This window comes from Rhododendron vialii, chromosome 4a (assembly GCF_030253575.1).
Source record: "Rhododendron vialii isolate Sample 1 chromosome 4a, ASM3025357v1".
Lineage (NCBI taxonomy): Eukaryota > Viridiplantae > Streptophyta > Magnoliopsida > Ericales > Ericaceae > Rhododendron > Rhododendron vialii.
Window position 1 is genome coordinate 20,768,121 of NC_080560.1, and position 144,179 is coordinate 20,912,299.

At 41.9% G+C, this 144,179-nt stretch overlaps 4 protein-coding genes, 1 long non-coding RNA gene and 1 pseudogene across 5 annotated transcripts; 2 read left to right on the top strand and 4 right to left on the bottom strand.

Moving 5' to 3' along the window:
* The first annotated feature begins 18,669 nt into the window (after window positions 1-18,669).
* LOC131321816 (gamma-interferon-responsive lysosomal thiol protein) lies at window positions 18,670-20,998 on the top strand. The gene is made up of 5 exons (XM_058352768.1): window positions 18,670-19,245; window positions 19,938-20,003; window positions 20,108-20,254; window positions 20,416-20,508; window positions 20,589-20,998. The coding sequence occupies exons 1-5, from the start codon at window positions 18,988-18,990 to the stop codon at window positions 20,769-20,771; spliced, it is 747 nt and encodes a 248-aa protein (XP_058208751.1). The 5' UTR covers window positions 18,670-18,987; the 3' UTR covers window positions 20,772-20,998.
* Window positions 20,999-22,809: 1,811 nt separating this feature from the next.
* On the top strand, window positions 22,810-24,458 carry LOC131321817 (uncharacterized). Its single transcript, XR_009198638.1, has 3 exons — window positions 22,810-22,928; window positions 23,843-23,919; window positions 24,224-24,458. It is a non-coding gene; the product is annotated as an uncharacterized LOC131321817 (long non-coding RNA).
* A 3,146-nt stretch (window positions 24,459-27,604) lies between these two features.
* On the bottom strand, window positions 27,605-31,670 carry LOC131323810 (uncharacterized). Its single transcript, XM_058355649.1, has 8 exons — window positions 31,419-31,670; window positions 31,139-31,288; window positions 31,022-31,071; window positions 30,860-30,962; window positions 30,148-30,252; window positions 29,915-30,054; window positions 28,584-28,745; window positions 27,605-28,446 (listed from the first exon to the last, which is right to left on the bottom strand). The coding sequence occupies exons 1-8, from the start codon at window positions 31,668-31,670 to the stop codon at window positions 28,383-28,385; spliced, it is 1,026 nt and encodes a 341-aa protein (XP_058211632.1). The 3' UTR covers window positions 27,605-28,382.
* A 287-nt stretch (window positions 31,671-31,957) lies between these two features.
* Window positions 31,958-79,352, bottom strand: LOC131321815 (THO complex subunit 2-like; annotated as a pseudogene).
* A 28,942-nt stretch (window positions 79,353-108,294) lies between these two features.
* LOC131323811 (uncharacterized) lies at window positions 108,295-111,384 on the bottom strand. The gene is made up of 4 exons (XM_058355650.1): window positions 111,380-111,384; window positions 110,129-110,416; window positions 109,459-109,585; window positions 108,295-108,507 (listed from the first exon to the last, which is right to left on the bottom strand). Exons 1-4 carry the CDS (start codon window positions 111,382-111,384, stop codon window positions 108,295-108,297), a joined length of 633 nt encoding a protein of 210 aa, XP_058211633.1.
* Window positions 111,385-117,809: 6,425 nt separating this feature from the next.
* LOC131323812 (uncharacterized) lies at window positions 117,810-119,774 on the bottom strand. The gene is made up of 2 exons (XM_058355652.1): window positions 119,237-119,774; window positions 117,810-117,883 (listed from the first exon to the last, which is right to left on the bottom strand). Exons 1-2 carry the CDS (start codon window positions 119,772-119,774, stop codon window positions 117,810-117,812), a joined length of 612 nt encoding a protein of 203 aa, XP_058211635.1.
* Window positions 119,775-144,179: the final 24,405 nt, after the last annotated feature.

A 144,179-nucleotide genomic window follows, 5' to 3' on the forward strand; every position in this document is an offset into this window, starting at 1 on the left:
GGGAACTATTCAATGAGATAGAGGGTTGCGACGGCGTCATATCTGCCTGAGGATTCAAGCTCGGTCTCACCTCCCAGGACGAGCAAGTTTACGACCACCTCGCTCGCCATAAGCCAAACTCCATGAAGGACCTTATGACTCGAATTGAGGGTTGGTGTCAGCTCATCGAATCAAAGGCAGAAAGAGGCATCGGGAAGCCTACGAGTTTAAAGACGTTAAACACCTCGGTATCCACACCGGCTCCCGCACCTGTCCCAACACCAAAGAAACAGGTCAACACCATCAAGCAGGCACCGAGGAGGGGACCGAAGCCAAGCGATTTCAACGCCGAGAAGACCGTTTTCACCATTCCCATCTACCGGATCATCGATCAAGTGAAGGACCAGCCCTTTTTTTCATTCCCGAATCAAAAGCTAGGAACCGAAAATGGCAAATCAAGAACCCCATCGTCCGATGCAGTTACCACAACGAGCAGGGTCACTTCACCACAGCATGCAAGCCCTTCAAGGCATACTTGGAGCAGCTTGTTGCTAGTGGCCACCTCGGCAACTTCATCGATCACGAGAAGACGACGGCTCGGGCACAACGAACTGAAACAAACACCGAGGAAGAAGTCCAGACAATCCATGTCATACATGGTCCCCTAAACCCCGAAGCCGCTCGCATCATCCGAGCCGATCTGAACGAAGCTTCCTCCTCCAAACAGGTCATGTTGGTCGGTCCCGAACCGAAGCGCCCCAGAACCGATGACGGTTCCAAATGGACGATAACATTCACCGAGAAGGATCTCGACCGCATCCAGCTACCCCACAATGACGCCCTCGTGGTCACGCTACGCATCGGAACTTTCAACGTCCGACGCGTCCTCGTAGACCAGGGCAGCTCGGCCGAAGTCATGTACTACTCTCTGTTCAAGGAACTGAAGATTCCCGACACTGACCTTCGTCCCTCCGAAGTTCCCCTTATCGGCTTCAACGGAGCTCCTGTATGACCCATTGGCACGATCACTCTTCCTGTTTGTGCCGGTTCGGTGACTCTTGAAATGGAATTCGTGGTAGTTAACGTCCCTAGCCTTTACAACGCAATTATCGAACGCACCTGGTTGCATAGGCTCAAAGCAATTGCCTCCACCTATCACCAAGTGGTCTGCTTCATTGGCACTCACGGGCACCAGGAAGACTTTTACGGAGACCAAACTGCGGCCAAGAAGTGCTACATCAACGCCGTCCGAAGTAACAAACAGACCTCCCGGATTAATCTCATTGAAGTCCCCGAGGCCCCAGTTTTGGAAGACGTCGGTCGATCCCCCGACGACAAAACCATAAAGGACGTGGCCACCATCCCAATAACCGAAGACGATTCCCGTTTCTTCCTTGTCAGTTCCTCACTTAGTGATACTGAACGGAATGACACGGTAGCTTTTCTCAACCGAAACATCGAAGTGTTCGCTTGGACCCCATATGAGATGCTTGGGATCGACCCCTCCTTCATTTGCCACGAACTCAACATCGACCGAGCCAAACGCTCGATCTTGCAAAAGGCCCCACGGTCCTCTCCTCTTCATTCCGAGGCCGTTATTGAAGAGGTTAACCGACTCCTGAACGCAGGAGCAATCAGAGAAGTCCAGTACCCCAGGTGGCTGGCCAACACCGTCGTGGTCAAGAAAAAGAATGGCAAATGGCGTGTCTGCGTCGATTACTCAAACCTTAACGACGCCTGCCCAAAGGACTTCTTTCCACTCCCCCGTATTGACCAGCTCGTCGACGCCACCTCCGGACACGAGCGTCTTAGCTTCTTGGATGCCTACCAGGGCTACCACCAGATTGCCATGAATGAAGGCGATGTAGAGAACACAGCCTTCATTACCCCCCATGGCATCTTCGGGTACCTTGTTATGCCCTTCGGTTTAAAGAACGCCGGGGCCACCTTTCAGCGAATGATTACCAAGATGTTCGAAGCGCTACTTGGCGACAGTATGCTGGCTTACATCGACGACATGGTGGTTAAAAGTTTGCGCGCCGGTGATCACCTAACTCACCTCGCCGAAGTCTTTGAGATACTCAGGAAACACAAGCTCCGCCTCAATGCCGAGAAATGCATCTTCGGTGTCAGCTCCGGTAAATTTCTTGGCCACCTCGTCTCCCAACGCAATATTGAGGCCGACCCTTCTCAGATTCTTGCCATCACTCAACTCTCGGCTCCCCACAACAAGCGCGATGTTCAGCGTTTGACCGGCATTGCCGCAGCCCTGAATCGGTTTATAAGCCGCTCTTCGGATAAATGCCAGCCATTCTTCACACTTTTAAAGGGCAGCCGACGGAGCTTCAATTGGACAGAAGACTGCAACCGAGCCCTCCAACAACTGAAGGAGTATATTTCCAAAGCTCCACTCCTCGTCACCCCTCGGGACCAAGAGGACTTGTTCCTCTACCTAGCTGTCTCTCAGCACGCTGTCAGCTCAGTCCTCGTTCGCCAGGAGGATCGGGAGCACCAGCCAATCTATTACTCCAGCAAAACAATGACACCCGCCGAGACGCGTTATTTACCATTAGAAAAGCTCGTCCTCGCCCTCGTCTCAGCTTCCAGGAAGCTCGCTCCCTATTTCCAGTCACACCGTATCATTGTCCTTACCGAGTACCCTCTCAAGTCTCTCCTCCGGAAGGCCGACCTCTCCAACCGAATCTCACAGTGGGCCGTTGAGCTTGCCAACTTTGAAATCCATTTTCAGCCTCGGACAGCAATAAAAGTTCAGGTGCTCGCCGACTTCATCGCCAAGCTTACTCCGCCCACTACAACCGTTTCAGCTCCTACCCCGAGCACCAAAGCATTACTCCAGGCCAACCCTAGCACAGCATGGCAGCTTTTTCACGGAGATGTTTGGAAAATGTACGTCGATGGCGCCTCCAACAGCCGAGGCGCCGGTGCAGGCGTCGTTCTCCTCTCACCCTCCGGTGTCTTGCACGAAAGCTCATTCTCCATCAACTTCCCGGCCTCTAACAACGAGGCCGAATATGAAGCATTGATATCCGGACTCAAAACTGCCGAAGCCATTGGCATCGAAGAACTCGTGGTCTACAGCGACTCTCAATTGGTGGTTAACTAGCTTTCCGAGGAATATGAAGCTCAGGACGATCGCATGCGTACCTACCTTAGCGCCGTAATCCAGCTCATTAAACGCTTCAAAGCAATCAGAGTCGAGCACATCTTCCGGGAACAAAACGCCCACGCTGACGCCCTCGCAGGACACGCTTCGGCATGCTCGTCTATGGGACATCGTTCCATCTCTTTTAATTCCATTGACAAGCCCAGTTTCGAGCTTGAAGTGCTCAATAAGGAGATACTCAACATAGAGCTTAGCCCGAGCTGGATGGACGAGATTGTCCTTTACCTAAGAGATGACTCCCTTCCCGCTGACAAAAAGGAGGCTCACCGACTACGAAACAAAGCTGCTCTCTTTTGGCTCAATCCCAACGGCAAGCTTTACCGAAGATCATTTACCGAGCCATACTTATTGGTTGCACACCCACATCAAGTTTCGGGCATCATCGAAGAGCTTCATGCTGGTGACAGCGGTAGTCACTCCGGGGGACGATCCCTCGCCCACCGAGCCATCACTCAGGGGTATTGGTGGCCGACAATGAAGAAGGATTCTGAAGAATTTGTCAAGCGCTGCAAGAAATGTCAGATGTTCGCTCCCATTATCCATCAGCTGGCCCGGGACCTTAGCCCTCTCACCAGCCCCTGGCCCTTCTCCCAATGGGGCATGGATATCGTCGGTAAACTCCCAGTCGCTCCAGGAGGATTTAAGTTCCTCTTAACCGCAACCGACTATTTCTCAAAATGGGTCGAGGCCGAGCCCCTGGTCACCATCGAAGAAACAGACGTCATCCGCTTTGTGTGGCGCAACATCATCTCTCGCTTCGGTGTGCCATTCGCCATAATTACAAACAATGGAAGGCAGTTTACAGGGCAGAAGTACCGGGCCCTGCTTGACGAATACGGTATCAAATGGGACACATCCACTCTGGCTTACCCCCAGGGTAACGGACAGGCCGAGGCTGCAAACAAGGCAATCTCATCTGGACTCAAGCGACGACTCGAGTCACGACGGGGAAAGTGGGCCGAAAAGCTACCCAGGGTCCTCTGGGGCTACCGTACTACTCCTCGGCAATCTACTAGTCGCACCCCTTTTTCCTTAGCATTTGGAATGGAGGCGGTCATCCCTCTCCAAGTCGGACTCCCAACAATGCGTACAGAAAACTTTGATGAGTCGGTCAACAACAACAGCATTGCCTCGGACCTCGACTTAGCCGAAGAGGAGCGAGACAGCGCAAGGATTAAGCTTGCTTCATACCAACAGGAGGTTGCAAAGGGTTACAACCGAAGAGTCCGCCTCAGGTCGTTCAAGCCTGACGACCTCGTCTGGAAAAAGGTGGTGGAGAAATCCAAAAAGAGAAAACTAATGCCCAATTGGGAGGGCCCCTACCGAGTCCTCAAGCATCTCGGATCAGGAAACTACAAATTGGAGAAGTTGGATGGTTCCCCCATCGCTAAAACATGGAATGCAAACAACTTGAAGAAGTTCTACGGATAGTGCTCGGTTACCGAAGCCCATTTAGTCTTTACTATGTTGCATTTTCTTTTCAAAAGTTTTGAAGGCAATTTGCTTTTGTATTGGCAGCACTCCATCGAGTTTCAATGAGAATTCCTTCTTTGGCACTATTCGTACAATTTTAGTCCGACTCTTTAAATTACTTACTCGGTCCGTTCTTGCCCGGACCGTTTTATACCGACTTCAGGGATATTGTTCTCCCATAGGTGATACCCTCGGACAAAATTCCCACCAAGTCACCCAAGCCCCTTCGGTCGTCTGGATTTCTGGTCACTCGCTTTAAGGCTACTCGGCCTCCCCCCGAGCCCCTTATGCCGACCCACCAGAAGTCCCCCACTGCTCGGACTCGCTGCGTCACGAACCAATGGCACTAGCCATACCCCTTCGTGACCCCGGCCTACGTCCCCTAGCAGTAATACCATCTCGCGTCTATTCGCTAGGCTCATTTCTATTAACAAGGGGCGTGCAAATCCAAAATTCATTAACTAATTCTGGTTCGGTCCCTACCGACCCTCTTAGAAGCAAGGGCTTCGGATCAAGTCACTTTCTTGATTAAACATCTTTTATGATTTGCAAAACTCTTCGATTACTGCTTCGGTTAAACCTGTTTCTACAAACTTTTGAAGTCTAATCGAAGCAGGGGCATCATAACCCAAGGAGCAAACCAATCATACAAGCATTTCAAAGATAAAACATTCAAGAAAAGAAAAGCATTCATTCACAAACCATAGACAAAGGTTAACTACTTCGGTATCAAACAATTACAAACCCTGGAACGGCAAACTCCAAATGTTCAGAGCCGTCCAGTTAACCGACTATTCAAACAAAAGATTGAAGTGTTTTTTCAGAAGAGGCAAAGTTCCTATGCATCATCAGGGAACAGGGGCACTGGGGTCAAATTGCTTCTCGGACGCTCAGAGCTCTGGGTTCGGCACCTGCTCGCTTTCCTCCTCTGGTAGCATGAGCTCTTCAGGAGGGAGCTCAGGCACGGTTCGAAGCTCAAAACCTTCTGGCAGTGTAAGCTTGCTAATCAAGGCTTCGTGCCCGTACCGGAGCCCGTCCAAGAACCGGTCTCTGTAGAGCTCGGCCTCTATTTCTTGGACTTGTTTCTTATATTCTACTCCGGCTGCGTCCCAGCCTTCATCGTAGCCTTTGTTTTTCGCAAATTCCACCTCCCGGGCTCCAGCAACCCTCAAGGTGTTAGCGTCCTCTTCAGCTTTTGTGGCCCTCCCCTCAGCAGCCACCCGTTCCCGGTCGCACCTCTGGAAGTCGGCCAGATAAAGGTCACAAGTTTCCCTCGCCACCTTTAGGTCGTCCTCCTTCTAAGCAAGGGTTCTCTTCAGCAGCTCTATCTCCTGCTCTTGTGCCTTGCATCGGTCATTCACCACGAGCGCTCGAGCACTGGCCTACCAACACAATTAAAAATGATCAAATTTCAACATTCAATCAAATGAGTCAAAGAAAAGTAACTTACTTTCAAGAGTGCCTGCGCTATCTCTCCTGTCAGGTCCTCGGTGCAACCCTCAACGGCTCGGGCATCCTTCGGAAGAATAGACAACCGAAGCAACCCAAACGCCGTCCCAATGTTGGAGGACGCACTATCAGCGTGATGAATCAGGCGCCCCGCGTAGTGACGAACCTCGGGGGCCCACGGGATCTCCCTCGCCGGAACATGAGCGTCCGCGTCGGTTCCTCCCCTACTCTCCACATCTCCCTCATCTCTGGTTCCCATCTCGTCTATCAAGATCGGCTCACCGCTCCTTCCTTGTCCGAAGGCTTCTTCCTCGGTCCGAGCCCTCTTTTTCGGAGGCTCCTGAGGAGAAACTGGGACTACCCTCGAGGTTCCGGCCACCGGTGAGCCAATCGTGACGCCAGCGCCCCGTTCTCGTGGCCTCTGGTGTCGTAGGTTAAGCACCTCTCTTCCGCGACCACTCATCTCGTCGCTAAGTCCCGTCCTCTCTGGGGTCTCCCGGTCGATTTCTTCTCGGATCACGCCTCGAGGACCAGAGTCACCCACTTCGTCTTCCGCCGTCCCAGCTCCTCCGCCTCCTCTCCTCTCTCCTCTTCCTCGGCTCCTCCCTTGACCACGTCCTCGTCCCGCTCGAGGAACACCCTGCTGCCTTGGCCTCTTCTTCAAATAACCGGTGTAAGTCGGTTTGCATCCGAGCAGGTCAGGTGCATACCGACTCGTGATAGGAATGGCATAAGCGGCAGTTATCCGCGCTCGGATAGCCCTTTCCCGAAGCTCCGCAACAACGCCCTCGGCTGAAAGAAAGGCAATGGAAGAGTCAGTATATGAAAGGAAAATGTGCTAACATGTATTAAAGGTAAAAAGAGATTTTTACCGACCAGGAGCCCCAGTTTCGAACTGAATCGTAGTGGCAGTGTCCGCACTTTCTCCCGGCCCAAACATAAAATTCCCAGTAACCGACACGTAAATGCTCGCCCATTCTTCCGAGTCGGGAAGATGGTCAATGAGGAATGTATCATACCCTGTCCTACAAGAGAGGTAATATCTATCGCTCTCTCGGTTAACTCCAACGAGGTACACGCCGAAGAGCTCCTCGAGTCCAAACGTGAGGTTGTATTGCCTCCTCAGCTCTATTATGCTTGTGATGATCCGATAGGAGTTCACCGTGAGCTGAGAAGACGTGAGAGAGAGGGCTCGGAGAACCCTTCGGACGAACTGATGCAGGGGGAATCTAACACCTCCCTCGGTGATAGCCATCAAGGGGAAAATCAATGCTCCCTCCCGGTGAGGAAGGTCCTTGGGGTCATTGTTCGGTAAAATCCGAACGTCAACGTCATGAGGAACGCTGTACACCCTCTTGAACTCAGCATAAGAAGCCGAGGAGCCATCAAAATATTGGTTTCGGTATGGGCATGGCCTCATCGCCCTCCTGCGTCCCCGAACCTCCTCGGGGGCATCAGCAAATGGTCCGGGACCTTGGTTCGAGGTGCTTGGGGCTTCCATTTCTTGGGGGTCAAACGTTGTCACTTCACGAGGAGTTCTCGAGGTTTCGCATGGTTCAATGCAGTCGATTGGAGTCCGAAAGAATGCCCTCTCCCGAAGTGTCTGGCGAATATCCTCGGGAATTTCGATGGGAGAAGAGCCTGAACTACTGGAACTGTCCGAAGAGAGCTCGATGACCATTCGCTTCTACCTAACCAAGGAAGAGAATAAAAAACCCGTTAGCTATATGCTCAGGGAAAAATCAAGGTCTAACGCTCGGGGTGGAATGGTCATCGCTCCTCGGAATCTTCGGGTAATCAGTTCCTATGAAGGCGCTTCCCTCTCGGGAAGAACTTTTGAGGTTCCAAAATCTATTCCCATGGTATCAAGATGAATCTAGGTCTCGGGATGAGTTTGGGCCTCGGTAAGAACGTGAGCAGCGCCGGAGAAGCCCAGCGCTGCCCTGAACCAGATGGCGGCGAGCGGTTGCTCAGCCAGAACGAACGAAGAAAACGACGAGGAACTCAAAAAAAAAAAATGGTCAAAGCATAAAGATTAAAGCAATGAGATCGACATACTTCAAATTCGTGTGAGATCTCCCAGCCAAAACGCACAAAATCTCGATCAGAAGGTGGGGGATGACGGCGGCGGCAGTTCGATTTTAAAATCCTGGAAGCTCTGTCGATTTTTCTCTCCCTTCTCTCTTATATACCCGGGCGGTTTGAGGGGGTGCGCGGGAAACGAAGCGTCGTGTGCCAAGCCGCTGGATCTTTGACGCGTGGCACCATCTGACGGATGAGGGTGAAAAGTTCTACACCGAGGTCAGAGCGCCGAACCACCGAGCCATTAGGTTATTGACGCGTGTCGCCGAAAGGACGCCCCGTACCAATCAACTGGTGTTGCACGTGCAAAGACAGCTGTTGATTTATGAACCTCGGCGATGAGCAACACGAGGCATCTAAAGTTGGGAATGATGCTGGCGGTCTCCGATGTCACTTTTCTCTTCGGTGATTTGAGTATTAGAGGTCGAAAGTATTATGGATCGCGGAAGGGATTAACTCCCAGAAGCAAAGAGCCGGTGCATCTGGGAGTTAAGGGGCTATTGTGGAGGCTTCGGTTATTGCGTCGGTAACTTTATTGAGCCACCAATAACCGAGGTCTCATGCTGACACGATTCATGGAACAGTACAGTCAGACCACGGCTTATATCCTTCGGTTATTCGTTCGGTATCAAGTCTTCTGTTAGATCCTCGGTCAACTACCGAGGTTCGCATTCCGTCAAAGCCTCTTGGAAGAGTGCAGCATGGCAGATAGGACCACCAGGGCCGGGTCAGGCCGTGTGCTTCGTAACCGCCATGTTCGGTGCGTCATTCGTGATGTCATCCGAGGCGGTTACCCAAGCATATCCTTCACGCGCTACCTTGGAGGCCAAGTAAACCTAGGTCTATAAATACAAAGGGAAACTCGTCTTTGAGAGGTATGCCATTCTTCCCTAACCCTAGATCTAAATCTCTCTCCCTACATCTAACTTGATCATCGGAGGGTCACTGGGCTATTCCAGCCCTAGTGACTTGTTGCAGGTCCGGACCTAGGGGAACGGAGTAGCGGAGGAGGAATACCAGGTCAAGGTTCCGTCAAATCGAACCCTTACAAAAAATGTTCAGTAGCCATGTAACCAAAAAAAAGACAGAAAGGGGGAGGGGGGGGGGGGGGGACTGAAAGAAACAATCTAGGTTAGCAAGATTAGCTGTCTAAACTGTTGGTGAATCAAACTAACATCTGATAAAAAAAATATATCGAACTGACATCAATACACCCTGTTGCATGGGGCCCATGGGTGCGTTCACATGGGATAATACTTGGTTGTATTTATCATGTATTTTTTAATATGTGATAAGTCCTAAGTGGACTCTACAACTTTAGATGATAAGTATTACGTGGATTCAACCACTTAAGGTGATGAGTTTTGCAGGGACTCAAACTACCTAAGTGATAGAGATAAGTAAGTCTTATATCTCTACTCTTCTCATCTATAAATTCCCATAGCCTACAACAGAAAACACAGTAGTTGTATTTTCTTTCACATATCAATTAGTAGTCTCTCTCTCTCCTAGTTCTCTCTAGGGCACCATCTAGCCCCTAGGGATTTGAAACGTGTGAAGTTTGTGGAGGACTCTAGTAGCCTCTCCACCTACGAGAAGGGTTTCTAATATTTCTTTGTGCAGGGTGTGTGTATTGGTAGGGCTCGTAAGACAAGTCTTCGATCCGTTATATTTGTGTAATCCGCAACAGGTATTTTGTATTACACGCATTATTTTCAATCAGTGGTATCAAAGCTTTTTGATGCTTGTTTTTGCTCTTTGTACGCATTAGCCATTCATACCAGTCGTGTCAATATATACGAAGTCAGTATCTGTTAATTGACTAATTTTTTTTTTGTTTTCCGTAAACAAACTTCCATGATCGATTGAATAGTATTTTTTTGTGTGTGCATATGATCTAGTTTAATCGGATTAAACTATTCTGACTTGTATGGTGTGCGTCAGATTTATGGGTGTTTAATTGACATCGTTTTGCGTGGTGGCTAGGTTCTAGTGGGGGTCTCGAAGGCACAGTTTTTGTTTTTGTTTTTTTTGTGGGTTCGTGCAAGAATAAAACCCATCTCAGAGTATGGTTATTATCTGTTAAACTGCCACATAGAATTCCACTTTCTTTTGCATGAAGAACACGTTACCTATAACATGTATATGTACTGATGAGAATAGTGGTCCATTAGATGTTTAAGCTGTTCTTATATGCACAAATCTATTTTTTTTTAATCCAAAAGATGTAACATATGTTTGTTATGAGATACTAGACTAGGGTATTCATCCCTTTGTGGGTCTGCCATGTGTAGGTGTGTTTTGAATCTTTTGATCCTTTTTTTAAAAAAAAACAAAACAAAATAAAGTGCTAAGTGCAATAACTGCAAGAATAAGAAAAACTTACTGTTTGGATAATCATCAATAACTTGTACATATGCATTGGCGCATGAATCTGTAGCATGTGTCTAGCAACCTAGTTCATGCTTTGTGCAATAACGATGCATTAGTAATTGTACTAGTAATCAGTTTATAAATATGGGTTACTGTGACTTTGTTGTTCACGAGATTGGAAATCAATCTAACGTTTTTGCTTATTTTTCCCACAACTGCTAAGTGCATATTATGAGGAAAATAGGTCCTGATGAATTCCTGCTATGTGCACACAATAGGTATGGATGTCATCTCAACTATGTGATCGGATGAATCTAATTTTGTTTCCTCTTAACAATTGGTTTATCATATTGGGTCTGTACGTATCTCTGGTTGTACACAAACTAGTGGAAAACATGTATCAGTACTAGTTTAAAAGAAAAACCATTTTTCCTGAGGCTATCAATTCTGTTTTTATTCCGTCAGCATATTAAGATTTAGTTATTGATTAGTTCAATGTTTCATGGCTAACCTGATCATTATCGATTAGATTAATATGCTATGGCTATCCTGTTTTGTTATTGATTAGTTCAATCCATTTATGCAATATTTGATGATGTGAATATATGATGAGCTATTTCTTTTGTACCTGAAAAGAAGAAGAATAGAGATATGTTCTGTTTTTCTTTGTTAAGCATGTTCGCATCAAGTTTATTGCTATATCTTGTCTATTATTGATTAGTTCAAGTCATTTCTGCAATATTTAATGATGCATGTGAATTATTATTGAATATTGACACATGTTTAGATAATGTGGAAAGTGGGATTTGTTCTCCATATTTTATTCTAAGTTTAGTAGATATTTAATTCTGTCTCACATTATGGGAGATGATTGCTAGCACCTAAAAATGCGAAATTTTCGATTTTATAATGTGGGAAAGAATTTTATGGTCTAAAAAATATTGAGAATAAAATATTATGATATGTGCCTAATTAATTCCTTGTGCAATGAAGCAGTCAAATGGCATCCAAAAATATTATTGCTGATCTTAATAAGGGAGAGAAACTCAATTGAACCAACTATGATATCTGGCATAGGAAGGTTACCTTCTTAACGAGCAAGAGTCGCTTGATCACTTGATCAATGTCATGACCCCACCCAAGGAAGGGACCACTGCACAGCATCGTCGTGACGAGTAGGCCTATGACGTTTGGCGTAAGAAGGACAAAAGTACATGCTTTACCTTGCTAAGTTGCATGCACAATGACCTTCTAGGGGAATTTGAGAATTTCCAAACTACTAAAGCAATGTGGGATCAATTGCGCCTAAAATATGGTGGCACATCAGCAACAAGACTTTGTGCCTTAACATTGAGGTTCAATCAATACGTGATGGACCCAAAGCATACCATGGTTGAGCACCTTAGGGTGATGTCAGCCATGATTTGTGAAATGCGATCAGCTGGTAATGATCTCACTGATGAGCAACAGATTTTGGCTGTCATCAGATCCCTTCCTGATCCTTTGTGGAAAGACATAAAAATTGTGCTAACACACAATGAAGGGATAAAGAATTTTGATGACATCTCTCGGCACCTTGAGCTGGAGGCGGAGCGCGTTGATGCGAATCGCAGTGCTACACTTGTCGCTAGAGCTGGACAGCGCAATGGACATAGGTCCCAACGCAAAGGACAGCAAAAGGGAGCAAGACAAGGAAGGGCTGAAAAGATGGGGCCAAAAGAAGGCAAGGTAACCAAGCGTCAAAAAGGCAAGCTTGCTAAAAAGGATAAGTCCAAATTGAAATGTTATAATTGTGGACAGAAGGGTCACTTCGTTCTGGAGTGTTCTGAGCCGAAGAAGGTAAACCTTAAAACTAGCTCTCTAAAAGTTTTTGTTTGCTCACATTTGTTTGTCGCTCATTCTCTCCTCGGTTGGATTGTAGATTCGGGAGCAACAAAACATATAGCTAGAGATCGAGCTGGGTTTGTAGATTATCATTGAATACCAGAAGGTAGACATTACGTAATAATGGGCAATGGAGCGCAAGAAGAGGTTTTGGGAGTTGGAACCTATCACCTCAAGATGCGTTCTGGGTGTTCTTTACTCCTTCATGATGTGCTTCATGCACCCACTATCGGATGTAATCTGGTTTCAGTTTTAGCATTATTGCAGTTAGGATTTTCTTTTCAGTTTGAGGATAATGGTTTGTCTATTTATCTTGGTAAAACATTTTATGGACATGGTTATTTGCAGAATGAATTCTTTATGTTGGATTTGGATTCAGATTTTAATAATTCTATTATTTGTGTTGCATCTTCTTCTTCTTCTGATATTGTGTATAATTTAATAAAATGGCATGCGAGACTTGGCCACATAGGCCAAGAAAGATTGGCAAGACTGGCTAGAGAAGGGCTACTGGGCCCTCTCGCCAAAGTAAGTTTGCCTACCTGTGAGCCTTGTTTGGCTGGTAAAGCATGCAGGAAGCCTTTTGGTAAGGCTTTTAAGGCTATTCATCCGTTAGAGCTAGTCCATTCTGACATATGCGGACCAATGAATGTCAAGTCACGTCATGGCGCATCCTACTTTATAACATTCATAGATGATTTCTCACGCTTTGGCTCAGTATTTCTGTTGTCTCACTGCTCTGAAGCTTTGAATTGTTTTAAGCGCTTTGTGGCAGAGGTTGAGAATCAGAAAGAGAGAAACTTGAAAGTTTTTTTAAACCGATAGGGGTCGAGAATACTTATTTGATCAGTTCAAAGTATTCTGTGTGGAAAAAGGGATACGCAGACAATTAACGATTCCTGGTACTCCGCAACAAAATGGAGTTGCGGAGAGAAGGAATTGAACACTTCTTGATATGGTTAGGTCGATGATGGCACAAGCCAATCTCCCGATCAGTTTCTAGGGAGATGCTCTTTTGACTGTTGCCTACGTCCTTAATCGAGTAACTTCCAAATCAGTTTCTTCCACACCATATGAGTTATGGAATGGCGAAAAGCCTAATTTAGAGGGCTTATGTCCTTGGGGAACTGCTGGGTATGTTCACAATACTTCCCACAAATGTGGGAAATTGGGCCCTAGAGCTAATAAATGTGTTTTTATTAGATATTCTGAGCACTCCAAGGGATACGTTCTGTATAGTGAACACCCAGATGGGGGAATGACTGAAATTGAGTCGCACGATGTGGATTTCCTAGAGCAGGATTTTCCAAGCATTGGTGAGGTTAAGAAGGATCTTAAGCTCTATGAGTTAGAGGAACCACAAGGAGATTTATCTCCATCACATAAGCAAGATGAGGATATGCAACCTCATCCTATAGTTGCTGGAGATAGTGGGAGCGATCCTTCACCTAGTGGGAGTGTACCACCAGCAGACTCTCAAGATCCACAGACTCGAAGAAGCCAACGTGGAACAGTTCCTCGTCGCCGCTTCAAGATTGAAGGAGAGTCCTTCATGACTGTTTCGGTGGATGTTGATGAGCCAGCTTCTTTTGAAGAAGCTATCAAGTCACCTGCTTCAGATAAATGGATAGTTGCTATGCATGAAGAGATGAGTTCAATGGCTAAGAATAAAGTTTGGGAGTTAGTTGATCTTTCGCCTGGGCGCATGACCATTGGCAACAAATGGGTTCTAAAGATTAAGCGCAAGGCTGACGGATCAATTGACAAGTATAAGGCTAGGCTCGTGGCGAAAGGCTATACCCAACGTGAGGGTATAGATTATGAGGAAACGTTCTCCCCTGTGGTGAGATTTGCTTCCATTCGCCTCATTCTCGCTATCGTTGCACATTTAGATTTGGAATTGTTCCAAATGAATGTGAAGACAACATTTCTAAATGGAGAACTAGACGAAGAGATCTACATGGATCAACCAGTGGGTTTTAAGGCCGAGGGATAAGAGCACAAGGTGTGCCGCTTAAAACGTTCCATTTATGGCCTAAAGCAATTGTCTAGACAATGGTACATTCGATTTCATCGAGCGATTATTAGTATTGACTTCACAATGATTGAAGAGGACCATTGTGTGTATGTTAAGAGAGTTGAGAACAAGTTTCTCATTCTCTCATTATATGTGGACTATATTCTGTTGGCGGGAAATGATTTGGAGTTAATCAAACCCACTCAAGAGTGGTTGTCCTCTACATTTGAGATGAAGGACTTAGGTCAAGCAGATTATGTGCTTGGGGTTAAGATCTCAAGAGATCGTTCCAAGAGACTTCTTAGTATGTCTCAAGAGACTTTCATAAAGAGAATTTTGGAACGGTTTCGTATGCACTATTCCAAACCCATAGATACTCCAATCGAGAAGGGTCAAACTCTTAGCACTGAGCAAAGTCCTAAAACAAAAGAAGAGAAAAGGCAAATGGCAAATGTTCCATATGCAAGTGGAGTTGGTAGTCTGATGTATGCGATAATGTGTACTCGACCCGATATATGTTTCGCAGTTGGGATGGTCAGCCGATATCAAAGTAATCCTGGTAATGCCCATTGGAGTGTAGTTAAGAGGATATTTCGATACTTGCGAGGGACTGCAGACTTCGTATTATGCTACCAAGGTGGCACTCTTAGATTGGTCGGCTTTAGTGATGCAGATGGGTCTGCTGATAGAGATGAGCGTAAGTCTGTTTCTGGCTATGCTTTCATACTTGGAGGAGGAGCCATTGCATGGTGTAGCAAGAAACAACAGTGTGTTTCTTTATCTACAATGGATTCAGAATACGTGGCATGCACTGCTGCTATTCAAGAAGCGATATGGTTGAGGAGATTCTTACAAAGCTTGAGTGTAACAGGACATCTGGGTGAGGCTGTGGTGCTTCATTGTGATAGCACATCAACAATAGCTTATGCAAGAGATCCCAAGTACCATGGTCAAACAAAGCACATTGACACCCGTCATCACTTCATCCGTGATATCATTGCGCTAGGATAGGTGGTCCTAAAGCATGTCTCTACGAGCGACATGGTTGCTGATCCTTTAACCAAACCCATTGCTAGAGACATATTTCATAGACATGTTAGGGGTTTGGGCTTATGTAGGATTTGATATGCTTGAGTTTGATGGACACTTTTTGGTATTTTATGCAATAATGAAATTTGTCTTCAATTATTCATATGAAAATTGGAATATTGTTTAATTAGTGCACATATCTTGTAATTAAAAATTTGTCACCAGGCTTTTGATCATCCCTCTCACATGGGAGATCGCCCCGGTGCTTAGGTAGCACGCGGGATGAGACTCAAAATGATCACAATGTGTGATCTCCTTAGCTCTTTGAGAGTGAGCTAGAATTTATACTAAATAATTATTTGTCGCCTTAGCGAGGGCTAAGATGAGACTGAACAAGTCAAACATGGAGTGTCTCCACACCTCCATGCAACCTGTATAAAGCCGGATGTGAGATTCTTGAGAAAGGACTTTAGTAGAACTTGTCTCAGAAACTCAGGTTGGCGCTTGAGTAGCGTTTGAATCAAGGTTTGTATGGTGTAAAAGTGTGACATAACCTAAGTGGGAGCTCTGCCATGGCATACAAATCATATTGTATGTGCTTTGAGTCGACCATGAAAGGGTGTGACAGAATAGATCCCTACTTCGTCACTGTGTCAGCCCTTGGACTATGTAGTCCCTCTACATATATACCCTTTGGGACTTAGAACTGTGTCATGAAGTTGAAGCTTGATGTTGCTACTTTAGCATGTCATCCAAGGATCACGAGATATACAGTCTAGTGGAGCATGTCTAGGAACGCAGTCAAGATTAGACAGATTGACATGAGTGTCTAAGGAAAGATCATTTGATATTACACTAATGATTTGTGGCTCTTAGCCCGGGCGATTATATCGATGATAGTTCGATACAATCATTGAGCACAAATGCATTAAGAGGTCTTGCATGGCTCTGTTATACTACGTGAGGGTCAAAGGTGCAAGACTTGGTGTGGTTAGATGATTTGGGGTATAGACGAGATGTTGAGTGTTATGTTAGTTAGATGGCGGCTTAATATAACACTTCTTTTTAGTACTTTTCTCGCTTGGTCACACGTTTCACTTTCCCATATGAAGACAAGAATAGGATTGAGGAATCCATTGAACGAGAGATTCAATATATATACCCACTGTGTACGAGTGGGAGATGTTGCATGGGGCCCATGGGTGCGTCCACATGGGATAATACTTGGTTGTATTTATCATGTATTTTTTAATATGTGATAAGTCCTAAGTGGACTGTACAACTTTAGATGATAAGTATTAAGTGGATTCAACCACTTAAGGTGATGAGTCCTACAGGGACTCAAATTACCTAAGTGATAGAGATAAGTAAGTCTTATATCTTTACTCTTCTCATCTATAAATTCCCATAGCCTACAATAGAAAACACAGTAGTTGTATTTTCTTTCACATATCAATTAGCAGTCTCTCTCTCTCTCCTAGTTCTCTCTAGGGCACCATCTAGCCCCTAGGGATTTGAAACGTGTGAAGTTTGTGGAGGACTCTAGTAGCCTCTCCACTTGCAAGAAGGGTTTCTAATATTTCTTTGTGCAGGGTGTGCGTATTGGTAGGGCTCGTAAGACAAGTCTTTGATCCGTTATATTTGTGTAATCCGCAGCAGGTATTTTGTATTACCTGCATTATTTTCTAACACACCCAAATCCCCAGAACCATAAACAAAACCAGAATCACAGCCTATAGTTACATGTACATCTATATATGATGGAAAATTTACGTACTTTTGGGATGGTAAAGAGGGGAAACAACGGGAGCAGATCGTGTTCTCTCTGCAAAACCTCAGGGGTCGCCATGACTGGTTCGTGAGACAAATCAAAGACCATCGATTCCGTTTTTTTTCTGACTGAGATTGTGACGGTGGATGGAGGGGGCGAACCACAACCCGGATTTGTGTGGATGATGGGATCTAGGATTCTGAGGAAGGGGTAAAGAAGAGCAATTTTGCTATCAGCAGAAAAGTGTGTTTAATAGGGTTAGATCATGGTGGTGGTGCGTTGGTGGTGTGGGGGCTCCGGTGGTGGTGGCCCAGTGTATCTGGGAGCTCCGGTGGTGGGCCGGCATATGCGGGAAGCTCCGGTGGAGTTGGTGTTGGATCGCTTTTGGAGGGAGAGAGAGAGTGCTGAGATTCACTTTCCCAAATTTTTGAAATGAAATGAAATGGGTTTCTTTCTCGCACGTTTGAAGGGAGTAGTGGGACCTAACCTTTCCTCGTAGGATCGGTAGAGAAGTCGGGATTTGGGTCCCTACTAATAGCAAAATTGATCATAAAATACACTGTGCGTAACCCCATATTTAGTGTGAGTGGGTTTTTATGATTACCGATGTAACCTCTAGACTCCATGTCTTCCTTCGATACATATTAAAAATTGATATGCGCCGGAGATGCACACAATTACAAAGATGAGAAAATTGCTCTTCTTTCATTTTTACTCGATTATTGTGTGTGATATAGTGACTTAAAAGTATTCTGAGTGCTCAAATAAAAAAGAGATAAAAATGGGGGGCTATCCAAACCCAAGATCACAATACTGTCCTGGGATCACTGGGTCAGGCAGAAAATGACCGCAGTGACTCTTGAATTTATAGAATCTTACATCACATGCACCGAAAGTGGTCCAACTTTGGCAAAAAAAGGGGTTGATGAGGCCCTCAATGAATCTTTCTGACAACATGATTGCGCAACAAGTTAAATGCTGGTATTAATTTTCAACAGCCAAATACCCCACTCGTATCATTTCTGTAGGACTGAAGAGGAGAAAAAATATAAAATAATATTGAACAAAGATAGGTGTGGTGTCACTTAATTGTAGCAGAGAAGAATTAAATGAGAGTTACTACTAGTCAACTACTCCTCTACTTATGATATAAATAAAAAATAAAAAATGCTCCACTTGCTTTCTTTCTTGCATTTTTTGAATTTTCATATGGGGCATAATGGAGAAGTGTAAGGTACGAAGAGCAAATGGTGAAATTCCATTTCTCATACCCTTCCAATTACCCCCAAGTTTAGGCTCAATAAATCATTAATTGCATTGCATGATAGTGCGTGTATGTATATATATATATGACAGACAGAGAGACTGCATGTCCTTAGATATAAAAAAAATGACAACGTTCTGGATTGCCCATACCATAAAAAAGCCAAATAAGAAAAAAATTACTCCTTTCCTTAGCAGTAATACAATTGACTCTACTCTTTTGAGCCTAATCATCAGCTAAAATTCAATATACAGCAAAGTAAAAAATTACACAGAAAACAATAGATAACAGTGTGATATCTTTCTCGGATTTGTAGCATAAAATCTCCAAAAGTGAAAGTAGCTGAAAAAGAAAAAGCCCAAAAGAACTGAGCACTAGAGTCCCAATCCAACCCTCACTTCAAGGACAATACTAAATTACTCCTAGATACGCATATCTCTATCTACACGTCTCAGTGTATCAAACACCATTCAGCTGGAGCCATGACCTCTCATAGAGTAGTCTTCGCATTACTTGCCCTTTTTGTTTTGGTCCTCCTCACATCCGATCCTTCTTCAAGTGATGATTCGCATAAGGTTAACCTGTCACTCTACTATGAAGCTCTGTGTCCATATTGTGCCAACTTCATTGTCAATAGCTTGGGGAAAACCTTTGACAATGGACTCATCTCCATCATCAATCTCAGACTGGTCCCTTGGGGAAATGCTTATCTCAAAGATAACAAAACCTGGGTTTGCCAGGTCTGTCCCTGTTTCCATCTTCTCCTTCATCTTGTCATCTTCTGTACCGGTGTGTGCTTTTTTGTGTTATTTGATTCTACTCTCTTACGTTAAGGGGCATAAGATTATCAATCCTCAAATCCCTCGCAATACACTACTAACTGCACAATCATGCTTCAAGATTTGGTGTGGAGTAAGAGTGTACTCCACAATATATAGATCGATTTTTAAGCGTCTGCATTTCCATGTTCTTCATCCTTAACAAGACATCTGCTCAAATGTGTTATTTTGTTCTCCTTGAATCCAGCCAAAAGTTAAGGGCATGAAATCTCTGTTCCACATACCGGCACAGAACGTGCCCTCTTATCTATCAATGGAAAGATCCCCATGTGTGGGGTGATAAGGAATCCAAGAAAAGGTCGGTTGACACTCTCAACTTTAACATCATGCGCCAAGATTCGTTGTATTTTGAATTATTTACCAAATCCTGACGGTAAGTGTGTTGACACGGGCGGAGATGGTTTGACGAATGGCCTTAATTGAGATCTTGTGGCAATTTTTTTCCCAATTTTCTGATCTACTTAGCATGTGATTAACCAAGTGGTGCAATGGCGTGAATGCTATAATAACTTACTATTTTGATGTGTGTTTCTTACACAAACTCTAATTTGACACTCACTTCTGTTATAATTATTTCTACCAAAAATATGCAGCACGGCCCAGATGAGTGTCTGCTAAACACGGTGGAAGCTTGCGCAATTAGAGTATGGCCTGACCTGGTAACAGATGATTGATCAAAACTGAATGCTGTTCATAAAATAAGTAGCTCAAATGTTTTTAGACTGGATCTGTATGCTCGCTTTCGACTTAATTTCCGATGCAGGGAGCTCATTTCAGCTTCAGATTCATAAAATGCGTCGAACGACTTCATCTGGAGAACAAGCACAGTGATTGGAAATCTTGTTTTGGAAGAGAGGGGTTGAATTCAAAACAGCTTATCGACTGCTACAACACTGGACTTGGGTTTGAAGTTAGTCTTACATGCTCATATTCTTCTAGTTAATATTTGTTGTCTGCGGTTCTGACAACAGCATGCTTTTAATCTTATTCAAGCAATAGTGTGAAATATCTCAAGTTTATCTGCTTCATTTTATGTGCTTTGTCCTAATGGGATGCAAATTTACTGTGCAGCTTGAAAGAAGCTATGCTTATGAAACTGCTAGTCTTAATCCTCCTCGTAGATTTGTCCCATGGGTGATTGTGGATAATCTGCCACTAGAAGAAGTTACTCTCTCTCTCTCTCTCTCTCTCTCTCTCTCTCTCTCTCTCTCTCTCTCTCATGCATAATATTTCTACTGTTGCAGGACTACCAAAATTTTGTAGCCTATGTCTGCAGAGCTTACAAGGGGCCTAGCACGCCTAAGGCTTGCGGATCACCTCCAGTTGAGGTCAACTCCTCCCCCAAAGCAAATTCTATTGGTCAAGTTTGCTATGCAAATGTGGCCAAAAACCAGACATCAATGGCAGCAGCTCAGGGAAAACCATAATCACCAAAGCTTCGTCGACGAAACGGATGAAGCCAGAATCTTCAGCGTATTTCAGGACCAGTTATTTGGTCCATCATGCTAACTATCAACATGCTGATATAATTTGGTCAAAATGGCACACTGGTAATGCTTTGATGCTATCTATGTCCTAGGAAATTATGTAGTCACATTGAGCGCTTTCCCATTTGAGAGCACCTTCATATAATAAATATAAGCAATATTTATTAGCCATGGAACAAAACAATATGGGAAACTCAGTGCACAAGGCAATGTCGTCCCTAAACACAGTAATCGCCTTTGAACATAACTACAAGAGACTGCAGCATAGAAATTCTCATAAACTGGACTGCATAGGAGCATACGGCATGGAAAATGAAGAATGATTAAATTTTATCAACTGCTCATCATCTTCCAAATGGTGTTACATATATCAAAGCCATTCGACTTCAAATGGCCAAAGCAAACTTCTCAACTGCTTCATTATCTCTTTCCACGATATCTGCGGTCGGTCAAGTCTAACGAGAAGTTGAGATCCCAAGGCTGCGAGAAACATAACTAGCCCTTAGCAGATATAGTAGCAGCACAAAAAAGAAAGGGAAAAAGAACAAAGTTGTGGCTGAACAAAAGGATACACCCTGTTATTTTTGGGAATTATACTTGTGACAGAAGCATATGTTGAAAGCTTCACCCTACAAGACACAAGAAATTGTTTCGTGACGAATGGGGCGAAGAAAGTGAACAATGATAGAGAGCAATAAATGAAGTAAAGAAATCAAACATGAGCAGCAAAAGAAGGCTAAGAAAGAACCTTGGCATGTTAACAAGTGAGAGAATTGATACCACTTAAATGCAGTTTTGTGATACTCATGTCTTGTTCAAGGCACCCATATCCCCATATTCATCACGAGAAAAATCAATAATGCTGATTGCGCTAATGATATAGGAAAAAATAAAGGTGCAAACCAACAGGAACAGAATCTGAACAAACTAGGGTTGCTGTTTTGCTGGGACAAAGAAAAAGGAGAACAAAATACAACAATCTGAGAATGCTAAGGTTGTTATTTTTTTCTGCACATACTACCAACCCAATGGAATATTTACTAAACGGAATATCTATGCTACAGTTTCTTGTGCTTACTGAGTAGTATAATTGTTTTAACAAGTTCATAAACCGTTTATATAAAGAAAGAAAGGTTCAATCTGTTAGTAATTCATTTTAATTAACGGGTATATGTGATCTTAACGTGGGGAGATTAATACGTATTTAATAACATGAAGCTCGAAATATAATTGAGATAAGGACGGGAGTGCAATTACAATACTGTAGCGGGGTGAATTGTAATTTGTGTGATAAAAAATAGAGTCCCGGTGGGATTAAGATTTCTTATTTATACAAGAAGCCCAGATTTATTTCTCCTTAGGTCTCTGCCCTAATCCTATAAATATACCGTTTCGTTCGCTAGGTCGATAACATGTTTTTGAGAGACAGAAAAGTGGGCTGTGAGAGAGATCACACAATCACGTAAGGTTTCCACAAACGGGTACGTGATTCGAGGTATAAGGGAATATGGCAGAAGATCGTAAGGTACGATCGAGCAGTATTCGTGACATACAACAAAATGTGTTGTAACAAGTTTAACTAGCGTTCGTGACGTGGGAGTTGTGGTCAAACCCTAATTCCGCCTTGTAGGGTTTTTTGCAATTTTTTGTTGTCTAATCTGTACACGTCATTACTGGGTCTTGGGGATTCGGTTTCCTAACAATGGTATCAGAGCGGGCTATAATCACGCGTAAGAATTAAACTAGAGGGTAGAATATAGAACTGTGCTAACCCTTATTTTGCAGTGTTCTTACCCAGCTATTATGATCACATTATTTTTGTAACATCCTTTTTAATTGAGGTGCTTAAATGTTATATTTAATAACCTAAAGGGCTAAAGTGCAATTTTTTTAAAAATTGGTGCATGTGTGCCGTGTGTTTGTGTGAGGTGGAGTGTGTGTGTGTGTCATCAAAAGGGAAAGAAAAAAAAAACAGAAAGGAAACCCATCAGGGAGTTGTTCCAACGTGGAGAGAGAGAGAGAGAGAGAGAGAGAGAGAGAGAGAGAGAGACGGTGGAAAGAAGAGGTGGAAGGGTGATTGAAACCTCAATTCAGTAGGTAATTTTCACTCCCTTTTTGCTTAAATTCGTGTATAACAAATGAATATGCATAACTGTGTTTTGAGCAGAATTGAATCTGTCCTGTTTTTGATGAATATTTCTTGTTGACATACCGATCATGTTATTTTCTGATAATTTTACCGTAGGTGCCTCTGTGAGTGTAGTTTATGCTGTAAAAATTTCAGAATTTTCTGAATAGTATGGAAAAAGATAAAAATCTTCAACCGGGTTGCAGTCAGATTCGCGTCTGGGCAGACAGCCCAGACACGTGTTGGAAAAACGGGCATAACTTCTTGCTCGGGTATTGGTTTTACGCACCGTTTCTTGATTCCGAAACTAGACTTGTATATCTTTCTGAATCTGTAAAGATTGTGCCTTAGTTTGGTCTGACCAAATTCAGTTTTGGTTCCGAAGTTAATAGTTTGGTGATTCTGAAATTCTGGGCAGGTTTTATAGCTGTGTTCTTCATCAATTTTGTCATAGTTGAATATGCTTACCGACTATGGATGCTGTTGAGTCTTAAACCTTGATCAGTTGGTGTTGTTTTGGCGTTGGAAATATTGGAAAAGATTAAGTGTGTGATTTTTAATGAGCATTCGATCGCAGACTGTTCTGCTGGGTCTGTAGTTTCTGTTTTAGATGTGTAATTTCAATTGAGCATATCTTAGTCATTCGGAGTCCAATTTGGGCAAATTTTATATCCAGATTGATGTACTAGAAGTCTTCTTGCCAGTGGTGGTGGTCTTGTAGTATTCTTTGAAACCTATAGAATGCTATAGTCAGACTTCGATTTATGGTTCTGCTAGAAAGTGTGTGTTTATGAGATTTTCGGCTTTGAAGTACAAATTGGTGAATTTACTTCTTTGTTTTTGGAATTGAACTTTGAGCTCATATGTGCGGAATATTTGTTAGGTTCGGAGGCGACAATGAGTACCGCAGCTCCACGTAGGGAGTGACTGCGTTGGTTTTCTTTTTTGTTGGAGACCGAGGTGAGTGTTCGATTCATAGATGTTCTTCATTTGGATTGAACTTGTGATATTGAACTGTGACTTCGTGTCGATGGGCAACAACGGCCAACGGCCGGACTTTGTGTCGTGCCTTTGACTTTGTGTCGATTCAATGGCTTTATGCCAAAATTATGACTTTGTGTCGAGCTAGTGACTTTGTGTCGGATTAAAGACTTTGTGTCGATTATTTGCTTAATGCTTAATTAATGATGAACTTGGATTTATTGTCTATATTGAACAACATCCATGTCTCATTTACACTCCTGGAACTCGTTTTGGGTTCCAGTTTTGCAGGTATAGGTCGGTGTCCACTACAGGTCGCGTTTTGCATTTTGTGACTCGCTCGAGAAGTGCGTAGTTGAGGCCTGTGGGAGTCCTTGTCTCCTGGCCCGTAGATGATTTTTGCTTAGTTTAGTTTTGGATATTAGTTGGTTATGTTTATTTCTTGACAGACTTCCGCTGTAGTTTGTAAATGACAATCATTTTTGAGATGTAAATAAAATGTGGCTTTTAAACTTCAATATTTAGTTATTCTTGGAATTGCTAGTAACTGGTTGTTGTTGGGCTGTTGTCGCGTGTCGTATCGGGATAGGCCGATGAGGTGCTATTCCGGAACGGGGCGTGACAATTTTTGTTGATTTTGTGTGATTGGATCCCACGATAATTTTTTCGTAATTATTGTTATTTATTGGATACCACGATTATTTTTCGTGGTTGTAATAATTAACATAGCATGTGAACTCCAATGGAGGCATAAGATCGATGTATGTATGTTTCTTCGATTGTAATAGCATTCGACGGTTATTCGGAGATCGAAGATGGTGGATACAGAAGATACAAGTTGTTTGGCTCGCAACAGATTTTTTTCAAATTTGTAAGGTCTGATTGCAGGGCTATTTCTACTATGTCTGTTGTTCTGTTTAGTAATGGATGCTATGGTAGCTGTTCTATTTTGCTACTGCTCAGTGAAGAACAACTCTAAGAATAGGGCTATATTGCTGACTTTCTGACTTTCCAAGAACAGCTCCAAGAGTGTAGAGTTTACATGAGTGAAGAATAGCCGTTGACCAAAGTTTCGGTTATGCTGTTCTGTCCAAATGCTACTGCTGTAAAATCCAAATGCTACATACAATCCAACTGCTGCTGGTCCAACGGCAGTTGCTGTAGTGTTGTTTTGGTACCCTTCAAAGGTGGCCAAATTTGGGCTGCTCATGATTTGAAGAATCTGTTGCTGCCAAAGTGCCAATGTACTAAATTCAACTTTTGAGTATACCTTCTTTTGGCTCGTGTTTCTCTCCCATCTCTTAGATGGTAATAAAACATGGGGATATCATGTTTCATTAAGTTTGCTTTAATCCTTTTTTCTTGTAATCCTAAACTTTGGTCAATGTAGCCACTTGGCTTAGGTCATTTTTCTCAATCTTTGATTTTTCTTTTTTTCCCTCCTGGGATATGCCACTTGTAAGCTGAATACTTAGCCTTTTTTTCTATTTCAAGCTAAATTACCAAAAAAAAAAATTGAATTCTACACTCCATTTTTTGACATCTACACTCCTTTTTTTGTCTTCTAGCAAAAAAATTATATACACTTTCAACACTAAAATCCAAAAAAAAAGAGAGTGAATGTCAAAAAGGGAGTATAGAATTCAATTTCCTAAAACCAATTCTATATGTGTATTTTCGAAATATATGAAAGTGTGTATGTTATATATCAGCACACTTTTATAATAATGCTAATTTATAAGAAAAAAAAATTAATTTCGAATAGGAACACGTGTTCGAGTGGGGGCACGTGCCCCCGTGTGACCCCCTTTGAATCCGTCCCTGGTTGTAAAGGTTGAGGGACAGACAAATAATCAGAAATTAATGTCCATTTAAAACCCAATAGATGACTAAAAGGATCAAATGGGCAAAATTGGCATGTATATTTTAGCATAAAAAGGGTCAACACGCACATTTGGTGAATTGAAATGCCCTTCAATGAGGTGCAAAAAGAACTTATGCAGACAAAACGACGCCATGAAAATCGAAGGACAAAAGAAGAAAAGTTACATATTCTTAAAAAAAATAGGAAATTGATAATACCAAAACCGGAATTGTTCCTGCCAAAACTGGAATTGTTCCTTCCAAAACTCTACTCTTTCTTGCTGCTACATTTACTTTTCTGCCCTTACTGCATAAGGGAAAATGGAAGATGAGACACCAGCAATCTCCCCGACGGGATAGGGTAATCAATATCATTTTTGACAGAAATGATGTTGTAGAGAAGTTTTAAAGTCCAAGCAATTTTGATTATCAAATTAACAAATTCGAAAAAACTTGATAAACAACACTGACAAAGAAAGGAAGATGAATCTATCCAAAAAAAAAAAAGAAAGGACGATGAGAGAGCTACAACACTAGCAGAAATCAAAGTGAAAATGGAAGATGAGACACCAGCAATCGAGAACAAGAAGAAGATCCGTGGGCTGAATATCCCCGACGAACTCATAGTCGACATCCTCTCTAGACTCCCCGTCAAATCCCTACTCCGATTCAAATCCATCTGCAAATCGTGGCTGTCCATGATTTCGAACCCTCAATTCATCAGAACCCACCTCCATCGCTCTACCCAATCTCCCCATTGCCCAAGAAAATCCTACTCAAAACGAACCAATCCCCTCTCTCTTTCGCTTCGATCGATTTCCGAAGGCCCAATCGCGAATCCGAATCGCTGCAGTGTCCGTGTGAGAACTCGGATTCCTTTATCCAGCCTTTGTGCTCCTGCGATATACTCCTGTCTCTTCATGACGGACACTTTGTTGGAACTAAATCTGGTAGGTCCTTTGTTCTTTGGAACCCATCCGACAGATCACACAATATAATTTCCCACCCCTATGAGCTTCCTTTCCGTAGCTTTGTGTGTTGTAATAAAGGAAGATGAGAGAGCTGGTGGTGGACGTCCCTTATGCAGTAAGGGCAGAAAAGTAAATGTAGCAGCAAGAAAAAGTAGAGTTTTGGCAGAAAAAATTTCGGTTTTGACATTATCAATTGCCAAAAAATATATTCAATCATTTTCATCTCCTTTTTATTATTGAGGGACTTGGACAAGAACAAATTCTATATCTGAAAAACCCTAAACACAATTCTCACAAGCCAAAAGGTTTGTGGGAGAAAGATTTTGTGGGGAACTTTAAGTATCCAGCAGCAAAGATCTGAAAAACAAAAACGGAATCAAGCAGCACCAATGGCACCAAGGAAGAACAGGAAAGAGAATGAAGTCTTACCTACCGTAGCATGGACACCGCGACTGAGGGAAGCAGTATCATTAGGCACCATCCAAAGCCAGCATCATCTACTCCTCTTCTTACGCTTTCCCAATTGCCTAGATTTGAATGCATGTTCTTGGTTTTTTTTTTTTTTTTTTGACATGACATGTTCTTGATCTTGGAGGAAAGCTTTTGCTTTTCCATACTTCTCAGCTCTTTCTTCATCTAGTTGTGCCTTGTCTTTCTCCTTCCTCCCACATAGGAAGTGATTATCTTTCCTCAGTTCACATGCTGCACCTTGAGCTTCCAGTCTTTTTTTTTTTTTTTTTTTAGGTAAATCAACTTGAAATTAAAAAAAGAGGCTAACCGAATATACAGCCTACAAGAGGCATACCCCAGGAGAAAAAGAAAAGAAAATCAAAAAGAAAATAACAGAAAATTTGCCTAAACCAAATGGCTACATAAGGTAAATGAGACACGTTTTCAATCCATCTTCCAAAAGGAAAGGAAAATATACGACACAGTAAGACAATATAAATTAACACAAGATAACATAGGGCTGTGAGGAGGATGGACTCCACTCCAAAGCATCAAAAAGCTCTCCAGCCGGCCATAGAAATGGCAAATCCAAGTAATACGATTGTAGCAGCAGGACCTGTAAAAGCTCTCCAGCCCTCAACCTGGGCAGTACCCAATTGTTACAGCATAATCTGGGCGGCATCCAATTGTAGCAGCAGGACCGGGGCAGCCTTCCTTTCCAACTAGAATAGTGCTCATTATGGATAGGTTCAGAGCTAGCAACCAAAACAGTATAATGGAAATCCAAGGGACATCCCCCCTTGGCTAGGCAAAATGATAATAAGAGCATGAAAGCTTGAAGAGTCCAGCATGGTCTCCAACAAATAAAATACAAAATACAAATACAACATGGAAACAGAAGCTCTCAAATAGCAACCAACAGCCCGAGCTTAACAGGACACAGCAGCATATGAATATAGTACAACAAAATAGACTTTCCAAAACCTACTCCTCACAGCATTATGCGTGGAAAAGGCCAGAGCAGTAACAAGAGTGCCAACAGACAAAATACAGGCCAACACAAACAAATACATCCAGAAGATGCTAGCAGCCGAGAAGAAAGAAGGGCACAACCTGATACCAGATCATAAGCGCACAACCTGATTCTAGTCTTACAGGCTACTTTAACTTTTTCATCTCAGCTCGTGCACAATTTGGGTCATAATCTCTGCCCTTTACAAAGCTGCAAGATATAAAACAACCAAAGTTTAGCTTCTCAATGGAAGATCACCTAATGCAATTAAGAAATAGGCTTTGGGATTACATGAAAACTGACCACAAAAAAAAAAAGGAAAGGAAAATATAAGAAAAGTGGATTACGTCTCCTCAAACTTTGGATTGAGTAATTTAATAGGCACTGGCTTTTGCTTTTGCATCTGCAGCAGGCGATGCAGCATGTGATGTTCTTGGACTTTCTTCTCTATAAGTTGGAAAACATATCTGATGTTATCTCCTAGAGCATAAGGCATGTGTTCTTTTGTCCTGCCAATTCAAGTAATAATTTTGAAATTGGTGAGAATATTTCCGGGAATGAAGTAAATCCTGCTCAAGCGTTAACAAATCCTCGGAGAGTTTCAATTACGGATGCAAGAGTGCTGGCCGTGCACACAGAAGCATGTAATCACCATGAAGGGAAGAATCTAAGAGTAAGTGCATAATAAAAAGCATATGCATTAACCGGAAACTCAAGTATGCGTTAGAGCATCTCCAAACCACTAGTCACATGAGCCTTGTTAGCAAAAATGGCAAGCCCAACCCACTTACCTTCACTCAAATGGGCTCTCTATATGGCTAGGCATGCTTCAAACCAACTTTGCAAACTACATTTAACCAGTCTGGTGAGGCTAGGCAAATGTTAAGGAGGGCCCATATTTACACCATTTCACTCTACAAATTAATAATCCACCCTTGAGTTTTGAATTTGATTCCTGGATAGTCAAAGAAAGAGTAGGATTTTACGTAGATGGAAAGTGAATAAGCAAAATAAAGAATCTACTTGTACTTTTGATTAGGCAAAATTAAGAGTGGGGTTGGAAATGCTCTTATTTAGCTCAAAAGTTTGGGTAGATAGCAAAACCGGAGAGTGGGATTGGAGTACGTAGTTGTAGATGAAATAAATAATGCACTTCTTTTTTACTTCTTATTAGGTGAAATAACGAGTAGGGTTTAATTTAGTCCTGCATTTTTACCTTCCCTACATTTTTTTTTTGTCTTTGGTCATGGTACCCTGTCATGGATGGAAAAATGAACAAATGCAAGGAGAATATTGTAAATTGACTAGGATAAAAACTTAAAGACACAAAAGAGTGCGGGAACAGCTAAGATCAGAGTTCACCATGGAATCACGGCCAAATAAAATTTGGCATACTTAAGACTAAGTAGCAACTTTCATAAGCCTAGGGTGGTAGCCATTATAGTAAATATTTAGCTGGCACATGAACTGCTTTGAACAAAAGTTAGTACCAACTAGTATTAGTCTGTTTAAAGCAACTCCCAAATCAGATCATAAAAGACGAATCCTTCTCCCCAAAAGTGATCCAACTTATATTTACAGCCACAAATGCATACAGAATGTATCTAGATCTGGCTACCATCATTCACAAAACACAAACCTTGATCAACAAGTACCCTGAAAGAGCCCCACTACTAACCTGAAATTATCAGAGCTAAAGAAATGGGAATCCCCAGGCATGTCCATTAACTTGAAGAAATCCAGAGGACTGATCTTTTTCACACAGGTATGTATATAAAGCAGAGGGCTGGGTGTTTTAATTTCCATAAAATGATGCGACTGTTACACGGGAAATTGGTATTGGTTATTTTCTTTGTGCAACCAAACGATGAAATCACATGTTATATGGAACAACGGTGAACCCAGTCATACCTGAGAATCCTGAATTCTTCCAGGTTTTCTGTACATTGCTGTCATCAACAAGGTATGAATGAAAGTAATGGCCTCAGAACAGAACTTTCGAGATTGTTTAGTGATCTGCAGGTAACACACTCAAAATGAACCTTGGCTTACACACATAAGTCAAAGGAAATAGCTATATTTTTTGAAATATATGCGCTGGTGCTTGAATATCAAATTGTCAATATCTGTCAACATTTGTTTTCACAGAAAAAGATTATTCGGACTTGATACAAATAGTTGAAAAAGGAATGAGATGTATAACAGCAGTAGTACGGGTAGGGGTAGGAGCAGGTAGTAACTAATAGCGAAACTACTCTTCTAATTCAAAAAACAGCTATATACCAGCCAGTGCAATACCACAACAAAAATAGATTAAGGAACTTGATCTTGCACAACTGAACTTTAACTTTCCCAAACAAATTTGGAGTGCTTAAAATAGGCAATAAATTGATGGGAGATTTTCCACCTATTAGTTTTGTAAGCCCACAAGTCCACTAACCAAAACCCTAGGGTACCTTATGAAAGTGCCTAAAACCTTAAACTCTATGAAAGTGCCTAAGCCACTAAAACCCTATGATAGGAAAGTGCACCCTAAAACCCTGTGAAAGTGTCTAGGAATTGGATATGAGATATCAAATAAAATTTCCACCTTTAAAGCGTTAAAAATTTGTCAAATCTATACCTGCTGAAGTTTATCTATGTTCTGAGGAGCAATTGCAATATTCTTCTTGACATTCTCGCTCAAAATACTTTTTTCACCAGAGCCTTCAAAGCATTCATCTTGTCTGGTTGGGTCAAAGATAACAATGCCCTAGACTCCACTAGGGATGTGAAGTTTTTGTACAATTCGTCTACCAGCTGTTCATTTTCTTCCTTTTCTTTAGCCTTCTTGGCCTGGAAGGATACAAAAGAGTACACAACAATAAAGAAGTTAGTGAATTAGTTCATCCTCAGTTAGTACCATTTCATGAGTAATGAGCGATCCAATTAATTGCTCAACCAAGAGAGTCTTGAGATTCTTTGCCTCTTCGATTGCAGTAACTTTGGACCTCCACTTCTTTGTTGCTAGTGCCCGTAGAATCTTTCTCACTATCTCCACAGTTGGGAGTTTCTTGACCAAGTGATGTTAGTCCATTCACAATATTTGTAAAACGAGTATACATTTCAGATATGGTTTCATCAGGTTTCATTTTGAATATCCCATACTTGTGCGTAAGTGTACTAATTTTAGAATCTTTTACCTGACTAGTTCCTTCATTAGTGACCTCTAATGTATCCCAAATTTCTTTTGCAGTTTTACAAACAGATACTTTATTATATTCTTCCGGACTAAGCCCGCAAAATAAAGCATTCATAGCTCTAGAATTTAAAGTGTACTTATTCTTCTCATCAGTACTCCACTTAGACTTAGGTTTTTCAGTAGTAATACCTTCTGTGGTGATGGTTGGCTCTGTGTACCCTTCCTCCACGATAGTCCATAGGTCAAACTCCATTGACTCAATGAAATCCTCATTCTGTTTTTCCAGTAGCTATAGTGAGTTCGTTGAATAGTGGTGGTCTTCCAGTTCCCTCCATCTGACTTGTGTTGTTGGTTGCCACAGGATCTCCTTCAGGCGGTAAAACCTTTTAAATGAAGGCTCCAGGCTCTGATACCAATTGATATTGCAACCTAGAAGGGGTGAATAGATTGGACCCCCGTATTTAGCCCTTTTTGAAAAACTTCAACAATTAGGTTAGCACAACAGAATAAAAATCAATGTAAAGAATTAGAGACAGGAGATTTTTATAGTAGTTCAGCGAATTGTTTAGTCTACTCTTCAATGATGTTCCCTTGAACACTCACTAGTATCCACTATGCTCAGTACTTACACCATTGTTGGTTTTCAACAGAAGCCAATACTTCTTTTACATCAAACAATTCTCTTCACTCAAATCTCAAACCTCTGGTACACTCAGACCAGATTGCCCAAACAAATAGAGACTCACAAGCCTAACTGAAACACAGTGGATGTGGCTCTCTTTCTCACCAGGTAGGATAAGTGTAAGGGTGAAATACAAGTGTAGCTCACAACCTCTAAGAGTAAAGCAAGATTCAACAATGAAAGCTTTTTCTCTTTGAGGAGTCTGACCAATATAATCTACAGTGAGAAAATAACAGACTATGATTTCTGTAACATGATGCTCTTTGTATACTCTTTGAATGCTTTCTTGACTTGGTTGTTAAATGCCGAAGAGATCTTCTCTTTATATAGAGAACAAGTGAATCCCAGAAGATCTTGCAGATGAAGCCCAACATTCAACTCATTGAATTTTGTTTCTCCTTTGTGGCTCCTGTACATAAAGTCAATATATGAGCACACAAAATCCAAAGATATCATATAGCACAAAATATTTCTGTGGAAATGTAAACACTAGTACGTACAACCGTATTTTTTGTAATAATTGTAAATCCAACTTTTTCAAATCTTGAAAACTGAAGAATTCAAGTTGGCCAACTAAATTAAAAGAAGAGGTAGATATGAAGACAAAAGCAAATATATGCATTTACTGCATATTCCCCTTTTTCGGATTTGATAATCAAGAATGAAAAAGTTGTCCTGATATTTTCTCAAATTGAAGGTGGCAAAATATAGATAAAAGATAGAAAATATATTTTGCATAAAATATGGGAAGAAAATCCAAAGGATATGACATGTTCCCATGATACAATCTAGAGAGAGAAGAAAAGGAAACAGAGTAATGAAATAGAGTGCTATGTTCTTGGAAAGCCAGGCTTGCCTCTTAGGCCTTCCTCCCGGCATTCCGCCCAGGCTCCTGCCCATGCCTACTGAGCTCTCATTTGACCCAATTGGGCCCATTTAGTTCCCGATTATGATTAGGCCTTAGGCCCAATTTGCAAAGATGGTCCATTAAATTTGCAAACCTGTCCATACAAAAATAAGTCCAATAACATAATATCCAAGATATTACACACCATTAAAATCCATTTTAATAGAGTAGAGTCAACAAAATACCTAACAAAGCTTGCCAAGAGTTTTAAAGAAACTTTAGTTAATATTCTCAAAGAACTCAGGACCAGAAAACTAAATCAGATAAGCATATAAACAGCAAATCCTACCATAGAAGTGCAAACACAAAAGAAATCAATCGTGTACGTACATATCAGCAAGTATGTACTCAGTACACCTAAAATTGGTTGCCCTTGGGAGTAGGGTCGTCCACGGTCCGAATTGGATCGGATTCCTATGAATCCAATCCTAATCCTAATCCGTATCTCAAGGTTTTAAGAAAATGCAATCCAATCCTAATCCAAAAGTTTCATGGTTCGGTTCCAATCCGAACCATGAGTCACGGTTTGGTCCCGGTTTTATCCACAAATTTCCTTCCATAAAAATAAAATGATGCTACTGCCAACTAAAAATGCAAAGTGCAAACACTTATTAGTGTTATGGAATGTTACAACCAATAAGTGTTTTCGGCCTTGCTGGTTTCAAGTTTCAGATAACATTACAGCAAGTTAGTTCCAATGTTTTAGTTCAGAATCATTCAAGACAGCAACCAAATAGACAGCAACCAAATAAAGGCTAAGCATTGTCCAAATTCCACCAACAAAATATGCAAATTCTGGTCAAGCATTATGTACTTATTACCTTAAGTTTATAATATTGTCACATTAATGTAAAATTGTTAAAAAGAAATTCATAACAATTAGTAAAGTTATAATTATTACACACACACATATTATTTTTTTAAATATCTCACGGTCCGGTTCGGTTAATCCACGGTTTTGAAATGAAAATCCAATCCTAATCTGTATCTCATGATTTTTTAATTTTTTAATTCGTGTCTTTTGGACTTCGGTCCGGACTGGTTTCACGGTTCTTGGTTTTTCTTGGACAGCCCTACTTGGGAGGGTAACAGAAACTCGGTGGATAGCATTTGCTTGGTCAGTAGCACCTGAGAGTGTTTCGCACATTGACAACCTAATCCAAGAGAGAAGTGATTCCCAGGTTGTGGAATGCCTATGCAATGGAAATGTGGATGTACTGGAAAATCTCCTATAGCATGTCTGTATAATATGGGGTCTTTTCTCCCTCTTTTTGTGGTTTTCATTCAATGTTTTAGTTTAGTGGTCTTAGCATTTGTAGTAGTGAGTTCTTCTATTGTACACGTCTTGTATGGCTAGGTTGTGCTCCTTTTTGGCACCTTCTCAATGAATTACACTTGACAAGACATACATATATAGTACATGCAGAACTACAGATATTCGTATTCATACATATATTTAGAGAGAGGAGGAAGAAGTGATAGATAAGTATTTCTCAAATTAAAGCATCCTAAGACGGAAAACCCCCACATGGCACAAATGAGGACTCTTCACTCTAGACTGCTTTAACTTGACAAAGAAGTTTATTTTGCGATCAAATAACTTAACAAGTTCTACGATAGCATACAGATTTCAAGTATACAAAATCTAAGGAATCTGAGAAGGTCTTTTGCTAAATAAGGAGGGCTCTCAGATTTTTATTTCCTTCTGTTTTGACAAGAATTCAGACAGCAGGTAAGAGCACTATGGGAAAATGCCACGTCAGGAGGTCAACTCCAGAATCTCACACTTACCAGCAAGGCCCGTGGCCCAGTAGTAAGGCAAGTAACCCTTTCAGAACCTTGTCCCTCCTCACTCAAAACAAAGTACCTCGGGCTCCATGTGCCTCCTCTCTAATCTCTATACACAGGAGTACTAGGAGTTTAGGACAACTTGAGGAGATTCCCACGATCAATGTTTCTAAAGGCAAATACCTAATGTGAGTCTCTAACCTCCATAAGGCAACGTATAGTCCTCAAGGTGTTGAGGCATAAGTATATAGAATTTAATTTAGAGTTAAATAAATACACATAGTTAAATTCAATTCATCACATAAACGGAGAGCAATGGGTCTGACATGTAGGCGATTTGGCGATTCTTGACAAGGGCGTGGAGGAGCTCTGATTCTCCATGGCTAACGGTACGATATCCATAGTAGACGGGCTGGGTTGCAAAGCGCTCGATTCCAACGAAGTAAGGAGGAAGCAGAAAAACACCACTGATCCTCTAATCAGCCCTCAAACCCACTCGATGATACCAGGAAACCCTTCGCACTCATCTTCTCTAGGGTTTGGAGCTCACAGCCCCAAATCGATCAAGACCTCTAGTCCGGCTCGGAAGCTACAGCAAGCCCTCATCGAAGAGAGCTTGATATTGGAGGCTGCAGAGAGAGCGACTCATGTTACCCATGTACAAGGCAATACCTACCAGTTCACTCGCCAACCATCGGAGGTACAAATCTCGAACCCTAAAACTCTGTACTATGAATGAGGGAACCCCTATTTGGAAGGTGACCCTAACCTCGGGTACAGCCCCAAATCTCTCAAACCTAGGTATACTTTGGACCCATCTGCAGGTCTGATTCATGGCACAACACCCACCCTAGGGCTTGACTCCAAACCTGTCCAGCAACATATACCACCGGTAGTCCAACAGTCCAACAACACAATCCACTCTTACCATCCTCATCAAAATAACTTTAAACCCAATTTAGGATCTAAACCTAAAAATTGGGCCTCAATTCTCCAGTCACAGGGTCCATCTATGGATATGAAACTTGAGTACTTTCCTGATCTTTAGAGAGCTAAGACAGCTCAACCAGTGCATAACCACTCATCTAATAAGAGCAGACACAACCACACACATGCCACGCTAGGAAACAAACGAGTTCGTCGAAGCAAAGCTCCCGGGTTGTAAAAAAGTAGAGCTCAAAGATGCACGGCATTGAGCCCTCAATGGCTTGATTGCCCAGTTACAAAACTAGGCATAGACAAAAGTAGTTTTGAGGCAAACGACATGCCCATTGAAATAAATATATGCAGCCAACAAAATTACCATGAGCCTGGATTAGCAGCCATGGTTTTCAAAGACCACAATGACCCAGAAGCTATACTGGGCATGAAGCTGATGTTGGTGTTTACAGCACCTAGGTTGAATCTCGATTACTAACAGTACACTGGCCCAACAGTCCAGCAACAAATTGACATTAAACAGATACTCTAACTAGCTCACGGGTTTGCAAAACACCACAACCAGTTAATGTTCAATACCATTAAGCACAAACTTCCATAATCACTGATTGAGATCTCATATGGAATACAAGTTCTAGAGCCCATTACCTTCAGCCGCAATCGCCGAATTCCGAGACTGAGAAGTGAATGGTAATTTGAACAGTGACCTTGAACGGCCAGATAATGTATCACCATCACCGACCCATCAACTTTGGTGCGTGAAAGCGCAGGTTATGGTGAGATTAGAGCTAGGAAGTTCAGGTGCCGACTGGTACCCATACCGACAAGCTTCAATCGTACCTGCCAACTACAAAGAACAGCGGCAGTCCCAATCGGACAGTGAAAACCCTTACACACTCCAGTCGATCAGGATTCCACCTGGAGAATCTGAGAATTCTGGCGGCTGTAATTGACTCCGTCAGCCATGTACAATCATACTTGTTGTGGATCGCTTCATAGATGGACTGTAAAGACACAAGATCTGATGAAAAATTTGGGTTTCTGGGAAACCCAGTCAAGAACCAGTTCAGCCGGCTGCCATGGCTACACAAAGCACTCCGCTGCTGGTGTGGAGAGAGCATCCGTCCGAGATGTTTGGGTTAAGTGAAACCCTGTTGTGGAAGTCGAATCACGGGGTGAACTGAAGAAGATTTTGGGTTTTTGAGAAACCCAGTCAAAACTAGAAAACCGGATCTCGAAATCTGACTTGTATATGATGACATCCCTTCCAGCTAGCCAAAGCTAAATTTGGCGAGCCGCCATCTACAGCCATGACCACAATCGAGCAGCATCAGCTCCGGTTCTGGTCAAATGAACACCCATTTGAGTTTTAAAAAAAATGGCATCCACTTGGTCCTTTAATTGCAAAATTTGGCCCCAGAATTGCCCTTGATTCTAGCATTCCTAAGGATGCTACAGTATCTCACATTCTCCACAACTCAAACTGGGCATTTCCCATCACACAAACTCTTGAGCTCAATGAGGTAAGGAGGACCTTACCACCTCTTATCCCCTCCAGATTGGTGGAGGCAGATCACATTAGATGGACTCTCACCCCTAATGGTCAGTTCTCAATTGCATCACTGTGGGATAAATTGAGAACTTCCTTCCCAACAGTTGTGTGGCAGAAATTGGTGTGGTTCCCAGCCCATATTCTAAAATGTAGCTTTATCACTTGGCTGGCTATCCAGACTAGGCTATCTACTACTAGTAGACTTATACTGTTTGGCATGAACCTCTCCCCTCAGTGTAGTTTTTGCCAGGGAAATGAAAGTCATGACCATCTCTTCTTTAACTGTGCATTCTCACAACAGGTATGGAACACCATGCTTTCCAAAATTCAGGTCACTTGGCACTCTAGATCATGGCCTGAATGGGTCACTTTCCTTTCCAAAGTAAAAGGCAAATCCTTTCAAGCTGTTATTACAAAACTAGTCTTTACAGCTACTGTCTACCATGTTTGGATTGAGAGGAATGTGAGAAAATTTCAAGGTTCATCTTCTACTTGGGAGGTAATTGCTCACAAAATTTACTCCATGGTAATGGCAAGACTTTTATCATTACAAGCCTTGCCTCCACTTCAAGCAGAGTGGGTTGCGCGTGAATGGAACATTAGTGGAACTTAATCATCATTTGACTTTTATTGATTGTTGCCATTGCTTATTGGTAGTTATCAAGTTTTTTGGTTTGTACATGAGTAGCTCAAGGCCATCTCCTGTCCAGATTTCATACACAGATTCCCAAGGTCATGTCACCAAGCTGCAACTGCTGCAGCAATCCACCTCTGGTGGCACTAGAAAGTAGAGGCAAGAAGGCCTTTTGGGAGGGCTAGCTTCTATTACTTCCATGTATCAGGTATATATTTTATTCTTTGGTGGACCTTCTTGAAGATACTGTGTGATCCCTCTTTAAATAGTGTGCTTACCCTGTGAGGTATGTGCTAGTGCCTCGTCATTCCTTTGAGAGAGGAGGTAATACGTAGTGGGGGCATATTGCGAGAACTAGGAAGGGAGTTGGTGGAGTCTTGTCCTAGCACATGAGAGAAAAGAAGGGTGGGAGCTATGAGCTTTCCAAGGGAGTAGTAAAGTGAGGACAGAATGCTACATCAGCATACATTATCTTACTTGCTTGCTTATACCTGAGGCTTTTGTGCTCAGGGCTCTTGTGTCCCAAGAAAATGTTACTTCAATGTGCTGAAATTTACTGCTACTGCTGTGTATGCTGGCTGTTCGAGCAGCTGTGCATGTTGGCTGTGTCATGGCCATCTTATTTTCTGTATTGGCCTTCCATCCTTGGGTCCTCCATTGCATGCATGTTCAGATTTTGTTTGGCTACTTTGAATGGTTCTAGCTGTTTATAGTAGCTTACTAATTTTTTTTGACCTATCCTTAGGGGGTTGTCCCTTGGAATGTGTGTGCTTTTCTAGGGGGCTTGTCCCGAGCTGTATCATACTTCTCTATTTTGCTACCAGTTGCTGTATGGCTGTTGCTGACCAGTGTTGTGGCTGCCTGTAATGGCTGCTGCTGTGTTCTGCCGCTGCCATTGTCTGCTGCTGTAACGACAGCAGATAGCTGCTGCTCTGATACTCTGATGCTCTGCACTTAAGTCACAATCTGTAATGGCTGCTGTTTCAAGCCAAGATGGGATATTCTAAGACTGCAAAATGCTATATCCTACAGCTGCTACTACTGTTTTCTGCTGTGTACAGTTCAACAACTGAACTGTATTGTGGCTGCTATTGGTTTGCTACAAGGTTGCTGTCCAAGATGGTACAAGGATGCTGTCCAAGATGGTGGTTTCCGAAGATCAGTTTGTGAATTAAGCTCTGGTTTCTTAAGAACATTCCAAGATCATGGAGTTCAGTTTGAGGTTCCCAAGGACCATTTGAAATATTATATTCCTATTGTCATGATGGCTCTTTTTCTATTAGTTAGGTTGCACTACGTGTAATTTTTTTGCCATCTGTTTCGTATCCCTCTATTAGATGGATAGGAAACAGATGTTTCATTTTCTTCTAGTCCTATGTAGCCGTTTGGCATAGGCTCTCTTTGTTTTATATTTTATTTTCTTTCTTTTCTTCCTGCAGCATGCCCCTTGTAGACTGTATATTCGGTTAGCCTCTTTTTAATTTCAAGCTGATTTACCCAAAAAAAAATACACATAGTTACTGAAAAGTAAAACAAAGTGAGAGAGATAACAATATGACGTAAAATTATCAAAAGAACCTCTAAGCCAAGAAATATGTGTCAATATACATTCAATACTCAAAATACCCTAATTTCTGTGAAAAAAAAGACATACTCAAATACGTACTCTCACTTCAAGCAAAGATTTACAAGTTGAGAGAGGTGAGAGTGTGACGATCTATAGGTCATGTCCTTCTGAAAGCGTATATCTCACATGAAATGCATAAAAATGCACAAAAGACGCACCTTGTGTGAAGGCCCCATACCCATACACAAGGCATACGCTTTCAGAGAGTGAGGGACAAATTCAAATGCCTCAAGCCTCAAGGCTTTTTTCCAAAGCCTATCCTTTATCTGGAACTCGAGACGAGCCTTGACTCACCATTGAAAATGCTGCCCATGGTAAATCCTATCTGTCTACATACTAAAGAACACCACATTGAGCCTAGCTGCACCACACTAGTTGGGCCTAGGAACCGTGATGGGGACCAAGGGAGGAATGTGATATGGAGGCTAGAACTAACAGTTTGTCCAGGCTTGTCCTCTTCGAGACAAGTTATAAGTTGACCGCATAGTTAGAAGGGAGGTGTTGACCGATATTTGATGAATCGTAAGACATATAACAACCACCTCTTGACATTTGGGAGCCCCGAGCCCGTATCATACCTAACACCAGACTCAATCTATGATAAAGGCCTCCACATATCACTTAAATTACTTTTGCAAATCCCTCAGAGCCTAAGTTCTAATTTTAGGACTCAAAGAGAAGCACTGCCAAAATCCATGCTATCCACTAATGAGGAGAAAATGTACCAGTGGGCTTCCCTCCTTTCCAAGGTCCCTATGTTAGGATGGTTTGACACAGCCTTGAAGACCTACATTTGGTAAATACGCAATGAGCATACTTTACTCTCTAATTGACCACGACAGAGTCTATACTATCGTCCGTATCCATCTCTGTACCCTCCCCTTTGTTCATCGGCCTCCAGTGGTCTCAAGCCATTCAATACAAGTCATTTCCCAATGGCAAACTCAGTTCAGCTCTTAATTTCGACACAAAAAATTATTCAATAGCCATGTGGTGCTCAAGGTCCCTCCCGCACCACATTGGTGAGGGGCCCAAGATAAAGTGTATAGGCCCCACACCAATGTGTGGTGGCGGAGGGGCCTGTGCACCACAGTGCCCAGTGGCACTAAATAATATCTCCTTCAACATCAAAATAAATAATCTAAATTATCAAATGGTGACCCTTAGAATTTTAATGGAAGATAAATCGGTTCCAGTAACATTAACGAGTAGATTTCAAAAGATACGAAACACCATACGAAAAATGCGTCTATCTTTATAAATCGTATATTCAGTCGGTCAAACACCTACTATTCTCATACCAAGTCACCCTTTTGACATAAACCCATTCGAATTACAAATTGAGAAGGTCAAAGAAAGGACTCATTCTCCCTCCTCTGTTTCAAAACACTAATTCAGTAAAAAGTGTGCTTTGTGAAATGTTAGGCATCATATGTACTCAATGCTGTCCATTTATTTGGTTGAGAACCACAAACAAAAACTAAGCTTTGAAGTACTTTTTTTTATCACAAGCTTTGAAGTATTCAAACGTGTTTTTTAGCAGAAACTAGGAACTTACTCTCAATATTAGGAGCTTCGACATCTTCCTTCTCATCAAATGGTACTTCATCCTCATAATCATCCCTTCTTTGAAGTCCATTTTGATTGTCGAATTCGTCTTCTTACCCATCTGATAAGTTATACTTGCTCTTCTTGTTCAATTTCAGCTACCAAAAAACAGATGCACAACGATATCAACTAAACAATAGTCGCATGAAACAAACTCAAAACATCTATCATTTCGAGAAAACCAATACAATCATTATGATACATCACTTCTTTTGCTCCAATAATTACAATATCAGCCAATGTGAATACTTGAATTGACTTTTGTTTAGTTTCTTCGGAACTACTTCAAACACATTAAAGATTCAAGATTGAACTACTCAAATCTCCACAGAACCAACACTTTCCCCAAATTTTACCTGGCACTCGTGCTGCGACCTCAATATGGCCTTGTCGAACCCACCAAGCTCATCATTTCGCTCTCCAGTACACTTATAGATAAACATCAATGACTTTCCACTCTGCTCAACAGTGTCTTCTCCCTTTGTAATCCCACAAACCACAAGTAAATCAAATTACAAATACATATAACAAAGAACATCTGAACAATCATATGGATATACATGTTAACACTGATGAATCCAATTTCAACTTCCAGGAGCAATCTCCTAAAATTTGGTGTGTGAGCACTTAGAATTTCAATATAGAGGGTTACTGCACCAGAAATTTTTTATAAAACCCCAACATCTTACTAACAAACTGCAGTCAAGAAGCAAATAAAACCACCAAAATGCAGAACTTTGATACAGCTTCAACATGTTTCCACGCATTTTCATACTCTTTCAATACATAACACACTTTTTTCATTTGCCCATGTCCTTTTAATCATTGTAATTTTCAAATTTGGAGATTTATAAAATTGTTTTGCTTATCAAAAATAAATAAAAACACAACACACGCTTTGCACTTAACATTTTCCTATACATGTACACTTAGATACATAATCCTCTAGTAGATCCCACACTCGCGCTCTCAATCTTCACTCAATGTAGGGGTTCGATTTAGGAGGGAAATTGGCCTGAGTTAGTGTTCCACTTCAGCTACTCTGTTCCTCCGCCTCTGAACCTGCAACAAGTCACTAAGGTTAGAATAGCCTAGTGACCCTCCGACGATCAAGTTAGATGTGGGGAGAGATGTTTTAGGTCTAGGGTTAGGGAAAGATGGCGTACCTCTCAAAGATGAATGTCCCTTTGTATTTATAGACCTAGGTTTACTTGGCCTCCAAGCTAGCGCGTAGAGGTCACGCTCAGGTAACCGCCTCGGGTGACATCATAGATGACGCACTGGATAAGACGGTTACGAAGCACATGACCAGACCTGGCCCTCATGATCCTTTCCGCCACGCGTCGCTCTTGGTCCCCTCTTGCTATGCAACATTCTTCCAAGAGGCTTTAACGGAATGCACACTTCGGTATTTAACCGAAGCGTAAACAGGAGACTCGATACCAACCGAGTAAGCAGAAGGATATACACAGGCCCGTGCTGATATGAGGCCTCGGTTAATGATGGTCCGGTTAAATAACCGAGTCCATGACCGAAGCCTCCACAATAGCCCCTCAAGCCCCTGGAGCTTTGCACCTCTGCTTTAGGGTCTTGATCCCATCGTATGAAATATCAGGCCTTGATCCTTTTTAGAGAATAACCGGAGAGTGAATTTGCTTCGGTAGATTCCGTTCAACCCGCGCCAGAGGAGAGCCACGTGTCAGCAGTTGTCGAGGTCTCAGAATAAAAAGGCTGTCTCGGCACGTGCCATGTCAGTTGATTGGTACGAAACGTCGCTTCGGTGACACGCGTCATCACGCCTAAGGTCTGAATATCCGGCGCCTGTCCTCGGTGCAGACCCCTCAATTCTGGCCGTCCGATGGCGACACGCGTCGAAGATCTGACGGCTCGGTGCACGACGCTTCGTTTCCCGCGCTTCTCTCCGTCTCTCTGTTTCTAGCATTCAATCGAGATTTTGAGCGTTTTGGACGCGGATCTCGTCACGAAACTCAGGTATGACGATCTTCAGTTGCTGATTTTCACGTTTTGATTGTTTTCTTCAAGTTTTCTTCACTCCAATCCACATTTCTTAAGCGTTGCGACTGTTCCGCCGCTTGCCGTCGTTCGTCCCGCGGCGGCGCTGGGCGTTTCCTGCGACGCTCTTAGTTTTCCCGAGGTCTAAATTCAAAACCGAGGCCCATATTCTTCCCGAGGTCGATCTTCAACCTGAGACCATAGAGATAACCATTGGCTTCGGGATCCCTTCTCGGGGAGAGTTCCCCAGAAACTTACCGAGGAGCGATGACCATTTCGCCCCTGTTTGCTAGGTCATGTTGCTTTTCCCTAAGCATATAGCTAACGGGTTTTTGCACGTCTTTTCTTGCTAGGTAGGGGCGAATGGTCATTGAAGTCTCCTCGGACAGTACCAGTAGCTCCCTTTCTGCCGATCTTGAGGAAATTTTCGAGGAGTGTCGTGCCCAGGCCGTTTACCGAATTCCGTTGGACGTTATTGAGCCTTCGGACCCCTTAGAGCTTCACGCCCAGTTACAGCCTTCGCTTCTTGGGAGATGGAAATCCCAAGTACTTCTGGCCACGGACCGAGCCCATTCGCCGATGCCCCCGAGGAGGTTTGGGGACGAAGAAGGCCGATGAGGCCATGCCCCTACTTGAACCAATACTTTAATGGGACACCGGCTGCCCTCGCCGAGTTCAGAAGGGTTTACAGCATCCCTCCGGACGTAGAGGTCCGGCTGCTTCCTGACAACAACCCGAAGACACTTCCTCACCGACCAGGGGAGTTGATCTTTCCTTTGATGGCTATCACTGAGGGAGGGATTAGATTCCCCCTCCATCAATTTGTCCGACGAGTTCTCCGGACCGTTTCCCTTACCTCCTCCCAGCTTACAGTAAACTCCTACCGAATCATCACAAGCATTATTGAGCTGAGGAGGCAGTTCAACTTGACCTTTGGGGTCGAGGAACTTTTCGGCGTATACCTCCTGGGAGTCAACCGATATTATCTCTCGTGCAGAACGGGGTACAACACGTTCCTTGTCGATCGTCTCCCCGACTCTGAGGAGTGGGCAAACATCTACGTCTCGGTGACCGGCAATTTTATGTTCGGGCCCGGGGAGAATGCTGATACCATTACCAGAGTGCAATTTGGGACCGGGGCTCCTAGTCGGTAGAATTTACTTTTCGGTAGATGTTTCCTTTGTTTTCGTTATGCCCTGCGTACTTCATGTTGATCCCTTGTTTTGATTTTGCCTTGCAGCCGAGGGAATCGTTTAACGGCTTCGGGAGAAAGCTGACCGGGCCCGAATTACAGCGGCCTACGCTATCCCGATCACCAGTCGGTACGCTCCGGAGCTGCTCGGGTACGTCCCAACCTACACGAGCTTTTTGAAGAAGAAGCCGAGGCAAAAGGGGGTCCCGCGGGCAGGCCAAGGACGAGGCCGAGGAGGGAGAAACGGAAGAGGTGTGGGAAGAGGGGAGAGGACAGGCGGGGACAACGAAGCCGAGGGCAGCACATTAGCGCCTCGGGGAGTCATTCGCCAGGAGGTTGATCGTGAGACCCCAGAGAGAACCGGGCTGAGCGAGGAAATGGTGGGCCCTGGAACTCGCGAAGTACTGAACCTGAGGCGCCGGAGGCCGGCTGGTCGGGGCAGGGGGACAGTATCCGGTACTCCTGGTGCCGGGACTTCGAGGGCACCTCCCGCTTCCCCCTAAGAGCCGCCAGAGAAGAGACCGCGGTTCGAGCACCGAGGGGATGGCCAAGGAGGAGGCTAGGAGACAATCGTAATCCCCGAGGAGGAGGAGCATGGCGGAGGAACCGGGAACGCCGGGGAGGGGGGTGGCGAGTGGGTTAACCCGAGGGAGCTCCCCTGGGCTCCGGAATTCTGTCACTTCACTAGCCGCCCGATCCACCATGCCGACAGCATGAAGAACCTCGGCGTGGCCTTCGGTATGCTCCGAGGAAGCAACCTTCCGAGGGATGCCCGGGCTGTATCTGGCTTGACCGAGGACGTCACGGCCGAGATAGCTCAGGCCCTTTTCAATGTGAGTTAATGGTTTAAGTCCCGTTCTCTTCAATCTGAGTTTGCACTTGTTGAATTTCTTCTCTTTTTTTTGTTTGCAGGCGGGAGCTCGGGCGTTGGCTATCAACGACCGGTGCAAAGCGCAGGAGGAAAAGACCGAGAAGCTTGCTCGGGAGCTGGCTCGGAAGGAGGAAGACCTGAAGCTTGCTCGGGAGACTTGCGAGCTGTACGTGGCGGACTTCAAACAGTGCGACAGGGAGAGGGTGGAAGCAGAGGCCAGAGCCGTCAAGGCCGAGGGGGATGCCAACACACTGCGAGTCACCCGGGCCACAGAGGTTGACTTCGCCAGGAAGGGAGGCTACGATGAAGGTTGGGACGCAGCCTGAGTAGAGTACAAAAAGCAGGTTCGGGAGATTGAGGCTGAGCTGCACCGGGACTGTTTCTTGAACGGCCTTCGGTATGGCCATGAAGCCTTGGTGATGAGGCTTAATCTCCCTGAAGATTCTGATCTCCGAACCCTTCCCGAGGCGCCTCCCGAGGAGCTCATCCTACCAGAGGAGGAGGAGGTGGTGGAGGCTGCGTCTGAGGACCAGGGCCCCGAGAACCAAGCCAATCCAAATGCCCCTGCGCCCGAGGACCAGCCTGACCACCTAGCTCACTCTTAGGCTAGCCTTCTTTTTTCTTTTACTTTTGAGATTTCACATCTTTTGATTCTGCAACTTTTGACTGGACGGCTCCGGACATTTGGAGTTTGCCGTTCCAGAGTTTGTAAATATTTGATAATGAAGCAGTAACTTTTTTGTTCATGGATTGTTGCTGAAACCTTATAATGCTTTGTTTTCTTGAATGTTAATCTTTGAAATGCTTGTATGATTGGTTTGCTCCTTGGGTTATGATGCCCCTGCTTCGGTGAGACTTGAAAAGTTTGTAGAAACAAGTTTAACCGAAGCGTTAACCGAAGTGCTTTGCCAAGCATAAAAAAGATGTTTAATCAAGAAAAAGTGATTTGATCCGAAGCCCCTGCTAGTAGGAGGGTCGATAGGGACCGAATCAGAAGCAACTGTTTAATGAAATTTTGACTTGCACGCCCCTGCTTATTAATAGAAATGAACTTAGCGGGTAGACGCGAGATGGTATTACTACTAGGGGACGTGGGCCGGGGTCACGAAGGGGGATGGCTTGTGCCATGGGTTCGTGACGCAGCGAGTCCGAGCAGTGGAAATCTTCTGGTGGGTCGCTATAAGGGGCTCGGGGGGAGGCCGAGTATCCTTAGAGCGAGTGACCCGAAATCCAGACGACCAGAGGGGCTGGGCGACTTGGTGGGAATTTTGTCCGAGGGTATCACCCATGGGAGAACAATATCCGTAAAGTCGGTATAAAACGGTCCGGGCGAGAACGGACCGAGTAAGTGATTTAAACAGTCAGACTTATTGTACGAATAGTGCCAAAGAAGGAATTCTCATTCAAACTTAGAGTGCTGCCAATACATAAGCAAATTGCCTTCCAAACTTTTGAAAAGAAAATGCAGCATAATAATGACTAAGCGGGCTTCGGTAACCGAGGACTATCCGTAAAACTTCTTCAAGTTGTTTGCATTCCATGTTTTAGCAATGGGGGAGCCATCCAACTTCTCCAGTTTGTAATTTCCTGATCCGAGGTGCTTGAGAACTCGGTAGGGGCCCTCCCAATTGGGCATTAGCTTTCTCTTTTTGGATTTCTCCACCACCTTTTTTCAGATGAGATCGTCAGGCTTGAATGACCTAAGGCGGACACTTCGGTTGTAACCTTTTGCAACCTCCTGTTGGTATGAAGCGAGCTTGATCCTTGCGTTGTCCCGTTCTTCTTCGGCTAAGTCGAGGTCCGAAGCAATGTTGTTGTTGTTGACCGACTCGTCAAAGTTTTCTGTTCGCATTGTTGGGAGTCCGACTTGGAAAGGGATGACCGCCTCCATTCCAAATGCTAAGGAAAAAGGAGTGCGACTGGTAGATCGCCGAGGAGTAGTACGGTAGCCCCAGAGTACCCTAGGTAGCTCTTCGGCCCACTTTCCCCGTCGTGACTCGAGTCGTCGCTTGAGTCCAAATGAAATTGCCTTGTTTGCCGCCTCGGCCTGTCCGTTACCCTGGGGGTAAGTCGGAGTGGATGTGTCCCATTTGATACCGTATTCGTCAAGCAGGGCCCGGTACTTCTGCCCTGTAAACTGCCTTCCATTGTCTGTAATTATGGCGAACGGCACACCGAAGCGTGAGATGATGTTGCGCCACACAAAGCAGATGACGTCTGTTTCTTCGATGGTTACCAGGGGCTCGGCCTCGACCCATTTCGAGAAATAATCGGTTGCGGTTAAGAGGAACTTGAATCCACCCGGAGCGACTGGGAGCTTTCCAACGATATCCATGCCCCATTGGGAGAAGGGCCAGGGGCTGGTGAGAGGGCTAAGGTCCAGGGCCAGCTGATTGATAATGGGAGCGAACATCTGACACTTCTTGCAACGCTTGACGAACTCTTCAGAATCCTTCTTCATTGTCGGCCACCAATACCCCTGAGTGATGGCTCGGTGGGCGAGTGACCGTCCACCGGAGTGACAACCGCTATCGCCGGCGTGAAGCTCTTCGATGATGCCCTGGACTTGGTGTGGGTGTGCAACCAGGAGATATGGACCGGTAAATGATCTTCGGTAGAGCTTCCCGTTTGGATTGAGCCAAAAGAGAGCGGCCCTGTTTCGGAGTCGGTGAGCTTCCTTTTTGTCGGTGGGAAGGGTGTCATCTCGCAGGTAGAGGACGATTTCATCCATCCAGCTCAGGCCAAGCTCTATGTTGAGTACTTCCTTTTGTAGATCTTCGAGTTCAAAACTGGGCTTGTCAATAGAATTGAAGGAAATGGAACGGTGTCCAGTACATGAAAATGACGAAGCGAGCCCTGCAAGGGCGTCGGCGTGGGCGTTTTGTTCCCTTGAGATATGCTCGACTCTGATTGCTTTAAAGCGTTGAATGAGCTGGACTGCGGCGCTGAGGTAGGTACGCATGCGATCATCCCGAGCTTCATATTCTTCAGAGAGTTGGTTAACCACCAATTGGGAGTCGCTGTAAACGACGAGCTCTTCGATGTCAATGGCTTCGGCAATCTTGAGTCCGGAGATCAATGCTTCGTATTCGGCCTCGTTGTTAGAGGCTGGGAAGTTGATGGAGAATGAGCTTTCGTGTAGGACACCGGAGGGTGAGAGAAGAACGACGTCTGCACCTGCGCCTCGGCTGTTGGAGGCGCCATCGACGTACATTTTCCAAACATCTCCGTGAAAAAGCTGCCAAGCTATGCTAGGGTTGGCCTGGAGTACTGCCTCGGTGCTCGGAGGGGGTGCCGAAGCGGATATGTTGGGCGGTGTAAGCTCGGCGATGAAGTCGGCCAGCACCTGAGCCTTTATTGCTGTCCGAGGTTGAAAGTGGATTTCAAAATTTGCAAGCTCAACGGCCCATTGTGAGATTCGGTTGGAGAGATCGGCCTTCCGGAGAAGAGATTTGAGGGGGAACTCGGTCAGGATGATGATACGATGCGACTGGAAGTACGGGGCGAGCTTTCAGGAGGCTGAGATGAGGGCGAGCACAAGCTTCTCCAGGGGGAGGTAACGCGTCTCGGCGGGAGTCATGGTTTTGCTGGAGTAATAAATTGGCTGGTGCTCCCGGCCCTCCTGTCGGACGAGCACCGAGCTTACAGCGTGCGGGGAGACAGCTAGGTAAAGGAACAAGTCCTCCTGGTTCTGAGGAGTGACGAGGAGAGGAGCCGTGGAAAGATACTCCTTTAGTCGTTGGAGGGCTCGGTCACAGTCTTCTGTCCAGTTGAAGCTTCGTCGGCTGCTCTTTAGAATTGCGAAGAATGGTTGACATTTGTCCGAGGAACGACTTATAAACCGATTCAGTGCTGCTGCCATGCCTGTTAGACGCTGAACATCGCGCTTGTTGTGGGGAGCCGAGAGCTGATCAATAGCGCGAATCTGGGAAGGATCAGCCTCAATACCGCGTCGGGAGACGAGGTGGCCAAGAAATTTGCCGGAGCTAACACCGAAGACACATTTCTCGGCATTGAGGCGGAGCTTGTGGTTCTTGAGTATCTCAAAGACTTCAACGAGGTGAGTGAGATGATCACCGGCGCGCAAACTTTTGACCACCATGTCGTCAATGTACGCCAGCATAGTGTCGCCTAGTAATCGCTCGAACATTTTGGTTATCATTCGCTGGAAAGTTGCCCCGGCGTTTTTTAAACCGAAGGGCATGACAAGGTAACCGAAGATCCCGTGGGGGGTAATGAAGGCGGTGTTCTCGATGTCGCCTTCGCTCATGGCAATCTGGTGATAGCCTCGGTACGCATCTAAGAAACTGAGTCGCTCATGTCCGGAGGTGGCATCGACGAGCTGGTCGATACGGGGGAGAGGAAAGAAGTCCTTTGGGCAGGCGTCGTTGAGGTTTGAGTAGTCGACGCAGACACGCCATTTGCCATTCTTTTTCTTGACTACGACGGTGTTGGCCAGCCACTTGGGATATTGGACCTCTCTAATTGCCCCTGCGTTCAGGAGTCGGTTGACTTCTTCAATGACGGCCTCGGAGTGAATAGGAGAGGACCGTCGTGCCTTATGTACGACCGGTCGTTTGGCTTTGTCGATGTTGAGCTCGTGGCAGATGAAAGAGGGGTCGAGCCCGGGCATCTCATATGTGGTCCAGGCGAACACTTCAATGTTTCGGTTGAGAAAAGCTACCGTCTCATTCCGATCAGTGTCACTAAGTGAGGAACTGACAAGGAAGAAACGGGAGCCGTCTTCGGTTATTGGGATGGTGGCCACGTCTTCAACGGTTTTGTCGTCGGGGGATCTACCGACGTCTTCCAAAACTGGGGCCTCGGGGGCTTCAATGAGATTCACCCGGGAGGTCTGTTTGTTGCTTCGGACGGCGTTGACATAGCACTGCTTGGCCGCGGTTTGGTCTCCGTACAAGTCTTCCTGGTGCCCGTGAATGCCAATGAAACGTACCACTTGGTGATAGGTGGAGGCAATCGCTTTAAGCTTATGCAGCCAGGTTCGCCCGACAATGGCGTTGTAAGGGCCCGGGACGTCAACTACCACAAATTCCATTTGAAGTGTTACCGAGCCGGCGCGGACAGGAAGAGTGATCATACCGATGGGCCAGACAGGAGCTCCATAGATAAGAGGAACTTCGGATGGACGGAGGTCGGTGTCGGGAATCTTCAGATCCTTGAACAGAGAGTAGTACATGACTTTGGCCGAGCTGCCCTGGTCTACGAGGACGCGACGGACGGTGAAAGTTCCGATGCGTAGCGTGACCACGAGGGCGTCGTTGTGGGGAAGTTGGACGCGGTCGAGATCCGTCTCGGAAAACGTTATTGTCCATTTGGAACCGTCATCGGTTCTGGGGCGCTTTGGTTCGGGACCGACTAACATGACCTGCATGGAAGAGGAGGCTTCATTCAACTCGGCCCGGATGACACGAGCGGCCTCGGGGTTCAAGGGGCCGTGTATGACGTGGATTGTCTAGACCTCTTCCTCGGTATTTTCTTCGGTCCGCTGTGCCCGAGCCGTCGTCTTCTCGTGATCGATGAAGTTGCCGAGGTGGCCACCCGCAACAAGCTGTTCCAAGTAGGCCTTGAAGGGCTTGCATGCTGTGGTGAAGTGACCTTGTTCGCTGTGGTAACTGCATCGGACGATGGGATTCTTGATTTTTCCATTCTCGGTGCCTAGCTTTTGATTTGGGAAGGAAAAAAAGGGCTGATCCTTCACTTGATCGATGATCCGGTAGATGGGAATAGTGAAGACGGTCTTTTCAGCATAGAAATCGCTTGGCTTCGGTCCTCTCCTCGGTGACTGCTTGATGGTGTTGACCTGTTTCTTCGGTGTTGGGACCGGTGCGGGAGCCGGTATGGACACCTAGGTGTTTAACCTCTTTGAACTCGTAGGCTTCCCGATGCCTCTCTCTGCCTTGGATTCGATGAGCTGACACCAGCCCTCAATTCGAGTCATAAGGTCCTTCATAGAGTTTGGCTTATGGCGAGCGAGGTCGTCGTAGACTTGCTCGTCCTGGGAGGTGAGACCGAGCTTGAATCCTCGGGCAAAGATGACGCCGTCGCAACCCTCTATCTCATTGAATAGCTCCCAATAACGGCCGGCGTACTACCGAAGCGTTTCGTCGTTACGTTTGCGGAGGGCTAAGAGGGAGTCGATCTCCTTCTCATGCTTGTTGCTTGTTACGAATCGGGCCATAAAGGCATCACAGAGGGAATCGAACGAGGAGATTGACCGAGCCGGGAGTTGATTGAACCAGGTAAGGCCCAGGTTGCCGAGGCTTGCAGGAAACACTTTGCACAAGAAGGCGTCGTCCGAGGGTTCATTCCGAAGAAAAAGAGACATGACAGTTTTATACTGAACCAGGTGAGTGTATGCCTCGGTCTTGCCGTCGTATTTGGCAAACTTGGGTTGGGTGAATCCCTTGGGGGGGGTAACCGAGTCGATCTCTTTTGTAAAGGGGGAGGTAGTGAGTCGTGTAAGCCGTGCGTCACGATGAGGTCAAATCGAACGGTCGAGACCGTCTGGACGCTCGGTCGCAGCACGCTTCTTTGGGACGAGTTTGTCCAATCGTTCATATTCCTTTCTCTTTGGATCAATACTAACCGATTTCCTGGGAAAGCGCTCCTGGCGGTGATGGCGGTAGCTGTCCCGAGTGGAAGGCTCGAGGCGCTCGGTGATCGGGCTCCTGCTTTGTGCGCCGCCGAGGTGCGAGACGATGGGACTTCTGGCTCCGAAGCCCTTTAGGCGCTCGCGGTATCCTCTGGTCTGGATCTCTATAAGGCCGTCGTCTCCCCTGGCTGCCCTTGTGAGGCTAGGGGTAGATTCCCGGCCTGTCCTGCCCACTAGGACCGAGTGGGTGGAGGAGGCAGAGACGCTCCCGCCACCGAGCCTCTCAAAGGCCGATGGTCTCCTCCGAAGCTGCACAGGGGAACGGGAACGGTCTCTGTGCGATGTGTCTTTTGGGGCTCGTGTGTCCGCCGCTCTTGGTGACTCGAGACGATCCTTGACTGAGGGGCGAGGTCTGTGCCCTAGCAGGTGACCGGCTTCGTGACTGCGTGGGGGGGTATGACGGTTTTTCCTTCCGCCGTGACTCCCGGAGGAATGAGATGGGGAGATTTGGAGGAGGTGCTTGATCTCCGCCAACTCGTCTCGGACGTGTCTGTCGCGGTCCATGACCGTTGTGAGGTCGTCGATTTTCCGCTCGAGGTGGCGGATGTAGGAGTGGAGCTCGGAGGATGGGCCTGCGTCTGGAGCTGACGCTCCGGCGCCAACTCCGATGGATACGTGGGTCTTTCCAAGGGCAGTTGCCCCGCCGGAAGCCAAGCTGTGGTCCACAAGGGAACCGAGCCCATGGGCAGCACCACCGTGATGGGCTTCGTCAATCTCAACCATGTTTGATTCTGGACGGTGAACGGAGCAGAAAGGGGGAGGTGAAAGTTGAAAGGGTGGCTAGGGGAGTTGCTAATTGTAGGGGTTCGATTTAGGAGGGACCTTGGCCTGAGTTAGTGTGCCTCTTCAGCTACTCTGTTCCTCCGCCTCTGAACCTGCAACAAGTCACTAAGGCTGGAATAGCCTAGTGACCCTCCGACGATCAAGTTAGATGTAGGGAAAGATGTTTTAGGTCTAGGGTTAGGGAAAGATGGCATACCTCTCAAAGATGAATATCCCTTTGTATTTATAGACCTAGGTTTACTTGGCCTCCAAGCTAGCGCGTAGAGGTCACGCTCAGGTAACCGCCTCGGGTGACATCATAGATGACGCACTGGATAAGACGGTTACGAAGCACATGGCCAGACCTGGCTCTCATGATCCTTTCCGCCACGCGTCGCTCTTGGTCCCCTCTTGCTATGCAACATTCTTTCAAGAGGCTTTAACGGAATGCACACTTCGGTATTTAACCGAAACGTAAACAGGAGACTCGATACCAACCGAGTAAACAGAAGGATATACACAGGCCCGTGCTGATATGAGGCCTCGGTTAATGATGGTCCGGTTAAATAACCGAGTCCATGACCGAAGCCTCCACACTCAACAAAACTCACATTCTCAATCCTCGCTCTAATATTAAAAAGAAGTGTGGCTTCACATTGCCTATGCTACCAAAATTAGGAGAAGCCTTTACAAAAAATGTCATTCCGGTATGGTACTTTCTTCACAGAAATGCGTTTGTTTTTTCTATCGTTGTCCATGGCTTTTGAATTGAGTTGAGAATTAGTAGCTGCTCAAAGGTCACCACAGGTATAACGTTTGAAGTGACCAAGTTAGAATGGAAATGCATTCTAAGGAATAAAGGTAAAACAAGACGCACTTCCAAATAAATGCATTTCGGGACAAGCCTAAAGGCTAGAATTTATCATTAATGGCCCATTGGTCAGTATAAAAAAATTAAGCCAAGGCATAAACAAAACATCACATATTCAAAACCATCAGCAAGAAACTCCAGCAGAGTAAAATGTTAGACACAGTCACAAACATCATACTAATGCCATGAAAAAAAAGTCAGCTCCTAAAGGATAATCACATACAAAGTTGTTTAACATTTTCAAAGTCAGCTCCTCAATCATTCAGAGGGCCAACTTTGCAAATCAAAATAGTTTAGCACGCTATTTTAAATTACTCGTGACCATCCACTTTCCTGTGGGAGCTAAAACAACACCCGAATGAGACACAAAGATAGTGGCAGATAGAAGAAACCTGAATGGAACTTAAACAAATTGCAGAACCTTGAAAAAAAAGAGGGCAAGAAATTAACACCACTATCCACTACCGATGAGATATTAGGAAACAAATCAAAAGCAAAAGAAAATATTAGTAGGAAAGATATTCTTAACTCAGGAAGGAAAAAACCCTTTATAATTTTTAATCATCTATGAAGGAAAAAACTTGAAGGACCAAATCACTAAGTTACATGCATTAGTCAAAATATATGATGAACCAAAAGAATTTTGCATTCAAAAAAACCTGAACAAAGAACTTAAACAAATTGCGAAACCTTGAAAAAACATAACAGCAAGTAACACCACCACCGATGAGATATTAAGAAACAAATTCAATGTCAAAAGAACTTATCAGTAGGAAAGACATTATTAACTTAGGAATGAGAAAACCTGTAGGAAAAATCTGTAAGTCAAATGCATCATTCCAAATATATGATGAACCAAAAGTTTGCATAAAAAGAAAACGGGTATTCTGCAATTTTCTCAACAAGATGTTTGGATTGGCCATAATCGAACCCCTAGATCAAACCCTCCATTATTGGCTAACAGCTGCACTGATGGCAGAGGATTGAGGCGACCGTGGGTTGATTGCTGCGAAGCAAAGGACGATGAAGAATCAGATATCTGGCTCATGTGGAGAGAGAGAGAGAGAGAGAGAGAGAGAGAGAGAGAGAGCAAACTATGAAGTATCATTCTTGAATGCACTTGAGATCTACCTTCCCACTCAGTTAATGGCTGAGATCTTTACACAACCTGAAGGGCTAAGAGTGAATCACAACAGAAACAACTTGATGCATTTGGATGGTATCTTGAACTTTGGGATCCAAGATTTGACCATCAGACAAAAAACCAAATCCAATCAAGAATGTTCACAATTACATCCCAGCACCTAGCAATGTACAGAGCAGTGTATAAACGCACAGTCAAGAATAAGCAAACCAAGCCTTACAAAAATGAGGAATTTTGACTTATGTTTTTTATTCAACCCGAGTTTGCGTGTTAGAAAACCCTAGCATGCCGAAACTTCCAAACCGATAGCATGTAGAAACTTCTGGAGTGTAAGTTTCAACCCGAGTTTGCACCTTGTTAAACTCCGAGGGTTTCGATTGAAATAGGCATGCAGAACTATATGAATGGCACTTGCATTCCAAACCAATAGCATGCACACACTTTTGAGTATATGGAGGAGGAGAATGATGCCATGCATTCTAAAGTCCAAGCAAAAATGTGTTCTAGTCTAAGTAATCAGTGAGTGCCAAGTGCCAGCAATGAGATACCGTTGCTGCTCAGACCAACACACAACCATGAATTTTTAAACCGTAACAAATCAGGAAAACTTAATTCATTAGGCTACCATATATCTAACCAAAACTCAACTTAAAAAGGCTATCTTGTCATACATAAGCGCTGATCATAACAGGGCAACGGTCATGAGACCCATGATTTCTTTGTTCAAGAAGTAATACCAAATCCAAAATGCTACCAATCCTGAGAACAGCTCGCATGTGGCCCTCTGCTCATGTGCATGTGTTTCTGCCTTCTTAAGCATAAATAGATGATAGTGTGCTTCTCTATACTCATATCCTCACATGTGGGACTAAATTTCCAACCCATGTTATATAGATGTCATCTCTTTTGAAGAAAATAATAGCCTAATGTAAGCCCTCCTCTTTCACTTCGAATAATGTGAAATATACTTCATTACAATCATTTTCTTACCCACATATTGTTTTATATTATTATTATAGTTATTTCTATATTGATAATATATTTTATATATAATTATGACATCACGGTTCTTAGGGTTCTATAACGGTTCAACCGCGGTTGAACCGGTGAACCATCCACCCGGTTGTTTCTCCAGTTCGCTTACTGATCCGGTTTTCAAAACATTGGATAGCATAACATTCTAGGCAGCTCTACAATGCAGTGCCCATTTGGTAATGTGAAATGGACCAATATTTAGGTCCTCTTTCATTAACTGCCTTTTTTTCCTCGAAGGAACAAAGCAACCCCTCATGGGGTTTTATTCTAGTCAAATTTTGGGAACTTTTGTAAAACAAAAGTCGGTACTTTGTAATCTTAGCATGCATTTGCTATTACGATAAAGCAATTCATGTTGTTGATTGGAGGAACCAGTTTAGTTCTTCCTAAAGAGGCACTTAAATTTCAGAATGTAAAGGCTGCACTCAAAGGACACTAATGAGAGGGAATCCATTACTTCCGGAAAATGTACAGATAATTACAAGAGAAAGGAAAACTCCAAATGGTAATAAAACCACAATATTCGAAAGAAAAGATGACGTCACAATTTATTTTGTTTTCCAATAATTCACTCGACCAAACTTCAAACGGTTAAAGCTTGACATTATCAAGGGTTATCATAAATATTGTAACACATAGGATCAAACATTCAAATGAAAATCACAGAGGTCGGCTGTTGAGAGCTTCTCTCTCTATATACACTCCTCCTTTCAGAAATCCACCACAAATCTTCCATTTTTGGACCTCCCCTCAAACAATCAGTTTGCAGGGAACGACAGCCTGGAGGTATACTCTATTCGGCCAATTTCAGTCACGGGTAAAAGAGGATTTCCCCGATCATCTTCAATCTGTACCGTTCAAAGGTATGGCAACAGGACGAATCGGTGTGGCGCAGTTTGTTTCCAGTTGACTACAGCCTGTATTGGTTGAATCAAAAATCAAAAATTCGTTATTCAGTCCATCCCATGGACCGATTCCCTCAACCGGCGATAGGTTAATCAGAGAAAGGGGATCTGCCGATTAACCCACCATTTCTCTTATGCCGATCTTCACCACTGCCATGGTGAATCGGCCTACACCAACCCACAACAGCTGAGTGTCCCGAGCATCCACTCCTAGCCGGAAGGGTTGGAACGGACGGTGAGGTTTCCCAGTTCGTGGGTTTCACGGCGATGACCCAAAGTCTTTGCTCATGGGTCCTATTCACGACAAAAGGAGTCTCCGGAGATCATATCCCATTTCTGACGTATCAGCTTCGTAGCCATTATTCCCTCTGCTCTGGTCCTGAAGCTACGCATGGCGGAGGACAGTTGCTCGTCGGAAATGGTGGTGCGCTGGTCAGATCTGGTGGAATTTACAGATAGAATTCCTGCTCAGTGCTCACATAGGCTTGGTGTTAGGGTCAATTCCAAACGGATTCTGGATTTACAGAGGTAAATCCTGGTTCTCAATCATCTTCGTTAAGTTCAGTTCCGTAGACTTGTAGATCCAGATTGAAAACCTCGTTCGGCAGTCATCTGTTGGACTGAGATCGGGTTAATCATTTGGATATATTTCATTACTTCTTGTTCTAGTTAGTCCTGGTGTGTCGCCGGTTTTGGGTATATGCAGTAGTTTGGTTTTGCCAAAAAAATCAGAAATAAGATCATAACAGGTGTTGTTTGGTCCTAGCCCAGTTTAGTTTCTAGGCATTCAAGCCATTGAGGGCTCATTGCTATGCACCTTATCGTGCTGCATCTTCAAAACCCAAGAGCTCTTGCTTCTCTGAGCCCGTTAGTCTCTTAGCGTGACATGTGTGTGATTGTGTCTGTTCTTATTAGATGTGTGGTTTTTCACTGTTTTAACGGAGCAGATTATAGTCCCCTGCAGTGTTGTGTGGCCTCGAAATGTGCCAGTTCTTTTACTGGTGGCAGATTAGAGGCTCCTTTGCTGTCTCTCTTTTGGTGGGCGGCGAGTCTTTGGTAATCAGTTGTGGTTGTGTAGATTGTGTGGATTAGGCTTTCAAGCGGGGTTTAGAGGGTTCCCGTGTTTGGATGCATTTATCTATGTCTACCTCCTCAAGCTCGAGGTCCTCTGTAGTAGCTGTTTCTCTGGATGAGAGTGCCAGTTGAGGTTTTTTCTGGGTTGGTCGGAGTATTTGATTCTTGGCCTGCTTAACCCGTCTTTGGAGATTAGTAGTGGTTGGTTAAGGCTAGGATGGGTTGTTTTGGTGAGGCTTGGAATTCAGATGAGGGAGTTAGATTGGTTGGAATGGGTGTGGTGTGCAAGGTGAGGCCCCCTGTCGGATGTCGTCATCTCTGGTTGAGCCTCTTCTTGGTGCCTCGTTCCGCTGTAGTAGCTGATCAGCTTCCCCTATGCCGATTTGCCATGATGCTGCTAGTTCTCAATGATGGTCTATCACATGGTCGTTTCTGATGGTGACTCTTTATTTCATTTCCTAGCTTGGCGGGATGTGCCAGGTAATAGTTAGGTTTCTTGCAACCATTACTACCCATATCACTTCATAGGTTCACACCCGTTGTTCTATCTTTCCTCATAGATAGAACAACGGTTTTTGTAATTTCACTTACTCTACCTTACTCTCCATGCGGGTTGTGCATGAGATTCTGCAATTTTTTCAATCATCTTGTTTTCTTTTTTCTTTTCCTCCTGGGGTATGCCCCTTGTAGGCTGTACATTCGGTTAACTTCTTTTTAATTTCAAGCTAATTTAGCCCAAAAAAAAAAAAATTTCAAATGAACTGTCCCAAAGGAATAAGAGTCAAGTGCCTCTTGTGGCCAACTATCTAGGGATGGCAATTCGAACCAAACCGATGGTTAACCAAAGCATAACCGAAGTTTTTTCCCGAACCATAACCGAAAATTTCCCCGTGGGTACAGGTATGGTTAAAGCCTTGGATAACCGAACAGGTATCGGTTCGGTTATGGTTTCACTGTTACCCGAACTAATACCCAAACCGAAAAATGTATAATTACAAAATTACCCCTATACATATAGGGGCCGGTTCTAGGGACAATACATTTGACAACACATTTTTCAAAATTCCACGTGGGACCTTCATACAATTGATCGGAGCCATTCAATATATTTAAAACATGTTTTTAAGGGGTCCCATAAAAAATCAACTCATTTGGATATCGGTAAAGGCTTGATCGGCTCATTTAATTGATTTCTGTCAAATTTGACAGGATAAAATTGAATGAGCCGATCAAGCCCTTGTCGATATCTAAATGAGTTGATTTTTTATCAGAACCTTTAAAAACATGTTTTAAACAAATTGAACGGCTCCGATTATTCACGTGGGGCTCTGAAAAATGTGTTGTCAAAAGTGTTGTCAAATGTATTATCCCTAGAACCGGCCCCATATATATATATATATATATATTTGTGTGTACAACGGTTTTTTTCTCCTCTCCATACCAGAGCGCCTCCCCCACCCCCTCCCCACCCATATATATTTTTGTCTGTTTTGATGTTGCTGATGAGGTCATACTCATGTATGTTAAAACACAAACTGTGTTATCTCGCGGGGGCTAAAATTCAACACCCAAACGCGAACAGCATACTCAATGCCTTCAAAAAGCTTTTCCATTGCAGCGATGGATAGTATACCCTAGATTTTGTAAAAATTCATGTAATTTGGAAGTAACTTCAAACTGGAAATTGAATTACCTCATGTCCTCATCCATGTTATCCTTTAGGTATGGAGCTGTGATTCTGAACATGTTCTTTGCGACAGGTGAAAATGCTGTAGCAACAATAGAGCCTGTGTTGTCTGTAAGTTCTACGTTGAATCTGCAGTTGTTAAGAAATTGAAATGGGATTCAATAGTAAGTTACGCGTGCGTTTTATACAACTGTTTTGATATTGATTATTCTGAACATGTGTTTGAAGGGGACTTACTGTGGCACTGGTTCCTCTCTTTCCTTGCAGTACAAAGTATGGGCTGTTGCATCTGTTCCCCTGTTGCATTTAGAGAACGACATGTACCAGAACTTCTGCTCCATGTCAGTTACTTTGCAGATAGGTTGGATCCAGTGCTTGCTGTAATGAAGTCATGTTCAGAGAAGAATATATAAGTTAAATGCATGCCAGGATTAATTTCTTTCGCAGCTAGGTTCAAATGTTGTGTGTTCATGGGAAGAAGTGTACCTCTGAGACAATAGTTGGAAGCTGGTTGATTTTGATGATGTCTTTCCCGCCTGGTGTGAGGCAGCGAAGTGCTGTGCCTTGTCTGTTCATGTCATGAATCGGGAGCTTGCTAATGGCACTTGAGTTTTCCATACACCTGCACTTCAATCGGGAAGCGGCGGATTGAAGCAAAAAGTGCTAGAGCCTCTGGTCGCCAGCTTGATACCTTAATATTTGGAATTAATAATTAGCTGAAAGATACTCTGAATCATTTTTGGAGCTTGTGTTTTGAATTGAGTGTTTTGGGAAAAAATTACCATTGGAAGTATTGACTTTCATCCTTGTACCAAGAATGACAGGGAATGGCCCTGCAAGGTCAGCCATTGCCTGACCTTCATGATCAGTGAATTGATCCATGATCAAAAAAAAAAAAAAGTGAACTGATCCCATAAGGTTAGGGTTCTCGGTTTCATCCTGCAGATCGAATTGTAAAATTGAGATGCAATAATAAATCCAGATGGCGAAGACTATAGTAAAGAATGTTACAGCGCCACCTAAAAATTGATTGCAGTTTATGGAATTCAAAGAAATGAAAGGATGAAACCATAAAGGTAGTCTCATCCAAGGAGCCAGCAATGATCCAGCAGCAGTGAACAACAATGACCAACAAGGACACAAAACTGGACACGGACACGATAGACTCAAACAAACTAACAAAAGTATAGAACAAGACTCACCCATAAGACCAGAACCACCAAGCTAAGAGTAAAAGGACGGACCCCATCCCACCAGATATAGTCGCATGCTAAGAGAAATAGCAACATGTTGTTTATAAAATACTTCTCCTCTTTCCTCTGCAAGAGCATATGAATAAAAATCAGTCACAGAAGAACACAAGCACAACGTAACAGCTGATCAACCACAAATTCACAACTCACCCCTGCGGGCCCTGCATAATTTCCTTTGAACCCCACACGAAAACCATGTTCATAACTGGTTGACTGAATGCCATCCCTCCTTGGTCTCAGAACAGCAACTGGAAGATTATCCAGAATCCTATACACCCATTTCAGCTTAAAGTCAGACAGCAAAATAAATCTAAGGCTTGCATAAAAGTTTCCATTGCCAACACCAATAGATACATACATTCACAGACATAGCTCCACATCACGCACTTTGCAAAAGATCCAAACAATTATCTGTCAATTAATAGGACTTTCAATGTAATTGTAAGAAGTACTAAACAAACATAGATGACCAAGATTCACAATGCAAGATAACAAAAGGGTGCTCGATTCATCATACATGTTAACTCTATATTCATCATCGATTTTTTCCTTGAAGTGCTTTGCAGATTCAAGGAAACAGCATCAGGCATACTGAAAGTATAGCGCGGAAAGATACATCGCTGAAGGAACTCCATCTTCAAGGTATCTAGACAAGAGCTCAACCATTTATCCTTCTCATGAGTAAGCCGCCTGCGAACAGACGCAACATTTTCTTCATGCTTTTGGAGTTCAAAAGTAAGACGATCCAAAGATTCTTGAATCCTTTCCTTGTCTTTCTTCCTTTTTGCGATTGCTGAGCTCGAATTATCAGAGAGTTCTTCCAGAGCTTTAAGTGCTGCATGCTGCTTAGAAATTTCAGACTCATAACGGCTTTTGGGGACATAAAGATCGTAAAGTGTGAGACCCCAAAAGGTGGCATATAGGTCTGGAGAGAGGCTGTTCCAAGCTTTCGAAGGCAACATCGTACTAACAGTATCAAGAAGATCCGACCACCTGCATAGTAGATATAAATGTTAAAAGCAGGCAAAATTGGATAATAAAAAGCTGGAAATCAGGACTACAAAGAATACTATAATACCGTTAACTAAGTTAAAAACTCACGGTAACCCAGAGCCTCAACCATACTTATACACATAAAGATACTATCATCTATATATAAAAGCATTGTTTTTTTTTTTTTTGGGTAAATATATAAAAGCATTGTTATCAACAAATATGAGTGTAAGTTCTCCTATGACCTATCGAGCTCAAAATGTACCAATATACAAAGTTGAAAATGAATAAGCTCAAGTAATTACGTTATAGGCTTTCGAGAAGGACGAAGATCCAGAACCAATTTGCCAGATGACTCGGACTCTTTTGGAGCTTCAACGTTATCCAAAGGCCAGAAGACTTCAGAACTACTCTGGCATTTGAAGAGCCTCATTACAGGCTGGTAGATTAAGAAAGCCACCTGGAGCAGAGAGAAAAAAATTATACGAAAGCGAGTACATTACAAAATCCTTCTAATTTAAGATAACTGCCAATGGGGGACGACCCTAGACGTTATAAGAATACAACTCAAGTCCAAAAAAAAATAGTGAGACCATCGTATATATTCAAAATCCTGACATGAAAAGTTCGTTGAAAATACTCCACAGAGAGAGAGAGAGAGAGAGAGAGACAAACCTCAGGATCGAGGTGGTAAAGGTGTACAAGATCATTAAGAGGTGGAATCAGCTGAGCACATGTTGCTGGCGTAACTGCACTACACAGGAAGTCCACAAATTGAAGAAGGGTTCCATGGCATCTATCAAATTCCTCACTAACCATCATAATGTATGGCGCATCTGCATTTATGACAACCCTGTAGACGATAGTAATCAGAAAATGTTACCAAAAGCTCACAGCATTCATGTAATATCAGTTACATGGCAGCCAACAAGATCACGCCTATGTTATTCGGACTCGGGTACGGGGATCGGGTTCGGGGATCGGGTTTGGGTACATATCTAAGGGTCGGACATCTCAAAGTTGAAAATAGAGAATTCGGAGATATGTATCCGAATTTGGATACGGGAGCGGGGATTCGTCAAATTTATTTTTTTAATTAATTTTTTATTTTTTATAAATTTAATATGTAAAATAATAGAAAATTTATGCAATTTAAGCATATGGATTCTTTGTTTTGTGATAAAATGATAATAGAAGCCCATAAAAAATTATGGAACCATCTTAATTGCCCAAATTTACAAGCCCAATTGTGGCCCAAAAAGAATAAATAGGTACATTATACAACCTAACAAGCCCAATTGAAAGCCCAAAAGGATAAAATAAACCCTAAATCATAAAAGGAGAAAAAACAGCCACGTTCTTCTTTGATCGTCTTCCACGCCGAACTTTTGCCATGCTTCCACGATCATCTTCCACAAAAATTGTCTTCCACGCCTACATCTCCAGGCACGACTCCTCTTTCCTCTTCCTTTCTTCTTCTTCTCCCTCTTGATCTCTTCTTCTTCTTCCTTGGTCAACCAGACCTGCACAAAGTTCATGTGTCCAGATTTTTCAGCCGAATCCCATACAAATCTCACACCCGGGTCGGGTCGGGTCAACACGGGTACTCCATCAAAAATGGCAAGTCCACGTAACATAGGATCACGCAAAGGGTATCCAACTTCACATTACCTGATCAACCTATATATAACTAATAAGGATTTTGACCCGAAATTAGGCACGTCTATCTAATCTACGAATGGCCATAGAAGTAACTACACACTGGTTGCCAAGATAAAGATTCCTCATCCCACACTCAAATTTAGGAAGATGCATACTTTCATTTCCACGACTTCTAGTGATTAGCAGTGTAAGCTCAAGGAACTTTCTTAGAAACTTAGGACTACCAAGATGTACACCTTACACAGAACGATGTTGGGCAATAAGCAACAGCAGTGGAATAGCTATTTTTGTATCCTCCTTTGGAAGCAACGAGTCCCTTAGTCTGTTAGTGGATTTGATCAATGCCTGTAACGACAGATGTTGACATCTCAAGACCAATTAAGCATCCCACTCAGACAGCAGTGGATTTAGTAGGAAAAAAATCTTGAACAACAAAAAGCAAAGGAGTCAAATAGATAAAAGTTTTAAATATTTGTTTCCTAATGCAGAAAGAAACAACTTTTCAGCATGCAAAAAGCAATCAATGTCGAAAGTGGCAAAAAAGAACATATTAGTGAATAAGATTCCCACCTATGAGCTCTAAATTTTTAATATCTGCCCTTTTTTTTCTTTTTTTTTTTTGGGTAAATTTTCTTGAAATTAAAAAAGGTTAACCGAATGTACAGCCTACAAGGGGCACACCCCAGGAGGAAAAGAAAAAGAAAAAAGATGATTGAAAAAAGTGCGATAACCCATGCACAACCCACATGGAGAGTAGGGTAGATTAAGTAATGTAACAAAAGTGCCATGTGTGTTGAGATCATACCCTCGTTGCACTATCCATCTAATCGGAAGGATAGTACAACAGGATATGATATGTAGTGATACAAATAGAATATAATGAAAGCTAACTACTACCTGGCACATCCCGCTAGGCTAGGAAATAAAATAAATAGTCACCGTCAAAAATGACCAAATGACAACCATCACTGAGGACTAGCAGCAGCATAGCAAATCGGCATCAATGGAAGGCTGAACAGCTACTACAGAGGAATAAGGCACCAAAAAGAGGCTCGAACCAGAGATGTTAGCATCCGACATGGGGCCTCACCCTGCACACCATGCCCATTCCATCAGGCCTAATACTCCCTCATCCAAGCCCAAAGGCTCGCCAAAAAACAACCTGCCCCCTCAGCCAAAACCTATCATCACTAGTCATCTAGAGAAGGGATAAGCAAACCAAGATTCTCTAATACTCCAACTGAACCCAACAATTCCCAACGCGGCACTCACTTCTAAAGAACCGACTACTACAGAGGACCTCGACCTTAAGGAGGCAATAAGGAGATAGAAGCATCCAATACTCGGATACTCCCAAACCCCACACGAATTTAATATCTGCCCTCCCTATAGAATTAGAAGAAAAACCTCTATATACATACGAAATGTAAAATGTCTAAAGGGAGTACTAAAAGCATACAACTTCAGACAAAGTTCATATATCACCCTAAAAAGTAGCTAGGTTTTAATAAAATTGCATAATCTAGGCTATCTAGAGTATAGTGGCAAAGTAGGATTGCTATTATCTGATGACAAAAATGAACAAGCACGCTTTCCTTCAAAGATGGTTCATGTGGTAAGTCAAAAGTGTTCAGATTAAGCACCAGTATGCATTACACCATTTGAATTGTAAAATTATAGGAGCTGATTATTTTCTCCAAACATAATAACTCGAATAGCTACTGAATTGCCAAAATTTCTTGAGATTTTAAATCAGAGAGTTGATACTCAAAGCTTTTCAATGCACGTTATTGTTTCGAGTTATCCCAAAAGAAGTAGCCTGATATCGGAGAGTGTCACTCCCTGCCATGGCATCTAGCTGTTCCTCCATCATGTTCTCTGTGTATTGGACATTTGCCATTTGCTGGATAAGTTCCTATTCCAATCACAGAAGATCAAAGTGTTAAGAATGGGACCTGGAAAACACATCACAAGGGCATAACTTAACATGTCTGAAAATACCTGTAGCAAAACTAGCTCAATTCCATTCCCTTTCTTCAAATGATTCACGAGACACTGAAAAAGACCTCTCAGTTCCATTGATGGGTATTTATTGCACCTACAAATAATGGCAACGGCTACAGCAAATTTCAAGAACGTAATCATAGCTGAAAAGTATGTCATCAATCAATACGGCGACAATCAAAGGGGCCGATTGTTGTTACATCAAATTCTTCTTACAGTGATTGTTGGTACATTTGGAAAACTAAATTACTACACCAATCCAAGAGTCAATTAGGAAACTAACTCTCTAATGACGGGGTGCCGAACAAGGACATGCACTTGTGTGTGTGTGTGTGTGTGTGTGATGTGACTTAATCGACTAGGAAAATAAATAAAAATTTCCACATAGCTCAGCAATTAAACGATAGGATTAGAGAAATAAACCATGGCAATCAACTAATAACATATACTTCGAAGTGTAGCATTATAACACATAGCTAAGCGGTTAAACGATAGGATTAGAGAGATAAACAGAGGTAATCAACTAATAACACATACTTCGAAGTGTAGCATTTACGGAAACAGGACATATGACGTTCAAAATTGAAGTATTATGACTTTTTGTTAGGCTGCACATTGTGTTCACATATTTTTGACTAGGTGCAAGGCCCATAAGCATTGACTTCAAGCATAAAAGAAAAACAAAACACGCACACATCAATAAACACACAAGAAGATAGGAGAAAAGGAAAGGAACATAGACAAATAAATTTTCACTTAATTCATTTGTTTTCTCTTAGAAACAAATCAAACTTAATATTCAGAAATTTGGTAAAATAAATCTTAGGCAAGTCTTCATGCCCTGCATGACGTAATTTTTCGCTAATAGAACCATAAACAACAAAACATATTTATCAAGCCAACCAATTTTTTTTTCCCCTACTTTCACATCCTCACTTAAAATTTAAAAAAAAAAAAAAAGAACTACAAAAAAATGCATATTAGACCGCATAATCTTACAAGTTACAAGGGAAAGCCACTTCAGCGCTAGTAAAATGTTAACATCAATCGCTGATTCAAATATGTTTCCCCTTTTCACTATGATTTCAAATTAGTGGTTCTCCGATTAAGACTGAAAAGCATTAGCGTGAAATATACATGACTGATATTATGGATAATATGGTAAGGACAATACAACTATGTAATAAAAACCTCCCATTTCTTTATCTTCCTATGTTGATTCAGTCGCATTGAGTTATTGGTGTAGCCCTTCGGTAGATATTTGATACATTGCAAGTTTGCAACACTAATTGGATAGATGCTTTGGGTGGTCGTTTTTCTTTGGCTGATTGAATTTTCAGTGCAGCTTGAGTATGATATTTTGGAGTACGTTGTGATTGAGCGCTTGGCACAAGTTGGACATGAGAAGCTTAAAGATGATGGCGATTGAGTGCTTGGCACAAGTTGGACGTGAGAAGCTTAAAGATGATGGCCTTAATTTGTCAGACTGGCTCTAATCTCTTGCTTCATTTTGGGGACACTAGTATGTACTCTTTCTTTTTGGGTACATTGTACCTTCATGATACTTGCAAGTAGTACTACATTCTGAGTATACGTACATCGCTTGTCCTTTGGCTGTAAGCACATTGGTGATCATGTAGAAAATTACTTAAAGGTTTATCTACCAATATGTTAATCGTTACTAGTTTCAATCATAGACTTATTATACTTTTTGCTATTTACAAGGGAACCTTATAACAAAGCTAATACACTTCATTTTTAGTCTTTTCCATTTCCTTATAACTTCTGTTTGTGGAGAAATTATCTGGTTGTGGGTTTGTGCAAGTGCAATATGACATTCTTGGTAATTTTAACATACTTCAACTGACCTCTACTTCGAAAATATTGGTCATTTTTTCTTGAATATAATATTTAGGATGCTCCCAATTCGCAACAGATTAACCTCAAGAAAAAGCAAGTTGGCTGGAGCCGGGGATATTATGGACATTGCAGATTTTCCTGCGCTTCTTTGATGTGTGATATAGCTATAGCTTTCTTGCATTTGCTTTTCACGTGACACTAGATCGAGCACCAATGATTTCATATCCGGTGAAATGTTGGCATCATTGCATTACAGAGTGCTAAACAACTACTCTCTCTCTATCCCATTTTGTTTGCTTTGTACAGAGAATTCCACTTTTTAATAGGAAACACAATTAATGCTTCTCTGCTTAAACAATTTGACTAGATTTCCAATATTGTCCTTTATTCTCAACTTCTAAAACTACTTTCAGTCATTTATGATGGTTAGTTTATGGAAATCCACACTTTTTACTTGTGACTTTTCAAAGGAAGCAAACAATTTGGGACATCCTAAAATGGAATAGTGAGCAAACAAAATGGATGGAGCTAGTGAAAAACAAACTATTTAGAATCACTAGTTGAGTCAATTCAAAGTTCTTCACAAAATAAAACCAAAGTCCATTCTGTGCAGAGCGCATTAAGCTTCACTAGGGAACTAAATACCAGTTCATATAGTATTCCTTAAAAAAAGTGTTTTCAATGTTTTCCCAGGAAAATCTGCTTCATTGAAGCTTCCTACGATCAACAAATCCTATGACTAATGTTTGAACTAGCCTAAGAAACACATACAATTACAAGAAGGTGATGTATTCATGGCCGACCCGAATAGAGACTCATTGGCACCTGCTGACATGAGTCAACCTGTGTCGGGACTCATCAAAAAGAGTCCACTAGTATCTCGTCTTTTAGAATCATGCACAATTTGGACACTCAAGGACACACGTCTCCATCACTTAAAGACAAGTGAAACTCATTGCAATAAGGAAAAAATCTTGCGAACCCATAGCGTAATGCCAAAAGGAAGATTTACATCTACTAATCCCTTTAACACGTAAACAAAACTATTTTTTGTTAAAAAGAAGTTGGGCATTCAAATTTAAAATATGTTACATAACCTTTTTAGAATGTAGAAAGTGGGTAATGAATTTTTTACGACTTCGAAAATCTATTCGTACTCTTAAATTGACTCAATGTGCCAAATCTGACGGCACCGCAATTTGATGTACAGGAAGCAAATTGACGCTAGGAAACAAGTCTAGGTACCATCATTGTACCCTAGCCTGAGAATACATAGCGATGAGAACAACAGGAGTAAATAACAAGAACAAGAGCAAAATACGGAGTTTTAGGGGAAAAAATCATAAATGCCTGCTAATCAAATGTTGACACAGTACCTGATGGACAATTGTTCGTAGCACTGTCATTGGATTGGCATGAGCTAGTTTAGCAACCATTCGACCCAGCTGCTTTAGGTTTTCCTTTGCAAGCCGTTTCAAGATCCTTCTCGTGTCTAACTGTTGAAAGAGCAGGGCAAAGCAACCAATACTTCTCAACCACAACGCCAAAAGAAGTGACCAGACTAATCAATTCCTAAAAACAAATAATTTACCTTTGCAGTTTGCCTTGCAGCCAAAACCATTGGAATAAGCTTCATCATCTTTTTCCCACTCACCATACAAGTGATAACACACCTAAAAAGACAAATGCCATTGAGCAAGGTATACCCAATGGAGACTCAAATAGAAGTTTTAGAGCGCGATGACGGAATGCCTACCTCATACGAAAGCAGATTCATAACTTTCCATATCTCCTGCCCAACCGCCGGATTTGCAGGTGTCAATTGCAAAGAAGGAAGCAGACATGTTCCCAGGCCTCCTCAATCCTTAACTTGGCTTCCTTTAGATGCAGACGAGGAGTTCCGTTTACACCAGAACCACTTTCAGGATCAAAAGATCCATCACTACACCTGACACGCTTAAGTGCAGAAAGGTAATAGCCTTTCAACACTCTACATACCTGCTTATCAAAAAATTAAAGAGAGACCATTTTTAGCACACACAAAGGGCTATAACTTCTAAAAACCATGATACAACTCATGGAACTACAAAATAATGCACCTTCTGCAGCAGCAACGTATCGCGGTAGAGATAAGGTCCAGCACATGAAAGCATCTCAAAAAGCTCTTTCGGAAGGTCAACAAAAAATCTTTTTACCTATGAATTTGTTTCTATTGAATCACTAACAGCTGCGGAAGGCAACACCAAGTTCTAAAGATGAGTTTGCCGGACAAGTTCATATGCTGAAGAGAGAGACTTTTCAATGAGCCTGGACAAGTGCAACACAAGGTGAAAATGAAATACTCGCAGACTTTCAATAAGAAAAATAGACGTGGGAAGACAGAACTTCAATGAAAGCATAAGGTTACAGACAGATAAATACAGCAAATCAAACATCCAATCAGATTGAAAAACATAGACAGAAACTAATGATATTCAATCAGTCAAACTAATGAATCAAATTGAGATATACCTGAATAATTCGTTACGAATTTGAATATGTTCGGCCGGATTAAGTGGTGAAAGACGATCAAAAAGAATATGGCATACCTGAAAAACCCAGAGTCAACATAAGTATGATTTTGCAGACTCAAAAGTTTAATACTTAATTTATACAACCAAACTGAAAGTTGGATTAACTACTCACACACAAATCAGATGGAAAAAAACATAATTCTTTGACAAAGACAAGATTAATAGTTAATAATGTTATTAATGATCCATTATACAAGAAGTATACCACAAGTAAATGACAAAGACGGAAAGCCCCATTTATTGTATGACAAATCACAAAGAGGCGGCCAACCAAATATAGTCTTGACCATTTACCATTTTGGAACTGCCTCGGTGTCAGAATACCCATTTTTCAAATGAAATATCATAAAGAGGTGCCCAACCCATTTGATTTCGGTAATTTCCCCATTTTGAAACCTCACTCATGCAATGACCAAGCCACACATAATTTGTGAAGCAATATACACCAAAAAAGGACAAACAGACCTACGCGCGCGCGCGCACGGGGAGAGAGAGAGAGAGAGAGAGAGAGAGAGAGAGAGAGAGAGAGAGAGAGAGAGAACAAGATTTTTTTTTAAAAATTGCGATTTTCATTTAAAAAACTAATAAGAGACTTTTCGAAGTAAGCCTGCATTCTATTACCAAAACGACGACATTAAGTGAAGCTCAAACACACCCAAGGGAAAGAACCTTCCATAAGGGACAATACATGCGTAGCCTACGTAGAAAATATCTCACACCCCCAGAAGCGCCTAGTCCAAAAACATTCTTCTCACAACCCAAGAGAATAAAAAGATGAAAGTAACAGTTGAGTCAAGAAAACCCAAAGACGTGTCACACAAACCTAGAAAAACTTTGACCAGCAAAATGTAATATGAGAATTGTCAGACATGCAGTTTTCATCATTGCTGCTGAACCAGTATCTCGTACAAAACTAATCATGGCATCCAGAAAGATGGGTGTAATTATCAACATAATTGCAAACATAAACAAACCCCCAATGAACAAAAAGCATCGTCCATGATAACATGGGCCAAAAAAACGGTTTGAGAAATTAACGCACACTGGGGCAACAGGAAAGTTTCATTTCACAAACAATGATATATTGAACAAATAAAAGCACTAATTCAAGAGTTACAAGCTTATCATGGAGATACTCATTACTTTGTCTCAAGTACACAAATCCTAACAATCATTTACGAAGTTGCATAGTTAAGCCAGTACAAATGCAATCCTAACAAATAGGTTCAAGCCGTTACAACTTCGTATCACTTCATAGGTAATAATTAGTTTCATGTAATAACTACTACCCGTATCACTTCATAGGTATCATTCCCGTTGTACAATCTTTCCTCTTGGATAGATAGTGCCACGGGTTAAGATATCAAACATATGGAATTTTGTTATTCCGCTTGCTCTCCATGCGGGTTGTGCATGGGTTACTGCAATTTTTTCAGTCTTCTTCTTTTCCTTTTTTTTTCCTCCTGGGGTATGCCCCTTGTAGGCTGTACATTCAGTTAACCTTTTTTTAATTTCAAGCTAATTTACCCACAAATATATATATATCAGATGGAATGATCATACCAGCTTTGCATAGCCCTCGCTCTCTTCCCGAAGAAGGTTAAATTTGGTTTGCTGATAAAGCAAACGAGTATTCACTCTGACCTGAAATAAAGAACACAACCACCTTAAGTCCAACAACAAAAAACAACTGATCTTCTTTAGAACTTATTCTGCAGATCACATTAGCTATAATTATGGATGTCAACGTACAAGTTTATTTGAATAGGCTGTTCAGTGTAAGAAGGAACAGCATGTAGAATCAAAACAATGCCTGCTCTTTATTTCTCATTTAAAGATTAAAGAGAGTTAAGTTGTTTGATTATGTGCAACTCACCAAGGATTGAATGAATCCGTGCTCACATAATCAACTAAGTCATTTGAGTACCATTGTCATATAGTTTCCTAACTGTTGCATGTAATGCATTTCTTCCAATTATAAACATAATACCCTATCTGTTTACAGTGTCATATAGTTTCCTAACTGTTTCAATATAGACAAAATTGAAAATCAAAAGTCGCAATGGGAATAAATTCTTTTCAATTCAGATCGGGGAGCATTAACTGAATGGTCCCTTAACAAGTTGGAATTCGCAAAAGGAATCAACATTGCAGGACGGTGAGAGTATTTTTTATGGAATTTTCAAGAGTATCCTGCTTTTTCTTGGTTTTGCCGTATCAAACATGTACCCGACCATTTACATGCTTCCTTGAATAAAACAGACTCCTTGGGCCTCTTCTAGGCTTTTTAAAAATGCTGTGAATTTCCACTAGGCATGCATGCAAGGAAATGAACACAGAACTCAATGCTCTACCATTTCTAACATACAAGCAGCACCATAAAAATATAAATTCTTCCGACCATGTCCACGTCCAAATTTTCTCAAAAACACCCAAGCAGAATGTTATATCAAGATGTACCCCTTTCCCACCTATCTCTGATTTGTAGATTACGTCGGATCCAAAAGGATTGTTTCACGAATGTTCTGCAGAAACCCAAAACTCTTTTTGCAGATGACAATATCCTTTTTGCCTCTATCAAAAATTTATTCTGCAAATGCTTTACAATTCCTGTCCCTGAGATTTAGCTACTAACCTACTTTGTCCTATTCATCATGAGAGACTAAACCTTTGACTAGATCATTTTCAAAGTTTGAAGTAGTTTATAAAGGTGGAAGAGAAAAATGCCCCTATTTCTGTTAGGAACCTTGATCAAAGCTCCTATGTGATGAAATGGAATGCTCTCCCCAAATCCATGACCAGCTGGATAAGATCAACAGTTTTCTTGTAGACTACCACTCATGATCACAAGAAACTTTGATGTGGAGGGCTGGGCTAATGGAAACAAAACCTAGAAATTGATCTCCTCAGCTGATTACAGAGTGTAATGTGATTAAGGTCAACTGGAGGGTTCACCAGGAAGACAACACGTGTGCGCTTGGGTTTTGAAAGGTAAATATGACAACTTTATTCAATTAGAAATTGATTTCCTTCTACACACTCCTCTATTTGGAGAAGAATTACCAAGTACGCTGATCTTTGGAACAAAGATATTAGGGCAAACACGAGCCCTGACGGATGGTAAGAACAATCCCCTGGTTGGAGAATTGGACAGGTTGGACTTGGCCACTTTTCAAGTTGATTGAGGGCCCTTCTACTTTGATAGAGAACAAGCTTAAGGTCATTGGCGCATGGTCTAATGATGGCTGGAATTCCACGTTGCCATCTTTGGATCTCCAGTTCTCCATCGGCTGCTTGCTACCCCTTAAATGGATAAACCAGATGTGACTGTGTCTATGAGTGAATTCACCAGTAGCACCGCTTATTCTCTTTCCAGGGAAATACTCCCCCGGCCTCCCCCCCCCACACACACACACACACAAAACAAGGAAAAAAAAAAAAACCAGTCAAACAAAAAAGTTAGCGATTGTAGGTGGGCTTTGAAAATACCATCTAATATAAGGATTTTACGCTCTTTTTAGCTAATTGTTCATACATAATAGGCACCAAGAATAATCTCTTGACCCACCAATCACCTTGCATAACACTTGTCACCTGGAAAACACCTTTCATGTGCTAGGGGGGCTACCTTAGAGATACAGATTTTAGGTTAGAAATCACTGTCCCAAATTTTTATAGTTTCTTTTTGTAATTAAATACATCAAATTGAAGTGCATACCTAGAACTACCCACTCCTCAGGTTGACCACATGCCCATCCTTTCACTTTGACTTGCTGCAGACAAACGATGAATGGGAATAGAAAGACATTCAGCAGGACACATACACACAGACCCTATGGCCACAAGTCTAGCATCTTTGGTGTTTATGTTAATCCTACTCCAGCAACAGAATGTCAGGTTTTGTGATAAGAGTACCCAAAACAGATCACCACGTATCGTGGTTCAACCTTAACATTGGTTGGCAACATATTCACAAACATAAAGAAGCATAAACTAGCCATGAACAAGCTGAATCTGAACTGATCGTTAGAAACTAAAGACATTTGCAGCACCGCGTATTTGTCTTATCAAAATTTAAACAAAGGCAAAACCTTCCATTTCATGACAAAGAGTCACAAGACACAACATTTAAAAACCCCATAACAAGTGCAATCATAACACATAAAACACAAAAACATTAATAATTATAATAACTCAGAGAACCACGATCCGCATACCGCTTTAGACTTTAAATCCGCCGCCCTAATTTTGATCATTTCACTCTCCCATAAAAATTCTTCCTAAAACGAATGAATCATAGATGTAAGCATTATTTCAATTTTTTTCTTTTCTTTTGAATATACATAAAGAACGGTAAAATTTCGAGGCTGCATCTTTACCTCGCAACGCTCCTGAAAAAGCCTCAGCGGAACCAACGCAGATTCCACCAGCCATTTTTGCCTATAAAACAGCAAATGAAGAAACAAATACAAAGCCATTTGAAAAGGATTACAACAAAAAAAAGGTCTGTACGGCCTACAGCTAATACAGCAGAACATTAAGTTTTCTCTTTTATAAACATTCCAGTGCATTTCTACTAAAATATTGATGCTACTTTTTCTAACTTCATTGCAAGTAAAACGGCCACTACTTTATCTCAAACCAATACAGAGAAAGAAAAAGGAAAAAAAGAAGCAGCTTATTCTCACCAAAAAAAAAAAAAAAAGGCTCATTCAGTCAAGACCCAAGGCCTAAGAATATCAAAAGATCAACTTATCTTTTAGTTTGTTCCACATTCCCTTTTTTTCATTCCCCCACCCCCTCCTTTTTACCCTTGTCGGACACAAAGCCACGTTCAATTGGGTACTTATAACGACGAATTGCTAAACTGCAACTTGGCATAGGAGTAATAACTTCCTTCATTTTAATTGACACTTTGCGCTTAGAATGCCATGAATAAGGTCACATACAAAACTTTAAGGTTTAAAGCCTCAACACTACAACCAAAGTATCCTAAGGAACAAAGGTACAAGAGTAAATGACGAGCAGAAAATACATGGAGACATCTTCATTGACACAACTATGTAACATAATTTCCAATGCAATAATTTTAGCAGACAAACAACGCATATCATCGATTAAGCACAAGAGTTCTCTTCCTCTTTCTTGGCCTTTTCACTAACCAATTTAAGGAGTCAAGCGCGATACTCTCCAGTCGTCGTGAGCTGCAAAAAAGGGAATGAACACATCACAATTACAATTTGTTATTAGTAACTTGTGGGCAACAATGGAATATACCAAATAACAGTTGGCCGCTTAACAAAAGCGCAATGGTTAGGTTCACACTCCAAAGCATTCATACAAATGCTAATTATGAACTAGCAAGTCTAGCATGATTGCACACACCAAAACATGACTAGCTGACTAAAACAAATTTGAGTTCAATCAAGTCACGAAGGTGACTGAGATTCCTCTGCATTGACAGGGAAACAAAAAAAAATCCCTATGCAAAGGTGAATTAAAAAGCATAGCACTAGAAAGCCTAATATATACCCAGTTTCATCAATAAAATCTTCGCAAAACAACAGATCAATAACACCAAGAAGGGAGAACAAGTTCAGTATGTTTTCGATAAATTTTTTTGACATTACAAGTATTAAAGTGCTTAACAATCAAAACCAGTGTCTAATCGTTGGATTTTTTTTCCTAAATTTGTGTTCAGATTTGGTTGAGTCACACTAGGGATTTAGAAAGTTCTATGGTATCAGTCCCATCTGCTTTGAGTCTTTGACACCAATGAGGGGGCATAGCATAAATTAAGAGACCATCAACTTTGAAGCAGATAATGCATGGGTTCAAAAGGGGAAAATTCTTGGACACACTTGTTGGTTGACAATGGACGGGATATATATTCTTAGTAAATACATCTCATAGGAAAATGTGGTCATAGACACCTATTTGGAAGAGAGAGAATTAGTGTTGAACTGATAAAGGGTGGAGGGGAGGGGGGGTTGGAAGAACATGGTCTTATCATTACCAGGTAGCAAGGAAGCTGGTCATTTATTCAAAGCATTGCGCAACATGGAATTAACCTATATTCCTTTGAGGGTAGTGATGCACCAATGCATGAAGTGAATGGTCAATTTATGATCCTACTGCACAAATGGTCTCAAAAAGAGTGCATTTGTGCTCATATTCTCTGTATTTCGACAACAACTAGTTTGAAGATTTCATAATCAGGTCTACTATTTTCTTTTGTGTACTTGTATACCACGGGTCACACCTTTGGCACTCTGTTGTTCTATGTTACCGAGGTATGAGTACCAGGTCTAGGTGAGTGTCCGCTGTCTAGTCATTGGAACTCCCCAAACCCTTGACATGGCATGAAAACATATTAACAACTAACATAATTACCCATAAGCAATTCCCGTACAGCTAGTTTTCTTAGACGCCATGATCCAATCATGACCTTCAACTCCACATGTTACTTTGCATGGCTGCTCCTCCCTCATATTGAACTGCAATAATTAGAAAATTTCTGATTTCATTTCATGAAAGGAAAAATAACATTTAAGGATGTTTCCAACAATAAGTAGAAAAAAGAGGGAATCAAATAAGATGCTCACAGTGTACATCAAATTTTCTATATGGTCACCACGAAGGACCACCCCCCCCCCCAGTTTTCGGCACTGTTCATAATTTTGGGAGGCTTACAATAGTATGACCATTCTGACACAACGAGGACCGATAGAGTGGCCAAACAACCCATAAAAACGTTACACATTTAAGAAAGGATAACAGATATTGCTTGTATGGTACAATTGCCTTTTAGTTAGTCCAAAACTCATCAGCAAAACCATCTTTCCTGAATTTTGGCATTATTCCACTTGTTTCGCTACAGAAGGAAACAAACATCGCAACATCACCAGTATGGAAAGCTTTAGTTTCTAACTGATGTTAGAAGATCAACAATGACATATGTACAAAGAGTATAACAATGCCTCACACATGCCCCCAAAATATTTATTACTCCTGAAGGTGATGTTTCCAATACAAAAACAGCTTACAGCATTACAATCTTAACCTCAAACTCCAGAGTTAATAGAATCATATATAAACAGGAAAAAAAAATATCGTCAAAACGAGAGAACAAAATCACAATCTACAGAAACCCATGTCAAGGTTTCAGCATCAGGAAATCAAAATGAAGAACGAAACGCACAATATCGACAGAACCATAATGAGATCGAAGAGGACGGCCTGGTCGACGTTGACGAACTCGGAGTCAAACGTCTTGAGTTCGTCGTAGCTGAGAAACAACGCAAATTGACCTCTCCCAAAACAGACCAAAGCAAGCATTTCCTTTCTCGTATAGCTCAAACAAACACATAAAGGAAGCAAGAAGTAATCGAGAAGTAGCCAATAGGTTACCTTCTCTTCGAGAAGTTGCATGCATAGTTTTGGCAACTTTGTAATCAAAGAACTATCCATGATATTTTTTCCCATACTATTTTCCTCAGCTTCTAGGATGCTTTCCAAGGTCACAAGGATGGAGGGTTGCCCATACGAGTGTCACTTGGTCCCATCCACTCCTCTACATACTTATCCATCAGTGGGGTCCATTCATTAACCAACAACCTATCCTCTTGTTCCACAGCCCAAACAGTAATCAGAACAAGAACACCCTTCTAAACAACTCGAAATTCATCTATTACTTTTTTCCTTCTACTCTCCATACCTAGGTGATGTAACACAGCAATAGAAATTGCAGCATCACCAAGGCAACGACATTCTAACCCATTCCTAGTCCTTCAACCCAACTACCGATACTTCCTATCCAATTCAGAACTAACTTCATACAAAATTAAGTAAATTTGTATGAGAAGCTATAGAACACCATTTTTGAAGGTGAATCCAATAGTACTGGAAAGGATTCAGGTTGCATAACTCACCAAAAAATACTAAGAGTGCCTTGGCGGATTGGCAAACAAAATAAGCGGACCAACCAAAAGTATTTTCCCATCGTAGCATTGGGAAGAAAGCCAAAATGACAAACTATGAGTATCTGTACGGTAAAGTCATTAGTTCTAACTCCTCAAATGGAAATAAAAATGCAAGAAATAAAATCATGCCTCCATCGAGTTACCAAAGCATACCTAGACAGGACAAAAAAAAACTAAAATTACTTTATCACAAAGCTAGATTTCTTATCTAAAGGAGAACTATCAGAGCAAACTTTTTTTTACAATTCTCAAATTGTGAAAACAGCAAAATAAGTGGTGGTGGTGGTTGTGTTGGCCAAACCAATTGAATCCTCTTCCTATCATAACATGTGAGGGAAAATAAGAAACAACCTATATCCAGAGAAACAACAAAGACAAACAATATATTTTCAAATAATTACGCAACTTGAATACCATGGTTCTAACTATCTGCCCGTCTTTGTTATTTTTTTGAAAAAATGCATCAGTACACCCCTAAAACCGAAGGGCGTGTTTTCTTTCCGTCTTTTAGGCTTGTTTAATGACATCTTAACAAGTATTAAGACATACAAAAGGGGAAAAAGTAATCAAAGCAAGTGTGAATTAGACCAAAACCCCTAATAAAAAGAGAAAGATAATAGAAGTCACTCACAATTTGCACTTCCTTACTTTGTTTTACCCTTCTTCTTCACCAACCCATCGAAAATATACAAAACTCACATGAATCACAACTTGAATCCAGTCGAAATCATGAAAAAAGCACTCAGAAAATTACCTTTTGGGGGCTTTAATCCTTGATCTGCATCACCCAAATAACAATAGAGCTTTCATGATAGAGAGAGGCACCAACCCGCTGAAAATACACAAAACCCATCTCAATCACAACTTATTCCAAACAAAATCATGGGAAAAGAACTAAATCTCAGAGGTCAAACTGGAAATCCTCATGGAGATTCTACGAAACAGAGCAACTTGAAACTTCCTTTCACTTTTTTTTGTTTTGCGGTTGTTTGGTTGGCGAAATGAAAACATGGAGAACATACCCCTATTTTCGTTGGACGGCGAATAGACATCATGTATCATTCTAGACCCAAAAGAAGATGAAGAACCGAATCAGAAAACGAAGAAGTAATCGAAGGGAAAAAAACACACTGAAGCAGCAGACAGAGACATCCAATCATATACATTACAAGCAAAACTTTCGAAAAAATGTAAGAGAACGATACCTGTGTTTTTACGGAGAGGAGGAAATACATAGAAACCCACGGATTCGGCGACATAGAGTGCAAAGTCAGAATCGACCCCTGAAAATATTGGCTGCGTCGTTGCCGTCATCTTCTCCTTCTTTCTCTCCATCTTTTCCTTCCCATCCAGATTCCTTCAAGATTTCTGAAATTCCATTGTAGAACAATGTTTATGTCAAAAGAAAACCCTAAATAGAAGTAGATAAATGTATAGAGGTTGATAAATGTGAGGTTCTGGTCCAAAACCTTTATTATTTATATATTGAAACTTGACTGCAAAACCGCTCCATTAAAAACCCACACCTATCCAAACAGCTATGCCTAACCCTTCCAATCCTAGCCGAGGCGAGCGAACTCGCAGCGCCGGCCTCGCCGCCGGTGGCGCGGACGGAGGATGCATCGCCGCCATTAGCAGAGGTGGTGGATGGAAGTTTGGAGTCTTCGTTTCCATGGGAAAGGGAGAGAGGAGGGGGTTTCGTCTGTGAGGGGTTTCGGGTGTGGGAGTGGGAGTGGGAGTGGCCGTTGTGGGTATCCAGCCATTCAAGCAGTTCGACGACGACGAGGAAGGCGAAGAGAAACGAGTTAACGGAAACTGGCGAAGAGAGGAGCCATAGAGGCCGTTAATGGAGGCGGTAAAAACGAGCTATCTCGAATGCGGCGGTGTAGATATGGGATTGAGCGTCAATGTGGTGATACGGTGAGAAAGCCTTGGAGGAATTGATGGAGAGAGAAGGAAGGAATCGACGGAGAGAGAAGGAATCGATGGAGCGTCAATGCTCTGCATTTTGAGAGAGAGAGAGAGAGGGTTGGAAGAACGAGCGAAGCAGGAGCGCAACGCACAGAAATATGACACCGTTGGGATCCGCAAGTGTGGTCCCCACTGCACTTTTATTTCCTTATTTTTAGGGATCCGTTTGTTTGTTTCGTCTGTGGTTTGAGAGAGAGAGAGAGTTAGGCCACGTTCCAGAACACCTCTTAAAAAATATATACTTATTTCATATTTTTAAACTCAAAAATAATGTAAATAAAAAATAATTTTTCAATTTTTTTTGCACCGTATTAAAGATTTCAATGAGATCTATCAAATAAGATCAATATTGATAGGAAAATAATTTATGTAAATACATAATTTTTGAGTTTGAAATTATCTTCTTAAAAAATAAGTACTTATTTTCCTTTTCGGAACGGAGCCTTAATTTTTAGGCTGGCCCCAAAAAGTAGGTTTAGACTTAATTTAGTCCTGACAAAAATATTTCTTCTTTATTTCAGTCTTTTTTTTTTTTTGCTTTTGATGCATTTTTACTATTTTGCTCATTCTTCTTAACTTTTTTTGTACATGTCTATTGTTAGTAAAATTTATATTTTAGAAGCAACTCCTGACCCATATTTTTTTGGACAAAAATACCCTTGGTTATGTGAGCTGGCTATGAGAATTGCCAATTCTCGTAGCTAGTTAATATAATATTTCGAACAAAAATATCCCCGCCAATTCACATTGCCCGAGTTAACATATTATTTTAGACAAAAACACCCCTGAAATATATGATTATGAAAGCTGAGGCTATGAGAGTTAGATTTTTAGAATTAATTCCTGAATCATATTTCAGACAAAAATATCATTGGCTATGTGAACTGGCTATGAGAACTGCTAAGTCTCATAATCAGTTCTATAAGAACTGCTCAATTTTCATAGAGAACTGGCTATGTGAACTGCGTTATGAGAATTGATTACGTGAATCGCCAATTCTCATAGTCAGTTCTATGAGAACTGTCAGTTTTCATAGTCAGTTATATGAGAAGTGACTGTTCTCATAGAGAATTAGCTTTGTGAACTAGTTATGAGAACTGGACTATATGAATTAGCTATGTGAACTGAAAATACACAGTTCATATAGTTTTACCACACACTAAAATACACAGTTCTCGTAAAAAATATATAATTCTTATAGAAAATACCCGGTTCTAATAGATAGTTCTCATGGACAATACACAGTTCTCATAAAAATAAGTAGTTCTCATAGAAAAATACATAGTTTTCATGAATAATACACAGTTCTCATAAAAAAATACACAGTTCTCTCTCTTTCTCATAGAAAAATACGCATTTCTCATTGACAATTCAAATGAAAAATACACATTTCTCAAAGAAAACATACAGTCCTCATAGGAAAATACACAGTTCTCATAGAAAAATATACAGTTCTCATAGAAAAATACATAATTCTCATAGATAGTTCAAATGAAAATACACATTTCTCAAAGAAAATATATAGTTCTCATAGGAAAATACACAGTTCTCATAGACAGTTCAAATGAAAAATACAAATTTCTCAAAGAAAAAACAAATTCTCATAGACGGTTCTCATAGACAATACACAGTTCTCATATAAAAATACATAATTTTCATAAAAAAAAATGGACAATTCACATACCTCATTCACATATGGTTCACATAATACAATTGAAAAGTAAAAGAAACGACAAATTATATACATAAATGCTGACATAAACACGTATGAATGGTATGAAGAGACTAAACCATTACAGTAATGATACGTACCATTATTCGCACAATAATCATCAAAATTGGCAACTCCATCGCCTCTGCTCTACACATCATCCATACACAACCTTGAAGTCGCCGTTGCGCCTGAAACTCCTCCGAAGTCACCATCGCCGAAGATCCACCGCCTTGATGTGTCCGTGGTGAACTAAATCGCCGCTAGAGAAGTGATCCAACGACCAGTCTCCGCCGTGAAGGAGCTGATAACAGACTCGACGCAATTGCACAATCGGAGAACTTACCGGTGATAAAATTCAGTCGTCCTATTCAGAGCTTGGACTTCCACTGAGGATCACCGTATTCAATCGCTCCAACGGCGGCGGAGGATGATGGTGGCGTGTGCATGTGAATCCTATTGCGAGTTAGGTTCAAGTTCGGCCTTGAGATTGGGAGAACCGAGATGATTGTACAAACTGGAGAAGTGAGGGATTCTCGCCAGAATGACGGAGATGATCGCCGACGAGAGCAATTCCATCAAACGAGTGCTGGTGTTTTGTTTGGCGGCATGGTTGCAATTTTGGTAATGCCGGGGATGAGAGAGAGAGAGAGAGAGAGAGAGAGAGAGAGAGAGAGAGAGAGAGAGAGATGTGATGAATCGGAGAGGAGAGACCAGAGAGAGTGGAGAGTGAGATGCCATTGTAGAGAGAGAGAATGGAAAAGAATGGAGGAATGAATTGGGCAAAAAGATAATAATGCAACGTAACCGAACTTCTCTAGCTTCGGAAATAATATTTAGGGTTGTGATCAAACCAAACCTAAAAATGAGGACCAACCTCTAATTTTCTATAAAGATATCATTAAGAGAATAAGTTCTGTCCGGTTGATCCGGACAAGGGGCTGTCCGAACAACTCCGTGTGGGTCTTCTTGGCACATTTTTTTGAAAAATCTACATATTGTAGGATCCGTAAAATAATGTATTTACGCAAAAAATTAGCTTGTTCGGATATCGATAGGAATGTCGAAAGTTGAGTTTTTACACGAAAAAATGGACGACTGTGAACAGTCTAACTTTAAAAATAGTTGACAGATCACGGTCGTTCATTTTTCTGTGTAAAAACTCAACTTTTGACATACCGATCGATGTTCGGACAAGCTAATTTTTAGCGTAAATACATTATTTTGCAGGCTCCACAAGATAAACAATTCAAATTTTCTAAAAAAACGCGCAAAGGGAGCCCACACGAGGCTGTCCAGATAGCCCCTTGTCCGGATTAACCGGAAAGAATTTTTTCTCTAATTGCGGATGGTTTTGAAATTTGAATGCCAATTAGCCAATAAATTATTTTTCTTAATTGTTAGTAAAATGCCAACAGCTATTTTTATTGTTCCCAACAATTTTTTTTATATCGGGTTCCAATAGTTTTTTTAAAAATTCGCAATAGGTCTATATTTGGCATTCAAAAAAAAATCTATATTTGAATCAAATATAACGGTTATTTATTACTCAATTTTTGTTGCACTTTTCATTTTGAACTAATTTCTTGGTTATTTCTATTAAACTTATTTCGTTTGGATGGTCCACAAGTAACAAATAAAAAATAATTACATGTAAAATTTTGTTGGCAAAACCAAAATTGCAATAAAAGTCTTGATGATTTATTAACAAAAGATATTTTCATTAAATCATCCATAAAGTAATTTGGATGGTCTACTTTTGGTTTGCTAACCATTTATTATTTGCAATTTAACTTATATATTAACCTAACCAATTCAGATCAAACTGTGGTACGGAATCCCCTTGTTTCTCTCCTATCCAAAAATGTCTAAATACTAGCTAGAAACTTAACATGTTCTACTAATTACATCTAATTTGCTACTTAACATATGCATAGAGGATGCTCTATAAGACTGCCACACATAGATTTTTTTCCAAAAGAATTAGTTGCCTTATTACACATGTGTGTACATTTTATTTATCTATATAATATGACAGGGAAGTTTTCAAATCCCCTAAATTTTCTCCTATATTTTGGACCCTAGGATCAGTACACATTTTTCCAACCGTTGAGATCTATGGGTAGGAGGGCTAACAATATATTTGGAAAGGATGGAAAGAATGAAGGATGAAAGGAAACCTTCTTTAATTTCAAACAAATTAACTTGGCCAAGATTCATTATCTATAAAGGTAATAATGATAAAAAAAAAATTATACAGTGTTGAAAAATGTATGCATTATAATTTGTGAAAATTTATATGCATCTCTATTAATTATTTTGATGATTAATTCAATGATATTTTTATTCGGCAAATACAAAATTATCGAAAAGTCGATTCCCGAATTAAATATTTTCGTGACCTTGAAATATAGCATAAAGTCTCTTGGATTCATGATTTATATTTACAAAGACTTTATTGAGCTCAATACATGCTTTAACGGTTTATTTAGATGAAATTGTGAGCCACAGGTTGACGAACCGGCTGACAAGCCGGCTGTCTAAACAGAAAGCTGTGACAACCGGACGACCACCCGGATGACCACTCAATCAAACGGCTAGTTTCCAACGGCTAGTTTCCAACGGCTAGTTTCAAACGGCTAGTTTCCAACGGCTAGTTTCCAACGGCTAGGAAGCATATGGATGGCTATATAAGGCATCAAGAACTCATTAATGAGTACACATACACAAGCTACAACATTCCATATTATTGCAAGAGCAAATTCTCAAAAGATCAAAACCAAAAATTCTCATTGTTCTTCCACTTTCATATTATTCTTGAGAGAAAATTTGTACAAGTCGTGAGCGATAATTTTCATACCTTCTTCACATACTTGTATTTCCTAAGTGAGTGTTTGAGTCAAACACTTGAAAGCTTAGAAGACCAAATTCGGGTTGGAATTTGGGTGTTATTGTTTTTGAGAAGTTTTCGGAGAAAATTCTTGCGGTTGTGCTAGCTCCTCGGGAAAGCTAGAGGCATTCGGTTCTTGTAAGCACCCGCAAGACTTACAAGTTGTAATCTTTTAAAGATTAGTCTAACCTTCAAGTAATTGCTTGAGGAGAAGTGGAGTAGGGCCGGACCGTGGACAAATCCGGACCGAACCACTATAAACGGGCTCTATCTCTCTATCTCTCTATTTTGATTGCATACTTATTGTTTGCATATATTGTTAGAGATAAATTTTTATTGGTAATTATTACTAGCAATCCTATTCACCCCCCCTCTAGGTTGCATAATTTGGGTAACATACAGCAACCTACCTATTTACGTGTAAGAACATATATTGAGTTTATTTGATTTGTTATTTGGTAAATGGTCACTCTCAATCTCGATCTTCGATGCAAACCTTATTCGTCATCTTCTCACCCGGCCTCCTCTCCTCCTCCGCCTTCGACAAGCCATAAACTCGCTGTTTAACTCTGTCTCCCTAAACTCGCTGATTTTATTTATGTCTCCCTAAACTTGCTGTTTTTATTTACACACGGTGGAAGCTCCATAGATCCCATCGACGTCGGTTTCACAGTTAGCCGTCCTTACCATTCCTCCTGTCGGGCGTCCTCAACTTTGCTCGCCATAGGTTTAGGTCCAACAACCGGGTTTTTATTGCCGAGTCCGGCACCGTCCCATCCCGAGGCTTTCTTCCTTCCCCTGCGTCGTAGCCCCACCGGGTCCTATTTCTGCTACTATTGGCGTGAAGCAAAAGTACTTGAATCCCAGTTTTTTATATTTTTATATACTTTTGGCAATTGGAAACTAATTTGAAACCTATTTTGTGTGGTAGCTAGTTGATGATGGTTACAGACGAAGGGGTGTTGAAAAATGTATGCATTATAATTTGTGAAAAATTATATGCATCTCTATTAATTATTTTGATGATTAATTCAATGATATTTTTATTCGGCAAATACAAAATTATCGAAAAGTCGTTTCACGAACTAAATATTTTCGTGACCTTGAAATATAGCATAAAGTCTCTTGGATTCATGATTTATATTTACAAAGACTTTATTGAGCTTAATACATGCCTTAATGGATTTATTTAGATAATTTTATGAGCTACCGGTTGACGAACCGGCTGACAGGCCGGCTGTCAGACCAGAGGAGTGTGTCTGCCGGAGGGCACCGGACGACCACCCGGACGACCGCCCGGACGACCGGTCAAAGCAAATCTCGCCCAGCTGTGCCGATCCAGATCTAAATCCAACGGCTCAAATTAAACTCCAACGGCAGGATTTGAGCACAACGGCTAAAGAGCAGAACATGGGATCTTAAAGCACTTGTCTTTTATTATTGATTCATCACAACAAAAAGCTCTTACACTTTCCAAGCAAAAATATTGCTCTTCTCTCCTAGATCCAAGAACAATACACTTATTCTCTTCCATTGTCATATTTATTGTTGTGAAAAAACTTTATTGTTGTTGTGAGCTTTCATCTTCTCATCATCCTTCACAATTTGTATTCCTAAGTGAGTGATTGAGAGAGATCACTTGTAAACCTTAGAAGACCAAAATCTGACAGATTTTGGGTGTTTGTTTTTGAGAGACTTTTTGGAGAAAACTCTTGCGGTTGTGCTAGCTCCTCGGGAAAGCTAGAGGCATTCGGTTTTTGTAAGCACCCGCAAGACTTACAAGTTGTAATCTTTTAAAGATTAGTGGAACCTTCAAGTAATTGCTTGAGGAGAAGTGGAGTAGGGCCGGACCGTGGACAAATCCGGACCGAACCACTATAAACGGGTTCTATCTCTCTATCTCTCTATTTGATTGCATACTTATTGTTTGCATATATTGTTAGAGATAAATTTTTATCGGTGATTATTACTAGCAATCCTATTCACCCCCCCCCAGGTTGCATAATTTGGGTAACAAGGGGAAAAGACAAGACGGAAAGGTGTGCGACAAAGTTTGAAGACGGAGGAGATTGTGAGGGGAGGACTCATTTTTTGGGTGTCGGTGTCGGTGTTGTATAACTCTGTTCTGGTGTTTCATTGTAAATAGTATATATTATTTCAGTGATTTTGGCATTTTTTTTTGGTTCTCTAACATCAGGATGTTTAATGTTAAATCTTTAAAGGGCCCGGGTTATGGTAGGGGAGGAGCATCGGGTGATTCGAATGGTAGCAATCAGTGAGGTATTCTACGCAAAACAGAAGGTTTTATTCCACACGAATGCACTCTTTTTTGTTTGTTTAGTTGTTTGCTTCTCAATGATTTATTTATAATTTAGTTGTTATTCAACTAATCTACAAACCATCATACCAGTTAGGCCTGTCAATGGACCGGATCCGAAAACGTCGATCCGATAATCCGAATCCGGTAATTCAATACGGATCCGGATCCGATCGGATTAAATCCGTTATCAATTCGAATCCGAACTTTATTTTTTAAAATTTTTTGAATTTTTTTTTAAAAATAGTAATTTTTTTTTTGAAAAAAAAAATGTTTAAGAAGTTGTATTTTTATTTTAATTTTTTAATTTTTTTTTTTTGAAAAAAAAAATTGTATTTTTTTGATTTTTTTTTTTTTTTTGCTAAAATTTTTGAAGTAAAAAAAGTTTTCAGATCGGATTCGGATTTTCGGATCGGATCCGAATTTTTCGGATTCGGATTACCACTATCGGATTTGAGTATTATCGGATCCGGATCGGATTGGGTCTTATCGGATCCGGTCCATTGACAGGCCTAATACCAGTGCATAGTTATATTAAACTAAAACGGAATAGCAACCCAATTATGCCTGTGCATTTAAATTTTCCATAGTTGTCCTCTTCACTTAAATTAAACTATATGAGAACCATTTTAGGGATAGTTGTACGTACCCTAATGTTATTATAAACAGATTCAGAAATAATGAGTAGCCTATATACTTTTAGACTAAAAATGTAGTACTCGTTAACCATTAAACCGATCATATCCATTACTCGAGCAATTATAATCCCATGATTTAAGGATTTTACAAGGAAGGATATCTATATGGTCCAATAACATTTTAGTCAATTTAACTTTATTGGATTTTTAGTACGCTTGTTGAGTGATTTATGAATTTTCAACAAATTTTACATATGCTTTGCTTATTTCATTTTATATGAATTTGATTTGCTTCTGTCCATTTTGTTATGAAACAATACTTTAAGTTGTGCAAATTGAGTAAAAAAAATTGAAACATAATTTTAAGATCACGACATTGGTTTATAACTTAAAATGGTCACTTTTTTAGCGCTAATAAACATTCGTCACAAGGACACCAAAATTATAATCAATATCACATTACTCAAACTACTAGTATTCAAAAATTGTACGCCGTTCCTAATCTCCTTAAATTTTGTAAGTGAAAAAAAATTAAACGTTGTATCATTATGTGAGTGTACTTCACATCTACAAAAAATAAGTGACGAACATGTAATTTGTCAAGATAAATATTATGTGGTGTTTTGGATGGTATTTTTTGATTTGATCAAGTTTTAAGCGTTCGAGTTTGTTCTATGCATTTTAGTTGGTTGAATTTGTTCAATATTTATTTGCGTGTGCTGAATGTTCGAGCCTTGCCTTCAGGCAACTTATGGATTACCATATGTTATTATTTATTTAGTGCATATAACTGTTATTATGCAGTTGAGAATCTACAACTTATGGATTCAACTATATTGTGGAGTACAATTGGTAGTTCTCCATGTTAATGTTTAGGTAAGTTTGTTAGTTCTTCATGTTTTGTTACTCTAATGAGTGGATGATTTCTATGGTTGACCAATTTATATTTTTCTTTTTCTGTTCTTAAACAAAAGTATTAAAGTTCTAGCAAAAGGGATTAGAAAATTGTTTGTTCATTATTTGTTGATTCAAGTTAAACAGGCCAATGAATATGCTTAGGTAATTATTTTTCGCATGGTTGGATTCGTTGAGCAATAGTTGATATATTGCATGTGAGTCCATATTTTATTTGTATGTGCTGATCTCCATTGGATTGGTACATATTTTTCAACCGTTGGATTGAAAATCTTATGCCGGTTCAATCATGCCTTTTCAACCAAAATTAGTGAAAAATTATGCCAGTTCAATCTTTTTTTTTCAGCCAAAATTAGTGGCTAACTATGGTACTCTATAATCAAGCCAAAATTGAATACACATTATGGTAATCTATAATCAGCCAAAATTATCTCCGAAATTTGAATACACTTTATGGTAATCTATAATCAAACAAAATTATATTCATCCTAATCTTTAGAGCTCTCTCTCTCTCTCTCTCTCTCTCTCTCTCTCTCTCTCTCTCTCTCACATTCCTTTCTTCTGACCGATGATTATCTACGTTAGTTTTTGTTGATCAAAAAACCTAGCTCTACACTGGAACCTAAAAAAACTTACAGGTATTTTAACTTGAAAATCCTTCGGTACACCGAAATCCTACGTTCTTCACATTATATTCCCTATATTTTGAGGTGAATTTATTTTTCTTTATACAAATACTGATTTTTTATAATGAAGTTTTTTCTCTTATTTTTTCGCTTATACCGTGCTTGAATAGGCATAATTTTTTCTCTCTTTTTTTTGGCCTATACCGTTCCCCTCTCTCTCTCTCTCTCTCTCTCTCTCTCTCTCTCTCTCTCCCCTTCCTTTTGGCCAATGATTATCTACGTTAGTTTTTGTTGATTAAAAACCTAGCTCTGCTCGGGAACCTAAAAAACTAACAGGTACTTTAACTTGAAAATCCTTCGGTACACCAAAATCTTACATTTTTCTCATTACGTTCCCTACAGTTTGAGGTGAGTGTATTTTTCTTTATACAAACACTAATTTTTTACAATGAAGTTTTTCTCTTATTTTCCGCTTATACTGTGCTTGAACGGGTATAATTTTTTCTCTCTTTTTTGGCCTATACCGTTCTTCTTTTAATGGCTTTCTGGCAGATCAAAAAACTTAGCTACGAATGTGAATGTGCTTTTAACCTAAAAAAAACTAACCTAGCTACACTGATTTTTTAAAATAATTTTTTTCTCTTTTTTCTCTTATTTTTTCGCCTATACCGTGCTTGAACAGGCATAATTTTTTCTCTTTTTTTTGGCCCATACCATTCTTCTTTTAATGGCTTTCTGGCTGATCAAAAAACCTCGCTACGAATGTGAACGTGTTTTCAACCTAAAAAAAACTAACGTGGTTGATACCATTTATGGTCTCTGAATTGCTCTTTATGTCTAGATTTTTTGGCCGACCAAAAGACCTAGCTTTATACCCGATCATTCAACAAAAAAAAAAATTGTGTTAATGTGTTTCTCTTTATGATATTGTGTTTTAATTTGTATTATAGAAGTGTTTACCAGGGGTATTTTGGTTTGAATCAGATAATGTTTTCACCTGCCTAAAGATTTAAAAAGCATTGCATATCTTTTTTCCACTTTTTTATTCACACCGCATTCTAGTCCTTTAGGCTAAGTTATGTTTGTTTTTTCAGTTCCCTAATCTTGCATATTTTACGCTGCAATGGGTGCTGAGGGGATGGGATATTGGAGAAATGAGAAGGAAGGCTCTGCAAGTAGGTGGCGGATTTAGTTGGTTGTGACTGGTTCAGGTTGTTTGCTCAACATGTGGAAAATTGATTTTTAGATTTTGAAATCTAAGTGGTCTTATTCTTTGAATGTAGAAATCCTTTTTGTTTTTTATTTGGTTGACTTAATTCTTATAAATTATAATATGTTTAGATATTTCAGGACTACGATATAACTTGAGGGAGAGTCATGTTGGTTGGACAAGGTATATCAGTTGAAGGACATGGTAATTGTCATAGATGAGTCTGAACGTAGGCTGTCACATTTTCAACATCACCTTACTCCCACTGAACCGTTGCTGATGCATCTCATCAGAATGCTTCTGGTGTCGTTCAGTATGATGGAGAAGCATGGGAGCATAAAACTCTGTACAAAAGTCTTCTTGAGTTGTGATGTTGGATTATATTTGCTATTGACATCTTGCATTTTACTTGAAAGATTTACTCCATTTATTAAAGGGGTTTAATTCAACCTTTTCCTTTGTACCTTCTCTACTCGCATCAATGATGGCTTGAAGTACTAAACCTCTATTATGATCTACGAAATCCACGTCGTTTGTTTTGATAATTGGCATGTATTTTTACTTTACTAAACAACCATGTAGCGTAATGCAAATGCAATATATGAACATAGCCTCTTTTTTTTGTTAACTCTCATATCTTATCACACCTTGCTAAGCATTCTTAGAGCCGTATTGAATACCCAATCCTTTGAGTGGTGCCTTCAAGCACAGACATGCGTGTCACGCCCTCGATTTTTAACATAATAATAATAATAATATTATTATAAAAGGGAATACATCGCACTATACATATCAATATCCCAAAGGATTTCCCATAAACCGTTCACCAAAGTACGGATATGCCCATAAGTTTATAATATTGGCACACCGGCCCCAAATACTTAGAGATTATATCAAAAGAGAGTTTAGAAATTACAAGATTTCCAAGTTAAGAGTATAATGAAAATTACAGTTACATCTTTCAAAAGAGTTCTACAAAAGATACTAATGTAATCCTCCTTGTTAGCTTTCAAAAGATGAAGTTAAGCATGCACTCCATGTCAATGCCCTTGGGGTGTGCCTGAAATGATAATAGAGTTGAGCAAACACATGCCCAATAGAGAAATCTATGCTCAAGAAATGTATCGACGTGATGATAGATGCACCAGAAAGAACATAAGCAACGACAAGTTTCCCACAAGAGTAAGAGCAAGAATATAAGATCTTAGAACCAACAACGTCCATATACAAGTAGCTTAACAATCTCTAAAGTTCTCCAATTTCATTATGTCACGTATTTCGATCTCACTTCTAGGCATTAAGGACCCCGTGCGTCTGTATTCATTCCGGCATCACACCTTAAGGTGGATCCGTGTCTTTCTTGTGCACTTCCGGGCATTAAGGACCCCGTGCATCCGTATTCATTCCGGCATCACACTTTAAGGTGGATCCGTGGCTTTCTTGTGTACTTTCGGGTGTTAGGGACCCCGTTCACCCCATGTTCATTCCGACAATCGCACCAATTCAGTGGACCTGTGGCTTTCTTCGTAATCATTCTACCATTCCACATTATTTTATTCCATCTCACTTTACTCACTAACATCATGCCCAATAAATACCAAGCCCATACCATTAACCTTAATATTATTACTATGATCAAATAATCTCTTAAATGCAAAGACAACAAAAGGATACCACACTTAGGATTTGACACTTTTCTCTTACACAGCAGGCGTCAAACGAGATAGATTGACTAATGAATCATTCAAGATATGAACAATCAAGTTTAGAAGTGTTTTGAAGGAGTTTAAAGAGTCTTAGAAGTGATTGGGGGTTAAAAACATGGATGAAGGAACATTGCTGAAAATTTCTAGGTAGTACATGTACCAGTACAAACCAAGGTACATGTACTAGCTGGACAGAACCGAAATTTCTTTGACAGTACATGTACAAATACAAACTGAGGTACATGTACCAGCTGGGTTTCACAGGACGATTTTTCAGATTTCATGGGTGAATTTCGAGCAACAAAACAACGATCCAATACATGAATTCAAGGCCAAATCATCTCATAAACACATAGAGAGAGAGTAAGAAATTCCTACCTCAACTTGGAGAATGAAACCCAACGAGATTGATCGAGCCCTAGCTTTTGAATTCGAAATCCTCCGAGCTTGCTCCAATGAAACCCAAGGTCGAGAGCTTGAGAGGATGATGATTTGGTGAAGGATATGGTGGGTTTTGAACTTGGAGTGGAGTTTTTGAATGAGAGGGTGAGAGAGAGAGAGGAGAGAGCCGAAGGGAGAGAGGCGTGGGGTGTGTGTGTTTGGGAAATTGTTTCTCTACACCACACACTCATATATATATATATATATATATATATATATATATATATATATATATATATACCCATACATATACACATCACACTAGCACCCCTTTCACTTATAATTCTATCACATTAACCCCAAATCAATTAAACTACACAAATTCCTTATTCTAGCATTTATAAAACTTTTAAACGATTTTTTGAAAAATATGGGGCTCTACATCCTACCCTCCTTAAAAAAAAAATGTCGTCCTCGAAATTTGATAACCATGCTTAGTCAAAATTTGCATCACATAAACATAACCAAGTCACAGCAACAATCATTATGCAATAACGGTAATGACTCAAAAAGTTTAAACTTAGACACTCACATTGGTTCTTACACCAGAAACAAGTGCAGATATTTCTCTCTAACCTTGTCTTCACGTTCCCATGTTGACTCTTCCTTACCTTGGTTACTCCACACGACTCGCTCTAACGGTATCGTCTTACCCCTCAACACTTGATTGCACGAATCTAGGATACGTATCAGTTCCTCCCCATAAGATGCATCGGCTTCCAACTCTAGTTCGGACCACTCTAAGACATGAGACGGATCCAGTTGGTATTTCCTCAATATCGACACGTGGAACACATCATGCACTCCCGAAAGTTTACGATACCGTTCCAAAACACCCATACGGTACCAAACCACACTAAAACGGTACAATACCATCCCAATAATTCCATACGGTACCATAACACACCATAACAGTACAATACCGTACCACAACATTCATACGGTACCATACCACACCAAAATGGTACAATACCGTACCTAAACATCCATATGGTAAAAAAACACACCAAAATAGTACAATACAGTTCCAAAACACCCAAGGCTTGGACCAAACTCAAGGCCTCTGATTGCCAACGTTTAGTGGAGAGCATGACTGCTAAGACTAAGACTTGGACCAATAGAGACCTCACCTATGCAGGTCGGGTTCAATTAATTAAGAATGTTCTTTTTTTCCATTCAAACGTATTGGTCCTCTCTGTTTATCATTCCCAAAAAGGTAATTAAGGAAGTTGAGTCAATTCTTAGGGCCTTTCTGTGGTCTGGCCCTGATCTAAAGAAAACGGGTGCTAAAGTTTCGTGGGAGCATCTGTGTTCCCCTAAAGAGGAGGGAGGTCTTGGCTTTAAAGCTTTGCAAATTTGGAACAAGGCAGCTATTGCAAAACATATCTGGTTTCTAATCTCTAGGGGACAACAATCCATGTGGTGTCAGTGGGTCAAGTCGTACTTGTTACGTTGTGGGAGTTTCTGGACTTTGAAAATACCGGGTAATTGTACATGGGTTTGGAGGAAACTTTTGAATCTCTGACCCTTGGTTAAACCATATGTTTTTAATATATTGGGGAATGGGAATTCCACGTACTTGTGGCATTACACCTGGCACCCCCTCGGTCCTTTAATAGATAGATTTGGTCCACGAATTTATCAATAACTCAAATTGGGTGTTTCCCATAGCTCAAACTTTTGATCTAAATGAGGTGAGAAACACTCTACCCCATCTTGTTTGAGCCAGGTTGAATGGGGCCGATTAGACAAGGTGGACCCTTAATTCCAATGGTCAGTTCATGTCACGCCCTCGATTTTCAACATAAATAAAGTTAGCTTTTAATAAATAAAACTTCTCACATTACCTTTCCATAATACTCCAAAAAGTTCACCATATCTGAGTCATTAAATTACAGATCCAACCCCAAGAGTTTGAATAGATTACATCATAAAAAAAAAAATAGAGTTAAGGTTCTATTACATTCCCAAAACATGTTTTATCAAAAGTCCATGAGTCTCTTTTGCCACTTCTTTCAAAAATATGCACTTGAATGCATGCACTTCGCTCCATTCTACTGCTCTGGATTCACACCTGAAAAATGATAGGTTGAGCTACACTAGCCCAGTAGAGAAATCTACACAACTATTATATGCAAATGGGATGACAGGTAGAATGAATGACAGAAGTTGATACAGTGTCTTAAATGGCGCAACAGAACGAGTATACTAAATGCCCCATCGTCGACTACGGAAGGAAAGCTCACTTTCTACACCCCAATATTTAAGTACACCTCGAAGATCTAATACCCATATGACTTACTCACGACTACCAATGCCTCTCAACCTAGTCCGATATCCCATGTCGCAATATAGATGACCACTCACATTTAACGGTAACAAGTACATCTCTACGGTATCGTGTCCGAACAACCAATCATTTCTTTCATGGATTCATTCCGTTAACCCTTTATTTGTTTCCATATCACAGTTGCAAACCAATGCCACACGTCAGGAGCAGATGCTCTTTTCGGGCTATTCATGGAGTCCCATCACTCCCCACAAATACTTCTCACACAGATGGAACAAATTCAATCCACATACAATGGATTCATAGGCGAGACTCGTTCATGTAGAAACTATAAGGGCAACCCCATTGTAAACTACTCGCATCTATAACACTATTAGTTTCTTATATTATCATCCACCTATCCACACATCTCACATCAAAGTAAACTCATTCTCAACAATTCATAGATTTCTACCTTGCCACTCATAAAACCGTAGAAGCTATGCAAGAAATGTATCCCATATCAAACATAAGGAAAATGTCTCATGTACTCACGCCCAGCATTGTTTAACTCTAAAGAGTGATCTACGTGTTTGTTTCTCACATCGCATGTCAACACATACAACCATCGCCCACCTATATTCCTTATGTTCTTTAAACCATCGTTTCGGTGTCAAAGGACTCACACGGAACCCAACAACCACTACAAAGCCTAGTATACCACTAGCCTCGTCAAACCACTCAATTAAGTACTTAGGCGAATCTAAGAACATCCAAATTTCACTCCACGATTCGAAGGAAAAGGATTACCCAACGTATATAAACCTATCTATCTTATTTTGGCTACCAAACCTTATCGGCTAAGAATTAGGAGATGAGACCACCGCCATTGGAAAGTAGATTCCGGTACATGAATTTCGATATAAAATTTGCCCAAAACGAAGTTCGGATGAAAAAGTTATGCCCGTTCGAAGTTTTGCCAAAAATGCTGAATTTTCATTCCCTACCGGTAGGACACATTCTCCTACCGGTAGGAGACCACAATTTCACGAAAATGACATTACTGGACAGCTTTTCTATCGGCAGGGCCAAAACTCCTACCGGTAGGACTTGGGTTTTCAGTGAACGATTTTCAGACTCCACCAGAGCATTTCTAACAACAAAAACAACGATCTAGGACACGATTCAAACACCAAGTCAACACATAAACACATAATAGAAATGAGAAATCCCTACCTCGAAGTCGAAGAACAAAATTCAAGCTCAATCAAGCAAGCCCTAGCTCCGAAAACCTAGAATCAACGAAATATTCCTCTTCGAGCTCAAACCCACGAATTTCCAAGCTCTAGAACACTTGAATACGAAAACCTTACGGCGGATCGAGGTGGGTTCGAAGTATTTTGGGGTGTTGGAGCGTGAGAGTTAGAGAGAGAGAGAGAGAGAGAGAGAGAGAGAGAGAGAGAGAGAGAGAGAGAGAGAGAGAGCCGAGAGCGAGAGAGATCGGGAACAGAGAGAGAGGGTTGGGGATTTTTAATCCTCTACACCCTCACATACATATATATAATAGGGCACACAGTAACCACACTTTCACTCCCTCCACTCTCAATTCTATCACATTGACCCCATATCAAATAAATTTAACAAATTTCACATTTGTTCGATATTCTATCATGAATAAAACTTTTAAACGATTTTTCGAAAATACGGGTCCCTACAGTTCACAATTGCATCTCTATGGGACAAATTGAGAACTCCTTTTCCTAGGGTATTATGGCATAAGGAAGTATGGTTCTCTGCTCACATTCCTAAATGCAGCTTTGTCACTTGGCTGGCCATTCAGAATAGGATATCCACTGCAGATAGACTTGTGTCTTTCGGTCTAAACATTTCCCCATAGTGTGGTTTATGTCGGGGGAGTGAAAGTCATGACCATCTTTTGTTTAACTGCCCATTCACTAAATAGGTGTGGAACTCCAATCAGGCCGAACTCCAAGCTTCTTGGCCTGCTAGATCTTGGGCTGACTGGGTGACCTTGTTATCAGGTTTTAAGGGTAAATCCCTTAAGAGTGTGATCACTCGGTTGGTCTTTACTGTAACTGTTTATCATATTTGGATTGAGAGAAATTTGAGGAAGTTCCAAAATCAATCCTATACTTGGGAGATAGTTGTTCACAAAATTTGTACGATGGTAAGAGCTAGAATTTTATCACTTTCTAATTTGCCGTATTCCTAAGCAAATTGTATTGTACATGTGTGAAACACTGTTTAAGCTAATTTTGTAACAGTTACTGTATCATTATTGTATCTGTTAGATCTGGATTTAACTGTTGTCCATAGTGGTTTTGTGACTCAAAAGGCAGGTTGTTCTCTATTTTGGAATGCTTGGAGATGGCTTCTCTTGATTTGACAAGGAATTGCCAAATGTAGGAGCTAGAAGGTTCAATTTGAGGGGTTCTTGGCTGCTAGTACTTCTAATTATGAGATTTAGGTTTGTTTTGACATTTTAGTCTGCCTCTATTTGTGTGAACCTATGAGTTGTGGGTTTGAGCCTATTCTTCTTATGAGTTGAGGTAATAAATAGGGGGAGGCATTTTGTGAGGGAGAGGCGAAGGAGTAGTAGCAGCTCACCCTTTTGCTTTTAGAGTGTTGGTGAATTAGGCTCCGAGGGAGGAGTAGAGTGAGGAGATATACACATTGGGAATGTCTAGGATCTGAATTCTACTACTATTTTTATTATCCTGTGGGTATTCGTAGTTCAGGATCTGAATTTTCATTATCAAGTGGGCTATTTTGTGGTTGAATTCTATTATGCTGTTAGTAATTCATAGGTTGCACTACCAGCCTCGTTGACTATCTTGTGGTTGAATATTCATTACTGCTGCTGTTATTATCTTGTTAGTAACTCACAGAGTTCTGTTAGTAACTCACAGAGTTCTATGCTGCTACTATGGACTATGAATTTGTGTTACTAATCTGTTGGACAGTTGGCCTCTAGACATTGTGTTACTATAAGATGTTAAGTTGTAAATGTTCAGTAAACTTGAACTTGGGGTTTGTCCCATTGAATTTAACCTACCTTGGGGGGTTGTCCCTAGGGCTGTTTAAGCTTTTCTAGGGAGCTTGTCCCTAGCTCTTTACCCTCTCCTTTGGTTTTCTTATTGTCCATGGTAAGGCTCTGGGCATTGGAGTATCTCTGCTTATTCACTATTCGGTACTACTATTCTACTTTTGAACTGCTGTCCAGCAACATAATGTCCAGCAATTGTTGTCCAGCTTCTATTGACTAGCAAGCTACTGCTATTTCTTCAACTGTCCAGTAAACTGCTGCTGTCCAGCTACTACTATTTTGTGCTGTTGCTGCACACTGCCTCCAAGATGGTAGCTACGACAGCCATCTGTTGTCCAGCAATCTGCCTTTTTCTGTTTGGTTGATTTGCATTTTTGATATGGCAATTGTATTGTTGCTACCGCTCTGTATGATGTTCTATGTATAATCTATGGTATAAGCTACGACTTCGGTCCTGACTGCTACTACCTATTTCTTCCATGTCACTTTTGTAATGCTTAGGTGTCCAAGCACTTGCCTAGACACTTTTAGGCATTGGCTTTGGCAGTAGTTCTTTAAGTCGTTGTTTTCCTTCCCTCTTACTAGATGGATTGGAAACATCGCATATCTTGTAGCCACTTGGCACAAGCAATTTTCTTTACTTTTGTTTTGCTTTCTTTCTTTCCTCTTGGGGTATGCTCATTGTAGGTTGTATATTCGGTTAGCCTTTTTTTCAATTTCAAGCTGATTTACCCAAAAAAAAAAACACCCATACGGTACCATATCACACGAAAACGGTATAATATCGTACCCAAACATCCATACGGTATCATACATCACGAAAACTGTACAATACCGTACTAAAACATCCATATAGAACCATATCACACCAAAACTGTACAACATCGTTCCAAAACACCCGTACAGTATCAGACCACACCATAACAGTATCAGACCACATCATAATAGTACAACACCGTTCCAAAACACCCATACGGTATCATACCACACCAAAACGGTACAATACCGTACCAAAACATCCATAAGGTATCATACCACACCAAAATGGTACAACACCTTTCCAAAACACCCATACGGTACCATCCCACTAAAAAACGGTACAATACTATTCCAAAATATCCATACGCTACCATACCACATAAAAAATGGTACAATATCGTTCCAAAATGTCCGTACGGTACCATACCACACCAAAAATGGTACAACAACTTTCCAAAACACCCATATGGTACAATACCACACCAAAACGGTACAATACCGTACCAAAATGTCCATACAAAACCATACCACACCATAACGGTACAATAACGTTCCAAAACACCCATATGGTTCAAAACCGTACCAAAATGGTATAACACTGTACCAAAACACCCGTACGGTACCATACCACACTAAAATGGTACGATATTGTACCACAACGTCCATACGGTACCATACCATAGAAAAATGGTACAACACATTTCCAAAACACCCATACGGTATCATACCACTCAAAAACGGTACAATACCGTTCCAAAATATCCATATGATACCATACCACAGAAAAAATGGCACAATACCGTTCCAAACACCCATACGGTTTCGAACAACACCAAAATGGTACAATACCATACCAAAACATGCATACGGTACCATACCACACCGTAACGGTACAATACTGATCCAAAACTTCCATACGGTTCCAAACCACACAAGAACGGTATAATACCATACCAAAACATCCATACAGTACCAAAACGGTACAAAACTGTTCCAAAACCATCATACGGTACCATATAACACCAAAACGGTACAATACCGTTCCAAAACATCCATATGGTACTATACCACATCAAAACGGTACAATACCATTCCAAAACATCCATAGAGTTCTGAACCACACCAGAATGGTGCAACACCATATCAAAACACCCATATAGTACCATACCACACCAAAACGGTACAATATTGTACCACAATATCCATACTATATAATACCATACCAAAACGGTACAATACTATGCGAAAACATCCAAGAGATATGATAGTTTATAGTTTATGACCTTACAAATTAATCCCGGAACTCGAACAGCTTTTCTAAGGTAACGCTAGGGTAGGACTTGCTCGCTCTAACATGTAAGGCGTTCTTGGCGATTTTGACAAAGGTCATGGAGAACCTGTGAATTCCATGGCAGACAGTTCGAATTCAATGGCGGAAGGGTTGGGCCTCAAAGCCCTAGATTCGAATGAACTTCGTAAAAAGCAACAGATTTGCTCTGATCTTACAAAGTTTCCTCAAAATCATCAATCACTCTCGAAAAACCCTAAGAGCCAACCTGGGATGGAGATGCGAATCCTCTAATCTCAGTTCATTCTCAACCCATCTCAACTCCACCATCTCATCTTTCGAGTTCATTGTAACTTTAGGCTGGAGCTGTTGATCTCAAATCAATCAAGACCCTGAGTCCTTCACGGAAGCTGATTTCAACAAATCTGAGTTCTAACTCTGCACACCCTAGTTCTCAACCTCGGCTGTTACTATCAGGGAATTCTTCCAAAACTTCTCCTACTGGGATTGAAAGTCATAGCCCTAAATCGGGAACTGCAAGGAAGATGCAACAAGCGTTATTTGAGGAAAGCTTGATCCTGGAGGCAGAGGAACGAGCTCGCCACATCCAACAACAACTTCAACAGGTACAACCCCCAATCCCTACTCCAAAAACCCTAATCAATGCTAGAGGTATCCCGTATTTAGAAGGGGACCTAATTTGGGATATCTTAAAGCTGATACTAAACCTAGGCGTCCCTTTTCTCCAAAAAATCAAACTTTACCTACACATCTTACTCATAGCTTACCACAACAAGCACCCATTAAACCTAGATCTAATCCAAATGTTCCTAAACCCAACCCTAAAAATTGGGCTTCATTGCTGCAGTCCCAAAGTCCATCAATGGACATGAAATTGGAGTTTCATCCTGACCTATTTAGAGGGAAAGAAGCCCAAATGGAAATTGATAGTGCTCTCACCGATGTTGGTAAGTGGAATAAATACTTGATGGGCCACTTCCTTGATGGGAAAATGCCCTATCCATTGGTTGTTTCCGCAGCAAGGTATCAGTTGTAGGTGGACAAATTCAAGTAGTGCTTTGATCAGCACTAGATTGTAACGGCTTCTCGTGGCTCTTGACCGGAACCCTGGTTTGTCGTCGAAACCCTAATCTGCAAAACAGACAAGGAGTGAGCGTACCTCTGCCTCTCGTGGCAAAGGCCCTCCGATGCCTAAGTTAGTATCACGTACTGGCGATAAACCCTAAATATCAATAGGAAGTAACGTATGAGTGCAATGTATTGCGTACCTTTATCTCTAGGTTTACCTCATATTTATAGATTCATGGATACTTGTTGCCCAAGTATCTGTGTTGCACTAGGTTTCCTACCTCGTATAGGAAACCAGAATATCTTGGATTTTCGTTCCCTTATCAGTTCATTACATTAGTCCACTTTAGGACTCTTTTCCATAGCTGGCCGAATATCCCACTTTCATTAGGTATCTATTCTAGATCCTATTTCCTCGGGATCTCATTCCTTAACGGAATAACACTGCTTCTGGACCCTTCCAGAGTGTTTTTCCTATCTTAGCACCTGATTGGAGCTCCTTCCTTGTTCGGCTATCTCATAGCCGAACAGACTGTTTGGACTAGTTTACTTCATACTTTAACTGGTCTTTTATCAATCATTTTGGGCTTACATCTTCTCATGAGCTCTCAATCTGTTCGGCTCTACTTTAAGCCAAACAGACTAAACGAGCAATGACTTCGCATGTTACTTATCCTATTAGATCTATACCATGGTGCCTCATACCAAGTATCTTGATTCTATCTGTTCGGGAATACCTCCCTACAATTGCTCCCCAATTTTCCCATTTTGCCTCTGTTCGGGGGCGGCTATTAAAACTAAAACTTATCTTTGAACTAAGCTTTCAACTCCTTAGATCTCATGCAGACATGCCATTGATTATTTTGGCATTTAAATCATCATGCCGTCTCGAGGCAGGAACTCCACGTGACACGTTCTATATACTTCGCATTAAATTTCGACTGACGCTTTTAGCCAAACGGCGTCTGAATGGTACTACTTGCCGTTACTTTTCATGAAACGTCGTAAGAGAGACGTTTCATCTCCGTCTCTCAATTTAAAACCCAAAAAGGTTTCTTTGGATTTTTTACCCAATTGATCCGTATCCCATTTATCTCTTTCTCTCTTCAACCAGACAAGAGCTTTCTTCTCTTTCTTACGCCATCGCCGCCGTCTGCAACTCTATTGTATCTCAGGCAACCACTGCATTAGTTTCGTAAGACTCTTATCTTCGTTTCTTTATTCTAAAATTTGCTCCCAGATTAATCCTCTGTTTTAGGGTTTCAAATCGAACCCACTTTCGGATTTATTCATTTCTTCTGTGTCTATGGCATATGAGAACCCTCAAAACCTAGTAAGTTTAGGAAACTCTGGAAAACCCCTACCGCCATGGCGGCATTTAGGGCCGAATATAGCGTTCCTGATAATGTGAGGCTCGAACTCGCCCCTTTAGGTGCGGATAGAGATAGCGGTTCGTGGGATAGAATGTGTATTCCAATCGTAGCCATTGTTAAGGGCGGAGTTCGTTTCCCCCTTCATCCACTGCTTCGTCAGGTCCTGAATTGGTACCGTCTTACTCTCATGCAAGTTTCGACCAACGTTTTTAGACTGGTAATGGGGATTGTAGCTCTGAATAGGATTCTGGGAACCCAGCTTGGGATTTGGGACATCCAGTGGTGGTATAGCATAGTTCTAAACCCTGAGTACAATACATACTACTCAAGGTTAGGAGAGCAGAGAAGCGTCTCGTGTTGAACCTGCCAGATTCTGCTCATGATTACAAGATTGATTTCCTCTATATTACTGGTGCATTTGAACCTATAGGGGAAGATGGCCAAGTGGTGGGCCTTCACTGCCCCCACATATGGGGTTACCCACGTATGCTCCTAATTCACTTTGCGCTTAATCATAACTGTTCTCTACTGTTCTTCTGAATTTTATTTACTCCATGCTTGTATTTCAATATGCAGCAGATAACACCAACAAGCGTCCCAGACGAGAACCAAGTTATGTCCGAACAGAGGAGATTAATAGAATTTTGAAATACACTGGTGAGCTCGGTACTTCAATAGCTGGTCGGGGTCGTAACACTAACGTACTATTGGGATACGATCCTTCTTACAGAGGCATTATCGATAGAAGACTTTCCAACCCGAGTACCAGTGCTGCCTCAACATCGACCACTCCACAGCCGAGGAATTTAATATCCAGTGCTGGAGTGACAATCGCCGGGCAGCCACGTGACGTTCCTATTTCAGAAGGCCTCCCCTTACCTCGTGTGGTACTTAGAAGATCCTCTCAAAGGCAGGCTGGTTCTCATTGACAGCCCAAACAGCCAATTCCTGATCGTAACACCAGCCAATCATTTTCTTCTGGCTATTCCCCATCTCCTCCAAACTCAGGTACTATGACCCGTCAACCTCTAAATCTTAGTACCTTACTCACAGTGTCTTCACGGGGACGTGGTGCCTCTGGGAGGGCATCATCAATTGGTCGAGCCCCCCCGCCATCTCGTCAAATCAGGGGGGTTTCAACACGGTCCTCTTTCTCTCCACGGGAACGTGACAGTTCCCTTGAGGCTACCGATGCTCATTGGGACAAATGCCCTAGGAATCAAGAAGGTGGGGATCTTGATGCTCAAGCTGCTGCATCAGTTTCAGAAACTCCCCCATCAACTATCAAACAACTCATGAAACCTGGGCCCCTCAGCTCATAAGGGGCGATCGTCTAGTAAATGTTGGAGATAGTGCTAGTTCCTCTGAGACTACACTGGCCCTAGCACAGGGCTTACTATTACTTGTTGACATGCAGAAAGAGTCCTCATCTCCTTCTGATCGGCTTGTGTCCACTGGACTCGTCAGTGGAATTAAGGTGAGTTAGTTTTATTTTACGAATTTAAGCCTTGACCTTTTTTCCGTGGAATTGTAGATCTAAGCTGTACTTGATGTTTCTTAGTTTATCCAAAAGATGGTCACACTGGGCCAAAAGCTCCAAGAGGCTGATACTGAAAGAATCAAACTGATGAATGACAATACTCGGTTGCTTCGGACAATCTCAAGGTTGGAAAGAGAAAGAGATAAAGCTAAATCCGATTTTGATGGAGCAAAAGGCAAACTTGAGATTGCCAAAGACAGCCTCAACCAAGCCTTGACAGAGATCGATAGCACCAAAAAAGCCGCTTATGAAGAAGGGTACCAGAAGGGTTTCGATGCTACAACTGCTAGCTACATTGAACAGATGCCAGCTATTCAAGACCAGATTAGGAGTGCATGTTAGGAGGCATGTTTAACGAAGGTTGGCGTTGCAGACGACTCCCCTCTCTGGGTTGAAAATGAGTTGCCGAGTAGCAGGCTGCAGCTCCCCAAGGGCATGAGGAGCCCCTGGAGGATGATGTTGAGCAGCAAATTGAAGATTTTGCTGGTACAAAGGAAGACATTCTATCTGATTCTCACCCTGTCCAATCACCTGTTTGTGATTCAATCAATGAACCTATCAACCTGGAAGAGAATCCAACTGGCAGTGTTGCTACCACTGAAGTTCATGCAGAGATCCCGGATGAAACTGCTCCAGAGGTTCAAAACCTGGACTGACAGGTAAATATTTGGTATGAAAAAGTTTGGCTGGTCCTGCGTGACCGTAAGCATTGGCCCTGCGAGGCACCAGTACTTTCAATACTTTTGATAACATAGGTATTCGGCCCCTTGCGGCATAACTATATATTTTGCTCGGCTTTCTCATGTGTTTGCATGTGTTCGGATGCAAACAGTTTATTCGAACAAAGTTTTTTGATGATTTAATCCTTTAAACATATGCTCGTTATGCTTATTTAGGCTAGTGTTTCGTACTCAGTAATCCTGTACATCTAAGTTTCTCGTACTGAGATGATGTTTAAGTTGCTCGTACTCTTAAATAAATTGTAAGTTTCTCGTACTAATCTTCAGTTTCTCGTACTTGTATGTACTGCAAGTGTTCAAGCATGTTTTCGTATGCGAACCAAGTTTTTTCGTACTTGTATGTATCTAAGTGTTCAAGCATGTTTTCATATGCGAACCAAGTTTTTTCGTACTTGTATGTATCTAAGTTTCTCATATTTAAATACTTCTAAATTTCTCATACTTTAAAATGAATGGCAAACCATACAAGTGTTTCATACTTGTACTTGCTAAGTTTCACGTACTCAACAATGTTAAGTTCTTGCTAAGTTTCACGTACTCAACAGTTTTAAGTTTCACGTACTTAGTGTATAGGTGCCTGTTCCCTCCTCCCCAATACGAATGGGGGAAACCAAGCCTGTAGTTCGTATTTTTAGGACAAATACTAAGAACGTAACATTTATACTGCAAAAAGTGATTTTATTCATAAGCTTTGAAACTCAAGAGGGCGTTATTCGTACCCCTTGCAACTAACAAGTAATAAAAATATAAGAGTTTTACTCGTAACTCCCACACAATCACGAAACGCAGCCCTAAAAGACTGGAGGCCTTTAAATATAAAATTTCCTTAAATTATGGACATTCCAAGGCCTTGGTACTGGGTTTCCTTCCAAATCTGTCAATCTGTAAGCCCCTATGCCCACAACCTCAGTCACTCGATACGGGCCTTCCCAATTGGCCCCTAACTTGCCCTTGTTGGCCACTTTGATGTTACCGAGCACTTTTTGAAGTACAAGGTCTCCAACAACAAACTCTCGTGGGTGGACATTTTTGTTGTAGCTTGTCATCAGCTGCTCCTGATATGAGGCTAAATGAACCAGAGCCCTTTCCCTTCTTTCTTCAGCAAGGTCAAGCTCAATCTCAAGCGCCCTGTCATTGCCTCCACTCTCAACCAATGCAGTTCTATTGGTTGGAAGGCCAACTTCTAGGGGTATAACTGCCTCTGTACCATATGCTAATGAATAGGGGGTCTCTCCCGTAGACTTCCTAGGCATCGTTCGATGCGCCCACAGTACCAACGGTAATTCATCAGGCCACTTTCCCTTTGCTTTATCCAACCTTTTCTTGATCCCGTCAAGAATGATTTTGTTAGAAGCTTCTGCCTGCCCGTTACTCTAAGGGTAGGCTGGGGTTGAGTAGTAATTTCGTATCCCGTATTGGGCACAAAAAGCTTTAAACTTTTTCTGAAACTAGGACCCATTGTCTGTAATTAATGAATAAGGGACTCCAAATCAAGTTATAATACTTTTCCACACGAACCTTTCTATCATAGGTTCAGTGATTTTAGCCAATGGTTCTGCTTCAATCCACTTAGTGAAGTAATCCGTTGCCACCAACAGAAATTTCCTATTGCCAGTTGCTTTGTGGAGTGGACCCACGATGTCCATACCCCATTGGGCAAATGGCCAAGGACTTGTCAATGGCACCAAGTTTTCTGCTGGTGTCCGAATCATTGGTGAGAATTTCTGACACTTTTCACAGATTTTTACATAAACCTTGGCATCTTCTTGCATGTGTGGCCACCAATAACCTTGGGTAATTGCTCGGTGGGCTATGGATCTGCCCCCAGCATGGCTTCCACAGGTTCCCTCATGAATTTTGTGTAGGAATTTTTGCACCATCTCAGGATGTACACAAAGCAAATAAGGACCTGTAAAAGACTTCCTGTACAATTTTCTTTCTGGGGACAGCCAAAACCTAGCAGATTTGGTCCTTATCTTATGAGCCTCCTTTTTGTCAAAAGGGAGTATTTCGTCTCGTAAAAACTCCATGATTGGGTCCATCCAACTTGGTCCTTGGTTCACGTCTAAGACCAACTCCACACTTCTCCCAATGCTCGGCTCACTCAGATACTCTACTGCCATCTTCCTTTTAAACTCAGTTGGTATAGCTGCAGCCAAACAAGCTAATGAATCTGCGTGAGCATTCTGTCTAGAACTTATCTGTTCAATATATACCCTTTTGAAGGTATCAAGCAGGTCTTTGGCTGCTTGTACGTAGGCTGCCATCTTTTCACTCTGGGTTTCGTATTCCCCGGACAGTTGATTGACCACAAGCTGTGAATCACAATATACCCTAACCCGTTCTGCTTTTAGGGTTTTTGCACTTCTCAAGCCAGCTAAGAGTGCCTCGTATTCCGCCACATTATTTGATGCATTGAACCCTAGCCGAACAGATAGTTCCAACATCACTCCATCAGGGGGAAAAAGCACAATCCCAATCCCTGATCCTGTGTTGCATGCTGATCCGTCAACAAATAGCCTCCATTCCAAGGGATTCTTTTCAGCTGGGGCCTGTTTCTTCTTTGCTGGTGGCCCTGTTACCTGTTCCTTTATCGTAGGAGGCAAAGGTGCTACTGCAGGCAAGAATTCTGCCACAAAATCAGCCAACACTTGGCCTTTGATTGCCGTATGCGGCTGATAATCAATATCGTATTGGCTTAACTCGATGGACCAAGTTGAGCTCCTTCCCGAGAAGTCTGCTTTTCGTAGCAGTGACTTTAATGAGAACTCAGTATAAACCACAACCTTATGACTTTGAAAATAATGTGGCAATTTCCTTGTCGCTGTCCTTAATGCTAGGACCAGCTTCTCAAGGGGCAAATACCTTATTTCTGCATCTAGCAATGTTTTGCTCACGTAATAGACTGGGATTTGCTCAGATCCTGTATCCCTTAACAGGACCGCACTTACAGCATGTTCAGAAACTGCCAGATACAAAATTAAAGACTCACCAGGTAGTGGAGTTGACAGAAGTGGGGCTTCGGCTAAATACTTCTTTTGGTCTTGGAAGGCTTGCTTGCACTCTGCTCCCCATTCAAATCCTTCCCTTTTTTTAAGCGACTGAAAAAAGGGTCTGCACTTATCACTTGATCGATTGATAAATCTGTTGAGTGCTGCAGCCATTCTAGTCAATCTCTGGACTTCCTTTGTGGTCTTTGGACTTTATAAATTCTGTAGGGTCGTTATTTGGTCAGGATTTGCCTCAATCCCTCTCATGTTACAAGGTGACCCAATAATTTTCCAGATCCCACTCCGAACGCACATTTCGAGGCGTTGAGTTTTAGTTTGTACTTTCTTAGGATTTCAAAGGCCTCCTTTAAATCTGCTATGTGTCCTTGGCAAGTCTTACTTTTCACCACCATATCATCAATGTAAACCTCCATGGTCTTACCAAGGAGCTTTTTTAACATGATGGTTGCCAGTCTTTGGTATGTTGCCCCTGCATTCCTTAGTCCAAAGGGCATAACACTATAACAGTACAACCCTCGTGGTGTAATGAAAGAAGTTTTGTCCTGATCAGGCCCAAACATAGCAATTTGATGATATCCTCGATATGCGTCGAGAAAACTAATCCGCTCATATCCAGCAGTGGCATCTACTAACTGGTCAATTCTGGGAAAAGGAAAACTATCTTTTGGGCATGCTTTGTTTAAGTCTGTGAAATCTACATAGACACGCCATTTTCCATTCTTCTTTTTTACTACCACTATGTTGGATAACCATTCTGGATAATAAACCTCTCGTATTGCCTTGACCTCCAACAAACGATCTACCTCTTCGATAACAGTGTCAACATGTTGCACGGCTGCCCTTCTCTTCCTCTGAATGACTGGCTTATGTTGTGGATCAACGTTCAAATGGTGGCAGATGACATCTGCATCCACCCCGGGCATTTCCTCTGGTATCCAGGCAAATACGTCAATGTATCTTTTTAGGAAACTTACCAATTTAGCCTCTTCTTCAGCCGGTAATGATTCTCCAATGAGGAAATACCTTTATGGATCAGTTTTGTTGATCTGTATTTTCTTCAAACCCTCAATTACCCTCTTTGTTGGGTCCTTTCCGACATCCTCGATAGTCGGTTGATCCGGGGCTTCCACTGTATGGACATGGTGGGCATTCTGGATTTTCTTTACGATGGAGACCAAGCACTGTTGAGCTACCTTTTGGTTACCCCTGATCTTTTCAATCCCGTTGGATTCTGGGAACTTTACCATTTGATGAAGGGTGGAAGAGACTGCCCTCATCTTGTGTAACCATGTTCTCCCTATAATCACGTTATAGGAGGATGGCACATCCACCACCAGGAAGTCAGTTCGCAGTACCACTGTCCCAGCCCGAACAGGCAAAGTTACCTTTCCTAATGGCCACACTGCTCCTGCCCCGAATCCGACAAAGGGGGTTACTGATTGTATCAAATCTGCTTGAGTCAATCCCAACTTCTTGAATGCATCGTAATATAGCACCTCAGTGCAACTCCCTGAATCCACCAAGATTCTTTCCATGTCATATTCCCCAACTCGTAGGGTTATGACTAAAGCATCATTGTGAGGTACCTGGACTCCTCTCAGATCCTCATTCGTGAAAACTATGCCCTCGTTGCATGTTTCTTCGCCACGCCCTCTTTTCTTTCCCAACCGCATTACATGTTGGTCATGTTTTATTTGTCTCTGGAGTAATCTCATCTCATTCCTCTTATAAGGCTCGGCCAATCCATGTATCATATGGATTATGTCCTTTGGATTCTGCTCGTAATCCAATTCCATTACTTTTTCTTTATCCTTGGGGTCTTTTTGGATAAATTCCTTGAGATAACCTCGCGAGACCAGATCATCGAGGTGCCTTTTAAACATCTCACAATCCTCAGTCATATGACCTCAATCTTTATGGTAGCTACAGTGCTGATTCGTAGCACGTTTTGTATTTTTATCTCCACCAAGACTTGGGGGCCACTTGAAGTAAGGCTGATTCTTTATTTGATAAAGAATCCTGTAGATGGGCTCCTTCCAAACCGTTGTAATGGAAAAGAAAGATTTGGGATCAGGTGCTTGTTTATTCGGCTCTCTCTTAGCCTGCCCATAGTCTCTCCTCTCTCGATAGGTCTTAGGCTCTGGCTTGTCTGCTTTCTTTGCAAGGCCTTTGACTTGCTCGGCAACTACCTTGCCGTCTTCCCGGAATATGTCGTCTTCGTTCCTGGAATGCTGCTTTATCAGTTCCATTAACTTTGCTAATGTTCTCACCGGACTCATGTTCAAAGACTTACGCAGTTCTCCCCGAACAGGCAACCTGGTTTTGAACGTGGCAATCGCGTATTCCTCACTGCAACCTTCAATCTCATTGAAAGTCTCCCAGTATTTTTTTGCATAACTTTTAATCGGCTCATCCTCGCCTTGCTTCATAAAGGAGAAACTCTCAAAAGTTTTTGGAACTCTTCTACTTGTTAAGAAACGAGCAGTGAATTCTTCAGCCAACTGCACCCATGTTCGGATGGAGCGTGGTTCCAACTTAAGGAACCAAGACAAAGCTACCTTCCCCAAACTCGATGGGAACATCTTACACATAATTGCATCGTCTCCTTCATGCATAAACATTGCCTGCTGGTAATGCTGTATGTGTGCCACGGGATCAGCATCTGTTTCGTAGATGACAAATGTTCCGTGTTTCACTCTGCTCGGCAATCTAGCCTCCTGTAATTTTCTTGCAAAAGGGGAGGATGCAATATTCTTCAATGCTTTTCTTGCTGCTTCTCGTGCAGTCATGGTTTCATCTTCTAGTCCTTTCGTTTTGTTGGGTCTAATCCTTTCCCAATCGGAATCAGGTCTTTCGTACCTGTCCCTATGATGCTTCCTAGTCCCTTCCTCCTCAAGGGTAGAACTCCGGCCCCTACTTCTCTTCCTTCTTGGAGAAACCCTCATTCGTTCCGGTGTTCGGCTCTTGCTCTTGCTCCTCTCTTTTCGTGGAGAAGCTTTGTGTCGCCTTGGGATTGGACTTCTGCTTCTGCTCCTTCTTCCTCGTGAAGGGGCTTTTCTGTATTTTACCATAGCATACCCGTTGCCTCTGGAATCACTTCGAGACAACCCGGAATCCTCCGAGTGTTCCCTGATTCCCTCTAGCTCCCTGATCTCATGCTCTTGTTTTTAATCAGACGAGCATACTCCTCAATTTCTTGCCTCTTTTTATCGAGAACATCTTCGCTACGGTGCACACTTCTGGAGTGTGCGACTGATTCATCCCTTCGGTGGGATTTACTTCTTCTCGTGGATCTCGAAGCCGTTCCTCCCTCTCTGTTCTTAGAGTTGTCATGAATAGTAAGGGAGCGGCCCTTACTTGTAGTCCTCTTGTGTCCACCTTCGGGCTTTCTCGGAGCCCCGGGCGGAGATTTATCTCCACCTCCATCTAGAAGATTTTTCGGATCGTGTGGTGTTGCTGGATCTACTTCCACCATGGTTGTATTTCAAAGGGAACTCTTTCGTTTCCCACAGACGGCGCCAATTGTAGGTGGACAAATTCAAGTAGTGCTTTGATCAGCACTAGATTGTAACGGCTTCTCATGGCTCTTGACTGGAACCCTGGTTTGTCGTCGGAACCCTAATCTGCAAAACAAACAAGGAGTGAGCGTACCTCTGCCTCTCGTGGCACAGGCCCTCCGATGCCTAAGTTAGTATCACGTACTGGCGATAAACCCTAAATATCAATAGGAAGTAACGTATGAGTGCAATATATTGCGTACCTTTATCTCTAGGTTTACCTCATATTTATAGATTCATGGATGCTTGTTGCCCAAGTATCTGTGTTGCACTAGGTTTCCTACCTCGTATAGGAAACCAGAATATCTTGGATTCTCGTTCCCTTATCAGTTCATTACATTAGTCCACTTTAGGACTCTTTTCCATAGCTGGCTGAATATCCCATTTTCATTGGGTATCTATTCTAGATCCTATTTCCTCGGGATCTCATTCCTTAATGGAATAACACTGCTTCTAGACCCTTCCAGAGTGTTTTTCCTATCTTAGCACCTGATTGGAGCTCCTTCCTTGTTCGGCTATCTCATAGCCGAACAGACTGTCTGGACTAGTTTACTTCATACTTTAGTTGGTCTTTTATCAATCATTTTAGGCTTACATCTTCTCATGAGCTCTCAATCTGTTCGGCTCCACTTTAAGCCGAACAGACTAAACGAGCAGTGACTTCGCATGTTACTTATCCTATTAGATCTATACCATGGTGCCTCATACCATGTATCTTGATTCTATCTGTTCGGGAATACCTCCTTACATCAGTGGAAGGAGTTGTTTGTGGCTGTCAAGCCAGATGTTGGAGGATGCTACCTCTTTGAATTTAGGGATGAACAGGCCAAGCAAGAAGTTTTGGATGGAGGTCCATACTTTTTCTCACAAAAATACCTAGTCCTCAAAGAATGGAATAGAATGATGAAATCAGTCAAAGATCAACCTTTTCATATTCCAGCATGGGTTAAATTGCATGACATCCCTCTAGAGTTATGGAACCAGGAGTGTTTGAGCAGGGTGGCTAATACCATTGGCAAGCCACTACATGTGGATCAAGCCACAGCTAAGACCTCAAGACAACCAGGTCTTCTCCAAACAAAGTCAACCAGTGCTAGAATATGCATTAAGATCAGTGCTAAACGTGAACTTCCTGATGATGTGAGAATTACTATGGAGGGAGAATCAGTCGTAATATCTATTAAATATCAAGTGTTACCTCTAATGTGCAAGCTATGCCAAGTTTTGGCCACTCTACAGCCCAATGCTCTAAGAAAGCACCCCAACAACCAGTTAGCCCAATCAGGATCGGACCATAGTGGGGAATGGTAAAATAAGGAATAACCCTTCCTCACCTACCTATACCAAGCACGCTATAGATTGCCCTCAAGCAGAAGTGCTTACTAATTCAGAGGGTGATTTGGAAAAGGTGCTTGAAGGTGTTGTGACCAGTTCTCAGGTGACTTTAACCCAATCTCAATGTCCTTCCACTAGCCACCCAAGTCCTGGTATACCTGTTAAGCAACAAGAAGCCCCAAAGCAAGCTGTTAGCAGTTATACCAGTTCAAAAGAGCAGAATAACAACAGTAAGGAATCAATTTCCTTCATTCAGGAGGATACACCTAGCATTGCAGCTCTAATTTCCAGATTTGCAGCTAAGAAAGCTGCCAAAGTTGCTGCAAAACTAAGAGATCAAGAACCTCCTGATCCTGGTGTTCTTGACATCAAGCTGTTGATAGGAGGCTCTTCCAAAGCAGGGCTGAGAGGGAAGCAGAAGAGCTGGGGCTCTTCCCACAGATCAGGGAAGTAATTTTCTATTCTTGTATTTTTGTCCACATATAGTTATATCGGTGCTCTTTGCATTTCACTCTCATTCAAGCTGATTTGAAACTTTGTGGTTATAATTAGTTTTATTTTATGGATTGCTCACCTATACATTTTGGAATTTGGAATTTGAGGGGTCTAAATGACCCTCTCAAGTAGAGGGAGGCTAAAAATTGTGTCTTTAATAAGAATTTATCCTTAGTTGGCATTATTGAGCATAAAATAAAAGATATCGAGGTTTCTAAAATTGTCAAAACTATTCTCCCTCAATGGAATTTTGTTAACAACCATTCTAGCTCTCCCATGGGGAGAATTTTGATTTGCTGGAACCCTTCTGTGTTTAATGTATAAGTAATATACCAATCCAGTCAGTTATCCATTGTAAAGTGCAATCTTGTGATGGCCAATACTCATTTGAAGCCACCTTTGTCTATGGTGCTACCTGTTACCTTGATAGGCAACAACGTTGGGCAGCTATACAACAACTCTGCGTTGCTACCCCTTGGGTGGTATTAGGTGATTTCAATGCTTTAAAGGCACCAGTGGAAAAAGTAGGTGGGGATAGAACCTGGTTGCCCTAGATGGAGGAGTTTAATTCTTGCCTCTATTCAACTGAATTATTGGATCTGAGATACTCTAGCTGCCAATACACTTAGTCTAATAAGCAACTTGGAAATGCCCACATCAGCACCAAGATTGATAGGGTTCTTGTTAATGAAAGTTGGATCAAAGATTTATGTTGGTCCAATGCTCATTTTCTTGGCCCTAGAGTGTTTGATCACTCCCCCTTCTATTGTGTATTTGACAGCTACCTCACCTCCAAGGAAAAGGCCTTTCAGATTCTTTAACTTTTTAGTTGAACACCTTAAGTTCCTTGTCACTGTGCAGTAGGTTTGGAGGAAGGTAATCATTGGAAATCCAATTTTTTGTGTCTGTGAGAAACTTAAGCACTTGCAGGAGGACCTTAAGCACTTGAATAATAATGAGTTCAGTGAACTGTCTACAAAGGTGGCCTCCTATAGACAGCAATTAGAAGCCGTCCAAAAAGAGCTAGGCTTTGATCCCAGTGATCCCTTTAAACAAGCCACTGAAAGGGAACTGTGTAAGCAGTACCTAGTTTATGCTAGAGCAGAAGAAAGCTTTGCCAAGCAAAAATCAAGAATTCAGTGGTTAAAGTTAGGGGATCAATTTACCCAAAAAAAAAGTTTGGGGATCAATGTTCATCTTTCTTCTTCAAAACTATCCGCAATTCAAGAAACAGGAACATAATTCCTAGCTTGGTTTTAGAAGATGGTTCTGTCACCCAGGACATTGAGTTGGTTAAGAACACTTTCATCAACTATTACAACAATTTGTTAGGTACTAAACACCTGAGTACAACTCATCACTAGAAAACTTTCCCCTCCCCAAAGTTTGGAAATGGTGATGGAAGTTAATGACAAAGAGATCAAGGACACTTTCTGGTCTTTTAATCCCCAAAAAGCACCTGGTCCTGATGGTTACAATGCTGCATTCTTCCAAAAATCTTGGCCAGTGATAGGCCATGAGGTGACCTCAGCTGTTAAGCTCTTATTTAGATCTGGTCAGCTCTTGAAGAGAGATAATGCTACATTAGTTGCTTTGGTACCTAAAGTCCCCAATCCTTCTAAGGTAGGGGACTACAGGCCTATCTCATGCTATAATTTGGTCTACAAATGCTTAGCTAAAATCCTAGCTAATAAAATCAAACTTGTCCTTCCATCCCTTATTGATCCTGCCCAATCTGGATTTGTCCAAGGTAGGAGGATAACTGATAACATATTCCTTACTCAGGAATTAATGAGGGGTTACCATAAACATTCCTCTTACCCTAGGTGTGCAATGAAAGTGGATATAATGAAGGCCTATGACAATGTCAGATGGGATTTCCTATGGGATGTCCTTGCCTCCATGAATTTCCATCCTAAAATGATCCAATGGTTGAAAGCTTGTGTCTCCACAACTAATTAGTCCTTGTGCTTTAACGAGGAGGCAGTAGGATACATTCCTGGCTAGAAAGGTTTAAAACAAGGTGATCCATTGTCTTCATACTTGTTTGTGATAGTCATGGAGGTATTGACTTGTATCCTTAAGGAAAAGTCTCTCATTCCAGACTTTAAGTTCCATTGGAAATGTGGCTCCACTAAACTTGTCAATCTTTGCTTTGCAAATGATCTAGATCTTCTGCAAAGGTGAGGAGAGTTCCATTGCTCACATTAAAAATTCTCTGGCTGAATTTGAGAATTTGTCTGGACTCTTTCCTAGTCCTACCAAGAGTAACATTTTCTTCTCTAGTGTCAATTCTTCCACAAAGGCATGCATTTGAATACTCTAGGTTTCCAGGAGGCGTCTTTACCAGTAAGGTACTTAGGGGTACCTCTTCTATCCACTAGATTCAAGCACTCCGATTGTAAAGTCATGGTTGACAGGATTATAGCCAAGACTAAATCGTGGACACATAGGTATTTGTCTTATGCAGGTAGAATTCAACTAATAAAATCAATTATGTTTTCAATGCAAACTTACTTGTCATCTCTCTTTATTATCCCTAAGAGGGTAATTAAAGAGGTTGAATACATTCTTAGAGCTTTTTTTTGTTCTAGTCCTGACCTTCAGAAGACAAGTGCAAAGGTTTCATGGGAACATCTTTGTTCTCCTGTTAAAGACGGGGGTTTGGGCTTTAAATCTGTGGAGATTTGGAACAAGGCTGCTATAGCCAAACACAATTGGTTCCTTGTCTCAGGTGGGGAGCAATTTATGTGGTGCCAATGGGTTAAGTCTTACTTACTTAAGGGTAAAAGTTTTTGGAGTGTTAAAACTCCAAGTGACCCCTCTTGAGTTTGGAGGAAAATCCTTAATCTTAGATCGCACATTCAGCCCCACATTAAGTACAAAATTGGAGATGGCCAATCAACCTTTTTGTGGTTTGACAACTGGCGTCCTCTAGGCCCCCTTTTGCCAAAGTTTGGGACTACAATTGTCTACGATTCAGGGCTTCTCAAGAATGCCACTATGAAGGCTATCATTAGGAACAATCAATGGGCTTTCCCAATGACCTAATCACCTGATCTCAATGATGTGAGATCTGATTTACAAGTTGTCCCCATCAATGATTCCATTGGGGATATATGTACTTGGACTCTCACTGCATCTGGTAAATTCACCATCTCTTCCCTATGGGAACATTTGAGGACACACTTTCCTAAAGTCACTTGATATAAAGTGGGTATGGTTTTCTGGTCATATACCTAGGTGCAGTGTGATTTCATGGATGGCCATTCTTAATAGGTTATCTATAGAGGATAGATTGGTTATGTTTGGCATGAAATCTACCTCCATTTGTAGTCTGTGTTTGGGTGAAGAATCCCGTGATCACTTATTCTTTGAGTGCCCCATAGCTACACACATTAGGGGTGTTCTATCCCCAAAGACCCCTCATATGGCAAGGTTGGCATTCTGGTTGCAGTGGGTGAGTAGGTTGTCCTCTTTATAGGGTAAATCTTTGGCCATCATAATAGCTAAACTTGTTTTCACAGTCTACGTGCACCAGTTATGGCTTGAGAGGAATTATAGAAAGTTCCAGAATCTTAGATGCCCTTCAGTAGTGGTTGTTAACAAAATCTCAAATGAAGTAAGATGTAGGCTGTTGTCCTTATCCAAATTCAAGGGACCTTTTCCTTTACTCTCTATGTGGAACATTCATGATTAAACTATTACTTGTTAGAATGAAAGTGGATTCTACTCATATGCAGGTCACTGGTCAAGGGGTGCAGCTTCAAAGCTATATCCGTTGATCTTATAAGCCTCCATTTTCAAAAGGTTGGATTCACATGTGATTCAGAAGGGTTCAACAGTAAGTTACCACACTTTGGGCTCCTATTACTTCTACGTATTCAGGTAGTTATCTTACTCCTTTTGGCTCCCTTGGAATTTACAGCGGATGTGTGTCCTTACTATATTGTGAAATGTCCTAGTGAGTTGTGTTCTTGATCCCCATCGTTCCTTGTGAAAGGAGGTAATAATTAGTGGGAGAATCATGTGAGAATCAGTAGAGGGAGACGGTGGATCCCCCGGCTCTTGGTATTGTTGGTTTTGTTTTGAGAGTGGGAGGTGTGAGATTTCTAGGGAGTAGTAGTGAGCAGTATAAATACCAAGTGCCTTCTCTTGCTGCTCCTTACTGTGTTCTGTGCAGTGAGGATTTTGCTCACTTATACAATCTACTTGCTGTATTACATCCGATGCCAATGGTGCTGAATCATAACTAACCTCATTACATTTAATCATATCTGAGGTGTCTTTGTTTAGGATATTAGTAAACATGCTTGTGACATTGCCGAATCTGGTGGCATCTGTATGCTTTTGGATAATGCACATGTGATGTCTAGGTAGTCTATTAGCTATGGTTAGCTTGTCCATATTCATGGACCATTTTGATTTTATCCTCTTTTGGACAAATTAATGTATGTATTGGCCTGTCTGTGATGAGTGTCCAATATGGCCTTGCTTTGCTGTCATTTACTATAGTTCTTTTTTTGTAATTTCCAGATTTCTATCTCAATTTGGCCTATCCTTGGGGGGATGTCCCTTGGAGTGTTTATGCTTTTCTAAGGTGCATGTCCCTAGCTACCTTTTGCATCCCTTCAGCTGCTTATTATTGCTACTGATCCTTTATGAAGCTGCCTATTAGAAATGCTGCTTCCCACAACTATGGTTGTCTGCTGCTGCTACAACTGTTGAACAACCTAATTGTGTTGGCTAGTTAAGTGTTGAACAACCTAGTTGTTTAGCTGATGTTGCTGCTGTATTATTCCTACGACTACTGCTGTATGGTGATCTATATGCTTCTTTTGTGCTGCTGGTCTGCTGCTATTAAATTTGTTGCTGCTATACTGAAAGGTTTGATAACTACTGCTGCTTGAAACCACTGCTGTCCACCAGTGTGTGGATGTGGAGTTAATCCCATGATGCTGCTGCTAATCGACAAAGGTTGCTACTGCAATTGTTGTTGTTTGCTTGATTCGGCTCAGTGCTTCTAGTGCTACCAAACTCCTGTTGATCATACCTACCTGAGCTCAAATTCATCTTTTGGATATACAATCTTTTGACATGTGTTACTCTCCCATCTATTAGATGGATTTGAAAAATATGGATTCTGCGTTTGTTTAACCCCGCACAACTAGATGAGTTAGTGTTAAGTTTGTCACATTGGTGTTTGCTACTATAGCCCAATCGACACCTTTTCATTGTAACCTTAAACGTAGATCAATGTAGCAACTCGGCTTAGATCAATTTTCTCATCTTTAGTTGTTTTTCTTTTCTTTCCTCCTGGTGTATGCCCTTTGTAGGCTATACATTTGCTTAGCCTCTTTTCATTTCAAGGTACTATACCCAAAAAAAAAAAAAACATCCATGCGGTACCAACACACACCAGAATGGTACAATACCGTTCAAAAACACCCATACCCATCAAAACGGTACAATACCGTTCTAAAACACTCATATGATACCATACCACACCAAAACGGTACAATACTATACTACAACATCCATACGGTATCATACCACACCAAAATGGTACAATACCGTACCACAACATCCATACGGTACCAAACCATACAAAAATGGTACAATATCGTACCACAACATCCATACGTTACCATACCACACCATAATGCTACAATACCATTCCAAAACACCCATGCGGTTCCAAACCACACCAAAACGGTACAACACCGTATCAAAACACTCATACGATACCATACCACACCAAAATGGTACAATACCGTACCACAACATCTATACAGTACCATACCACACAAAAACGATACAATACCGTACAACAACATCCATACGGTACCATACCACACCATAACTGTACAATACCATTCCAAAACACCCATACGGTTCCAAACCACACCAAAACGGTACAACACCGTATCAAAACACCCATATGATACCATACCACACAAAACAGTACAATATCGTACCACAACATCCATACTATACAATACCACACCAAAACGGTACAATACCGTACCAAAACATCAATACGGTACCAAAAGACACCAAACAGTAAAATATCATTCGAAAATATCCATACGGTACCATATCACAAAGAAAGGGACAATACCGTTCCAAAACACCCATACAATACCATTCCCCCAACCAAAATGGTAGAATACCGTACCAAAACAACCATACAGTAACATACCACACCAAAATGGTACCGGACCAAAAATGATACAATACCATACCAAAAGACCCATACCACTCAAAAATGATACAATACCGTACCGAAATATCCATACGGTACCATGCCACACCATAATGGTACAATACCGTTCAAAAACACCCATACGGTTCAAAACCACATTAAAACCATACAACACCGTACAAAAATACATACGCCCTCCAGCACTCTGCTGAGTTCCCATGGGATGCCTTCCCTCGTTCTGCCCATTCTGCTGCTGCGATGGACTTCCAGGGTTTTGCTTCACAAAATCGGCCTGTCCAGGTTGTTGAGCTTTCTGATTTCCAAAGCTTCCATTCTTTCCTCTTTGAAGTTGGGGGCAGTCGCACTTATAGTGACCCATAGCCTGGCAGTTGAAACACTGAACTGTTGCTATGTCTCGACTGCCTCTCTTTGGTTTGCCATTTTTGGGGATAGCAGTCCTCCAAGGTTGGGTGCTTAAAGATGGGTTAGAGGATTTGGTGGGGTAGGGTCCACGATCGTTGTTGGGTGGTTGGGTTCGGATTGGTCCACCAGTGCCGTCAGTAGCTTTCCTCCATCGGGTTTTGAAGTCCAATTCCTCGCTCTCTAGCCGGAGTGCACACTTCACCACTTCAGCATAGGTGGCGAAGGCTTGAGCTACCACAGCCTTTCGAGCAGTCGTCAGCCCCCACTCGAACCTTCTGGCTTTTTTGTCTTCGGTTGGTGTGGAGGTTAGGGCATAGCGGGACAGTTCTTCGAATTTGGCCGCGTATTGGGTGACGGTCAACTTTCCTTGCTTCAAGTTCAGGAACTCTTGTTCCTTGGCCAGGTGAAGGGGCGTGGGGAAGTACTTGTCAAGAAACAAGGCCTCGAACTGGGCAAAGGTTAAATTGGCTATGGTATGGGTGGCCTCCATTAAGTCCCACCAATAGCGGGCTCCTCCCTTCAACTGGTAAGTGGCTAAGGCTACACGGTTTCCATCTTAGGTGATTCCTAGGGTTCTGAGGATCATCTCGATCTCATTCAGCCAGGTCTCGGCCACGATAGGGTTGGTGTCTCCTTGAAAGGTCGGAGGTCGGCGTTTGCAGAACTCGTTCATTGCTTGAGTTCGGGTCATAAGTCTGTCGTCGTGGTTTTGGTTTTGGCAGTTAGCGTTCAGGGCAGCGACGAACGCTTGCATGATTTGGGCTAGGTTGGGGTTCGCATTAGAGGGTCTTCCATTATCGTGTCCTAGTCCATTGCGTCGGTTCGCCATCTACGAGTAGAAATCGAAAGGGGAAGGTTTTAGTCTACTAAAACATATTTTCTTTTTGCAAATGGTGTTTCTTTCAAAAGTCGAAAGTAGTTTATCGAATAGTATGCACCAGTACTCTTAATATAAGCAAAATTTTCATAGATAAGCAGAAAGATACAATCATAGGCATAGAGTTCTACTATAATGGCAAGTAGGGACACAAGGATAAGCACGTACATGAATAGTGACTAAGCACTAAATGTATCATACAAGGACAAGTAGTAACGAAATAATGCTTTTATTAATAACATAGGAATAGTACAGCTTAGGAGATTCTTAAACAGACAGAAGTGATCCTAGTTTTCGACATCCTACATCCCGAAGAATTACAACGGTTACAAGATTTATTCCAGGTGCGCCTAAGTAGTATCCTTGGCCTTCACAGATCCTTTGGGGTCTCGTCCTCCTCGAGACTCCCTTCATCCGCAAGGTTTTCTTCCTCAGTCACCTCATTGGCGTCCTTATTACCATTGACTTCTTCCTCCTTAACTCCAACCTCAAAGTTCTCCATCGGGGGTAAGGCAGCAAAGAACCCATAGAAGGCATACAGGATTGGAAATATTTCAGGAAACCAAGGGTCCTCCTCCACGGGAATAGGGGTATACTGCTGCACCCTCATGAAATCTCATTTTTCTGCGAGTATAGCAGTAATGAAGTCGGGATTCTCCACTAGTTGAGTTGTCATAGCTTCTATGGCGTCCTTGAGTTGGCGAGCTCCAACCAATAGGTTAACTAGGTGGTTCATCTACAAGGAAAGGTTTCAACCTCAATTAGTAACAGAGTTTCATTAACTCTAAAGAAAACTCTTGAGTTTCTAAGTCCCACATTCGATTCTTGATTTAAGTCATCATTCAATTGTTCGGGAATTCCCAGCTCAGCGGTACTGCCAGTTTTCGCACCTTGCTTCAATCCGAGGATTGTTTTGACAGAATTCCACCCAATTTGGGACGGTAAACTTAAACTCAATTCATGTTTGTGTAACTGTCACACTTATCTCGTGGTTCTACCCATTTTACCCATGGCCGAGGTTTTGAACCTAAAGCTCTGATACCAAGTTGTAACGCCCCTGAATTTTGGTCAGTAAAAATTTCGTTAAATATTTGAATTTTATTTGAATTACTTATTTTTACTTTCAGTAATCCGTCGTAATTAGATTCTAGTCCTTCGGGGCCAATCATATTAGATTCCAATCGACTACTTGGAGGAACCGAGCAACCAAACTCACCTAGTTACTAGATGAACCTTTTGAACGTTTTGCCTTTACCCATTGGTCAATAGATGTTAGGGTAATCTTTGTCCATTGGACAATAGGCCTCCCATTTAAATATTTTGGTAAGTACAAGATATAGTATTTTAATGGTGTATGTTCACATGTGCAAAGTACATATATTCTTTGTTCAATGGGGATTCTCCCACCCCTCTTTTGTTCATTGGTTATTAACCGCAAGGGAAACTATTATCCATTGGGTAATAGCTCCAATCTTCCTACCAAGTACAAGGTTTTATTTTAATAATCAAGATTTGGATTCCTATGTACTTTTATGCATTAAAATATTGGGGTATATCTAAACCCTAGATTTCTAAAGTACTTTATTGATTAAACTAGTACTTGTACTCTATTATAATTTAATGGGGAGAATCCTAGCCTCTTATTTAATTGGGGTACTTGGTACCACACCTATATTTAAATATAGGGCATTTGTTCACATGCTTTAAAGGACTTTGGTTATTTTAATATAAAAGTTTCCTAGTTACTATTGTCCATTGGACAATAAAAGTTAGGGGATTTATTATCGATTGGGTAATAGAGTTATTCTTTCAACTAGTACTAGGGTTTATTAAACTAGTCTTTTTCCTAATTGCCCATGTGACGTTGTACCTTTATTTTATTAAGTATGCACTTTTGACTTAAGACCTAAGTTTTCCTAAGTACTCTTATATTATTTTATATTGGGGTTTTGTACCAAATTGGATTAATTTATTGGGGAGTTGATCTTCCTAGAGTACATTAGTACACTAGTTTATTAGTTTAAACCAACATGTGTTTATTTATTTGTTAGTAGGAGAATCTTAGTCTTTAAGTTTCTTTGTTTCAAAGTACAAAAGTACCTATTATTTTATTTATGTTCTTACACTTAGTAGTATGTATATATGTATATAGTGTACTTGGGAGAGAGAGAGAGAGAGAGAGAGAGAGAGAGAGAGAGAGAGAGAGAGAGAGACAGAGAGAGAGAGAGAGAGTGAGAGAGAGAGAGAGAGAGAAAGAGAGAGAGGGTGAGCCGAGAGAGAGAGAGAGAGAGAGAGAGAGAGAGAGAGAGAGAAGATTGGTTGTACCTTCCTTGATCTTCCTACATCGTTCAAATCCATGGGTGAATCTTCCTTCCTAGCTAAGAAACTAACCCTCCATTGTCCTCCATTGTCCTTCTATTATTGTTTAAGACCAAATCTTGTACCATTGTCTCCTTTCCTTCCAACAAATCTTCCATAATCCATCCAAGGTACACCATTTAGCCATGCAAGCCTAGGGTAGGCTTTGATCTTCCATAAGTGCATGACAAGTGTCAAATTGTGAGCTATGGAGAGAGGGGGGGCCGGCCTTGAAGAGAAGAGAGAGAGCCAAGGTTTTTCCTATAAATAGGACCCCATTCCAAGCATTTCAACTCACACCTTCACCTAACAACTTCTCTCTCTAGAAAAATTTGTGTTCTTTCTTGTTCTTGTTAGTTCTTCCTTTGTGCTTGAGTTCTTCTTGAGTTCTTCAAGAAACTCAACCTAAGCCGCCACCTGACCGCCCTCCGATCCAAAAAGTAGAGTAGTTTTAGTCAAGAAGAAGTTTCGAGAGAAACCTTCTCTTTCGAAGCTACCGGAAGCTCTCGTAGGAAGTTACTCCGTCCGACCGCCGATTACCGTCTGATAGCCGACTTGCCTTTCGTAGTCGTCACTACCGCCAAGAAAAATGGTAGATTCTCCCTATCTACTACTCCTAATTATATGTAGTGCATCCTTACTTACTTATCTCGAAATATTTGTATTTTTGATATTTAAGATGGTTATGAGTATGCATATATATGAGTTGCTTGTGTGTGATAAAGCATAAGTGATTTCACTCCAAGGGCATCCATACATGTGGCATTGTGCTTTGAGTAAGCATAAGTGATTTCACTCCAAGGGCGTCCGTACATGTGGCGTTATGCTTTAAGTGGTGATTGAACATGATAAGTAGGATTGAGTTGGATAATCTTGTTAGAATGCTTCATGCTTACTTTTGTTCTACCGCGGAGTCATTGCATGTAAACGAGACACGAGAACCGAGAAAGTAGAAACATAACACCTAGTGTGTGGATAATGATGAGATGTGTTTTGAAAACCCGCGATGTGGCCGGACTTAGTAGCCCATCGTATGGATTGCGAAAACCGCAATGTGGCCGGACTTGGTAGCCCATTATGTGGTGTGGGTTTTGTGTGCGTTCCAATGGGATCCCGGAATAGCGGAACCATTAAGAGGTTGTGTGCGTTCCCATGGGAACACGAAGCAGCGGAACCATGGTAAGGTTTAGCTTGGTTATCCGCGGTACGGAGCCAATGCAATTGTGTGCCAATGGGAACCCGGCGCGGCGGAACCATTGTGAGGATACTCGGGAGACCGGCGCGGCGGAACTGAGGTTGGGTGTGTGGCTTGGTTATCCGCGGTACGGAGCCAATGCAAATTGTGTGCCAATGGGAACCCGGCGCGGCAGAACCATTGTAAGGATACTCGGGAGACCGGCGCGGCGGAACCGAGGTTGGGTGTGTGGCTTGGTTATCCGCGTTACGGAGCCAATGCAATTGTGTGCCAATGGGAACCCGGCTCGGCGGAACCATTGTGAGGATACTTGGGAACCCGGCGCGGTGGAACCGAGGTTGGGTGTGTTAAACAAATGATTTTGAAAGATGGATTGGTATGTGAAAATGTTGACACGGTCTACGATGAGTCGCGTAGGAGAAACTCAGAAAATCTTGGACACCAACGATAGTTGATTAACGAATATGGATGTGTCATTCTTAGCTGTGTATACATGTATCATGTGGAAATCGATGATTGTATAACCTGTAGTTTGTAAGTTATGGGTTAGCGGGTATGAGATTGTTCTGCTGAGCTTTTGTAGCTCATGGTGTTACCTTTGGTGACCCTGACATATTATATCGATGGTGACGTTGGTATAATGTGTCAGACCTTGTAGATGTTCAAGACGAACAGTTCACCGTGGAAGCTGAGGAGCTGAGGAGCTTGCCAGAATGGAGGAGCAAGCGGAGCAGTAGTTAAGAACCCTAGCTATCTCCCTTGTTGAGTAAATGTACCCTTTACTTATGATGTATTTATGATGTAATAATGAGCCAGACTCTCTTTATTATGTAATAAATGCCTCATTAACGTACCCAAAATTTGGGGCGTTACAACAATTCCGTAAGACTACATCCATACGGTTCCATACCACACCAAAATGATACATTACCGTACGAGTATGTCCATACGGTACCAAATCACACCAAAATGGTACAATACCGTACGAGTACATCCATACGGGACAAAACAACACCAAAAAGGAACAATACCGTACGAGTATGTCCATACGGTACCATACCACAGAAAAATGGTACAATACCGTACGAGTACTTCCATACGGTACCATTTTGGTATGGTTTGGTACTGTATGGACATACTCGTATAGTAATGTATCATTTTGGTGTGGTATGGTTACGTATGGATGTACACGTACGATATTGTACCGTTTTGGTGTGGTTTGGTACTGTACGGACGTACTCGTACGGTATTCTATCATTTTTGTATGCTATGGTACCGTATGGTCATACTCGTACGGTATTGTTCCTTTTTGGTGTCGTTTGGTCCCGTATGGATGTACTCGTACGGTATTGTACTGTTTTGGTGTGGTTTGGTACCGTATGGACATACTCGTACGGTAATGTATCGTTTTGGTGTGGTATGGTACCATATGGATGTACACGTACGATATTGTACCATTTTGGTGTGGCCTAGTACCGTATGGACGTACTCGTACGGTATTGTACCATTTTGGCGTGGTATGGTACGGCATGGATGTACTCGTTCGGTATTGTACCGTTTTGCTGTGGTTTGGTACGGTACGGACGTACTCGTACGATATTGTACCATTTTTGTGTGTATGGTACCGTATGGACATACTCGTACTGTATTGTTCCTTTTTGGTGTGGTTTGGTCACATATGGATGTACTCATACGGTTTCTAACCGTTTTGGTGTGGTTTGGTACCGTATGGACAAACTCGTACGGTAATGTATCGTTTTGGTGTGGTATGGAACCGTATGGATTTACTCGTATGGAATTGTACCGGTTTGGTGTGGTTTGGTACCGTATGGACGTACTCGTACGGTATTGTACCGTTTTGGTGTGATTTTGTACCGTATGGAAGTTCTCGTACGGGATTGTACCATTTTGGTTTGGTTTGGTACTAGATGGACGTACTCGTACGGTATTGTACTATTTTGGTAATGTTTTGTACCGTATGGATGTGCTCGTACGGTGTTGTACCATTTTTGAGTGCTTTGGTACCGTATGGAAGTACTCGTATGGTATTGTACCGTTTAGGGGTGGTTTGGTACCGTATGGACGTTGTCATATGGTAATGTACTATTTTGGCGTTGTTTGGTATGGTATGGTATGGATGTACTCGTTCGGTATTGTACCTTTTAGTGTGGTATGGTACAGTGTGGATGTACTCATACGGTATTGTACCTTTTTTGTGTGGTACGGTACCTATGGATGTACTCGTCCGTTATTGTACCATTTTCGTGTGGTTTGGTACCGTATGGATGTACTCGTACAGTATTGTACCGTATTGGTATGGTCTCGTACCGTATGGATATACTCGAACGGTATTGTACCGTTTCGGTGTGATTTGGTACCGCGTGGACATACTCGTACGGTGTTGTACCGTTTTGGTGTGGTATGGAACCGTATGAATGTACTCGTACGGTATTGTACCGGTTTGCTGTGGTTTGGTACCGTATAGACGTACTCGTACGGTATTGTTCCTTTTTGGTGTGGTTTGGTCGCGTATGGATGTACTCGTACGATATTGTACTATTTTGTTGTGGTTTAGTACTGTATGGACATACTTGTATGGTAATGTACCGTTTTGGTGTGGTATTGTTGTACACGTACGGTATTGTACCGTTTTGCTGTGGTTAGAAACCAGATGGACCTACTCACACGGTAATGTAGCGTTTTTGTGTGGTTTGGTACCGTAAGGTTGTACACGTACTGTATTGTACCGTTTTGGTGTTGTTTGGTACGGGATGGACGTACTCATACGGTATTGTACAATTTTGGTATGGTTTGGTACCGTATGGAAGTGCTCGTACGGTATTGTACCATTTTAGTGTGGTTTCGAACCAGTTGGTCGTACTCGTGCGGTATTGTACCGTTTTGGTGTGGTATTGTACCGTATGGATGTGCTCGTACAGTGTTGTACCATTTTGGTGTGCTTTGGTACCGTATGGAAGTACTCGTACGGTATTGTACCGTTTTGGTGTGATTTGGTACGGTATGGAAGTACTCTTACGGTATTGTACCGTTTTTGTGTGGTATGGTACCGTATGGACATAATCGTACGGTATTGTTCCTTTTTGGTGTCGTTTGGTCCCGTATGGATGTACTCGTACGGTATTGTACCGTTTTGGTGTGGTTTGGTACCGTATGGACATACTCGTACGGTAATGTATCGTTTCGGTGTGGTATGGTACCATATGGACGTACAGGTACGATATTGTACCATTTAGGTGTGGCCTAGTACCGTATGGACGTACTCGTACGGTATTGTACCATTTTGGTTTGGTATGGTACGGCATGGATGTACTGGTTCGGTATTGTACCGTTTTGGTGTGGTTTGGTACGGTACGAACGTACTTGTACGGTATTGTACCATTTTTGTGTGGTATGGTACCGTATGGACATACTTGTACGGTATTGTTCCTTTTTGGTGTGGTTTGGTCCCGTATGGATGTACTCGTACGGTATTGTACCGTTTCGGTGTAGTTTGGTACCGTATGGACATACTCGTACGGTAATGTTTCGTTTTGGTGTGGCATGGAACCGTTTGGATGTACTCGTGTGGAATTGTACCGCTTTGGTGTGGTTTGGTACCGTATGGACGTACTCGTACAGTTTTGTACCGTTTTGGTGTGGTTTCGTACCATATGGAAGTTCTCGTATGGGATTGTACCATTTTGGTGTGGTTTGGTACTAGACGGACGTACTCGTATGGAATTGTACCGTTTTGATATTGTATTGTACCTTATGGATGAGCTCATACGGTGTTGTACCTTTTTGGAGTGGTTTTTTACCGTATGGAAGTACTCGTATGGAATTGTACCGTTTTGGTGTGGTTTGGTACCGTATGGATGTTCTCGTACGGTATTGTACCGTTTTGGTGTGGTATGGTACGGTATGGATGTACTCGTTCGGTATTGTACCGTTTTGGTGTGGTATGGTACAATGTGGATGTACTTGTATGGTATTGTACCTTTTTTGTGTGGTATGGTACCTATGGATATACTCGTACGGTATTGTATCTTTTTCGATTGGTTTGGTACCGTATGGATGTACTCGTACAGTATTGTACCGTATTGGTATGGTATGGTACAGTATGGATATACTCGAACGGTATTGTACCAGTTTGGTGTGGTTTGGTACCGTGTGGACGTACTCGTACGGTATTGTACCATTTTGGTGTGGTATGGTACCGTTTGGAGGTACTCATACGGTATTGTACCGTTTTGGTGTGGTTTGGAGCCATATGGATGTGGTCGTACGGTGTTGTACCGTTTTGGTGTGGTTTGGTACCGTATGGAAGTACTCGTACGGTATTGTACTGTTTTTGTGTGGTTTGGTACCGTATGGATGTGCTCGTTCGATATTGTACCATTTCGGTTTGGTATGGTACCGTATGGATGTCCTCGTACGGTATTTTATCTTTTTGTTGTGGTTTGGTAGCGTATGGAATTGCTCGTACGGTATTGTACAGTTTTGGTGTGGTTTGGTACCGTATGGATGTCCTCGTACGGTATCGAACCGTTTTGGTGTGGTTTGGTGCCGTATGGATTTACTCTTACGGTATAGTATCATTTTGGTATGGTTTTGTACCATATGGACATACTCGTACGGTATTGTGCCGTTTTTGTGTGGTATGGTACCGTATGGACATAATCGTACAGTATCTTTCCTTTTTGGTGTGGTTTGGTCGCGTATGGATGTTCTCGTACGATATTGAACCGTTTTGGTGTGGTTTAGTACAGTATGGACATACTCGTACGGTAATGTACCGTTTTGGTGTGGTATGGTACCGTATGGATGTACACGTACGGTATTGTACCATTTTGGTGTGGTTTGGTACCGTATGAACGTACTCGTAAGGTATTGTACCGTTTTGGCGTGGTATGGTACGGTATGGATGTACTCGTTTGGTATTGTAACATTTTGGTGTGATTTGGTACCGTACCGATGTACACGTACCGTATTGTATCGTTTTTCTGTGGTATGGTATCGTATGGACATACTCGTTCGGTATTGTTCCTTTTTGGTGTGGTTTGTTGCTGTATGGATGTACTCAAACGGTATTGTACCGTTTTGCTGTGGTTTGGTACCATATGGACATACTCGCACAGTAATGTAGCGTTTTTGTGTGATTTGGTACCGTATGGTTGGACACCTACGGTATTGTACCGTTTTGGTGTGGTTTGGAACCGAATGGACGTACTCATACGGTATTGTACAATTTTTGTGTGGTTTGGTACCGTATGGAAGTGCTCGTACGGTATTGTACCGTTTTAGTGCGGTTTCGAACCGGATGGTCGTACTCGTATGGTATTGTACCGTTTTGGTGTGGTATTGTACCGTATGGATGTGCTCGTATGGTGTTGTACCATTTTGGTGTGGTTTGGTACCGTGTGGAAGTACTCGTATGTTATTGTACCGTTTTTGTGTGATTTAGTATGGTATGGAAATACTCGTACGGTATTGTACCGTTTTTGTGTGGTATGGTACCGTATGGACATACTCGTATGGTATTGTTCCTTTTTGGTGTGGTTTGGTTGCGTATGGATGTACTCGTACGATATTGTACCGTTTGGGTGTGGTTTAGTACCGTATGGACATACTCGTACGGTAATGTACCATTTTGGTGTGGTATGGTTCCATATGGATGTACACGTACGGTATTGTACCGTTTTGGTGTGGTTTGGTACCGTATGAACGTACTCTGTAGCACCCCGAATTTTGGGAACGTTAAATAGGCAATTTCATTGAAAAACTAAATGGAGTCTGGCACAATATTACAGAATATTCTCCAAAGAGTAATCTTATTCAACAAAAGGAGGGTAGACTAGGGTTCCTATCTACTGTTCCGCTTCTTCCTCCATCCTGGCCAGCTCCTCGGCTCCAAAAGTCTGCAAGGTGTAGAGGTCACCCTGTTCGTCTATAAGATCTGACACATTATACCAGCGTCGCCACCAATATAATATGTCAGGGTCACCAAAGGTAACACTGTGAGCTTACAAAAGCTCAATAGAATATCCAAACCCACTAACCCTTAACTTACAAACAATAGATCATAAAATCAACAGAGTACAAGCAGGTTTAACAAAAATGATTAACGATAGCACATCCATATTCACTATTCAAGTATCGTTGGTGTCCATGTTTTTCTGTGTTTCTCCTACGCGACTCATCGTAGACTGTGTCTCCATTTTCACTTTTCATAACCAAATCAACATTTTCAAAATCCGTTTTTAACACACCCAACCTCGGTTCCGCCGTTTCGGGTTCCCGAGTATCCTCACAATGGTTCCGCTGCACCGGGTTTCCATTGGCACACAATTTGCATTGGCTCCTCTCCGCGGATAACCAAGCCATACCTCACCATGGTTCCGCCGGTCCGGGTTCCCATTGGAACGCACACAACCTCACAATGGTTCCGCTATTTCGGATTCCCATTGGAACACACACAAAATTCACACCACACAATGGGCTACCACGTTCGGCCACATTGCGGTTTCCAAAACATTTCACAATTTTCAAACACGCATTTTCATTAACCACGCCCTAGGTGTCATGTTTCTAACTTTCTCTATTTCCGTGTCATGTTTTCATGCATAGACTCCGCGGTAGGACTTATCACAAAAGTAAACATAAATCCTTCATGGAAAACTTGAAACTAACTAGCAAGATCATCCAATTCTATATTAATAATCATGCTCATGACCACCTCAAATATCAAACATGAATACTTGTAATCAAACGATAAAGTCTTGACTTTTGAAAATCGTTCTTTCTTCCTTTTTGGGAAGTTCTAAACAACATATGCTTTTCCGAAAAATAAAGTCGATATGTTTAACATACTCCCCTTCCTTTTCATCTTTTTAGGAAAAACACCTTTCAAGTTTTTTTTTTTATGCATTTCTCAACATACAAGCATCATACATTTACATTTAGAGTTTAACGGCTAAGAAAACGTTTATGTATGCTTAGAGATAGGAGTTAAGATTATCCTACGCTATACATAGAGATAGTGAGTAAGATTAATCTACATGATCGTAATGTTATTTCAAGATTTTGTAAAACGAGCTTGCTAATTATTCCTAATACTTTAACTTGCCTTATCATATACAAAAATAACTAAAGTTATACTAGGGAGAATGAGTAGAGATTTATCTACCTTGATCCGAAACTAGTCGGGGCCGAATAAGCTAGTTGGAGGATTTCTACGGGCGGTGAAATTCGCAAATCTGGACCAAACTTTGGATGGCAGTAACTCGGTCAATATTTGGTTGAATATGATCGTTCTTGGATCGAAATTGAAGCTTTCGAAGTGCTCTACAACTTTCGTGAAAGAAGTTGATCCTAGAAACTACTTTAGGTAGGAGAAAAATGGTGATAAAGGAAGAGACAGTATGCTGTCTGGAAATGGAAATCCGAGATTTTTACTGAACTTCGGATGCCAATATCTTTGTCATTTCTTCACCGATTGGGGTGGTTCTTGGGTCTAACTTGAAGGTTTCGAAGTTCTCTACAACTATCAAGAAGGAAGTTGGTTCTAAAAACTACTTTAAGTAGGAGAAAAATAAAGATTTGTGAAGGGCAGTAAGCTGTCTGGAAAATGGAAATGGCAAATGAGTGAAGGTGTGAGTTGAATGGAAGGCATGGGGTGCTATTTATAGCCAACACTTGAGCTCCTCCTCCCTCATCTATGGCTGCCCCCCTCTCTCCCCCCCCCCCCCCCCCCCCCCCCCCCCCCCCCCCCCCTCTCTCATTTCTCCCATGGATTTGCTCCATTGAGTGGTCATTTCAAGCCTTTCAATCAAGTCATAGCCCTCCACGACTTGTCTTTTCCAATTTAGGCCAAATCTTAGGCCATCATGAAGGGTTTTTGACTTGTCAAGTCTATGGGGAGGTTGCTTGCAAGAAAGAATATAATCATGGGCCAGCTTTGTACTTTGGAAGACTAGAATGGGTTGGCATGTAGTAAATAGGCTTAGGGCTATTAAGGTTGCTTGTGTAAGTGTCCAAAACACAATCACACACTCCACCTCCCTCTCCCATTCGGCCTTTCTCTCTCTCTCCATCCGGCCCTCTCTCTCTCTCTCTCTCTCTCTCTCTCGTTCTATGTATCGACATATATAGGTATATAAGTACATGTATATATTCATCTAGGAAAGTAAAACCTAAGATAGTTAGGCTTAAGGCTAGGACATAGGTGTGCATGCATGCATGGCTAGTCTTGCTTCTTTTGGAAGCAAAATGATGGGATTCTTTGTATGACTTGTCTTGTCATGCTTATTGGCAAGTCAAAGGGCTAATATCCAAGGGATAAAAATTCCCCTAACAAATGGACCAACGGGTAAAGGAATATTGGTAATAATTAGGGTTTGAAATGACTTGTCACGGGAGTAAAAATGATTACTCCTATGGTCTAATGGTCCTATAGGGTTTGGAGGGGTTCATAAGGCTCAAAGATAGTCTCAAAAGGTCCAATTAGGGTTAGGGTAATGTAACTAGGTGAATCGGTGGTCCGGTTCCTCCACCTAATCGGTTGGAAACTAACCTTACTTGCCAAGTAGGATTTCTAGCCAAGAAATATGATTTTTAAGGACTTAAATCTAATTATGACGGATTATTAAAGTTAAAAAGGAATTTTTAAAAGTAAAAACAAGTAATTAAAAATAAATATCAAATATTTAACGAAATTTTTATTTAACCGAAAATCAGGGTCGTTACATACTCGTACGGTATTGTACCGTTTCGGAGTGGTATGGTACGGTACGGATGTACTTGTTCGGTATTGTATCATTTTGGTGTGGTTTGGTACGGTACGGACGTACTCGTATGGTATTGTATCGTTTTTGTGTGGTATGGTACCGTATGGTCATACTCGTACGGTATTGTTCCTTTTTGGTGTCATTTGGTCCCGTATGGATGTACTCGTACGCTATTATACCGTTTTGGTGTGGTTTCGTACCATATGGAAGTCCTCATATGGGATTGTACCATTTTGGTGTGGTTTGGTACTAGATGGACGTACTTGTACGGTATTGTACCATTTTGGTATTGTAATGTACCGTATGGATGTGCTCGTACGGTGTTGTACCATTTTGGAGTGGTTTGTTACCATATGGAAGTACTCGTATGGTATTGTACAGTTTTGGTGTGGTTTGGTACCGTATGGATGTTCTCGTACGGTATTGTACCGTTTTAGCGTGGTCTGGTACGGTATGGATGTACTCGTTCGGTATTGTACCGTTTTGGTGTGGTATGGTATAGTGTGGATGTACTCGTACGGTATTGTACCTTTTTTGTGTGGTATGGTACCTATGGATGTACTCGTACGGTATTGTACCATTTTCGTATGGTTTGGTACCGTATGGATGTACTCGTACAGTATTGTACCGTGTTGGTATGGTATGGTACAGTATGGATATACTCGAACGGTATTGTACCGGTTTGGTGTGGTTTGGTACCGTATGGATGTATTCGTACGGTATTGTACCGTTTTGGTGTGGTATGGAGCCATATGGATGGGGTTGTAGGGTGTTGTACCGTTTTGGTGTGGTTTGGTACCGTATGGAAGTACTCGTACGGTATTGTATCGTTTTTGTGTGGATTGGTACAATATGGATGTGCTCGTTCAGTATTGTACCATTTTGGTTTGGTTTTGTACCGTATGGATGTCCTCGTACGGTATTGTATCTTTTTGTTGTGGTCTGGTACCGTATGGACTTGTTCGTACGGTATTGTATAGTTTTGGTGTGGTTTGGTACCGTAATGGATGTCCTCGTACGGTATCGAACCGTTTTGGTGTGGTTTGGTGCCGTATGGATTTACTCTTACGATATAGTATCGTTTTGGTGTGGTTTGGTACCATATGGACATACTCGTATGGTATTGTGCCGTTTTTGTGTGGTATGGTACCGTATGGACATAATCGTACGGTATTGCTCCTTTTTGGTGTGGTTTGGTCGCGTATGGATGTTCTTGTACGATATTGTACCGTTTTGGTGTGGTTTAGTACAGTATGGACATAATCGTACAGTAATGTACCTTTTTGGTATGGTATGGTACCGTGTGGATGTACACGTACGGTATTGTATCATTGTGGTGTGGTTTGGTACCGCATGGATGTACTCGTACGGTATTGTACCATTTTGGCGTGTTATGGTACGGTATGGATGTACTCGTTCGGTATTGTACCGTTTTGGTGTGGTTTTGTACCGTACGGACGTACACGTACGGTATTGTATTGTTTTTGTGTGGTATGGTACCGTATGGACATACTTGTTCGGTATTGTTCCTTTTTGGTGTGGTTTGTTGCTGTATGGATGTACTCAAACGCTATTGTCCGTTTTGCTGTGGTTTGGTACCATATGGACATACTCGCACGATAATGTAGCATTTTTGTGTGATTTGGTACCGTATGGTTGTACACGTATGGTATTGTACTATTTTGGTGTGGTTTGGTACCGGATGGACGTACTCATACGGTATTGTACAATTTTGTGTGGTTTAGTACCGTATGGAAGTGCTCGTAAGGTATTGTACTGTTTTAGTGTGGTTTCAAACCGGATTGTCGTACTCGTACGGTATTGTACCATTTTGGTGTGGTATTGTACCGTATGGATGTGCTCGTACGGTGTTGTACCATTTTGGTGTGGTTTGGTACCGTATGGAAGTACTCATACGGTATTGTACCGTTTTGGTGTGATTTGGTATGGTATGGAAATACTCGTACGGTATTGTACCATTTTTGTGTGGTATGGTACCGTATGGACATACTTGTACGGTATTGTTCCGTATTGGTGTGGTTTGATTGCGTATGGGTGTTCTCGTACGATATTGTACCGTTTTGGTGTGGTTTAATACAGTATGGACATACTCGTACGGTAATGTACCGTTTTGGTGTGGTATGGTACCGTATGGATGTACACGTACGGTATTGTACCATTTTGGTGTGGTTTGGTACCGTATGGACGTACTCGTACGGTATTGTACCGTTTTGGCGTGGTATGGTACGGTATGGATGTACTCGTTCGGTATTGTACCATTTTGGTGTGGTTTGTACCGTACGGACGTACACGTTCGGTATTGTATCGTTTTTGTGTGGTATGGGACCGTATGGACATACTCGTTCGGTATTGTTCCTTTTTGGTGTGGTTTGTTGTTGTATGGATGTACTCAAACAGTATTGCACCGATTTGCTGTGGTTTGGTACCATAAGGACATACTCGCACGGTAATGTAGCATTTTTGTGTGATTTGGTACCATATGGTTGTACACGTACGGTATTCTACCGTTTTGGGGTGGTTTGGTACCGGATGGACGTACTCATACGGTATTGTACAATTTTGGTGTGGTTTGGTACCGTATGGAAGTGCTCGTATGGTATTGTAACGTTTTAGTGTGGTTTCGAACCGGATGGTCGTACTCGTACGGTATTGTACCATTTTGGTGTGGTATTGTACCGTATGGATGTGCTCGTACGGTGTTGTACCATTTTTGTGTGGTTTGGTACCGTATGGAAGTACTCGTACGGTACTGTACCATTTTGGTGTGACTTGGTATGGTCTGGAAATACTCGTACGGTATTATACTATTTTGGTGTGGTATGGTACCGTATGGACATACTCGTACGGTATTGTTCCTTTTTGGTGTGGTTTGGTCGCGTATGCATGTACTCGTACGATATTATACCGTTTTGGTGTAGTGTAGTGCCGTAGGGACATACTCGTACGGTAATGTACTATTTTGGTGTTGTATGGTACCGTATGGATGTACACGTACGGTATTGTAATGTTTTGGTGTGGTTTGGTACAGTATGGACGTACTCGTATGGTGTTGTACTGTTTTAGAGTGGTATGGTACGGTACGGATATACTCGTTCGGTATTGTACCGTTTTGATGTGGTTTGGTACGGTACGGACGTACTCGTACGGTATTGTATCGTTTTTGTATCGTATGGTACCGCATGGTCATACTCGTACGGTATTGTTCCTTTTTGGTGTGGTTTGGTCCCATATGGATGTACTCGTATGGTATTGTACCATTTTGGTGTGATTTAGTACCGTATGGACATACTCGTACGGTAATGTATCATTTTGGTGTGGTATGGTACCGTATGGAGGTACACGTACGATAGTGTACCATTTTGGTGTGGCCTGGTACCGTATGGACGTACTCGTATGGTATTGTACCATTTTGGCGTGGTATGGTACGGTATGGATGTACTCGTTTGGTATTGTATCGTATTGGTGTTGTTTGGTACGGTGCGGACGTACTCGTACGGTATTGTACCATTTTTTGTGGTATGGTACCGTATGGACATAATCGTACGGTATTGTTCCTTTTTTGTGTGGTTTGGTTTCATATGGATGTACTCGTACGGTATTGTACCGTTTTGGTGTGATTTCGTACCGTATGGACATACTCGTATGGTAATGTATCGTTTTGGGGTGGTATGGAACCGTATGGATGTACTCGTATGGAATTTTACCAATTTGGTGTGGTTTGGTACCGTATGGACGTACTCTTTTTGTATTGTACCGTTTTTGTGTAGTTTAGTACCGTATGGAAGTTCTCGTACGGGATTGTACCATTTTGGTGTGGTTTGGAACTAGATGGACGTACTCCTACGGTATTGTACCGTTTTGGTATTGTATTGTACCGTATGGATGTGCTCGTACGGTGTTGTATCATTTTGGAGTAGTTTGGAACCGTATGGAAGTGCTCGTATGGTATTTTACCATTTTGGTGTGGTTTGGTACTGTTTGGATGTTCTCGTACGGTATTGCACCGTTTTGGCGTGGTATGGTACTGTATGGATGTACACGTTCAGTATTGTACCTTTTGGTGTGGTATGGTACAGTGTGGATGTACTCGTACGGTATTGTACCTTTTTTGTGTTGTATGGTACCTATGGATGTACTCGTACGGTATTGTACCATTTTCTTGTGGTTTGGTACCGTATGAATGTACTCGTACAGTATTGTACCGTATTGGTATGGTATGGTACCGTATGGATGTACTCGAACGGTATTGTACCATTTTGGTGTGATTTGGTACCTGATGGACATACTCGTACGGTGTAGTACCGTTTTGGTGTGGTATGGAACCGTGTGGATGTACTCGTACGGTATTGAACCGGTTTGGTACCGTACGAGTACATTCGTACGGTATTGTACCATTTTGGTGTGGTATGGTACCGTATGGATGTGCACGTACGGTATTGTACCGTTTTGGTGTGGTTTGGTATTGTTTCATTTTGGTGAGGTTGGGTACCATATGGACGTACTCGTATGGTATTGTGCCATTTTTGTGTGGTGTGGTACCGCATGGACATACTCGTACGGTATTGTTCCTTTTTGGTGTGGTTTGGTCGCGTATGGATGTACTCGTACGATATTGTACCGTTTCGGTGTGGTTTAGTAACGTATGGACATACTCGTACGGTAACGTACCATTTTGGTGTGGTATGGTACAGTATGGATGTACAAGTACGGTATTGTACCATTTTGGTGCGGTTTGCACCGTAAGGACGTACTCATACGGTATTGTACCATTTTGGCATGGTATGATACGGTATGGATGTACTTGTTCGGTATTGTACCATTTGGTGTGGTTTGGTACGGTACTGACGTACACGTATGGTATTGTATTATTTTTGTGTGGTATGGAACCATATGGTCATACTCGTACGGTATTGTTCCTTTTTGGTGCGGTTTGGTCCTGTATGGATGTACTCGGACGGTATTGTACCACTTTGGTGTGGTTTGGTACCGCATGGACATACTCGTGCAGTAAAGCATTGTTTGGGTGTGGTATGGTACCGTATGGATGTACCCGTACGATATTGTACCATTTGGGTGTGACCTGGTACTGTATGGACGTACTCGAACGGTATTGTACCGTTTTGGTGTGATTTGGTACCGTATGGACATACTCGTACGTTGTTGTACCATTTTTGTGTGGTATTGAATCATATGGATGTACTCGTATGGTATTGTACCGGTTTGGTGTGGTTTCGTACCGTATGGACGTATTTATAGGGTATTGTAACTTTTTGGTGTGGAATGGTATTGTATGGAGCTAGTCATACGGTATTGTACCCTTTTGGTGTGGTTTGGAGCCATATGGATGTGGTTGTACGGTGTGGTACCGTTTTGGTGTGGTTTGGCACCGTATGGAAGTACTCGTACGGTATTGTACCATTTTGGTGTAGTTTGGTACGGTATGGAAGTACTCGTACGGTATTGTACCGTTTTGGTGTGGTATGGTACCGTATGGACATACTCGTACGGTATAGTTTGTCTTTGGTGTGGTTTGGTCCCGTATGGATTTACTCGTACGGTATTGTACCGTTTTGGTGCGGTTTAGTACTGTATGATCATACTCGTACGGTAATGTATCATTTTCGTGTGGTATGGTACCGTATGGATGTACACATACGATATTTTACCGTTTTGGTGTGGCCTAGTACCGTATGGACGTACTCGTACGGTATTGTACCATTTTGGTGTGGTATGGTATGGTATGGATGTACTCGTTCGGTATTGTACCGTTTTGGTGTGATTTGGTACGGTACGGACGTACTCGTACGGTATTGTACCATTTTTGTGTGGTATGGTACCATATGGACATACTCGTACGGTATTGTTCCTTTTTGGCATGGTTTTGTCCCGTATGGATGTACTGGTACGGTATTGTACCGTTTTGGTGTGGTTTGGTACCGTATGGACATACTCGTACGGTAATGTATCGTTTTTTGTGTGGTATGGAACCGTATGGATGTACTCGTATGGAATTGTACCGGTTTGGTGTGGTTTGGTCTTAGTTGGACGTACTCGTACGGTATTGTACCATTTTAATTTTGTATTGTACCGTATGGACGTGATCGTATGGTGTTGTACCATTTTGGAGTGGTTTGGTACCGTATGGAAGTACACGTATGGTATTGTACCGTTTTGGTGTGGTTTGGTACCGTATGGACGTTCTCGTACGGTATTGTACTATTTTGGCGTGGTATGGTACGGTATGGATGCACTCATTCGGTATTGTACCATTTTGGTGTGGTATGGTACAGTGTGGATGTACTCCTACGGCATTATACCGTTTTGGTGTGGTATCGTACCGTATGGAGGTACTCATATGGTATTGTACCATTTTGGTGTGGTTTGGAGCCATATGGATGTGGTTATATGGTGTTGTACCATTTTTGTGTGATTTGGTACCGTATGAAAGTACTCGTACGGTATTGTACCGTTTTGGTGTGGTTTGGAGCCATATGGATGTGGTTGTACGGTGTTGTACCGTTTTGGTGTGGTTTGGTACCTTATGGAAGTGCTCGTACGATATTGTACCATTTTTGTGTGGTTTGGTACCTTATGGATGTGCTCGTTTGGTATTGTACCATTTTGGTTTGGTTTGATACCGTATGTACGTGCTCGTACGGTATTGTACAGTTTTGGTGTGGTTTGGTACCGTATGGATGTCCTCGAACGGTATCGAACCGTTTTGGTGTGGTTCGGTGCCGTATGGATTTACTCTTACGGTATAGTATCGTTTCGGTGTGGTTTGGTACCATATGGACATACTCGTACGGTATTGTGCCGTTTTTGTGTAGTATGGAACCGTATGGACATACTCGTTCGGTATTGTTCCTTTTTGGTGTGGTTTGGTGCTGTATGGATGTACTGAAACGGTATTGTACCGTTTTGGTGTGGTTTGGTACCGGATGGACGTACTCAAAAGGTATTGTACAATTTTTGTGTGGTTTGGTAGCGTATGCAAGTGCTCGTACGGTATTGTACCGTTTTAGTGTGGTTTCGAACCGGATGGTCATACTCGTACGGTATTGTACCATTTTGGTTTGGTATTGTACCGTATGGATGTGCTCGTACGGTGTTGTACCGTTTTAGTGTCGTTTGGTACCGTATGGAAGTACTCGTATGGTATTGAAGCGTTTTGGTGTGGTTTGGTACGTTATGGAAATACTCGTACGGTATTGTACCGTTTTTGTGTGGTATGGTACCGTATGGACATACGCGTTCGGTATTGTTCCTTTTTGGTGTGGTTTGGTCCCGTATGGATGTACTCGTACGGTATTGTACCGTTTTGGTGTGGTTTAGTACCGTATGGACATACTCGTACTGTAGTGTACCGTTTTGGTGTGTTATGGTACCGTATGGATGTACACGTACGGTATTGTACCATTTTGGTGTGGTTTGGTAGCGTATGCACGTACTCGTACGGTATTGTACAATTTTTGCGTGGCATGGTACAGTATGGATGTATTCGTTTGGTATTGTACCATTTTGGTATGGTTTGGTACGGTATGGACATACTCGTACGGTATTATACCATTTTTTTGTGGTATGACACCGTATGGACATACTCGTTCGGTATTGTTCCTTTTTGGTGTGGTTGGGTCCCGTAAGGATGTACTCGTACGGTATTGTACCGTTTTGGTGTGGTTTGGTACCGTATGGACATACTCGTACGGTAATGTATCGTTTTGGTGTGGTATGGTACCGTATGAATGTACACGTACGATATTGTACCGTTTCGATGTGGCCTGGTAACATGTGGACGTACTCGTACGGTATTGTACCATTTTGGCGTGGTATGGTACGGTATGGATGTACTTGTTCGGTATTGTACCGTTTTGGTTTCGCTTGGTACGGTACGGACGTACTCGAATGGTATTGTACCGTTTAAGGGTGGTTTCGAACCGGATGGTCGTACTCGTATGTTATTGGACCGTTTTGGTGTGGTATTGTACCGTATGGATGTGCTCGTACGGTGTTATACCTTTTTGGTGTGGTTTGGTACCGTATGGAAGTACTCGTACGGTATTGTACCGTTTTGGCTTGGTTTGGTACGGTATGGAAGTACTCGTACGGTATTGTACCATTTTTGTGTGGTATGGTACCGTATGGACATACTCGTACGATATTGTTCCTTTTTGGTGTGGTTTGGTCCCGTATGGATGTACTCGTACGGTATTGTAGCGTTTTGGTGTGGTTTAGTACCGTATGGACGTACTTGTACGGTAATGTACCATTTTTGTGAGGTATGGTACCGTATGGATGTACACGTATGGTATTGTACCATTTTGGTGTGGCTTGGTAGCGTATGGACGTACTGGTACTGTATTGTACCGTTTTGGCGTGGTATGGTACCGTATGGATGTACTCGTTCGCTATTATAGCATTTTGGTGTGGTTTGTTACAGTATGGACGTACTGGTACGATATTGTATCATTTTTGTGTGGTATGGTACCGTATGGTCATACTCGTTCGGTATTGTTCCTTTTTGGTGTGGTTTGGTCCTGTATGGATGTACTCGTACGGTATTGTATCGTTTTGGTGTGGTTTAGTACCGTATGGACATACTCGTACGGTAATGTACCATTTTGGTGTGTTATGGTACCGTATGGATGTACACGTACGGTATTGTACCGTTTTAGTGTGGTTTGGTAGCGTATGCACGTACTCGTACGGTATTGTACCTTTTTGCGTGGCATGGTACGGTATGGATGTATTCGTTCGGTATTGTACCATTTTGGTGTGGTTTGGTACGGTATGGACATACTCGTACGGTATTGTACCATTTTCATGTGGTATGATACCGTATGGACATACTCGTTCGGTATTGTTCCTTTTTGGTGTGGTTGGGTCCCGTAAGGATGTACTCGTACGGTATTGTATCGTGTTGGTGTGGTTTGGTACCGTATGGACATACTCGTACGGTAATGTATCGTTTTGGTGTGGTATGGTACCGTATGAATGTACACGTACGATATTGTACCGTTTCGATGTGGCCTGGTAACATGTGGACGTACTCGTACGGTATTGTACCATTTTGGCGTGGTATGGTACGGTATGGATGTACTTGTTCGGTATTGTACCGTTTTGGTTTCGCTTGGTACGGTACGGACGTACTCGAATGGTATTGTACCGTTTTAGGGTGGTTTCGAACCGGATGGTCGTACTCGTATGGTATTGGACCGTTTTGGTGTGGTATTGTACCGTATGGATGTGCTCGTACGGTGTTATACCTTTTTGGTGTGGTTTGGTACCGTATGGAAGTACTCGTACGGTATTGTACCGTTTTGGCTTGGTTTGGTACGGTATGGAAGTACTCGTACGGTATTGTACCATTTTTGTGTGGTATGGTACCGTATGGACATACTCGTACGATATTGTTCCTTTTTGGTGTGGTTTGGTCCCGTATGGATGTACTCGTACGGTATTGTACCGTTTTGGTGTGGTTTAGTACCGTATGGACGTACTTGTACGGTAATGTACCATTTTCGTGAGGTATGGTACCGTATGGATGTACACGTACGGTATTGTACCATTTTGGTGTGGCTTGGTAGCGTATGGACGTACTGGTACTGTATTGTACCGTTTTGGCGTGGTATGGTACCGTATAGATGTACTCGTTCGCTATTATAGCATTTTGGTGTGGTTTGTTACAGTATGGACGTACTGGTACGATATTGTATCATTTTTGGGTGGTATGGTACCGTATGGTCATACTCGTTCGGTATTGTTCCTTTTTGGTGTGGTTTGGTCCCGTATGGATGTACTCGTATGGTATTATGCCATTTTGGTGTGGTTTGGTACCGTATGGACATACCGGTACGGTAATGTATCGTTTTGGTGTGGTATAGTTCCGTATGGATATACACGTACGGTATTGTACCGTTTTGGTGAGGCTTGGTACCGTATGGACGTACTCGTAAGGTATTGTACCGTTTTGGAATGGTATGGTACGGTATGGGTGTACTTGTTTGGTATTGTATAGTTTTGGTGTGGTTTGGTATGGTACGGACGTACTCGTACGGTATTGTACCATTTTGGTGTGGTTTGGTACGGTACGGACGTACTCGTACGTTATTGTACCATTTTTGTGTCATATGGTACCGTATGGACATACTGGTACGGTATTGTTCTTTTTTTGTGTCGTTTTGTCCCGTAATGATGTACTTGTATGGTATTGTACTGTTTTGGTGTGGTTAGGTACCGTACGGATGTACTTGTACGGTATTGTACTGTTTTGGTGTGGTTAGGAACCGTATGGACGTACTCGTACGGTAATGTATCGTTTTGGTGTGGTATGGAACCGTATGGATGAACTCGTAAAGAATTGTACCGGTTTGGTGTGGTTTGGTACCGTATGGACGTACTCGTACGGGATAGTTTCATTTTTGTTTTGTTTGGTACTAGATGGACGGACTCGTACGGTATTGTACCATTTTGGTATTGTATTGTACCGTATGGATGTGCTCGTACGGAGTTGTACCATTTTGGAGTGGATTGGTACCGTATGAAGTACACGTATGGTATTGTACCATTTTGGTGTCGTTTGGTACCGTATGGACGTTCTCGTACGGTATTGTACCGTTTTGGTGTGGTTTGGTACCTTATGGATATGCTCGTACGATATTGTACCGTTTTGGTGTGGTTCGGACCCGTATGGATGCGCTCGTACGGTGTTGTACCATTTTGGTGTGGTTTGGTACCGTAACGAAGCACAAGTACGGTATTGTACCGTTTTCGTGAGGTTCGGTATCATATGGTGGTACTCGTACGGTATTGTACCATTTTGGTGTGGTTTGGTAACGTATGGCGGTAGTCGTACGATATTGTAGCATTTTGGTGTGGTTTTGTACCGTATGGAGATGCTCGAACGGTATTGTACCGTTTTGGTGTGGTTTGGTACCGTATGGATGTACTCGTACGGTATTGTATAGTTTTGCTATGGTTTGGTACCGTATGGATATGCTCGTACGATATTGTACTGTTTCGGTGTGGTTTGGAACCGTATGGATGTACTCATACGGTATCGTACCGTTTTTGTGTGGTTTGGTACCGTAACGAAGAACTAGTAAGGTATTGTACCATTTTGGTGAGGTTTGGTATCGTATGGCGGTTCTCGTACGGTATTTTACCGTTTTGCTGTGGTTTGGTACCGTAACAAAGTACTCGTACGGTATTGTACCGTTTTGGTGTGGTTTGGTACCGTAACAAAGTAGTCGTACGGTATTGTACCGTTTTGGTGTGGTTTGGTACCGTATGGAGGTACTCGTATGATATTATACCATTTTTGTGTGGTTTGGTACCGTATGGAGATACTCGTACGGTATTGTACCGTTTTGGTGTGGTTTGGTACCGTATGGAGGTACTCGTACGATATTGAACCGTTTTGGTGTGGTTTGGTACCGTAACGAAGTACTCGTGCGGTATTTTACCATTTTGGTGGGGTTTGGTAGCATATGGATGTACTCGTACGATATTGTACCGTTTTGGTGTGGTTTGGTACCGTATGGATATGCTCGTACGATATTGTATCGTTTTGGTGTGGTTTGGAACCGTATGGATGCACTTGTACGGTATTGAACCATTTTGGTGTGGTTTGGTACCGTAACGAAGCACAAGTACGGT

Coding starts and splice junctions, on each gene's coding strand:
- LOC131323810 (XM_058355649.1), bottom strand. CDS start 31,670: ATGGAGTTTGACCTATGGACTATCGTGGAGGAAGGGTACACAGAGCCA. Junction 31,289..31,418: donor CTAATGAAGGAACTAGTCAG/GTAAAAGATTCT, acceptor CACTTGGTCAAG/AAACTCCCAACTGTGGAGAT. Junction 28,746..29,914: donor TTTAGCTCTGATAATTTCAG/GTTAGTAGTGGG, acceptor TTGAATTGGCAG/GACAAAAGAACACATGCCTT.
- LOC131323812 (XM_058355652.1), bottom strand. CDS start 119,774: ATGGAGGCCACCCATACCATAGCCAATTTAACCTTTGCCCAGTTCGAG. Junction 117,884..119,236: donor TTTCAACTGCCAGGCTATGG/GTCACTATAAGT, acceptor TACAATGAAAAG/GTGTCGATTGGGCTATAGTA.
- LOC131323811 (XM_058355650.1), bottom strand. Junction 109,586..110,128: donor AGGAAGCATCATAGGGACAG/GTACGAAAGACC, acceptor GTTCAAAACCAG/GTTGCCTGTTCGGGGAGAAC. Junction 108,508..109,458: donor TATTCCGGGAAGACGGCAAG/GTAGTTGCCGAG, acceptor CAAATGGTAAAG/TTCCCAGAATCCAACGGGAT.
- LOC131321816 (XM_058352768.1), top strand. CDS start 18,988: ATGACCTCTCATAGAGTAGTCTTCGCATTACTTGCCCTTTTTGTTTTG. Junction 20,004..20,107: donor TTAGAGTATGGCCTGACCTG/GTAACAGATGAT, acceptor TTTCCGATGCAG/GGAGCTCATTTCAGCTTCAG. Junction 20,255..20,415: donor ACACTGGACTTGGGTTTGAA/GTTAGTCTTACA, acceptor TTTACTGTGCAG/CTTGAAAGAAGCTATGCTTA.